This window comes from Callospermophilus lateralis, chromosome 16, assembly GCF_048772815.1.
Source record: "Callospermophilus lateralis isolate mCalLat2 chromosome 16, mCalLat2.hap1, whole genome shotgun sequence".
NCBI classification, from domain to species: domain Eukaryota; kingdom Metazoa; phylum Chordata; class Mammalia; order Rodentia; family Sciuridae; genus Callospermophilus; species Callospermophilus lateralis.
This window is the reverse complement of record NC_135320.1, coordinates 58718783-58822538: the sequence shown is the minus strand read 5'-3', so window position 1 is coordinate 58822538 and position 103756 is coordinate 58718783. Positions and strand designations below refer to the sequence as shown.

The 103756-nt window shown below is 41.2% G+C and overlaps 1 protein-coding gene across 2 annotated transcripts; it reads right to left on the bottom strand.

Moving 5' to 3' along the window:
- Positions 1 to 28236: 28236 nt before the first annotated feature.
- Positions 28237 to 87843, bottom strand: Baalc (BAALC binder of MAP3K1 and KLF4). 2 transcript variants are annotated; one of them, XM_076836316.2, is made up of 4 exons: positions 87680 to 87843; positions 47302 to 47408; positions 39576 to 39742; positions 28237 to 28347 (listed from the first exon to the last, which is right to left on the bottom strand). In XM_076836316.2, exons 1-4 carry the CDS (start codon positions 87841 to 87843, stop codon positions 28237 to 28239), a joined length of 549 nt encoding a protein of 182 aa, XP_076692431.2. The 2 variants fall into 2 exon arrangements, with proteins under 2 accessions (XP_076692431.2, XP_076692432.2); XM_076836317.2 differs by lacking the exon at positions 47302 to 47408 and having other exon boundaries at positions 87684 to 87843.
- Positions 87844 to 103756: the final 15913 nt, after the last annotated feature.

Sequence of the window (103756 nt, the reverse complement as noted above, 5' to 3'; positions counted from 1 at the left end):
TCAAGGCACGGGCAGGCATTCCAAGCAGGTTCAGAATTTGCAGAATTCATAGTAAAGCTGAATTTATCTTTTCATGGCTTTGTGGCGAGATGGCTCCCAATTTTAAGGGAAAATCAGGTTGGGTCTATCATTGTCTACAAAATGCCGACATAAAACAATTCAAAATGGCTTCCTAGGTTATCAATAGAAATTAAGGTTGTAAGGTGTTAAGAATCCTAATATATGGTATTTTTAATAAAAAATAATTACTCCTTATGCATTTTGAGTTGGTGAAGCTATAGGGTAAGAAAGATGTGGGTTTTGGGGGGTGGGGTGGGGAGAATAAGTTTTCTAGTCTTAAAGTATGACTGCTCTAAAAGGAAAAACATAGGACAAATCACTGAATGGATAAAAATATTGTGGAAGGTGGTTGACCCTTGTGAAAAGAATCTTATGTGACCAAACAGGCTAAAATTTGAAGGAAATCAAGGTGTGTTTTTTTTTCCCCCAAGAATGAAGCATTAATATCAAAAGTATAACTAAGAAAAAATTAGAATTTGGTTCCTTAAGTTAAACAGTGTTTTCTTGGAGAATTGATCTACTCTTAATTTCCTATTAAGAGTATTAGTCTTCATTTGCCTTTCTGAAGGAAGGACTAAAGAGAATTGAGTCCTCTATGGAAAAGCTGGAATTTTTCCTATGACTCTGTGGCTTTTTATGTTTATACTTTTAAAGTCTTGCCACTTTGGTTAGATAAGTGACTATTTTTATGGTGACCTGTGATTTTATTTTGATCAAGAGGTTTTTTTATCTTTATTTTTTTTTTTTATAAACTTCCAGTCAAGTTCTGGGATGGTCTTTTGACTTCAAACTAGCTTGGAGCAGGTGAAAGAGACAAGTAGACAACATCTTAGATGGGAACAGCTTCTCCAAAGTTGGTGAAACGGGACTCCCTGTCATGATACTCGGAACCCTTTTAATTTTTGCTTGTCTAAATCTTATTAACTTGATAGAACTACACTAGCAACAACTGAAATTCTAGAAACTTGTCTGTCTTGCAAAGGCCCTGCTGTTTTAAGAACTGGAGAGATACTAGAAATGAGTCATCACATTTTCAACCCTTTTACTGTTGTCCCTGTAACTCAAAGCCTTGTGTATTGAATGCCTTCCAATAAGTGGATGAAATTATGACAGTAAGTTCATACAAAGTGCAACAGGAGAGAAAAGTCAAAGTGAAAATGTAAGAATTGTAACACGTAATTTTCACCCATGCACCTATAATATAAGGTACAAAAGTTTCTAGTGAGATAACAATTCAAGTTTTGAGAAGAAAGCTTGTGCTGACTCTGTGGCCTTAGAAGAGTGGGATCTTACAGAATAGTAATCAAGTTCACACTCCAAGCATCAGCTGCAATTATTTTGCAAGTCAGCTGATCCTTCTTTAAAAATTTTAAATTGACAAATAAGTGTACTTACAGAATTTTAAAATTGGATGGTGTAAGTTACCTACAGTGGAATAAGAGAATGAGGTTAATGCATTGAGGTACTTCCCCGAGTGTGTGGGTGCACTGCTCTTGGATGGGGCTGAATATTAGTGGAAGCACAGCTGAACATTAACCTTAGTATCTAACACCGGTTCCTCTTGCATGCATAATCAAGTTTCAAGAACTTAATTGGCTTGTTTGAGTTAAAATCAAGTGTTGTCTACATTGAGATTTCATGCCTCACTTTTTTCCCCGTCCATACTTGATCTAGCAAATTGGTGACCTTGTAGTGGAGAATGTCTGCCATCTTTTTCCTTTCTACATGGTAAGTGGATTCTCAAGGCTTAAGTAAAAATTCAAAAAGGAATGGCTTTGAAATTGATCTCTTTGGAGATATAGGAGAATTTGGGGATTCCTAGACTGTACTTAACTAACCCTCTTAGTATGCCAGGATCTTCACTTGGCTCAGGGTTTTTAATTGTGGCTGGCTCATACTTGTAATTCTTGAGGGTAAGATATTTGTCCTGGGGATCCCCATCCATTTCAAGCCTGTTCATTTCTGTGTGTTAGAGAAGCATGTTTTGCTTTTGTTTAGAGGTAGAGTCAGGCAGGTTTATTGTTGAAGGGGAATGAGGTCATCTCTCCCTGACTATAGAAATTGTTAAGGAGTGAATTGATATGGTTTTTTACAGCTGGGTTTGTTTTCCCTGTAAATGGCTGAGGTGGGCAGGGGCATCTTTGTTTAGACATGCCTTACACTCACAGGAAACCTGAGTTTCCTCCACTAGTACTGGAATGTGTCCTAACTTCTTTCCTTTACCATTTCTTAGACCCTGTGGTACATTGTCCCATGATGTGTCAGTCAGGATTTAGTTACAGGTAACAGAACACTTTTTGATAGTTCTAGCAGAAAGGGATTTAATGGTTTAGAAAATTAGATGCTTACAGAACTTCTGGAAGGGTTCAAGAGGAAGGTTCTAGGCTTAATCTCCCAGAGATGAGCAGTTCCACCAATCTGTCTTGGGAACTGCTCTGAGAGGAGGAAGAAAAAATGACCAAAACTTATTCTATGACTATATATAAATATACACTTATATTCACATAAATATGTTGCTCTGATTATATATATTTCACTGATTAAATATCTTGATCAATATAATTGCTTTTATATTAATGTTTGGAAAAGACACAGATTAGTCTTTGGCTAGTACAGAGGCCTATAGTACTATATCTCTGGGGAACTTGTTATAAATGCAAAAGTCCCAATGCCCCCACCTTTATTGAATTAGAAGGTCTAGGGGTGTAGTCCAGAAATCTTTTTTTTAATCCTCCAGGTGGTTCTACTGTAGTCGGGGTGACTATTAATCAACTTTTCCTTAGTATGACTAAATACTTGAGTTGTATTGCTTTGTAAAGAGGTTTGTTTGGGCTAATGGGGCTGAGGGTTTCATCTGGTGATGACTCTTTTGCTGGTAGAGTCCCAAGGTGGTCCAGAGCATAACATGGCAAGAGACAGAATACATGTGTGTGCCTCTTCAGGTCTTTCTTGTAAAGCCACTAGGATTCAGTCATGGGTGTTCCACCCTATTGACCTTGACCTTATCTAATCACTCTCCAAAAGTCCCACTTCTAAACACCATGTTCAGATTGTTTCCATCCTTTTAATACCTCAAGGGGGATTAAATTTTAACATGGGAGGTCTTGGAACACTCGAACCATATCCAAACCATAGCAGTGACCATACATACTGGTTTGTCCAGGACTGTTGAAAAGGATTCTGGGATACTGACCTTTTTATTGCTAAAACCAAAGAAGTCCTGAGCAAGCTAGGACAAAGTAGTCACTTTAGATACAACTTGTTTGGGAAATATTCTTAGACCATCTGTGTAGGTGGCAGGGCTGGAGAGATTATTTGTGAGTCATAGATATATGAGGTACAATATTATCGAAGCACTGTGACAAGGGCTATTCACTCAAAATAACTTCAGTTGAAACAGCAAAATGCTCATTTGTCACTGCTGCTCATATACCATTGAGGAAAGTTCTGAGCTGAATGACTTTCCAAAAGTGAGATCTGACAATTGAGAAAGTAAGGGTTGCAGATGAGTTTTTGCAAGTCATACCCAATTGTACACAAAAAATTTTCTATTATAATTCTTCACTCCCCCCCAAATTCTGCCTGGTGATACCATTCAATCCTGAGCATTTTAAAGCTGAGACAAATTAAAATTTTCTCAAATCAAGATTTTATTTTTCGAATGAAATAGGGTTTTCACCTCTACCATTTCCTGGATTGGGCAATTCTGGGGATCTTTCAAAAGCCAATGTTGAGCGGGGGAGACATCTGTCCCCGCTGGCATCTACAATGATGCACATCATCCCGGCAGGAAACTTCTGGGACATCTGGTTTCTCCATCTGCTCTCCAGTAGTTGGTCCAAGAAGGTCACCCTGCATCTCCTTTGCAACTGGCAGACCTATTGGCCTCTCTTAGCCACTTTTGAGTCTGTCCTAGTGGAGAGTGAAGGGTTAGGACACTTCTGATTCTCTTCCACACTACTGTGGGGTCACAGGAAATCTCACGACTTGTCCTGGGCTCTGCCTAGCCAGACCTGCTATATACCATCTCCATTTTGGACGTTTCCCCAGACAGGTCTGGAGAAATGACTCAAGGCTTGTTACTTCCTGGGTCTTCACCAGGGAGCTAGGCATAAGAGTTCTCTGCTTTTGTATTTTCACAGTTCATTGAGGTTTCTGGTAACCCTCTGGAGGATCTGTTGGTAATCTTGGGTCTAATTCTTGTACCTGGGGACCTAAAACATCACCTTCTTTCCACTTCCTTTCTTTTCCTCCCCTTATCCCTTAGTCCAAAGAACTTTTATCTGCAGTAAGGACTTGCTCCTCTATAAGCAAGAATTATTCTCAGTTTGTACTTATGGTATCAACTTTACACCTTGGGTTCTTTAGGGGTGCAGTTGAGAACTAAATTCTACATACATCCTCCCTTTCTACTTCACTAACGGAATGCTGACTTTTAATCTAGATCAGCTGTATGTCCTACTAAAAGATTATATTTTCCAGGTTCCTTTGTTGCTAGACATGGCCATGTGACTACATTCTGGCAAATGAAATATAAGCATTAAGTGTCGTGTGGGACTTCTGAGATGGCTGATTAAGCAAGAAGGGATGAGTATTCCTTGTTTATTTCTTATTACCTCAGATATGGATGTAATAGTTGGTACTCTAGCAACCATCTTATACCAAGAGGTCATCTTGAGGGTGCAAGTCAGCCTAGGATGAAACTGAAATAAAGATGGAGTCTGAATCTCTGACTACATCAGCTCTATCCTACCAGACCTTTTGCAAGACAGAAATCTTGTATTCAAGCTTTACATTTTCAGTTTTATGTAACTTCCTAACTCTAACCATGGATTTGGCTTTAATTTTCTCTCAATGTACTTGCTGTCCTGAGTTGCAAAAGTCTGCACAGAAACTCGAAAGCTCCTTTTATTTCTTTGCATTGGTATAACAATCCTTTCCTGAGAGCCACAGGAAGGACAGCTTCTTGGTCCCTGAAAGAATAGAAAGAAGCAAATTGCTAATAGTTCAAAATGTTCTATCCCCATTTACGAAATGGATCCAAGAAGTCACTGTGCCTGAGATTAAAGTCAAATTTAGGGCTATAAAGATGAAAGCTTTTCATTTCTGTGTAGCCTCTATCAGTACATTTGATATCTGAAAGCTCTATAGGAGTTTAAAATGGCAGCCGCAAATAACATTCTGAACTGCTTTTCCCAGCTCCTACTCAATACCTGAGCACCCTACCTCAACAGATGCAGCAAAAATTCATTTTGTCAAGGAGGAAATGAAAGTTCATCTATCTCCTCCGGATTTCATGGTATATTACATGCCCCCCCACCAGCCCTGCCCCTGACTGGGGATTGAACCCTGAGCTTTGTGCATGGTAGGCAAGCACTGAGCCATGTCTCCAGGACTTCACAACATGCGCTTAGTTATATTTGCTTATTGCTCTAGGGTTCATTGGCCTGACCCTTCAGTGAAAGGTACAAGTCACCAATTTATGCATGTCTCATCATTTCTCTGTGTTGACAATTATATGAAACTCTGTTCTTAATCATGGTGATAATTAGCACTTAACTGAATTGTTCTGAAGTGGGCATATAGCACAGGGCATGTCTTCTTTTATTCATTTATTATTTTTGGTAAGGCTGTGATTAGTTTGGCTACCGAATTTGATAGTATACATATTGACTTAGCTTTGTAATCTGTAGAATTGATTCCAGTAGAAGTTCAGCAATACGAATATATCTCTGGCTTGGGAGGCTGAGGCTGAAAGATCTCAAGTTCAAAGCCAGTTTCAGCAACTTAATGAGTTCTCTAAATAAAATATAAAACGGGAGTTAAATATATCTCCCTATTTAGATCTGTTCTTTTATTAGATATTCTGAAGCTGTAATTCTAAAGTTTTATAGTATCAATTTTTTATAGTATCAATTTTAAAAAGTCAATTCTTTGATCAGATACCATAGGCTCATACCATATTGGCAGAGGCCATATGACTATCTTTCAGGTCAGTTTTGATTTAATTTGTTTCTAGTCTATTCCACAAATATTATAGCATCATTTACAATAACATAAAGGATAACTTCAAATAAAACTCAAATACAGCCAGTCTTGGTGGTGCATGCCTATAGCCCTAGAGGCTGAGAAAGAAAGCTGAAGCAGGAAGATTGCAAATTTAAAGCCACTGAATGAGACCTTGTCTCAACATAAAAACATAAAAAGGGCTGGAGATGAAGTTTAGGGGTAAAGCACCCCTGGGTTTAATCCCCAGTATCATCAAAACAACAAAAATAACAACAAAATACACCCAAACTCCCTCAAATACAGAATTGAAACAAGGAAAATTAGGGCCAGAGTTAAAAAAATAAAAAATGCATAAATCCCAGGAACCTGTATGGCACTTATTCCTCATTTGACTTTGAACTTCAGAAAGCCTAAACAGAATAGGAGGCACACCAAGTCACAAAATTCTCATTAGCAAACAGCTTCCTTAGAAGGTGTATATTTGTCCTGGCACCAAATTCTCATCTCATCACTTGAGACTTTATAGGGGTCTCCAAGTGGATCAAATTATGACTTGCTTTTATTTTAAACCAAAGCTGAGGAGATAGTACTTGAAATTCAGTGAGTAATCTTTCAAATTGGTGTTCTAGGGAACAATGTTCTGAAAAAGATTAATAGGAATGTCTTCTTCTTCTTCTTTGGACATGGAATACAAAAAAAAAAAAAAAAAAGTTGGGGAACACTGAGCCAGTTAAAATTCAAACAGGTTCCTTTGGAGGATTTTTCAGAAACTTTATTTGATATGCACTATGGTTCTCTACAAAAAGGAAATACAGGGCTGGGGATGTAGCTCAGTGGTGGAGCACTTGCCTTGCATGTACAAGGCCCTAAATTCAATCCCCAGTAAGGGTGCAGAAAATAACAACACAACTTGATGTTTCTGGAATTGATATTTTTTTTTTTAATCCTTAATTTTTTAAAAAAATTTTTTAACTGTGGAGGTCTTTCTTGTGAGATTCAGCTATTACCTCTGAGTTCTGCAAAAGGTTTGGAAAGAATGAGACCAAGGTAAACTGATGCAAATATTATGAGAAAACAATCCAGCTAGCTGCTTTTTCAGTTGAACAGAGTTAATGTTGGGCAGATTTGGGTACAAATTCTACCTTTAGCACTTACTGATCACATAATGGTGGAAAAGTTACTCAAGTTCTAAACTTTCATTTCCTTCTTGATAAAATGAAATGCATTAACTACAAAGTGTTTTTTGGCTCCAGAAACAACAACAAATAATCTACCAATCACCTTGAGGTTGAGCTGTCCCTAGCCAATGCATCTGTTCAGGGATATTGTCTGGGCCCAGGCTCCCTGTTTCTGCTTTGACATGCTCAGCATGGAGGCCTCTGTCTTCAGGCTTGTTGCCTCCTGGTTGCAATGTGACTGCTGTACCCTTCTCTGCATCTCAATTACTAAATAGAAAGGGAGAGAAGTAACTTTGAGTAGCCAATCCACAGCATTAGCCCTAGGGGAATGATAGTTATTTTGAGGGTGAAGTGAAATAATGAAGGTAGAATTTCACTTAGTGCCTAGCACTAGCCAGTGCTCAATAAACGGTTATAGTGCATAGATAATCTTGAATTCAGTGATACAAATCTAGCATTTTGAGTACCTAAAAGGGGCTAAGAACTGTACATTCTTCAGTCCATGATCAATAAATATCTTCACAGTGAGGCTTTTGGAAGGAGTAGAAGATCAGATTGTTTGCTACCTTCTCTTGCAATGCAGGTAGATAGAGCTGCTATTTAAAAGCAGCTGTTATGGAAACCAGATAAGCAGGAGGAAGGCTGGCATCCTGGCATCCTATCGTACCAATGGTCAACCTTCCAGGACTCTTCCCCCAAGAAAAGGCCCATCCCATCTAGACATGGAGGCATGCTACGGGGTTCCTAGGCCAGAATTTGATTAGAAGGCAGTTTTGATGGCAAGGTTCTAATGGATCCCAGTGAGTTTCTATGTCATAGAATCTAGAATACACACGATTATTTGAGAAGTCTCGATTCTAAAGGTTCTGTTATATTGTCAGACTATGAATATAAGAAAATATCTTGACTTTTGGTTTACAAAATACAGTAGCTGTATGGTATTGAGATAACATTTTGAAAGATCCATTAGTACATATGTATTAATCATTTCAATATTGTCTTGTGGTCACATGGACCAGATGAGTATTTTTATTGGGTAACTTTAGGAAATATTGGGATAAACATCACTCATCTTAGGAGGCACTTTGGCAATTAAAAGGGAAAGAAAGTTATCACAAGATAACTTGTACTTAATCTCATCATAGTTGAAATCCAGGCCAGTTTGCTGTTGAGGAGGAGCTAAGACTCAATCAGCACTTACTGTGAGCCAGACACCATCCTAAGTGCTTTCACACCAAGTCATCAATTCTAAATATGTGCCTCTCTCCATATTTTAAACATCAATAGCTCACTTGTGATTTGTGTCCAGCACCAACACTTCATTCTCACATCAAATCTAGGGCATAAGCACTACTCTTATCAAGCCTCAGCTTCCTCATCCATAAGATAAGAGCTCTAGCTATGTAGGGTAGGCATTGAGAGCTGGCATTTGAATAGACATCTGTCCTGCTCCTGAATCCAAGCTGTTAGACTATACTGGGTAACATAAACATTTATAACTTTTATAAGAAAACTTAACCCATTTTCTTTTAAAATATGAGTTGAGGATTTAGGAATTGAGCATTGCTCTGCTGACTAAATGACCCAGGTTCGCTTCTCACTGCATGATTTTTTTTCTGTTTTATTATAGTATCTATATCCTTAACTGGGGGTGGGGGGAGAACACAGCACGAGGGTGAGTCATTCCCTGTGGGAGGCTAGTTCCTTATTCCTCCGTACTAAGAGGAAAAAAGACCTGACCCAGAATCGCCAAACTGTCACATTCTCAGCTCAACTGATTTCCAACACAGTTCCTGTAAGATTATTACAAAGCAATCGACTGTGACATGTTCCATGTGACCTGGTTTATCTTAAGCCTTGGATCACTTTCTTTCCTTCATGCCCTTCAAACTTGCTCTTCTCACTCCTCTGCCCTTTTGAATTCTTTGTTCCTACTGTCCTCAGCCTGCCCTGGGGGTTTTTCTGGCTTTGAATTTATTACCAGAGCAAGTCACATTGAGCCCTTTAAGAAATAACATGGAGCATGAATCACGTTCTCACGCATAGGGTTTTGTTTCCAAATGGCACCATCTTCCTTCACAGCTTTCATTGCAAGACACTTCGCACAATCCCAGGGCTATTTCTAGACAGGTGGACAATACCTATCTAGTTTCTTTCTAGAGCTTAGAAAGAATAAGTGAAGTATCTTGGATAAATTATCTTTTCTAAAATAAAAGAATTCATGTTGTCTTGTTCACCTGGGTATCTTCAAATGTATCATAAATTACCTGCTGATAGCCGCCATTGACAAGCATATCAAGTGCATGGAGTATTACATCCAAATAATTTATAATATCTAGAAATACCTCAAAACTTTCTAAATGTTTGGTTTAATATGTAGATTCTATAGTTTGGTGCCCCAGTTTTAATTAAACCATGGCACAGTGTCCTGGGTGTTATTTATAACCCTTACAATTACCCATCACAGGAAATTGCAATTTGACCTCATCTCCTTTCCTATCTACTCTGATCAATTCTAAATCTTTACCTCAATTCTGAAGAGGCTTATATAGAATTTGTGCCCCCTGCCCTTTCTTATAAAGGATTCCCTTGAACCTTAAAATTAAAAAAAAAAATATGAAAAGGGAGGACAGGCCTGAATACAGCATACCTATTCTGTGCCTGCCAATTTTATGTTTTGAATATGCTGATTGCCTCATTTATTCTGTAATATGAGCCTCTTCCTTGTGACCGAGGGGGATTCAGGCTTAAGACCATTACATAATTCACCCCCAAATCACACACAGAATTTGATGGAGCCAAGGTTTGAACCAAAGTCTGCCCAAATCCAGTGCCTGCTGTTTCCTCTGCCAGTGATCTCACATCCTGGTGTCATATTGGGATCCCCCAGAGCTTTCCCTCTAATTTTATGTGCTGCTGCTAGATAATAGCCAACGTTGCTCTCTTCAACTTGAATCCAAAGTAGGAAATTGAATAGAGACTTGAACTGTTTTTCTCCAAGTTGCCCCAATAGTAAATGGAGAACTTGGTAGGTGAATAAGAGAATTTTCAGCTGGGCTACAACTTAAATAATGGTGTTCCCTTCCCAACTTCATGTCAAAACTTAACCTGCAATACATCAGGGTGAAGAGGTGTAGCCTTTGGGAAGCAGGATCTTCTAATCTATGCCTTCTAACCTAAGGTAATAACTCAAAAGTGTCCCCAAGGGAAGGGACAATTGCACACTGGTGGAGATGTCTGGAGCAGATGGGGCCTTTTATGCCCTCAAATGGTATAAATGGCATCACATATTCTGCTTTGTTGTACAGCCAGGTCTGTTCTTAAATCTGTCGTGATGCTGCTGAGCATTCTCATGGGAGGCAAGATGTCAGAGCCTCAGGCAAGAGGAATGTTGTCAAGTTTGCAAGTGAGATTATAGCACTCCTGGAGTATAAGGAGAATGTGCCCTGCCAGCTTGTGTGTCCATATGGTAAATTGCCAACACCTTAAATCCCCAACACCTTAACATAAACGTCCTAATGACTCAAGGTCGGCACTTGATTCCCTAAAGAGGAAAGATTAATATTTGTAACTCAGAAATGATAGATCATAAAGGATAAATGAATTAGTCTGTGGACATTTAAATGTCTCTAATTTTAATTTTCTTCTTTGGAAGAAGTGGTCATTTAAAATCAACAAGCAGAAACTAATAAGTGCCATTTGATGGCAAAACCTACCTACTCGCCTTCCCCAGAGTTTTCTGCTACCCTATGACCTCGCCTCCCTTTTGATCACATGGTATCTTCCTGGCCTTGGAGTTTTAATGGCAGTCTCAAAAGGCAGAGGGATTAGAGAACTCAAAAATAAATTTGTGGAATCGGGATAAGATAGTAAGGGGTCTCCAGGTGAGCCCTCAGAAGGGAAGGAACAGCAATGGAGAACAGGTGGTATGCTCTGTCTGGGCAGAAGGTCCCAAACGGCTCCCCAGAAGCATCTGTAGCCTAACATACAACAGAGTAATAGTATGACCTCAGGGGCCCCCACATTGCATAGCAACACTAGGGTCTTGGCAGCACAGAGTTACTTTCCTGGGCCCAGTGGGTCTTAGAAACCATAAAATATTTCTGTGTACCACGAGATAAGAAGCCCACAGGATAGGAAAGGACCTTGCAGACATCCCATAGACCAAAGTCCCGAGGAAGTGATGCACACCTCAGTAGATGTCAATGTGGGTAGAGAACAACAGAGGTCCAAATGCTGTGTCACAGCCCACCCTACCCAACCTTTGGGCACTTCCTGAGAAGAATATATGGGAACCCTGAGTAGATTAAGTTTCTTTCACTTGGAAGAAGGAAGATTAGAGTAGAACTTGCATCACCAAACTCCAAACAATTTGGTTATTACACCTGTCTATAGTCTACTGTTGGTACCAACTGCAAAAATAAGCCCTGTCCTTTCCACTTTTCCATTTGAACTTGGAACAAGCCCCGTCCAGTCACAGCTCTGCTATCTCTACAATAGAAAACATACCTTTACTAGAATGTAAAGTGTTTGGGTAAAGATAGAACACTACATCACTCTTCTAGAAGTTAAAAAAAAAAAAATTGAAAACATTCTTACATCATGTAATTTGTTTCTATTTTATGGCAAAAAAATTTGTTGGATTTTTATTCCCAGAAATCTATCTTCATAATCTCTCCACCAAGTCGGAGAGTGTTTAGCTTCCTTTTTTTTCTAGATTCTTGGAAGTCGTAGCATGGCATGTGGTCTTCACAGAACTCACAACACCACCATCTTGGGTTTAGTCTCTCTGAATTCCATGGCGCTCATAAGATGGATGAATGACCCAGTGGCTCAGGAGGCTGAGGCAGGACAATCTTGAGTTCAAAGCTAGCCTCAGCAACAGCAAGGTGCTAAGTGAGACCCTGTCTCTAAATAAAATACAAAATAGGACTGAGGATGGGGCTCAATAGTTGAGTGCCCCTGAGTTCAATCCCTAGTACCCCCCCAAAAAAAAAAAAAAAAAAAAAGTTGAAATGGAAGCTTAGTTTGTAAATTTTCTAGATAAAATCTAGGCTTCTTCTGCAGGTCCCTGGGTGGAACTTTAGAAGCAGTGGCATTTTCAAAGGCAGGACTTCAGGCAGGGCACTTCATGTTAAGGCTTAAAAATGGACAATTTTTTTTTCTGAGTTGTCACCTGGAATATCCTACTACATTTGCTGGTTGTAGAATCTTGTACCTCTTATCCTCTCCAGGCCATATATCCCTGGTTGAGACAAATCCCTGTGGCTCCAGACTATAACCTGGTTTCCTACACCAGGCCCAAGCTATCCATATCCTCAGGTTGCTGTCCCATTCTCCAGGAAGTTGATAGCAGTGTCCTGGGTTTAGTAACTGCTCGTAATTTCTAAACGTATGACATGATGCAGATTATATGAATGAAGGCAGTATATATATATTGCTTGGCACGTAGTAGGCATAATATAGGTAATATTTCCTTGTTCCCTGTTCTTAAGCTAATATGACTGGGTTCATATATCTAGGCAGGAGAATTTCCCCAGAGACTAAAATGGACTCTCTGGAGGCATTTCACTATAGCCAGTAATAATAAGGTATTTGTACTCATGCTTATCAACTGATTTCCTATTATTTCTTTATCACATTGTATTTCTGATTGTTAGAGTTCCAACCCTGAAAGATCTCATAAAATTCTCTCTATAATCTTCAGCACCCCCCCCAAAAAAAAATTCAGTAAATGTCTGATAAATGAACAAATGAGTTATAAATTCCGAATTAAGAATTTAGATCATGGACTTTGCAGGTGTCAAATGTCCCATGAGTATTTTCAATTTAATAAGCATATTTGAGATATATAATAGCATTGTGGAGTTAAGGTTCTTATGATCAAGTGAAGCATATTTATCCCTTACAAAGATGAACACAAGAACTATCACATGGATACGTTGGCACCATAAGCTATATAGAGAGAGAGGTGGAACATTCAGTGGTGGAAGAGGTCATATTTGGTTAAGAGAATTAAAATCTTCATGAGGATTAAGGTAATACTAGAACTGATTCTCAGAAGAATAAGGTTCCAGCAGTGATGGAGAGAGGGCTGCATTCCTGAGGACATGTGCCAAAGATATTCCAGAGGGCTCTGAGTAGAACCAGAGGCAGGCTATTTGCATCATAAAGTAAGTGCAGGCTGGTGAGAGCTATGGAGACAGGGTGGGTTTTGAAAAACAACCACACTGAGCAATGAGAACTACTGAAATTTACAGCATAGAAATTTCACATTTAATGTTTGAGTGCCTCTCCTTTACAGATTAGGCAAAGGAGATTCAGGTTAGATGATGTGTTGAAGGTCTCACACAGATTGAGAGTGGCAAAGATGAAGTTCCACTGATATCTCTTGGCTCCAAGATCCATACTCCAGCCACACCCACACATTCCTTTGGCCAACTTCCTGTAGCAGGGTAGATGGGACTGCAGGGACAGGGGCTGTGCTTGGACCCCACAGAAAGAAAGGAAATGAGGGCTGTCTCTTTTAGTCACCCACTGACTCACTGCCACCAATAAAGCAATCCCAAACATCAGGTGAGTTCCCATTTTCCAATGAGAAGATCTGCTCTGAATATAGGACTGACTGAAGTTGACAGAAGGAGCCAGATTTTGATGTAGGCATTTAGGAAGCCAGTCTTATTTGAGTCTAAATCGAACAGCCAGTGCTTGATCAGATTTGCATTTTAGGAAGATAATTTGTCAGCAATGTGGTGCCTAGATTACAGACAGGTGAGACTTCTGCAGAAATTCAGGAGATTTTTGACCACCTGAGTTGAGGGGGAAAGACAGATGTGAGCATTTTGGAAGTGTATGAGACAGGACTCGATAATAGAAGGGAGAGTCATGGGTGACCCTAGAGTTTTGAGCAGTTTGATGGGCAGTGGGCCACTGCCCAATCAGGTGCATTGATAGAGTTAGGGAATTAGAGCAGTTTCAGGAAGTGGGGAGGGGAAGAGACGTAAGAAGATGGGAGAAAAAGATATAATGGTAATATACACTGAAGAGTGTGGAATGTGGCTGAGTTGGGGTGATGCTGAGCTCAATTTGGGACACCTTATTCTCTCCTGCCTGTTTCCTATCAATTTGGATTTGAACTTTGTCTCGAGAGTTAATCGTGTATCACTTTCAGAAAGATTTTCTTTCTTGCTCTGATTATTCCAAATAAGCAAGAAAACATGGTGACTAGTGCTCTGTGATTTCCTCTTGAAAAGCTCAATCTTCAAAGTGAACATATTTCATGGACATAGAAAAAAGAACAGAATTAAAACTCTTTGAAGACAAGAATAAACAGTCACTCATTATAATCACTTTCATCTCAGCTGCTGTCACCAAAGGAGAACATGGGTAGGTGATTGCTGGTATAGGTATAGGGTGAACAAATTGCCCATGGCTGGGACTCTCATGATCTTAGCAATAGAAGTTCCCCATCTGGAATTCCTCATGTATCTAAATGTTAGCTTTAGGTTTTAATCCAAATTCTATTATTTGCTATGAAATTTGGGACATGGCATTTCTAAGCAGTTTTCTCATCCATAGACAAAATCCCACAGAGCCTTCCTAGACACATACCCACCCTGCTGAGATGTTTGTCTGCAAATAACAGGAGAAATCTGCAGCGCCAGGTGTCCCTGACTCAGTTAGGCAAGGTGAGGACCTATAGCAACCCCTTAGCAACCACTAATCAGTATGAGACGGGAAAAATACCTGGAATGCCAGATGACCCCCCCAGTAGTTTATGGTGGTTGATATGTTGGAAAACCATGTAGTTTAGTTTAGCACGTACACCCCTCGTGGCTTAAACCAATCAGTTGAAAGGAATCCGCCTCTTGTACTAACCAATCACCCCTACCCAGCTTGTTCCCACCAGTGACTGTGCTAATCAATGCTAAGAGTTATAGTTTGATTTCCCCCCCCCCCCGCGGTGTGAAATGATTTGCTGTGTGATATGATGCAGAGAGTATTCCCCCAAACCTATAAAACTTCACTGAACAAAGGACTGGGACTCACTCCCTGGGACTGCTGCTACGGAAATGGTTGTGAGTCCAGGTTCGAGCTTGCAATAAAGACTCTTGTGTGATTGCATTGGATTCGGCTCCTGGAGGTCTATTGGGGTCCCATGAATCTGGCATTATACCATCTATTACTCCAAATAGAAATCAGTGAGACTTTTTAAAAATAAAAGCCTACAGCAAACACACACACACACACACACACACAAATACACAAATCCTACCTCTTTGCCATGTCCCATGAGACCCTTCTGACTGTCTCTATCTTGCTCTCCTATCACTCTCTTGTTGTCACTCTCTCCCTCTGTCCCAGCAATGCTCAGTCTTTGCCCTTGTCCTTCATTCTGCCTTGACTTTGTTGTGCTTAGGTCTTTGTGCAGCTGGCTCGTTCTGGTCACTCGGGTCTCAAATGTCCCATCTGCATAGGTCTGCTCTGACTTCCAACCCCATGTTGGGGCAGATATTACCCAGGGGTTCAAGAGCTGGCCTGGGGCCATTTGTACTCCTACCCTGAGGACAGATTAGGAGGATCATGAGCTGCAACAGTGAATCTGTATGGAGTGGACCACTAAAACCCACAGGCAAAGAGGGTAATGGTGGCTATGTCATCTCCATCACAGGAATTAGTCAGAGGTGTTGTAGGGGAGTTTATGAGGATCCTGAAGAAAACCCAGGTAAAACAATTCCAAAGGGGGAAAAAAAATGTGAAGCTCTAGAGGACACTGAGATCTGGCTGTAAGCTTCGAACTGTCAAGGAGGAACTGGATTCCCTTTCCAGGCATCCTTTGGCAAAATTCGAAAGGGAGGAAAGGGAGGAAGTGAGCAAAGCAGGTGTAGGAGCTGATCAGTCTTCCCTGGGGCAGGATGGCCAACTGCAGGCCTGGAGAAGGGGGAGGAAAGATCTTTGAGCAAAAGTTGACAGCTAATGAATTTCTAGGATTTGCTATTCTAATTGCCGAGTTGAGACCATGTTCGCTACTTACAGTGACTGTAAGGTTTTCTGTTATCTAAGAACATCCAGAAAAGTCCTAGGCCTGCTGGAGATGGAATAAATAACCTTCCCTTTGTAGAATATATCTTAAAGGGACAGTTAGAGTCAAAGCTATATTGTGTGGAAAAAAAAGGAAAAAAAAAAAAAGCTATATTGTGATCATGTCCCGTGAGCAAAGTATACAAGTAGCCTAGCTTAGAGCTGAGCCTGGATCTATCCAAATCCCGGGCCTATGGCCTGAGGCTGGCAAGTGTGATCTAGGCAGCTATAGGAGGGGTGAGGTCACCAGAGTCTAATTCATCCTGTTGTCTTTGTCCAGAGGATTTCTCTTATCTCAAAAAGGAACCTCAGCTTTGCTTAAGTGAATCATCCTATTGATCTTTAGGGATCTTGAAGCTATTTGAGACAGGTTACTTTCTTAAAGGATTTAATTTTCTATGCCTGTTCAAGTGTTGTATTTGAATATACACATTCACTTGGGTCTTCTCTGGACCTGCAGGAGGTACTGCCAGCCCTGTCACATGACTTGGACTGGGTATTCTGCTTTCCTAGAGAATAGCATTACTTCTTTGAAGTCAAGCTCTGGACAACTCATTGGTGCAAGAGAAAAATGTGAAAAGCCCAAATCCAAGTCGCTACAATTCCTCACATGAAATTTCTTTATATCCAAACTCTTTTCTCACTTGCTAGTTACCAATTTGGAGAACACTATCCTGCAGTTTTTCTGAATAAAATATCAAGTTAAAATGGACAACATTAAGAGTCTCCAAGTTTGAGGTTGTAGCTTACTGGTAGAGTGCTTGCCTAGCATGTATGAGGCACTGGCTCAATCCTCAGCACCACATAAAAATAAATAAATAAAATAAAAATTTCCAGAATCCAAAACCAACTAGAGAGTTCTCACTGTTACCCTGAGCTAATGTTTCCTAAGAAACCTTAGGAAGGTTTCTTAAAGATGTCTATTTTCCCCATTCCAAGGAACACTTTCTATTGAAAAAGAAGTGCTTTTCTCGAAAAACAGTACATTTTGTGGAACAGGAGAACAAAGTACCCCAAAAAAAAAAAAAAAAAAAAAAAATCCAGCCCTCTGTATGTTCACCCTTAAGAACTGATTATCATTATCATTTTACTTTTTGTGGCCTTGGGGATTGAACTCATGGCTTTGTGCCTGTGAGACAAGCACTCTACCAACTGAGCTATATTCCCAGCCCTTGAGAGCTGAATTTTAAATGTTTTGTTCTGGAACTTTCATTGTGGGATCACAGTTTAATAATTAACAGCCTTCTGTCTACCTTCAAATGCAAGGGACTGGGCTAAGCACTTTCCCTACACCCTTACTAAGCCCTCCTGACCCCGTGAGTATTAAGAGTCCCCATTATATACATAGGCAAAAAGCTTAGTGAGGTCAAATGATAGGTACAGGTTACAAAGCCAGTAAGCTATGCTCCTGCACACCCAGGGAGTCTGATTGACATTCTCAGAGAATTTTTGAGATGCCACTTGTGTCAGTGATTTGCTAAGCCATTGGTTCTCAACCTTGGCTGTATGTTAGAACCTTCTGGGGAGTTTCTAAACCCCTTGATGTCCAGGTCTCACACCAGACCAATTAAATCAGAATCTAGTTTATGGAGACCCAGGCATCCATAGTTTTTTAAATCTCCCCAGGTGATTCAAATGTGCAATCATTTCTAACTGACAGGTCTGTGATTGTAATTCTTTCTATGGGTGATTTTTTTTTTTTTCTTTAAAGAAAACAATCCTGTTTTATACAGTCCACGGTGAATGATTGAGAGGCTACCATGCAGAAGACACAGTGCTATCCATCAGTTCTGGCATTTCATTCATTTTTCTTTTTTTGAAATGGAGTCTCACTGTGTCACCTATGTTGGCCTTGATACCTTGGGCTCAAGCAAGCCTCCTGTCTCAACCTCTGCAATAGCTGGGTCTGCAGGCTGGCATTTCATTTTCTTTGGGATCCAGCCAGTTCAGAGCTTCATTTATTCGGGAACAAAGAGGAAGGAGCAGTATTCGTTAATGTTTAGATTTTAAGAGATCCTGAATGTTTAGATTTTACTATGCATCTTAAAGACCCTCAAAATTTACTAGTAATTTTAATACTGTGGTACAAGACTGCTTCTGCTTTATTGCAGTTGAGAAAAAAGTTAAAGGTGCAATTTTGCAGCTAGGGTGCTATAATTTATCCTCAATTGGCACTGACAACTTGAAGTGCTGAGATCTGGTGCTATAAAAAAAAAAAAAAGCTGTGAGGCTACTTTATTCCCTCATGACAGGAAGGAAATGAACATTTACTGAGGATTTATTCATGGCACAAGGGACAAAGCATGAGTGTTTATACATAGGCAAACAAGTTCAAACCCCAGCTTTGCCACTTCCTAGCTGTCTGGCCTTGAACCTGTTTCCTCATCTGTCAAGTGAAGTGGCAGAGCTATTTGATGAATCAGAGATGGTGGACCTAAGTGCCTAGAATGGTACTTGACACAAAGTAATGATTATCATGTGCAGACTCCATGCTATCTACATGTTATCTCACTTAATCCTCACTGATAAGCTCTCAAAAAGATGATGTGATTTCCACTGAAGGAAGTGAGTCTCTGAGACTCCACAATGTGCCCCAGGGCACAGTTGGAAGATGTCAAGTTAGGATTTGTCTCCTGCAACCTGAAGCCTGTGCTATCTGTTTTTTTAAGCCCTCTGGCTCTCACCCCTTGCTTTTCAGGTCATACATGGCTATTTTGTATTATTAGAACACAAGCTGGATAATGCAATAAAATTTAAAAGGCAAACAAAATGTCAAGAGTAATCTTATTTACTTTTTCCTTTAAAAGAAGAATTTTACCTGAACGCCTAAGAAATGAAAACTGCAAAACTCAATCTAGCAATAGATAACTAGACTTTGCTGAGTTAAATCTGGACGGTCCATTGTCCGAACATGTCACATCCTTTAATAGTTCCATATTCCCAAGAGAATTAAGCTTAAATTCTTCTGATGCTGGCCTTTATTGTCTCCCATGGGAGATGGCTTGTGGGAACAATTTGAAATAATTTCAAGTTAACTATTGCTGAAGTGATTTAAGGCCTCGCCTCAAAGATGTTTAGAGGACAGATAATAAAACCCTGCTACATAGGCCATCCGAGTGAAGGTGTACAGTGATCACTTGATGTATGGTGCAGGAGCTTGGGACAGAATGGACCTGGGATGTAAATCATTGAGGCCACAGGATCAATCGGATGAAGTTGTCAAGGGGTTTAAAAATAATGGTAGAACCTATTAAGGTTGAAAAGGAGACCTTAAGAAATATTAACACTTAAGGAGCAGGTGGAACAAAAATTGGGAGATTGACAAGTCTAGAATCATAAAGGTAACATCACAAAGACTGATAGAACTTTTTCTTTGACACCAAGGATTGAACCCAGGGACCCTCTACTGCTGGGAGCCATCAGCCAAGTAGGTATGACAATTTCCTTGCCAGCGTACCCCCATGTTTCTTTAGTGGAAGGACTCATGGAAATAGGACATTTTGCAGCGACATTGCATGTAAGGTGACCTTGCTCAAGGACCAGGCAGATCCGTGTTTAGGGTGTTCCCGGTTTAGGATAATCCAAGTTTAGGGGAGTTCCCCTTGAGTTCTCACGGGATTCAGAATATATTTGGGAGACAGAAGCCCAGTGGAGGTGTGGATTTGGGCAGAGAACGTGGATTTCCCCAGAGCGTGTTTGTAGACGGCCGGTGTGAGATCGGGAATAAAGAATTGCTGTTTGAATCTACAAAGCTGTGAGTGGCTCGTGATTTGTGCCCAGCCAGACTGCGGCACTCTACTGCTGCGTTACATCCCCATCCCATTATTATTTATTATTAATTTTGAGACAAAGTCTCACTAAGTTGCTGAGGCTGGCATCAAACTTGTGATCCTCCTGCCTCAGCCTCGCAAGTTACTGGGATTGCAGACATGTACCAACCACCTGGTTTGATAGAAATTTTATGAGGGATATTAACAAACTGACACAGAAAGGTCAAACAGGATGAGGATTGAATTTGGCGGTTAAAGTATGGGTGGCCCTAGAAAATAGCTTCAGTGGAATAGTAGAATTGGGGGTGAGATGGTAGAGGCCTGAGAAGGAAAAGTGAAACGAAGAACTTGAACTGGAGAACATAGCCCGCTCCCTGATAACTGAAGACTTTTCTGGCATTCCAAGCAACTACTGATTGTAGATTCTTAATTAGTAAACATGCTGGATATAATATTTTCTGGATGCTGTCTTAGATTCTGAGTTGGGTTAACTAATGCAAATACCTTTTTCATCAGGGAAAATGAAGCAGGACACTTGACCAACACAAGGTATGGTGCAATTATTTCCCCTGGAATCCTCTCCTTACCCATGTTTGCTATGGGCTCTTCAGAGAAGCAGTGGATTCAGGGGTGGGCACAGGCACTCAAGTAGAAGTGTATCATGGGCAGAACAAGTCAAACGGCAAAAGCATTTTGGTAAAACCAATTGTAAGCAGGTATCAAATACTATCAGTTGGGGATCTGGAAAAAAATTCCTTGAATAAGTCTAACTCTGAGCCCATCATATGGATTGTAAAATCTTGTAATTATGGTAGCAAGTTTTTTTTTCTTTTTCTTTCTTTCTTCTTCTTTTTTTTTTAATGCAAGTACTCTTAAGTGTGGAATGCATTTCCTTCTCATCTCAGGTTCCACTACCCCCCAGTGGTCATCTACAATGTTCATTTCTATTGCTTGCCTGCCCCTGAAACTACGTAGTGTGACTTCTGCTAAGGTGCCTTTTGGGGGCTCCTTTCCAAGTTACTTTCTACACCTAGGATATGTCAGAGGTTACTTCTGAAGCAAAACAGACCATTTATCTATTTTTATTTTAAAGCCTATTATTGTACAACATATATAAAAAGAACATTTATAGATCCATGGCAGCAGGATATAGATCCCCTGCTAGGAAGGAGGATTATCTACTGGCAGAAACCAGGTCTTAGTATCATGGTCTAATATTCTCTCTATCAAAGAGAGGAGAGGATGCTGTTCACATCAATGCCTGCAACCACAGCAATGCATCTACCCTGGAGATTAATGAGAGAAATATTTAATAAAGGAGAATGTTCTTCAGCCAGCTACCTGCTGGGTAACTGGAGCTTAGTACAGCTGGGAACGCCCTAGGAGCTAGTTTGAAATACAGCTTAGCATCACCCCATTCAAGGTCAAGGGAGCTCCCATCAGTCACTGACTGGGGCATGCTGGGATAGGGAAGGAAGCACCAATAATACCAGTGCCCTGGAAGCTCCTTAGTGGATGTGATAGGAGAAGCCCACAGGCCAAGGAGAGCAGGTGGCTTCGCTGGAAGTCCCCAGGGGTGTGCTAAAGGAGTTGAGGGGAAGGGAATGGTGCAGGGGAGGTTTGCTGCAGAACTCTGTTCTTCTGTCCTGTTATTCCATTCCTTGGAAACCAAGTTACAAAAGACTGAGGACTGGTCCACACATACCTGGTTATAAAAACATGTGGGTATTTTTCTGGGGGCATTGTATTCATTCTCTAGGGCTGCCATAACAAAGCACCACAGACTGGCCTAGCCAACAGACTTGACTTTACCACAATCTGGAGTCTTGAAATCTGAGATCAAGGTCAGTTTTTTTTTTTTTCCTGAGGCTTCTCTCCTTGGCTTGTAAATGACCATCTTCCTCTGACTTCTCCCAGCATCTTCCCTCTGTCTGTGTCCTAATTTCTCCTTTGTAGAAGGTTACCAATTAGATTAGGGCCTACTCAAATGACTTCATTTTATCTTAATTACCTCTTTACAGACCCTGTCCCCAAATAGTCATACTGTGGGTATGAATGGGAGGGGGATGTTGGGATATGATTCAGTCCATGAGATATGCCCTGCTTGAAAATGGAAATGTTCTGGTCAAAGAATAAGTACATTTTAAATTTGAATAAATTGGTCAAACTGCCATTCAAAGAGTGGCAGAACCATAAAATGCCACTTTGGCTCTAAGTATGATTTTGAGCTAAAGGCACTTATTAAAAAACAACAATGCAACAGCAGGTCCAAAAGAACGTTCAGGTCTTCCCTTTTCTTTCTGTAAGCAAGGGATAATTCTCACTTATAAAAGATGTCCTCCGTACTAGGATGAATGGAATGTGCTTATCAGCAGAGACAGGGACTTGAGGCTGAGAGAATTCTGTACAAAAAAAATTTTGCTAAAATTACTCTTCCTTTGGTCTTCCCATATATTTTGGCTACTTTCCACCATTGCATTTCTTTGGTCGGCCTCCTATAAAAGCACTTTTTTCACCACCCTGTGGCTCATTTCTTCATGAGGGCTCCTGTGTCATATAAAATTTATATCAAATATATCTGCATGCTTTTCTCTTATTTGTCAATTTAATTCTCAGGCCCTGTTGGGAACCCTAGAAGGGTCACCTATGACATCCTAAGTGGTATCACAGATTTCTTTGAATGAGCAATGTTTGATTCTTTCTCATACCCTTTGCAATGTGTGTATTATCAATTTTAAAAAATTTTGCTAATCAGGTGAAAAGGTAGCAGCATCTTGGTTTCAATTTGCTTAATTGCTGATGAGACTGAAGATCTTTTGGTGTTTTCTTGGAGACTTAAATTTCTTTCTGCCTGTTTTATCTTCCTTTTTACTTTTGGTTCTTATTCTCATTTAAAAAAAATGTGTATCAGTATATAACTCTGTCTTTAAACTTGATTTATGTACATTTTTGCCAGAGAAGTTTTTTTTTTTTTTTAAATTTTAATGTAGTTACCTATCTATTCTCTTCTCACCTTCTCAAGGATAATTAACTCCGTGGACAATGACCTGGCCCTTTCAGCCTCAACCTTACCCTCTATAGAATTGTTGCAACAGATGAGAAATGGACTCTAGTCTGTCCCCACATTAAAAACAAAACAAAAACCAAAACAAACTCTCCTTTACCCTTCATCTTTTTCTAATTACTGTCCTCTTTTGAGAAATTTTGCTATGAAGTAAAGCAAAAAGGTTTTCTATTCTACTTCCTCTTCTCCTGTATATACTCATTTCAGTATTTATCATCTTAAATCATCTGAAGTTGTTGGGATCATTCTTTGTTTTTATTGTCTGTTTCTTCTATTTAAACATCAGTTCTATGATGAAAGGGACCAAATCTGTTTTATCTCAACTTCTGGCACATTGAAGCTTCTCAATAAATAGAGTAATAAGAGTGAATAAATGCTTAATTTTAAAAATTAGGTCATGGGACTGGGGATATGGCTCAAGCGGTAACGCGCTCACCTGGCATGCGTGCGGCCCAGGTTCGATCCTCAGCACCACATACAAAGATGTTGTGTCTGCCGAACTAAAATAAATATTAAAAAATTCTTTCTCTCTCCCACTCTCTTGAAAAAAAATAAAAATTAAAGTAATTTAAAAAAAAGCTAAAAAAAATTTAAAAATAGGTCATACTTGTAATTAGCCTACTCAGAAAATTTTCCTGAGATTGACTACTTCTCAGACTGGCAGGTCAGGATAAGATCTTCTGTATGTCAGTAATTCCTGAAAAGAACAAGAAAATCAGACATTTGGGAATATAATTTGGAGCAGAGTTTGCAAACTCAAATGTCTCTGGCAAGTGACAACAAATACAGAGGTTATCATGTGCAAGCCACAGTGAGTGGTCAGTATCATCACAATCCAGAGACCCCAGCTCTGGCCCATGCAGACTGTGGCCAAGTGGCATTGACAGTACAAGAGGGAAAGATATTCCCAAGTTTTCAAAAGATAAGGGTTGGGGTTGTGGCTCGGTGATAGAGCACTTGTTTACCATGTGTGAGGCCCTGGGTTCGATTCTCGGCACCACCACATACAAATAAATAAAATCAAGGTCCATCATCAACAACAAAAATATTTAAAAAATAAAATAAAATCATGGCATTTGCAGGTAAATGGATGGAGTTAGAGAAGATAACACTAAATGAAGTTAGCCAGTCTCCCAAAAACAAATGCTGGATGCTTCCTCTGATATAAGGAGGTTGATTCATAGTGGGGTAGGGAGGGGGAGCATGGGAGGAATAGATGAACTCTAGATAGGGAAGAGGGTGGAGGGTAAGGGAAGGGGGCAGTATCCAAAGTACATGTATGAAGACACAAATTGGTCAACATACTTTATATACAACCAGATATGAAAAATTGTGCTGTATATGTGTAATAAGAATTGTAATGCATTCTGCTGTCATTGATTATTGATTTAAAAAAAAAAAAAGTTTGCGTACCAACTAGAATTGGGTTTGGCTGTGAATAGTGACTTGAAGCAGCAGCTTAGGTGAAGTAAAAATGTCTTTCTCTAACACACACGCACACACATGCGTGCGCTTAAGGGTATCCAGGGCTCATGGGACTTGTTGCTTGGTGTGGCATGGCTTTCATTAAATCATTTGCAGACCTAATGGGCAGATGTGACTGCAGCCCTTACTGCCTCATTCCAGGCGACAGGAAGCAAAAGAGAAAGGAAAGCCCTGGTGTTCTTTCATAAGAATTCCTGAGAGCTTCCATTCCTCACTTTCATCATTTCATTTGGAAACTGGCAAATGTAATCTTCATTCAAAGTGAACTAGCTGTGCCTATCTAAGGAAGAAGGGGAGAATGCGGATCAAAATTCTAAATTGGGAGTCACTGCCAGAGCTGGCTATGTGAAATTCCTAACTTTTTGCTGAGAAGCAGAGCATGTCAAATATAGCATGTCCCTCATCTGGTCTCAGCAAAGGAGTTGCCAGCAGTGGGAGCTGGGAACCCTGCTTAGAGGAACAAATGTGAATGGTGTGCATTTCTGTGACATGTGGCACAACCAGCAAGTGTGGACTGATGAGGGTCAAACAGATGAAGGTTAGCAAGGTTTAGACAGTGAGTGCAAACAGGAATGTGTGCCGGCAGCCTGGAGAGTGGGGAGCACTGTAAAGACGGGCAGTGCAGAAAGGGTGAGGAGGTACAGCCTCCCTCACCCCCCAGGGGATTGGCAGCAGCCTGGGAGGACCCTGCTTCCCTCCCCTTAAATCTAGGCAATTGTTCTAAGGGGTACAATTTCCACCTCCTTTGAATTCTAAAGTCACTTTGCCAAAGGTACCTTCTTATACCTTTCTGGAGGGATGACCAGACCCAAACTCTCCAATCAAGAGCTCACCAGTCCTCTCCAATAGCCCAAGTCACCCTGTTATACCTGGGCTTGGCCCAGTCTCAGGATCAGTGAGAATTCCCTCTAAGTGCTGAGTCTCCCAGCCAGGCTGACCTTGCTTCTCTGAGAGGCATCAGATTATGGTGGAAAGCACTGATTTTGCAGGTACACTTCCTTCTCTTTTGTCTTAGCATGATTGTCTACTGGCTGAGCAGACTATAAATACTTTCTTAGTGTAAATTGTAGCTAAGAGCATTCTTACCTAACAAGAGTGTTTTTTAAGATTCATAGGGATCACTAATGTAATAGATTTGGGGTATGGTTTGTTTTGTTGTCTTTTTGTTTGTTTTGGTCCCAGGGGTTGAACTCTGGGGCATTCTATCACTGAACTACATCCCCATCCCTTTTTACATTTTGAGTCAGGGTCTCTAAATTGTTGAGGCAGGCCTTGAACTCGGGGTCCTCCCGCCTCAGCCTCCTGAGTTGCCAGGATTACAAGAGTGTACTAACTCAACTCTGCCTGTAAAAAGGCCTTTGTTGAAACTTAAATTTATGTGAAGAGCTATTAAAAAAAAATTTTAAGGCTCCAGTAAAAATTCTTTATAACCATCTATATATTTGAAATTAAGGACTTTATTGGCACAAACTCTGCAATAGAAAGTATTAACCCAGTAGGATGGATAGTAAGAATCAGCTCCTGTCTTAAACACACATAAAAAAAAGATGAATTTTCAGTGCCATGGTTTAGCTTCTGGCCACCACCCCAGTGGAATCCAGATTGTTCTGCGGAGGGCCAGATCACATGCGCTCTATGTCCTTCTCCCCCAGAAGTGAGAAAGCATTTCTATACACAGACACCTATACAAACAGAAGACCCAGTGAACTGAGAGGAATAAGGTTATAAAGAGAAGCTGGGCTTAGCCATAGCCCATAGTACAGTGACTGGACAGCACACATACCCTGGAGGGACAAGCCCTTGAATTTATGGGACCATTGCCAACCTCACAGTTGGGGGTGCCTGTTGAGTGATGCCACTGCACACATAGAAGTCACACGTTTTACTTGTTTGTAAAAATTTCAGAACATAAAGTTACCAAAAAGCCCTTTAACAAGGAATCAAAATGACAAAGGTTTAGAAAGTGTGATTTTTGTATATGGTAAAGGCTTATACAGTGATCGGGTAGTTTGACATAAATCTACCCTTGGCATAAAAGCGAGATTCCACTGCAGAGCCACTCACAGCACACAATATACCTTAGGGTCTAAGTCAGTGTCCTAATTAAGTTTGCTGTTGGATTCAGCATCTGCAGTTGTAATTGGCTGAACAGCAAATCCCTCAACATCTGCACGCTAGCTGGCACAGGTTTGGCATTTAATGTTCAATTACTAAATGTGTCTTCTATAAATGAAATGATGAACAAATAAAGCTACTTGTGTTCGAGGACTAATAGCAGATGAGTGGTTGAGTATCTGAATTTTAGCCTACTTATGTTAGTTTTCTGGACTATGTTACATAAACACACCACCAGGCTGCCTATTCCTGCTAAATGTGGTTTATTGGTATAGTTTGGTACAACTTTAACCCTACCTTTTCCAATCTTAGTCATGTCAATAATCCTTTAAAAATCATGCTACATTATTTCAAAGGAAAATGTCAAGCTGAACATATTTTTAAAAAGTGCTAGAAAATTATTCCTATCAAAACCTCATTTCACTGTGTTAGCTTCCTATTCTAACACAGTGCTTATCCATCTAATGTCAATGTGAATACACATCAACCAGGTACTGGTTTTCTAAAGTAATTACTTTGCAGATACCAAGATGATCGAGTCCTGGGGCTGTGCACAGAGAGGCCAAAGGGAAGCCATGTGTGCCGCCGCATGTTCCTGGGTGACCTCCCTCCTGTGAGCAGTGTCCAGTCTTTGATTAAAATTGCAAATGACCCAAATTAAGAGGGGAAAAAAAATCTTCGAGAAGGAAAGGGAACCAGAAAGCTAAGAAAAAAATGCAATGTTGGGCTGAGTCCTTGTGGGGGAGGTGTCCCAAGTTGGATGCATAGGTCACAAGGATCATGTCTTGCAGTTCAAGGCCAACATATGGACACCAGCTTAGGAGGACCTTTCAGGCCAATGAAAACATGTCTGACCATGTCAGAGACCTTCCAAAGATACTCCAGTGGAGTTAGTATCTATGAAACTGGATCTAATCTGAGCTAAGGAAACAAGAATAACAGAGTTTTCCTGTTTCCCAGGTTGGGAGCTGGGTGAAAGCCAGCTTTTAAGTGAAAACAGTATATTTTATTATGACACTATTTAAAAAAAAAAAAAAAAAAAAAAAAAAAAAAACTTGCCTGAAACTGTTCACTGCCAAAGCCAAGAGAGCTTGGCACTGGTGTGTAAATCTCTCACCCAGGAAATCCATCCCTCCTACTGAACTGTTGGATAAACCAACCTGTGGCTTTGTCTTTCCACTTCTACACCAGACCCTATTACAGGGAGTACAAAGAGCCAGACCTAACCATACATTTGGCAACTTATTAAAAGATTCAAGGGCTGTTCAATACAATCACTTTATGTGACAAACAGGAGGCTGAGAAAGTCCCAACAGCTCAGGTAGTTTTTTTTGTTGTTGTTGTTGTTGTTGTTGTTGTTTTGCGGCCGGGTAAAACCATCTCTTTCTCCCTTCTTCAAGGTTGCTTGATGAGATCCAGTACCATGAAGGGCACTTCAGAAGTCCCTCGGCTCTTCTACTCAGAGGACATTCTGCTAATTGACACAGTTCTTTGTGATTCTTTTACTTCTGTCCATCTGTCGGATGCTGTCTGTAACGTTAATGGTGACTTCTTTTGCAGACATCCTCTTGGTATCTCTTTTAGCCTGTTTAAAAAAAAAAAAAGTTTGAAACAGTGAATTGAGTTACTAAGAGAGATCAAAAAATCCTCACATTGACATTAATTTCTGATAATTGTTACAAACACAGGTCAGAAGAATGACCTACAAGAACACCTGTAAGTTCCTACTCAGTGGTATTTTAAGTTAAATTTATTTAGTACATGAAAATATAACAATTGTACATATTAATGGGGTATCGTGTTTCTATATGCATACACTTATTTTCAGAGGTTTAAAACCTGGCAACAGACATATTCATTATTGAGCAAATGAATTTGCTAACGTCCATCAAAAGATAAAAGTTCTCAGTTGGCTTTAATAGGGTGCTTAAGTTTTTGAGCTCTGGAGTCAGACTTTGGTTCAAATACAGTCTATATCATTCACCATGGGCAATTATTTTTTAAAACGTTGCTAATCTTATCTTTCCTCACCTGTAAAATGGGGAATAATATTATCTACCTCACAAGGTTGTTATGGTACATTCATTGTTTTATTTAATCCTTATAGTACCATACTGCCTGTTTCTAAATAAAAATAGTGAGGGGAAAAACTCTTGCAGAGTAGAATTATTCCATGTCTAAGTAAAGACAGATCAGTGATAAAGCCTAGGATTAACTTTAAGTATTAAAGCATTAAGTAAATTATAAGCTCTTCAATATGTGCCCACCCACCACTTCTCCCAAGATGAAAATGACTAACTAGAAGTGGGGGTTATTTCATGCCCATTCCACTCAACTGTAAGCATGGAGTGACTTGAGATGAGCCTTTCAAGTATCCCCAGGGATGAGTGAGGTTATGTGCTGCCCATCCCACCTCCAGGGAGGACCTGCTGCCCAGCTCCAGGGAATACTGTCAGCAGACAACTTATAGTTGTCCCTTCAGGAGTGACCTCAGCTTCAGAGAGCCACCTCACTCAAGGTTGAACTGTGGTCCAGTGTGGTGATGAAGGGAAGGAAATGAAGTCTTGACCCTTTGGCCTAAGGTAGGCCAGGTCTGGTGTGCCATTCAGCTGCAGAGCTCCCATGGGAGCTGACAGAGGCTGCTGTCTGACTGTACGGTGGCTCATCTTCCCCCTCCACAGGTGGTGATCCTAGGGCCACTTCCTACTGAACATCCTCTGTAATGATACATCAGTCTGCTTCCTGGAAAACAGTCTCATATCCTGTGAGCAGCTCTTATAGAGCAAGGATCTGTCCATGCTGGGTGTGAGTCTGGAGTTGCTAGATGTCTGTTTTTCATTCAGCATGGCTCCTAAGCACAAGCCAACCATGTCATCCATAGGGCATCCAAAGAAATGGTGGACTGTTCCACCACTGGACAAAAAATAAGCAGCTCTGAGTTTATTAACAAATTATAGGTAGGTTTCTATCATGTCAAATAAAACCTGTATATTTGTAGTGGCCGCTGGTGATGCCCCCTCCACGTTCCATTTATTCAGCTGATGCCTCTGGCTCCCAGCTACTAAGCCTTGGCTCTTAACTACTCACAGTAGCACTCTTCCAGAAACTGTCATCATATGATTGGAGCCACCTATCCCAGAAATGCCAAAGAGGTTACACACAAATTCCCGGCCCTAACCAGTGTCTGATTATTGGGGATAAAAATATATATATATGGTTTGGGGGGGGGCAGAGACTGTGAAAGATGAAGTTTGGCCAGGCATGGTGGTACATGCCTATAATCCCAGCAGCTCAGGAGGCTGAGGCAGGAGGATAATGAGTTCAAAGCCAGCCTCAGTAAAAGGTGCTAAGCAACTCAATGAGACCTTGTCTCTAAATAAAATACAACATGGGGCTGGGGATATGGTTCAGAGGTTAAGTACCTCTAAATTCAATCCCAGGTACCCACCCCACCCCCCCTGCAAAGTGCTATCTCCTCTGCCTCAGAGCTACAAATCTGTAGCCACTCATGTTCCAGAGCTGCTTATAGTATGAAGATCAGTTGAAACTACAACTGTTCAGCTCAGCGCTCATGCTTGCTGAACTTGATCCTCTGTCCTGACCTTCTGTCCCCACTAACATGCAAGTTTCAATCAGTCCCTTGCATCGTAGGCTCTGCTGCTTGGAAACCTGGCCTAAGATAATAATTTGAGTGATCTGAGGGGCACTCAAGGAAAATCTCAACTGTCGCTTTAGACTTATTCATTAATTTCAAGAATAGGATTTCACTATTTTCCTCTTAATGTTCCTGGCACCTCTCATCAATTCTGAGACATAGGAGGCCCTCAATTTAACTTTGAGTAGATGGATGGATGGATGAACAAACAATCACCCTGCCCTTGTCCATATTCTTTTGCTTTAAAAACCATTAGTCAGTACTGTTTAGATTTCTATCTTACACCGAGGTCTTTGAAGCTGGAACTTGTATCAGGACTAGCATTTACCTCCTACCTGTTCATCACACAGGTGCTGTGCAGGAAAAGAAGGTACCAATGCTGTGTCCTAAAGAAAGATGTGGTGATGGTGAGGCCAGTTCCATTGGACTTTCATTTGGGGCATTATTACTTGAATTCTTTGAAAACAGGAGCAGGGAATAGACAGAGGCCATGATTGAAATGAGCTAAATTGCTGGCAGAGTCCCCCTAAGTTGGTGGGGGATAAGAATTTTCCAGAATAGAAATACAAACTTTACAAACTACAAAAGTACTTTTCTTTAGAACAGTATTGGCAAGATTTTACAAACGGTTATTTAAGATTATACACAGAAAATGTTCTGTTGTATTTTGGTCAATTTTTAAGTTTAAAAAAATCTGAGCAAAAATTCAGTAGTTGGATGATTCTGTATTTCTAAGCCTGTGTAAAGAGTCAAAGGGTACAAAATCCTTAGAGCAGCCACTGAATCACAACTATAGCGGGACAGTTTCTTAAATCTGTGGATCATAAGTCTGTACCATGGAATGTTCAGGGCATAAGCCTTGGAGTCAGACCTGGACCTAGTGCAAAACTTGCTTTAACCTAAGTCTTATTCTCTTACCTGAAAAACAGGGAAATAATGCCTGCCTCTTAGATATTTGGAGAGAATTAAGTGTGTCACTTGGCATTGAAAAAGTGATCAATTCTGGTTTGCCTAGGACTGTCCCATTTTAAAATGAAAGTCCCACATTGCAGAATCTTCTCCAGGCCCTAACAAATCAGGACACTTAGCCACACCTGTTATAGCTATTGTCATTAATTTCATTTGAAAAGTTGTGTCAGGAAACATACCAAATTGATGTCATCATTTTAATATAAGGTTTTTGATAACTACTACTTCTAAATGGCAACAACAATAATTCTAAAAGATACCCTTTTGGATAAAGGAAAACTAGAGTTCTGTAGTTCAGTTATAAGCCCAGAAGGTTCAAGCCACAAAGAAATCCACTTGCAAATAATTACTGTATTAAGTTTAACAAAGTAAACAATTAAAACAATAATGTGTTTTCTTGGAAACATTTTTTTAAAGAGAAGCTTTAGAATCTGAAAGCTTTGGAGTCAACTGAAAGGTACCCACTCCATTTACAGCTGTAAGATATCAAGGAGGGTGGTAGTCACTATAACCTAGTTACAACTTGGAAAGTTCACACTCCAAGCCCAGAGAAGAGCAAGAAAGACTACAATTCTAGGTACCTGCTCTAAGGAGGCGGGGTTGTAGCTCAGTGATAGAGCACTTGCACAGCATGCATGAGGCCCAGGGTTCAATACCCAGGGCAACCAAAAAAAAAAAGGTGGAGATCTTCCTGCCTTCCAATGAAAAAAATAGAGCTACATAGGTACAAGGAAAAATTGACATTTTGTCCCTCAGGTCACTTTATATAACAAATTTGTTCCCCCTTTTACATGGTATTTAACAAATACCACATAAATGTATTTATTCCCACACCCCCCTTTTAATGATAGGAAAAGAAAATATGTCCCTATTGTAATCAGTGGCTTTTAAAAATCCTAAGGTTCTCAATTTGATGATGAGAAAATCCTATTTGGCACCTTTTTCTTTTACAGCTGTCTAATTCAATCCTTTCTCCACTTCTAATATTCTTGTTTTGTGAGCTCTGTCACCATTGACACCTCTTGTTTCTCACCTAGTTTGACAGCTTTCCTATTCTCTTGCCTCATTTTAATTTCTGCAAGCTTAATATCCTGTGAATCATGAATTTTAGTCTTTCTGGTACTGCCTCTTTAATTAAAAGTCATTTATTGGCTGCCATTTCTCAAGGGTAACCAGATTGACTGTGATCACTTCTTGGCAGTCTCCAACCCAGATGGACCAGTTTCTCTTGGGGTTCAGAAGTCAAGGAGTGATCCAGCTCATTCCCCATAGCGGTAGAGACAGCCTGGCTGCTTTATGGAGAACCAGACTCAGGACAGCTATTAAATTTGCTCAGTCTTTTCTCAGTTTCCCTCCAAATGGAAGTAGATATTTTCTCAGCTTTATTTGGATTCCACAAATGTCTGCACCTAATATGGAATAGTGCAAACCTTTTCACAGATCTTTGCAGATGACAAAGAAAAGCAGGACTTAGAGATTTAATTTATCAGACATTGTTTTTTTCTATATTACTAATATATAAATTTTTTGCTGGTACTAGGATTTAAACTCAAAGGTACTCTACAAATGAGCTATATCCCCAGCTCTTTTTTGAGACAGAATTTTACTAAATTGCCTAAGCTGGCCTCAAACTTACAATCTCCTGCCTCAGCCTCCCAAGTAGCTGGGATGACAGGCAGTGTCCAATACACCTGGCTATATTACTACTGTTTTTAAAGTATAAGAACAATACATAATTATGGTAAAAAAAAAAATTAAAGAGTAGAGAAGGGCACAGTGAAAAACAACTCTTGATTCCAGGCTCTGGCCCTTCAAGCTGTCCCCACAGATAATCCTGGCTACTAACTTTCTGTGGAGTGTTGCAGGGATTTTCTAAATATATACCATCAGAGTGCTGCTATTCTCTCTCCCCACACTCTACTTTCATCCTGGCCTCTAACCACAGCTTGAACTGTATATTTACTTGCTTACTCATTTTTTGTTTTACTATCTCATCAGATTACAAACTTTAAGAAGGTCAGGACCCAGTTTATTTTGCTCACTACAGTATCCCTAGCATCTAACTTAATGTTTGTCACATAATAGAAACCTAATAAATAACTGGAGGAACACATGTGAGAAGGTAAATCTTCAGAAAGAAAAGTCAAGAAAAATCTCAAGAGAACTTGTTTACATTGCTCTACCTAAATGCCCAACAGCTTTCCTCCTGGATTTCAATTGTGTCCATAATTGATTGTTCCTTGCAACATCCCTGAGACAGATGAGAATCTTATTGTGTTTGACTTCAGCTGTCTCACTGCAAAATCATACAGGCTAATGCAATTTGCCCAAGACCAAAATCATATTGGTGGTGAGTTGAACTAGAGATGGTGGCCCCAGGTCCCACATCCAGTCTCCCACAGTTTTGTCAAAGCTCACTCTGACTTTTCCACTACTATACCTCAGATAATGAGAAGCAAGGATGTGTGGTTTGGAGGCAGACAGATGGGAGTTGGAATTCTAGCATAGCCAAATCGTTACTCCCTGGGCCATGTTGGCCAATATTCAGCTTCTGAGCCTCTTTTCTCAGATGGGGAGGGACAATGTTTACCTTTCACAGTTGTAAGGGCGAAAGATAACGCCATATATAGTGCCTGGCACAATGGAGTTCCTACTAACACTTTTCCTCTTTGCTTCCCCCTCAGAAGATTGAAGACCAGTGCCTTGCAAGTGGCAACTCAAGATGTTTGACTTCTTTTGAGTCAGGTCTCCATTAAAGCAATACTGACAATAAGAAACCTCTAGTTGTTCCCAAATTCCATATATTGGTTTGCTGTTTCATGATTTTCATAGCACTAAGGTGAAGCCAATCCAGGAATATTCCATCTTAGCAACTCTACTCGGGGCCAGCTGTTCATCTTGGAAGACGGGGATCAGACTTTAAGGCAAAACTTTCAAGAATTCCCCAAGCTTGAGAAAGAATACTGAGCTCACCACCGCCCTGTGCCCAGTTCACACTTAGAAGGGCACTTCCCCTCTTTGGTTTTTCCCCTGTGGATTCTTTTGTTCTTTCTTTCCTTTTGATGTCTAGTGTTTGTTTTGATGTCTTGTGTTATGAGGAGAGACTCATCATGACTTTCCAATCTCTTCCCTGATATGGCTCTTATGACTGTTGTCCAGGAGAAATTCTAGGCTGATCCTATTCTTCCTCCACTCTTGACCTCCTCTCTCAGCTCTGTAGGGCTTCAGCCATCCTTCTGACTGTTGGCCAGACACTGGGAGCGGGACAGAAGGAGGAAGCCCTTTAGCTAAGAGCTCTGTCCAGACAAGGGCTAATTCCTTTAGCATAGTCTGGGCATTTTGCCAAAAATAATAAAACAACTGGAAAATATGCAGCTTTTGAAGACACGAAGGCTCACTGGGATGCTGGCCACATACTTGGAGCTCTGTCTGCTTAGAGCTACATCCACATATATATTTCTATCTTCTCTGAATTTTGTGTTTATGGAGTGTCAGGGCTTGGGATGGGAGTTCTAAGCCCAAGGAAATGGCACATGAGGGCTAGAGAATAAGCAGAGGCAGCCCTGAGTTCCTGAACAACTAATTAGCAGAAGATGAGCAATACTACAGAGCCTCCTTGCCTACTGTTTGAGCACAGCTGGGGGACTAGGTGAAGGAGACTGAGCTAATAAGTCATCGGACACTACAGAGTCAATAAAGTCCCAAAAGATTGAGGAAATCAAGATGCAACAAGAGAGCTCCTGACCTATATGGTTGAGTCCAATTTGTGAAAGATCACTTTTTGCCACAGTTTTGCCAGGTAACATCTATTAATACCAGGCAGAAGGCAGGGCCCAGAGGGAGTTGAGAAAGGAGGGTGTGGTCTGTTAGATGGCGCATAAAGTGGAGGAGGACTCGGAGCAGCAGGTGCTTTTTGTTCACTGTTGTGAGCTGTGCCCCATCACCCTTTAGAAAGCTATTTGAACTGTGGGATGCATCTGTGCTATACAGAGCTGCCACCCGCTATTAGTGACCTTCCAGTTCTTGCAGAGCATCAATCTGTAACTGCTTTATTTACGTTTTCTGTTCCAATCCTTAGCCCAATTAAAACTGGCAGCTGCTCCAGAACAAATGCCACACCTGCTTCGCTCCCCTCCTGGATCCTTGGTTCTAGAACAGCACTCAACGGACATGTGATGAACGGCTCTCAAGAGCACTATAGGAACCGATGAGGAAAATTTCTAAACCTAGTTGGGTTGTCTTTAACACACACACTTGTCTGAATGACAAGGCCACCTTGAGCATGTGGGTAGGGCTGCAAGCTTCTCCAGAGGGGTCTTCTGGAGAAGGAAAGCTTTAAAAAGAAAATGCCAAAGAACCATCTGCCAGACAGTCTGATGGGGCACAAGGGGAATACTGTCAAGTACTAGCACAGTTGCTCCTCTGCTTACCATGGAATTACATTTCAAGAGACCCATTGCAAGTTGAAAATATAATAAATAAAAAATGTATTTAGTACATAGTCTTTGGAACTTCATAGCTTAGCAACATGGTCCCCTTGTGATTGTCGGGCTGAGTGGGAGCTGGGGCTCCTGGCTGCCCAGTGTGGAAGAGGACTATATCTCCTATTGATAGTTCAGGAAAAGATCCAAATGTAAAATTCAAAATATGGTTTCTATGGAATGCCCATTGTTATTGTGCTATTGTAAAGTCAAAAAATCATTAAGTCAAGCCATCGTCACCCAGGGACCATGGGTAGGTCATCTTGGGGGCATGGAAGGAGTGCAAAGAAAGACCAGCAGATACTGAAGATACATGAAGTTTCAGCCCAGGGTAAAAGATGAATTAGAAAGAAACCATAAATCCAAGTCCTAGGAAGGAATAGGAAGAACGTTCTTTCCTTTAATCAGATTCTAGATAACCTGAAAACCTTCCAGAGTGTCGGTATAAGAAAGCTCTGCAGCAGAAACCTCAGTTAGAGGTAAACTTACCTTATAAACTGACACCTTTGGCCTTTGAGGGACTCTAGATGTCTGTTGTCTGATTTATCTTCAGATGCAAGGACCACTGATAAGCTTCAGTAATTGTCTGAAATCTTAAAACCAAAGCTATCTGCTCCCTGATCTTATTTTGAAATAGTTACAACATAGCCATCCTTAGTTAATTCGTGAAAACAACAGCACAGAGAGCTTGCCACTGTGTGCATTTCCCTGGGGCCACACTGGTCTGGTGTGTAGCTAGTGCTCTCCTGTGATTGTGTCCACCGCTGCTAGAATCTTGCAGGGGCCGGTTCTGCAGGCTTTAACTGTTACATAGGCCTCCAGAATATGGGGATATGTTGGTGGGGAAGAGCTTTCCTTAGCTATCTCTTGTTATTGTCATCTGCAGTTTATAGCTGAGAACTATCAGCATTTTAGATACTGATCCAAATGTTGTGAGAATTAAGTGAGGTGATATATTGGTGCTTAGGCCCTTATGCTATATCTAAAACACACAATTAAATGCTGTCATGGGTTTAAGAAAGTCAGACTAAGTACAAATCACGGGTGGCAAGAGTATAAAATGGTACAATCACTTTGGAAAACCGTTTGCCCAGATCTATTAAAGTCAAATATAGACCTATCCTACAATGCAGCAATTGCACTCTGAGGTATATAACCTAAAGAAAAAGTCCACCAAAGAGCATGTGCAAGAATATTAATAGCTGTGATGTTCACAATAGCCCCAAACTGGAAATGACTAAAATATCAAGTAGAATAGTTAAACTGTGATGTAGTCACATATATATATATATATAAAAAATTTTACACACACACAATTAAAATGAAGAAACTGCTGCAACCTCACAATGTGGGTAATTTTCACAAGGATAATGTTGAGCAAAAGAAGCCAGATACAAAGGGTACAACAGTATGATCCCATTTATGAAAATCTCAAAAATGAACAGATCTATAATGCTGGAAGTCAAAAGAGTGGTTATGTTGTGGGGGATATATGGTGACTGGGAATGGGCACAAGGAGGACTTCTGGGGCATTAACGTTCTGTCTTCATCTGGATGTGTCACCTTACAACACTTCACTGAATTTATGACTGCGTTTTGTGTGTGTGTGGTGTGCACGATAGACTGCATTATTGCTCCTAATCTTTCATTATCCTCACTTCTCTCTTTGCTACATTAATGTTGGGCTGGTCCATTTGACTTTCTTTGACTAGTGTTGTTTGTGAATATGATAGAGACATGAGATGGGTTCAGGTCTTTGGCTTTGCCTTCTTGAGTTTTCTTCAGAGTTATGAGAAAAACATGCCTTAGAGAGATGTTGTGCCCTGGCATAATTTCCAGAATAATCTACATGGAACAGACTGAGCCAGACCTGGAAGCTAAAGTCAGACTTAGTCCATTTAAGTTGCAGCTGACCATGAGGGAAGGAGGAAAGGTGGTTGTTTAAGCCACTGAATGTTGACAGGCTTTGTTACACAGCATGACATACTGTTAGTAGTTAACTGATACATTATTGTTCTTCTTTAAAAAAAAATACTTTAAGATCTTATGTTCTACCTTACTAATAGTCAACTTTCTCAAGTTATGTCACCCATATCTAGCACTTCTAGAGCTATGTCCGGGTCCTGTATTCATATTACACACTCAAATGAACCTGTGGCTGAAACCCTGCAGGGGCTGGCTCTGCCTGACCCTACTTTAACTGCCACACAGGCTCCCAGAATTCCTAGCCCACAAAATGGGAATGCTGCTTGCTTCACCATGCTCTTGGGAAGATTTAATGAGCCAGTTAACCTAAAAGTACTTTCTAATATACAAAATACAACTTTGAAATGATGGATGAGGGCAGAAAGTAATGTGAGGAAATATAATACATGGATCATGACATCCACCAGGCGATTCTGCCTCCTCCCTGCTGAGGGGCATGTGTGTGGGGAAAAGGCTAGGGGACAAATGTCTGGGCCTGCACTAGGACTATCACCAAATTTCTGAGCATGGTTCTCAGACCCAGAATGCCTTGAGAGATGGCAAAGTGATCAGGTCTACAGAAGGCCAGCTTTGCAGAGGCAAAGCGGACAATAAAGGACCCTAGGAAGCCACTGTTGTGCTCAGATTTAACTCCCATTGCCTTCACAGTGTCTGAAGGGCTCCACTGTTCCTTTAATGGACTGTGGTGTCACATATTGAACTATCCTTTGTTAAACTGCACTGCCCTTGTTATATACATCTTTGTTAACCACAGGCCCATCTCTTGATTCATTTTGGTAATTTTACTTAGACTATGTGGATAAGGAACCTGAGATTCAGAGAGATTGATTTCTGCCAGGCTCCTTACTTAATGAATATTAGGCTGAAGTGGCAAGACGTTTTTGACCAAAGATTAGACAAGCAGCTCACCGATGTGAGCAAGAATTCTATCATTCGACAGCCAACTGTGCCTTCAGAAATCGGGTGGCATTGGCCTGAAGGGATAGGACTAGTGAGTTTTAGCAGGAGAGGGGAGAAGATGAGGCATAGGGAAGATGGAATTTGGGGGGAGGCTAGAAGGAGGAGGGGGAGGAAGAAACTGCAGCCCCTTGAGCCTGGCCTACCATCAGGATTCTGGCCTGTGCCCTGTCACACCCACGTAAGGACCTGATGGTGGCAGGAGGAACACTTCTCAACAACAGCTCTGGGTGAAAAAGGTTTAGAAAGGATGCCAGCCAACTTCAGGGATACCATAGCCCTGCCTCCTTTCCAATAGCAGCATTTTGGAGTGATGCCATCACACATTCTAATGAGGACCATCTTTGGGGAAACTTCCACTGCCCACCTGGCTGGAAGGTGTGTGAGGCAAAACACTAGACTTGGTCACTACCACACTGGTCTTATACCTTCATCCTCTCCCTGTTCCCTACCCTGCCAACCTGAGACTGGCCTGCTGCCTGGACACGGGCTGTCCTAGAGAAGAAGTCACTTGAACAAAGCTGTGCTTAAACACAACACTTCTTTTAGAGCACAAATATCAAGGACCCATTTCTGCTGTTTCAACAAAAATGGCAACCCTCAAGGCAGAGGTTGGAGTGAGGTTTACAGTAATTTTATAGGGAAAGGGTGGAGAATAGCTATTGCTGAGGTGCTCCTTCCCTGGACAGTCTGGGTGGTCCTGACCTAGAGCAAGTTCCACCTCTCTTCTCCAGTCACGAGCCCATTCTGTGGTTGCAGCCCTACCTCTGTGGTCCAAAGGCCATTCTGTTTCTGGGTCAAAGGGCCTGAACTGAGGCTCTGGGAATTCTGGCACTGGGTCCCACAGTTCATCTTCTTCTCTTGGTTGGATATTCCACCTGGGGCTGTAGGTCGGGGAACACCATTAGAGGACAGTCCATCTTCCAGCACACCTGAGGAGGTAAGCAGAGGGTGGCACCAGAGGCTTTTACATGGCAGTTATTGTAAACAATTCCAAATTTAGGAGAAAAAGAGTTTGTTTTTTAAAAAAAAAATAAATAAATAAATAAATAAAGGAAAAAAGTCACCAGAAATCCCACCATGCAGAATTGTCCTTTTCTATAAGAATGTGTTCTTTTTTAAATAAAAATAATTTTGTGACCTGAAATTTTCACTTGAGACATTGATTTCCCATATCATGAACTATTTAGCCATATTATTTTTCACACGTATGTTGTAAGGATGTATCACCATTATTTAACTAGTCTCTTCTGATTGAATATTTGTTTCCCCTTTTTAATAATAAATGTTACTGGGATGAAACTCGTGTGGTTAAAGTCATTTTAAAAAATATTTTTAAAGATTCTCTGCTGCTTTTTAAAAATTCTTTATTTCTTGAGACAAGTTCTTGCTAAATTGTTTAGGGCTTCACCAAATTGCTGAGGTTGGTCTTGAGCTTGTGATCCTCTGGCCTCCGCCTTCTGAGTCACTGGGATTACAGGCATGAGCCACAACACCTGGTTAAAGCTTTATTCTTAATTCCTTGGTGTATGTAACTAGAAGAGAGATTACTGACTTGAAAGTTATATAGAGATTATTTCAATAATTCCATCTCAGTGTTGAACTACACACATATGCCTCTCATAACAAATGACAAGAAATTAAAGAAATTTAAACAAATAGCCTCACTGAAAAGCAAGCAGAAGATGACATTGAGGAATTCATGAAAGATGAAAAGTATCTGATTGGGAAGACAAAAGGGCCTAGAAAGCATGAGGGAGGTGCTAAGTGGACAGAGCTCCTGCAGTACCCACTGGGAAGTAGGAGCAGCCGGGTGGGGAGCACAGGCTACTCCACCAGCAAGACGACAGTGAGGTGCTTGATTTAGAAGGGCTGTGCACTCGGTGGCATTGAATTTCACTTAACAAAACTTGAATTCAAAGACAAAATTACTAAGAACTTTAAGATGCTCTTGCAGAACATCAAATCTAAGTCAGGGCCTCTGCTAAGCCCTGTGGGGGTGGGTGTCCCTATGCAGCTGCGATACACATTCATGAAGTCAGCCAGGCTGAGGCAGATCTGTGGCCTAGAAGCAAATGGCTAGTACTTCCCTATCAGCAGCCCCTCCATTCCTAGGGGCTTCTATAAACTAAAAATCTCTCATTTGGTCTGGCGTTTTCACTTTTTCATTGATCGCTGAACAAAAATTATAACTTATTTTTTAACCCTCTGAATCCAAGAATTTATATATTCATTTTTTTATTTTTGGTACCAAGGATTGAACCCATGGGTGCTTTACCCTGAACCACATCCCCAGCCCTTCTTCTTTTTTTTTTTTTTTAATTTAATTTTTGAGACAGGGCCTCACTAAATTGCTGAGGCTAGCTTTGAAGTTGTAATCCTCCAGCCTCAGCCTCCTGAGCTGCTGAGATTACAGATGTGTGCCACCATGCCTGGCTTTGCTACTTTTAGAGGACAGTTTTTTATTTAAATTTTTTTAAAAAATTTAAATATACTGCTTAATTTCCTTCAGCTCTAAACAGTCTTTATGGCAAAGCAGCATATTTTTGGAATGGCATATTCTGGGCTCCTACACAGAGCATATATCTCTGGATGATGAGGGGAAAAATTATTTTTCTCTTGTATTCTGTATTTTGCAAGTTTTCTAAGATTGAGTCTTAAAACAAAACAAACCTAGGAAATACAATTTAAATGTGTGCAGCAAATACCTGGTTGGTTGCAGGCAGAAGTAATGGTTAATGACCCCATATTCCTGACCCCATGGGGTGACCTCTTGACAACACTGAGTAGATAACCCCTGCTCATTGGATGGCAGTGCTGGTCCCTGAGTGGGCCCTATTTTTCTATTTGTCAGAGTTTTCTGCTTATTTATTAGGCTCACTATGCCAGCAGCTTAGCACTTGGCTGATTGCTGATTCCTAAATCAAGAATGTAACTAATGTGGCTATTGAGAGGGGCATGAGGAGATGAGGCAGATGGTACTGTGCCAGAAATAGGTGTGCATGGTGTCAGACAACTATTAGAACCTTTCTGCATGTTGTGTCGTTTCATCTTTATAGGGGCCCCGTGAAATGGGAATCATTATTCAATCTCTTCATTGTCCCACATTCTGGGCTCCATCTGCAAGTCTACCACATACTACCTCTCTCAAGCCAGGGAGGTGGGAGAATCACCTTTATTTTACAGGCAAAGCCGTTCCCCCATAATTTCTGTTTCAGAAGGGACTCAGGAATATTAACTTTTAAAAGTCCTCTGCCCATCCAGAGATTCTGATACGGGAGATTGTAAAGACTGTAAAGTCTTGTTTACATTATGGATATAGATAGATCTGTATATATCTACATGTGACAGTTGATACTTATGCTAATTTTGAGGATTGCATATACAGTCTCATCCATATTTTTTCCACAGTGAATCTTATAGCAGTAAATTAAGAGACATTTATGTGCCCCTGGAATGTGTCTTTTTTGACACCCTCCACAAAATTTTTATCCCATCTAGGAGAGAAGCCAAATCCCTGACTTTGCCAAAAGATGGGAAACAGCTGTGTCCAAAGCTTGCTGATAAATTGCAACCAGTGACTTCTTGCCAAAGCTGCCTGCTATTTTTGAAGTGGAACTGGGCAGAAAGGCAGAGTATAGGAATTAAAAATATAGTTGGGAGCCCCATGGGGAGCAGGTTTTCTCCTTGACCCTACCACCTGGCTGTCCTTTGAGAAGATGATCACAGTCTGTCCAGAATCGTCAAAAACTACCTTCGAGGCATTCCATTCAATGACAGAAAACCAAAGTATAAGACATTAGGAGATTCTTCTCAAGTAGATTGCTAAAGTCATATCAGATGAGATTCTGGTTCATCAAACTGCTTGGGCTCAGGTCCAAACACATGGCTGATGATAATTTTGTCTGAATTAATGTATAAATCGAGACTAGTTAACTACTTAGAATTTGTCTCCTCTTTCAAAATGAACTAGAAATAAAAGGTCTGTTATTTCTTCAATCTGAATAATCGTCAGCAGCATACTATAGTATGATATGAACACTTTTGCATAGCTATTATGAAAATATTCTTGGAAAATATTAAGTGATCTTTACATTTATGGTCAATTGTCTTTGGGAAAAATAATTTGGACAAAATAATGGGGAAAGAACTTTTTCAACAGATGTGCTAGAATAACTGGGTATCTTCATGCCAAAGAATGGACCCCCCTACCTCACACCATACACAAAAATTAACATGAATCAAATATCTAAATGTAAGTGCTTAAGGTATAAAACACTTTAAAAAAACATAGGTACAAATCTTCAAGATTTTGGATTAGGAAATGGTTTCTTAGAAGTGATCCCCAAATCATAAGCCACAATGACAAAAAATAGAGATACTGGACATCATCAAACTTGGAAAATTTTGTACTTCAAAGGGCACCATGAAGAAAGTGAAAAGATAATTTATGGAATGAAAGAGCATTTTTGAAAATTGTTTACCTGATAAGGAACTCTTACTTTCCAAGAACTCTTGCCACTCATTGAAAAAGTTAACCCCATTAAAGCGTGAGCAAATGATCTTAATAAACATTTCTCCAAAGAATATATGCAACTTACTAATAAACCTAGGAAAAGATGAACAGCCTCATCAGGTATCAGAAAAATGCATATCCAAAGCCAAGAGGAGATAGCACATAATTTATACCCACTAAAATGGCTATAATAAAAAATATGTTGCTGAAGAGATGGAGAATTTCAAACCCTCCTACACTGCTGGTGGGAATGTAAAGTCGTGCAGCTGCTTTGAGTCTAGCAGGTACTCATAATGGTTAGACAGAGTTACCATGATGCACAGTGGCACTCCTAGGTTTATACCCAAGAGGAATGAAAACCTCTGTCCATACAAAGACTTGTCCATGAATGTCCACATAGAAGCATTATTTAATAGCCAAAAAGTAGAAACAAAATATTTATCATGGATGAGCAAATATTATCAGGCAATACAAAAAATGAAATTTGAAAACATTATGCCAAATGAAAATTCAGTTATAGAAAATTCAGTTTATGTATATTATGCTTATGCTTACGCCTTATAAGTTGTTCACAAATGGGTAAATCTATAGATAGAAAAGTGAATTGGTGATTGACCAGGGATGGGGATTTTGGAGGAAACAAGTGACTCTGAATAGGTATGGGATTTCTTTCCAAGGTGCTGAAAATGTTTTAAAATCGATTAGAGGGAGGTTGCACAGCCCTAACCATTTAAAAAAAAAATCATTTAATTGTATGCTTTAAATAGGTCAGTTGTATAGTATGTGAATTATAGCTCAACAAAGCTAGTATTTTTTAAATGGTGAGCAACACGTTTTGGAATGTTTTATTGACTGAAGAAAACAAAAAAACATGTTTGGGCTTGAACAGAAGTAATTGGAGAAGAGACCAACTTGTGAACTTGTACAGCCCTTTAAGAGCCCTTGCAGTACTAGCAACGGCCCCCTAAGGCTATGGGTCCTGATCCAGGAGGGCATTGGAAACCTCTGTTCCCTGAGATGAATCACCAGCTGGTTACATCTGCCCTTGGTCACAAGAGTTAGTTGCGAAATGGCTTCCCTATAGTGCCCCAGTGGCAGATGAGGACACCTGCTGAGAGTAACAGCTGAAACTGGGGACAGTGGGCAGAAGCAAGGAGAGGCCTGTCTCTGTGAAATCCAGCCTGAATTCGTCTAAGAGCTGCCCAGGAGATAAGCTAACCAACTGGGAGATGCCAAGAGGGAAAGTCAGAACCTCACTTTCCTTCTCTCTGCTGCTGTCCTTGGAACCTGTCAGTCTTCTCCAAAGCTGCCCTTACTTCCCTCCCTCCCTCCCTCCCTCCCTCTGATCTCAGTGACAACTCCCTTTTGCAAGCATCCCTTCTGCCTCAAGATCTCTACAGAGCAGGTTCTTGGGGGCAGGTACTCAACCATATCTCTACTAACTGCTGCTGATCTAATAAAAGTTCAAAGTGCTGTCACATCAAATGTTTGGTCTGTTTCTGAAGTGCACAATATTGCTGTGACCATAACAGTATCCTATTTTCCAGAGCTTTCCTCTCAAATTGCCTAAAACACTTCTTTGGCATTCTTCCCTTTACTCTTTTCCTTCCCTTGAATTATTCTCTTAACTGTTTAAAACGTGTACCTTAGTTTGCTAGGACTGTCATAACGGAATATGACAGGAGATGTGGCTTAAACAAGGTAAACTTTTCAGTTCTGGGAAGCTAGAAAGCCAGGATCAAGGTGTTCTTCTCCCTCTGTCTTCATGTGGGCCTTCCTCTGGGTGTGTCTGTGTCCTCATTTCCCCTTCGTATAAGTACACCTGTCGTACGGGACTAGTGCCTACCCAGATGACCTCATTTTATTTTTTTAAAGAGAATTTTTTAATATTTATTTTTTAGTTTTCGGCGGGCACAACATCTTTGTATGTGGTGCTGAGGATCAAACCCAGGCCACACGAATGCCAGGCGAGCATGCTACTGCTTGAGCCACATCCCCAGCCCCTCGTTTTATTTTAATTACCTTTTTAAAGGTCTTATCACCAAATGCAATAATATTTTGTCGTACCTGTGGTTTGAATAGGACTTCAAATGAATCTTAAGGGGACACAATTCAGCCCATAACTCCTTGTTTTTCCTTTTATAAATAAGAACTAGATGTTTCATGTAGAATACTAGGCTAAGGGGAAAAAGGGGAAAAATAAAAACAGAAAATGAAAATTACAGTCTACAAATCGGGGATAATTGGCATTTGCCTTTGGTATTCCAAACTTTTCAATTCAGATGCCATGTGTAATTTTTAAAAGCGCCATTAGATAATAATATTGATCTAATATTTTCTACCTTTATCTACCAATATTTCTACTCAGTTTTATTCCTTCTTCATCTACTTCTTCCTCATCATAAATGACTTATTCCTTCTTTTATCGTTTCTTTTAATCAGCCAACCATTAAAAAAATTTTGGTGCCTACTAAGTACCAGGCACTATGCCAGGTACAGGGGTTATACCTGAGACTTACGATTTACTAGGATTGTAGTCTCTCAGCTTAATCCTCTCCCCATCCACCTTCCCTTTCTTCCTGTCTCCATAGTCCAGCTCCATACCTGAAAGGATTCAGAGAGGTGGATGGCAAAGATTGTATTCTCATTGGAGAAGGAAGGGGATTATGTGGTCCAGTGTTGACACAATTATATTTGTGAGAGGGAGGAGGAGGCAAGTTGGAGAACACTCAGAAGGTAATAAATCTTATCTATTCATATGTCTAACTCCTCTTTCTGCTTCCATGTGACCCAGTTTGGATCCTTCCTTCTCAGGCTCAAATGGTCTGTACAATCCTAGGCATCCCACCAAACTGCCACTCTTACCATGGAATGTTCTCCCAGGATAACCAATAGATGCCTGGGCAAAATGTTACAAGAGTTAATTAGATGTGAGGAGTGGCCCTCAGGCTCACACTGTCCCTCTGGTGGCTGATTTACTTCCCATACCCAAGGCCCTGCCCATCATGGCCCCATTTCTGTTTGGATATGGAGGGTTACTTTGATCTCTTATCCTGTTTCTTTACATGTCCAGACAAGATGTCCTGCTTGTGGTCTAGTCTCTTTCTATAAAGTTGACAAATCTAATTAGTCAGGGAAGAGACTCCCTTAACTGTTTCAAAGGTATCTGGAGTCATGCAAGGCTTGGTGGCCTGCCCTTTAGACTTTCTTTTCCTCCTTCAGTACTAGGGATAGACCTAGGGGTACTCCACCACTGAGCTACATCCCCAGCCCTTTCTATTTTTTTTATTTTAAGACAGTCTTGCTAAGCTGCCTAGGCTGGCCTAGAACTTGTGATCCTCATGCCCTAGCTTCCGAGTTGCTGGAATTATAGGCATATCCCATGGCACTTGTTTAAACTGTTTTCTTAATTGGTGAAATTTTCTGTAAGGGAATCCATCTTCAAATGCAATTTTCCACTCTGCTATGGTCTAAATGTTGGTGTCTCCCCAAAATGTATATGTTGAAACTTAAAACCTGGTGCATTGGTATTAAGAGGTGGGTCTTAAAGAAGTGATTAAGTCATGAGGCATCTGCCTTTAAGATGAGTCTGTTAAAGGGGTGCGTGCCTATAATTCCAGAGACCTAGGTAAGGGGATGGCAAGTTCCAGGGCAGCCTCAGTAACTTATCAAGACTCTGTCTCAAAAAAAAAAAAAAAAAAAATGGGGCGGAGCTGGGGATATGGTTGAAATAGTAGTGCACTTGCCTGGCATTCGTGAGGCACTGGGTTCAATCCTCAGCACCACATAAAAATGAAAAATAGTGTCCAACTAAAGCTAAAAAATATTAAAAAAAAAAAAAAGATGGGTGAGGGCTTGGGATAGCAGTAGAGCACCCTTGGGTTCAATCCCTAGTACTGCAAAATAAAAAAGAGGAAAAAATGGGGGGAATAATGCCATTATAAAGGATTGAAAGGAGCTGCCTTACCTCTTTGCTGTGTGAGGAGGTAACAAGAGGCGCCATCTTTAAAGCAGAGAGCAAACCCTCACCAGACACTGAATTTGCTGGTGTCTTGATCTTGGTCTTCCTACCCTCTAGAATGCTGAGCAATAAATTTGTATTTATAAATTACCCAGTGGGAGTTATTTTGTAATAACGACCTAATTCGATCACTTTTGGAGTGGTTAGCCCTTTAACAAGTGGCAACTGATTTCCTGGTTGGTTGGTTTTTTTTTTCTTGACATTTTCTGAGTTTAGTACAAAAACCAGCTTTTTTTTAGGCTCATTCCACATTGGAAATAGCTAGCACTAAATTGTTCTCTGAAGTGGACATTAGAAATTAGATGATATAACGTGATTAGATCTAAGAAAATATATTTGGGTCTGTAAAAAATAAAGAATTTATTCAAGTGAATTTTTTTAATTTTTGAAATTTTAAAATGTCCCAAAGAAATCAATCCTTTAGCATCCCTTGGAAACCTGCCCTATATTGTGCATTGGAATATTATTAGGGGATATAAAACACCTGCCTGATTCCTTTGTTTTTTGTAATTCAATTTGGTAACTTATGGCTTTCTTGAGAATTACTGAAATAGAGATGGGGAATATAGCTCAGTGATTGCTTTGTATGCATGAGATGCTAGGTTCAATCCCCAGCACCAGAAAACAAACAAACAAACAAAAAACCTGAAATAGTCATCCAAAATTAAATAATAACTTAGTTTCTTACTCATCAGGATGGCAAAAGCTAGGAAGTCTGACTATTAAATACTGAAAGCATGAGGTTAATGAATTCCCTCATAAACTGCTGGTGGGAGTGCAAAAAATGACTTTATAAGGAAATTAACAATATATTCAAGTTTGAAATGGGCATACCATTATGACTCAGCAATTTCAGTTCAGTTCAGGTTTTTAGAAAACCTCTTACCACTGCAAAAAGAGGCCTATTGAGGATATTCTTCATGCTGCTGCAGTAGGAAAGAATGTCATCAGCATAGCTACCATTCATCATCTGGATTACTACTAAATAAATTGTGGTTTACCTATTCTATGGACTTCTGTGCAACCATTTAGAAGTAAGAAGTAGATTAATAAATAGTCCAACATATGAGTGGAAAAGCAAGTAGAGCATAAATTATGTACATAAGATAGCTTTTATGTTGAAAAATAGTTACCTACTATGTTATTAGGTTTTTTTGGGGGGTGGGGATATTCGTGTGAGTGCATGTTCAGAGAAAATGGTCCAGAAGGGTGTCCAACAGACTGGTAACAATGTCTGTTTTAGGAAAAAGATAAAGGACCAGGATCATGGGATGGTATAAAGGGCTGTTATTTATAGCATTTCTGCATATTTTCATTTGTTACTTATGAAATAATGATTTTTTAAAAAATGGAGCTATATCATATTCTGCCTCTTCTCATTAGCAACAACTTTGAACCTACCACATTAAATCATCAAATATACTATAAAAAATAACCATCTACGATGATACAAGGACAAGAACAACAACACACAAGGATTAATACATTGCTATAGTTTTTCTCTGAATTTCTCTGTTCTATAGAGAAGTTCTACCCTTCTAAACTCAAGAGATGAGAAGTCCAGCTCTCTGGCTCAGTCAGTGTTCACTAAGGCATTCCAACAATGTGTGTAGTTGTTTATAGAACCTGTGGGTTACTATGTGACTGAAATAAGGCATGAGCTGGGATCATTTTTAAAATTTTTTTATTCTTTTTATATATACATGACAGGAGAGTATATTTTGACATATCATACATACATGGAGTATAACTTACTGTAAATGATGTGGAGTTACGCTGGTCTTGTATTCATATATCAACATGAGAAAGTTATGTCCGATTCATTCTACTGTCTTTCCTACCATCATCCCCGCTCCCTTTCCTTCTCTCCCCTTTGTCTAATCCAATGAACATTTATTCTTCTCTCCCCTGCCTTATTGTGTGTTAGCATCTGCAAATCAGAGAATATTAGGCCTTTGGTTTTTTGGGGATTGGCTTTTTTCACTTAGCACGATAGTCTCCAGTTCCATGCATTTACCAGCAAATGCTATAATTTCATTCTTCTTTAAGGCTAATATTCCATTGTGTATATATAAACTGCATTTTCTTGATCCATTCATCTGTTGAAGGGCATCTATGTTGGTTCCATAGCTTAGCTATTATGAATTGATCTACTATAAACATTGACATGGCTGAACCAGTATGCTGATTTTAAGTCCTTTGGGTATAAATTGAGGAGTGGGATAACTGGGTCAAATGGTGGTTCCATTCCAAGTTGTCTAAGGAATCTCCTTGCTGCTTTCCAGAGTGGTTGCACCAATTTGCAGTCCTACCAGCAATGTATGAGTGTGCCTTTTCCCCCGCATTCTTGCCAACATTTATTGTTGCTTATATTCTTGATTATTGCCATTCTGACTGGAGTGAGATGAAATCTCAGTGTAGTTTTCATTTGCATTTCTCTAATTGCTAGAGATGTTGAACATTTTTTCATATTTTGTTGACCATTTCTATTTCTTCTTCACATCTATTTTTATCTCAAAATTTTGAGACAAGGTGCTCTTAAGTTGCCTGGGCTGGCCTCAAATTTGTGATTTTTCCTGCCTCAGCTGGGATTATAGTTACATGCCACAGAACAGGGATTCTTGAGTAGTGTTTAAGAGGAAAGACTGGGCACCATTAGCATGAAGATTAATAAAAGAAAGGAGATTCACATCTGTGAGCACACGCAGGCCCCATATTGAAAGTTAAGGATGCAAAGACAAACTCCTGAAATGATTCATAGCTTAAAAGCATGGTGTTGGAGTTGGATTCCAAACTCTTCTTCATTGTGTCACATCAACTTGGCAGGTAGATGTTAGTATTCCCCCTTCTCTTGTTTTTCCAGAAGAGGATACCTAGGGTCAGACAGGTTAACTTGTTTGGGGTCCTGAAGTTGTTATCAGTGCCAGGATTCCATTTCCTGGTCTGGCAGGGTTGGAAACCTTTGCTTTAGCTTGCATTTATGTTTACTCACATCATTAAAAACAAAAAACAAAACTACAATGAATCATATTCTCTTTTTTCAGAGTTGGGCAATAATGAGTGGATGTATGGTGTCATCAAAATAAATGAAAGGCTTGTTTATTTTAAAGATAATCTGTAGCTCAACTGTTTTATTCTCAAGGATGGAACAGATCTTTAGAATTCAAGTAACTTGCTTTCCAGAATTGAGCAGGTCACACTGCAGGGACCAGTGAGAAGATGAATGTGGAGTGTTCCTAGGTGTATTTTTTTATTTCTTAGACAAGCGAAATTGCCCTCTGGCCAGGCACTTGGCCCTCTGGGTCACCAACTGAAGACTAGACGTGTATCCCATAACACTAAGGAGACAATGCCAGGCTTATTACTGCACTCAACCCTCTCGTGTCAAGAGTGCAGCCAGGTAGCCTTAGTCTGTCTCCACTCCATACAGAGATAGAAAATAATTCCAGAGAAGCTCACCAAAGCAGGGTGCTGCAGACTTCTGGCAACTTGACCAAGGGGAAGAGGCTACAAAACTAAGATGACTAATGGCAGTCTGTGGATTCCATTCTCCACTGGGCAGTTAGAGCAATCTTTTAGAATCTGACATGGGCCCACTTCTTCCCCAACTTCTCAATGTGTGAGGATACAGACCCAAGTCCTACATGCTTTGAAGGCTCTCTTGCTGCTTCTGGCCTTGGGTTTTTGCTCTCCCCTGCCCTCTGTACTCTACCGCTGGGGCACCCAGAGCCTTTACAGCACTTTCTCTTTTGCTCCCATGGCCTGGCTAATTCTCTGTCTCAACGGCCACACGGCTTCTGAGAGGGGCTTCCCACATCTTCCCCCACATCAGGCCAGGCTCCCTTGTTCTCTCCACAGTGCTATCCTTCTTCTTTGGAGCATTTACCACTGCCCAGCAGCCATGAGCTCCCTGAAGACAAAAGACCATGCCTGTCACCTTTATTTTCATGTCTGGTGTACCTTAGGCACTCAAGAAATGTCTATTGAGTCTTGAATGGTGGAGCAGGCTGCCAGAGTGTAATCTGTGCGGGAAGAAGCTGCCACATGGACCTCTAGGTATTAAAGTGGGTTTTTCCCCCCCTTTTGATGTGCCAAACGGCTAAGATTCCCAGGGAAGTGGTTATATCATGAACCATGATTGCAGTGGAGGGCTGGGAGCCAGAGGAGCAGCTTGGTACCCAGTGTGGTCACACTAGTGGAGTCCTGTCACAGGCCTCCAGACGCTCACTCCACCTGCCTCTTCAGCTTGCCCTGATTCCCCACGGGCTACCCATCGAGGCTGGAATCTGTCTAGGATTCCCTCAAAGCTGAGTGCAAACTGGAGGACTCTACAGGCAATCTTCTCCAGATTCTTCCTGAAGTCCTCAGGGGCCAAGTTTACCCATAGGTTTGTGCCACAGAAAGGCAGAATAGCTTCTCATGAAGGTCAGAGCAGTTAAAGCAGTTCTCCAGTGACCTCAGCTTAGTAAAGAGGACCCTGAATCCAGCAGGCAGGAGGGTTGGTGACAGACCTGGGGATACTGCCTGGGGTAGAAGCGACAAGAGTTGTATCCTCCTTGCCACAGGTGGCCGAATGGTTACTGGAAAGGGTCAGTGGTAGGGTTAGGTTAGGGTAGCTTTGATGTGGAACTCCAGCCGGGTGCTGAGGGCCTGACCCCTGAACCTTTGATCCTGGGGCTGGAAGGCCTATGGGGCCGACTTCGTACCAAACAGAAAGGGGCCCCACCCTCAAAACTGCTCCCTCCTTTTCCCTGATGGTTGAAATTCCTTCCCCAGGTGCTATGGTTTGAATGTTTGTGTTCCTCCAACATTCATGTTGAAACTTAATCCCCATGACGGTATTAAGAGCTGAGGCCTTTGAGGAAGTAACTAAATCATGAGGGAGCCACTCTCATGAATGAAATAGTGCCTCAAAAAGGAGCCAGCTCTGGCCTGCTCTGCTCTGCTACTCTTCCATCAAGTAAGAATACAACATTCCTTCCCCTTTTGCCCTTCTGTCGCCTCCACCATAGGAGGATGCAGAAGGCTCTTTCCATGAGGGATGGGTCTCCACCAATGCCTTGATCTTGGCTTCAGCCTCCAGAACTGTGAGAATTTCTGTCTTTTATAAATTACCCAGTCTGGAGTATTTTGTTATAATAAGAAAGGCTGACACCAGGGAACAGACTCTCCTACTGTGATTAACACTAAGGTTAAAATTTTGTTAGCTCCAGGAGGGGGGGATATGGTAAATTAAATTTGCCCCACTCCATCTTCTAGTCTTTTAGGGCAGAGGGGTTTTGTTTGTTAAAATGACCTCACCAGCTTGCATTTGGGTTGAGAGGGAACACTCTAACATAAAGTCACATTCTTCCATGCCAGAAATTAAATAATATTACATTGTATGTCCTTGCCACTCTACCTCCCCCAATCTTTAAAAGGCCTGGGATTTTTGTTTGTTAGAATGATTCTGTTGCTTGCTTCTGGGTTGAAAAACCAAGGTAATTAACTAGTGGAAAGGAAGCTAAAGAAAAGACGGGCATTAAATGGGTGTATTCAATAGTATTTATGTGGAGAAGGGCTGAAGCAGAAGAGTGGTTATCAGGGAGAAAGGAAGGAGAGATTTGTGGGAAGTATCTGCTTGGTTGGTTTAAAACAAAAATTTCAAAGAAGTTTGGTTGCATGCCAAAAGGAAAGCTCCTTCCTGTATGATATTTTTCTCGTGAGATAGAGCAGCATTTGAGTTGCGAACCCCCTACCCCCATCATTGCCATGTAACTGAATTTGACCCCATTTTGATGATGATCCTCTTGGGATCATCCTTAAGTGCCTGTGAGTTCATGACTTAAATTCATGTTCATTTAACGGGTGCCTTGGTGGTGGGCTGATGGTTCTGGGAAGGGTATGCTTCAGTAAGGTGGGAGTCAAACCCCAGCTCTGCCTTTTGCAAGTTGTGTGACCTTTCCAAAGAAAGAATATCTATAAGGTGTCTGTCTACCAAGTGTGCAATGCTCTGCTGCATGCAGTATCTATGCAAATGGGTACCATTACTCCCCTCTTACAAACTGAAATACAGTGGCTCAGAGAGGCTAAATAACTTCCTCAGAAAATCAGCCAGTGGTGGAGCCAGAACTCAAAACCAAGTTTTATACTACTCTGAAGACATCTTGTTCTCATCCACTGGTTCAGTCACTGCCCCAGCATTTAATATCACTAAGCCTCAATTTTCTTGGATATAAAATGAGAATCATGATATCCACATCAAAGAAAAGAGTGGGTGAGCTGGCACACAGTCAGGGTTAATTTCACACCTTCTCACCCCCAGAGAATATCATCAAAAGTCGACTTTGCTAAGGCTATAATTTTGTTTCCTACCTATTCAGTAGATAGCAACACTGAAAGGGATTTAGGCCTGGAGACTAAGGGGCCCCAGGGAGACAACTGGGAAGTGCAAGGCTAATCTGAAGTGAGAGACGCTGATTGACAGATTGCTATTATATCAGGGTCTGCTTATTGCATGTGATCAGAGGGCTAAGATGTGATTTATGACAGGGATAAAAAGATGCATCATGTTCATAAGGTTTTTGGGTGTCCTACCTTCTTTAGAAGGATAGTTTGGGCTTGGCTACCTGCTGGGTCTTTGTCATAGTGAATAAAAATGAACAGAACAAAAGGAAAGCCTATAATGGGGTATATCGTGTAGTTCTGCACCAGGTATATACTGTGCCTCTCTGAGATGCCAGAGATGAGAGGAAGGCACCTCCTCTGGAGGTGGTATTTGGGATTTGAAGAAGTCTAGGAGGTATTGCTGTTGGTGAAGCACAAGACAGAGCAAAGAAAGACAGAGGCCAAATTATGGGTGACCATAGTTCCTTGTTAAGTTTGAACACTGTTTTGGAATACTGTGGAGAATCCATTTGAAGAGTTCAAGCTTAGAGCCAGGGAGTCCAGCCAGGGGAGCCTGGCCTTGGGGTTCTCACCTTCTGGAGTTTCCTTTATCCCTTTGAATCCTTTTTTTTTTTTTTTTTTTTAATCTTCCCAGTTGGATTTTCAAATTGGAAACCACTCTCAGAAGACAAAGTGATACCATTTGGGAGGGTGGCTTTTGCAAGAAAATCTGACCTGATGAGTGCAATTAAATATTTAGGGAAAAAAGGGGGAGACTTCAGAACAATAGTAAATTAATTAGGCTGATCACTGTAACCACACTGTAGATGAAAAGGTTTGCAATAACAATTTCAAAAGGACTTGGTCTGAGTGAATGGATGATGTTTAACGACCTACTCCTGTATAGCTGTCTAGTAATGCATAAGTGGATGGTGATATCCAAAATCTCTTCTGCAGAAGTCACATAAGACAGTAGTGCTAGAGAACAAGGGGAGCGAGAAGTGAATTATGCTCACTGCTTTTCATGTGAGCCTATATATATCCAGAGATCAGTGAAACTCAAGTTTACTCACTTGGAGTAAACCTGGAAAATCACATCCTCTCAAATCATAGCAAATATTTTGGCTCAAGATTACCCACCTGACGTTCTCTCAGTCAGAAGTGCATTTACTTGAAGCCACAGGATAATAAACTCCAGAAACCAATTTCCACTGTGTGTCTCTTTTCTCCTAATACTCTACTGGGTATTAGGAGACACCAGCTGAGAGAGCAGGAAGGTGTTTCTTGGGCAAATTAAATGAGTCTCCAGGGAAGGCAGAAAGATAAGCTCCTGAAGAAGGCCTTGAGACAGAAAATAATCCCTGTAGGCAACAGAAGTGGAGCTTAGTGACGAGAAGCAGGGATTTTGGAATCTTCAGAAAGAACCAGGTTCATTCATGCCCCACATCTTTACTGGCATCTTCTGTTGAATGCAGTGCAATGCGCATTGGCTTGGCCATCAAGCAACTGGGCCAGTACCTTTACCACTACCACCTTGTGATGTGATCTTAGGCTAGTTACGACTCGGCCTCGGTTTCCTCATCTGATAAAACAGACTGCAGCACCCACCTCATGGGGAGAGAGCGAGGACAGCACGGAGGCTGGTGCAGGCCTGACTCTTGGCAGGAGCCTTAGACATGCCAGGGAACGTCTCCTGCAGGGAAGCAGGAAGTGGCCCCCAGACATCCCCTCAGCGGACATGAGCTCACCAGATGCTAGGACTCGATGGACCCCTAGGTTCAGAAGGCTTTTGTCCCTCATTCCCACATACACTATATTTTAAAGCCTCACAGCTTATTTAGGAGGGGTAAAGGGTAACATGGGGCAGCATGGACTAGAGGACACATGGACTGAGTTCTGTGGTCACCAAACCTCTCAATATATATTAGGGATTGAATGTTGGGGCATTAAATAAGATAACCCGTAAAGTACCCAACATTGTCTGACATGTAATAGGTGGTGAATAAATGTCAGCTCTCTTCCCTGCAGCTCTTTATGTATTGAGCACAGTTCTGGTGACATGGTATGGTAGGCAGAATAACAGTCCCTTAAAAATGTCCACTCCTAGCCCGGCACAGTGGCACATGCCTGTAATCCCAGCAGCTCAGGAGGCTGAGACAGGAGATCACAAGTTCAAAGCCACTTAGCAACTTAGAAGGCCCTTAGCAACGCAGCAAGACCCTTTGTCTAAATAAAAATATTAAAAAGGGTTGGGGATGTGGCTTAGTGGTTAAGTGCCTCTGGATTCAATACCCGGTACCACAAAAAAAAAAAAAAAAGTCTACTCCTAATCATTGGAACCTATGAATATGTTAAATTATGTGGCAAAAGGGAACTAAGGTTGTAAATGGAATTAAGGTTGATGATCAACTGGATTTAAGATAATTATCCTGAAATACCCAAGCTCCAAGTAAGCTTTGGTGTCCTTAAAGATGGAAGAGAAGCTGAGCGTGGTGGTGCATACCTGAAATCCCAGCCACCTCTAACCTCTGTGAAGCTAGGAGAGCACAGGGCAGAAGTTTCCAAATGTTGGGTCACAGAGATTTCCCCAGGGTGAGGTACAATGAGAAACATGAGAAAATGTATTGTGTATGTGTGTGCACCAGGGTATCCCCTTCCTAGAGACATTGGTGTGCTTCCCGCCACCTTCGGTCAGGGCTTCCTGCCCTACCCACTCCTGTCCCCTCTCCCTGGCCTTATTTTTTTTTCCCTATAGCACTACTTTCTTTCTTTTCTTTTTTTTTTTTTTTTTTTTTGGGCGGGGGTGGGGGGGTGGGGGCAGGGGCGGGTGGTACCAGGGATTGTACTCGGGGGCACTCAACCACTGAGCCACAGCCCATTTTGTATTTTATTTAGAGACAGGGTCTCACTGAGTTGCTTAGGGTCTTGCTAAGTTGCTGAGGCTGGCTTTGAACTTGTGATCCTCCTGCCTCAGTGCCCCGAGCTGCTGGAATTACAGGTGTGCACCACCAAGCCCCACAATTTTCTTAATCTATTACCCTATACTTAGAATTCAAGCATGAGGGCAAGGATTTTTGTTAATTATGTCACTGTTGTATTCTGGCCTAGAATAGTACTGACCACATAATAGGCAGTCAGTGTGTGTGTGTGTGTGTGTGTGTGGTTTATGAGAGAAAGAGATCCTTTCCAATGAAACAGTAATAATAATAAATGAGCCCTTTTTCATATTTTGACAAATAAAAAGTTAGCAACTCTATTAGCATGAACACACACACACTTCACACTTTTTTTTTCCTTTTTAATTTACACAATTTTTTTCCTTTTCGAACTTTATTAACTGATGGATCCCAAAAGTATTGGCCTTTTGGTCTCTTTGACAGTGATTGATTCAGGAGAAATTAATAACTTTGGCCATAGAAACCCTTGGGAAGTCAGCTGGGGCGGGCAGGGGAGGGCTTTGGAGAGGTGGATCTTCATCTACACAGCGCTTCCACAAGGGGCAGTCTCTCTCCTTCCTCCTGCTGCGGCAGCTGTGTATGGCCATGGCACCTGGAATGGCCCTGTAATCTTGCTGTCAGGCCGAGGGTGATGGGTGGAATGAACTCAATCTCAACATCAGCACTGTCACAATGTCAGACTACAAATTTCCCTACTAGTTAATCCAGTTTAAATTGGATTTTCTATTACTTACAAGTAGAGTGTGACCTGACACAAACCCTTCCAAGCCCAACCTGGCCCTGTCATTTAGCACCATCCATTAAGCCACAAAATTGGGAAAATCCTTGTAAGGAGCCCTAATGTGTTATCCTTAACAAGTGATGTGGTTTTTTTCCTCCTTTTAGGGTCATTTTCTCCCCTCCATGGATTGCCAGAGGCCATTGACCCATTTTTCATTTTTCCATGTAAAATTTAGAAAAGATATCTAAATTTTCTACTTTAAAGTCTTGGTTTGGAGACGATGTCAGTTTTCTCTCTGTTGAGGATATACTTTCCACCTATTTACATAATTCCTTGTCCACCTGGGTCCCCCAGAGACATTGTCTTTGGCAATTTTCTTTCTTTTTTTCTTGGTACCATGGATTGAATCCAGGAGCACTTTACCATTAAGACTTTCCAGTCCTTTTTAATATTTTGTTTAGAGAGAGGGTCTCAATGAGTTGCTTAGGGCCTTGCTAAGTTACTGAGACTGGTTTGAACTCCTGATCCTCCTGCCTCAGCCTTGAGCTGCTGAGATTACAGGCATGCACCACTGTGCCCCATGTCTTTGGCAATTTCTAATGGAATTAATCCATGGGGTTTGGAATGGAGTTTGGGGGAAGGCTCAAAAAGTGGTCAAAATCTCTGCCCTCAGAGCCCATGGAATAGTGTTTAAAGGAACAAGTTACTGAGTAGGTAATCCAGAAATCCTTGAAAAAGATCCATACATGGGTCAGATCCCTACCTGAAAAAGCAACACAGCACTGGAGTTTAGGATCATGAATTCCCTTTATGTGGCTACTTTCAGCAGTCATTGAAAGCAATGTAGATAATACCTAAGCATAGGCTAAGCACTGGATTTAACAGGCAATAACAAACCATGTGAGACCCTCTAATTTCTGTTTCTAAGCATCCTGATATTCTTTGGAGATAGAAAAGACTCTCTCTAAACAATCTCCAATCCCTCCAAGGCAATATAGGAAGAGATCACAAAAACATTCAAGAAGCACATCTCTGTGACCTAGTAGGAAATGACAGCATGCTCTGAGTATGACATCCATAGACAGAAAATAATACAGATAGATTAGAGGTAAACAGTATCAAGAAATGACAGGATTCCTTCTCTGAGAGAACCAAATGAAGGCATATGGCATGGCCCAGGTTGCAGGCCATCCTGCGAACTCCAGTATCCTAAGGACAGTTCCAGACTTGTAAATTTTCTCAGTGATGCCGCTTGTGGGTCAGTCATTCAGAATTCACCCCAAGTGTTGTTTCCCAGAGAAGATTTCACAAAGCTTTGGGTTTACAGAATAGATAACTAGTGTCCTATAAAAAAGGTTACAATACATTTTTTAAGTTTGGTCAACTTTGCATCAAACAAAGGGCACTTGTTCCCCGAGACTGCTGTAATAAGTGACCACAGACTTGGTGACTTAATAGAATTTCATTCTGTCATAGTTTTGAAGGCCAGAGTATGAATCAAGGTGTTGCCAGGGCAGAGCTGCCTCCTGCTGGTGTTCCTTACCTCTTCTGGCTTCTGGTGGCTGTCAGCATTCCTTGGCCGGTGGCCCCATCATCCCATCTCTGCCTCCCTCTTGACATCACCTTCTCTTCTGTGTGTGGTGTAACGTTGAATTGTCCTCTCCCTCCCTCATAAAGCTACGTGTGATTGCATACGGACTCCATCCTGATGTTAGAGTTCTGGATATGCTACCCCAAAATATGCCTCCTTGACACACTGAAGAGTAGCAGAAGCAGGAAGTTCTCTCTACCTATCCTTCTGCCCTGAAGCAGGTCCTGAAAATCTAGAAAAGACTTTTTGACCTCCCTCTGAAGCACATCCCAAGACTCTTGTGTGAGAGGTGCCCTCCCTAAACCCAAAGAAAAGGAGATAAGGAATATTGTTTTCTTTTTTTTAAAACTGGAAAAAGTAATTTATTTTTTTAAATATGTATTTTTTAGTTGTAGATGGACACATATTTTATTTGTGGTGCTGAGGATTGAACCCGGTGCCTCATGTGCCAGGTAAGCGCTCTACCACTGAGCCACAGCCCCTCCCTGGGAGGATCCTTTTCTGAAGACACAGGAACATAGGAGAATCTGAGGAAAAGACCTTGCTAATTTTCCCTGGTTTATTACCATTAGAACATGCCCTTTGTCCATTCATATTTCTCTATACTTGTTTCAGCAAACCTAGCATCAAAATACACAGGTATAACCATTTCTTTGGATCTTCATTTCTGTTTAAGTGTTCCCATGTCATATGTAACTTAAACCAATTTAAAATCTTTTTCTTGTTAACCTATCATTTACTATGGGGGCCTAAACCATAAAAGGATATGCAGAGAAATAATATTTCCCTCCCCTACTCTGATAATCCAGGAAAAAACTACTACTTTTAAGGTCTTTGTTATGTTTTAGATGTGCTGTCCCCCAAAAGCTCACATGTGAGACAATGCAAGAAGGTTTGGAGGAGAAATGATTGGGTTATAGCTTTAACCCAATCAGTGAATTAATCCCTGATGGTATTAACTGACTGGTAACTGGAGACAGGTGGGCTATGGCTGGAGGAAGTGGTTCATTAGGGGCAGGACTATGTGGTATATGTTTTGTAACTGGCAAGTGGCCTCTGCTTTCTGATCATTGTGTGAACTGCTCTCTGCAATACTCTTCCTTCATATCCTGCCTCACCTCGAGCCCTGAGGAATAGAGCTGGCCTTCTATGGACTAAGACCTCTGAAACCTTGATCCCCTAAATAAACCTTTCTTCCTCTACAGTTGTTCTGGTTGGGTCATTTTAGTTACAGCAGTGAAAAAGCTGACTCGAAGAGTCTTTAACCCCATCTAACTCACTCTTGTGCCATGTAAAGTAATATATACAGGTTCTGGGGATTAGGTCTGTTGCTCTAGCTTTGGGGCCATCATTCAACTCTGCTATACATGGTAACAGGTCAATTTGCTCCAAGTTTCTCATTGCCTTTAATGTACTGTGTACATTATGACTCTCACAGGAGTTCATGATGTGGAGCACTGCCCAAATTTATTGAGTCCAGGTGCCTTGCTGGAGTGAGACTAGAGAAGTGGCTGTCTGTATCCTCAGGTCTCTTCTAAGTCCAAAAATTTATGAATCACCCCTTGTATTTTATATATTTGTATATTTCCAAGTTCACTCACCCACAGTTTCCTCTGCCCTCATCTGCATCATGCATTTCAAAGGTAAGCCTACAAAATAAACTAGCTGGCATCCCTGTAGCAGATACCCAAGGTCTCCGCAAGAAGAGTCTGCTTCATGGCAGGCCATGGGCAGGAAGCCGTTCCCAGGACCTGGCATGTGGTTTGCCTTATGGTTGGACCCCTGGCTGTGCCTGGCATAAGAAGGTCCCATGTCATTTCAATTTTTCTGAGCAAACACAAATGACTTTCTCCTGTATTCCCAAACCATGTGGGAGGGTGGGGGAGAAGGGGAGGAAGGGAGAAGAGATGCTAGAGGGTTTTGCCTGACAACCAAATTGGAATTTTCATATTTGTACTTTTCCCATGAGAAGTCCATCTTGATGGAGGAGGTGGGATGAATGGATTCAGGATCCATCCCCACTTTCACAGTCTAATTAGTTTTCAGCTTTTGGAATTTGAATCTTTCAAAAGGGACTCTGAATACTTTTTATTTATTATTATTATTATTATTGGTACCAAGAATTGAACTAAGGGGTGCTTAATCACTGAGCCACATCCCAACCCTTTATATTTTTCATTTTGAGACAGGGTCTTGCTAAATTGCTGAAGGCCTCACTAAGTTGCTGAGGCTGACTTTGAACTTGTGATTCTCCTGCCTCAACCTCCCAAACCATTGGGATTACAGGCATGCACCACCACGCCCAGCTGTAATTTTTATTCTCTAGGTTGTGCACGGATCAAAGTCAACCTGTGTTCTCTACGAGGCCAGACTTGCCCATTGTGAGAATGACTGTCCTGTCCATAACTTCTTCCTTCTTTCTGTGGCAGGTCTTAAAAGGAATTTCTCGAGGGCCTTCTGGTTCTTACGGAGACTGCAGGGCTGTGAGAAGAGCCACGTTAACTTTGTATTCTGTGATCATTTTACTCATCTCTGGCACAACAGTTATTAGTTACTTAGATCTTGGTTCAACTTTGGCATAATTCAAGTGGAGTAACGTTTCCCCCAATCTCTTTTAATTTTTGGAACATAGAATCACTGAAAACTAGTATTTTGAAATATGAAATCATTGATAACTAATTGAAATTTAAATGTAGCTGGGCTTGGTGGTACATATCTATAATTCCAGTGACTTGGGAGACTGAGGCAGGAGGATCACAGGTTCAACCCCATCTCAATAACTTAATGAGGCCCTGTCTCAGAATAGAAAATAAAGGATGGGAATATAGCTTAGTGGCAAAGTGTTCCTGGGTTCAATACCTAGTACCAAAAAAAGTGATAAAAGTTTAAATGTTGGAAGTTTCTGTCCGTAAGGCATAGTTTTGGAATAATTTTTATAAAAACATTTACCAAATGCCTATTACATGCAGGCTGTCCTTTTCTCTACTTGTTGGTCAATGTGCCTAAAAACACAGCAGTTAGCAAACCTCTGAGGGGCTTAGGATATATCCTTATGTTTCCATTTGGTGATAATTGTGAAAACATTACAAGCCAATTTGGGATCATCCAAATGATCTCAACTTAGAAGTCCATGATTTTGTGCTCACGTTTGTCTTATAAAGGCTAAATTGGTAACAACTCCTTTAGTAGTCTTGAGGTATGAGAAAGGACACATAAATAAGATCTCTGAACTATATGAAGGCAAAATGGCCCCATGGGTGAAGATTTCAGAGTCATTTAAGGAGAGAAAGAGTGGTAGAATGGAATCCTCACCCATCACTGGGTAAGGCAGGGGCTCTGTGCTGGAAATGATGAAATTTATATCTACGTGGTACACACAGTTCCCATCTTGAAAGTTTCCAATGCAATAGTGGATGGTTAATGTTGGTGTTACTCTTACAAAAAAACTATCATGCTCAAAAATCAGAATCCAGTGGGCAAAAGTGAGATAAAAAAAATAAGCAAAAGTATTTTCCTACAACTAAAACCAATTATTTGCATTTAAATTTTTACAAAACAAAATTATTTGGTGTAGTAAATCAACATTTCTGGATTTCCCGTTTGTGTGTGGGTCTCTCCTTTGTAAACTGTGCTTTATTGACAGCTTGTGATCTGTAAGGAATAGCTTAATCAAACTTAATTGCACATTTCAAAGTAAATTGTAGTTTTTTTTGAAAGCCATTTAAGTTATTCTTGAATCATTTAATCCTTAAATCTGTAAAGTTGGCATTATTGTTCCCATTTTACAGGGAAACTAGAGATTTGGAAATTTGCCTCATAGAGTAAGAAGCATGCTAGCATAGAATTCAGGCTATCTAACCCTAATGACATTATACTGCTTTCCTAGAGCAAAGGAGGTTTTCTTGGATAAGATGTCTGAATTCTGCAACATTTTATCAAATTCTTATTCACCAAAAACCATTTTCATTGAAAGATACATTTGTCAAAGCTAGTCAAATGCTCTTTGTACTGAAGGTGGGGAAAAGCCAAAGATCAATATCCCAAGATGGGCATAATGGCACAGTGCCTATAATCCCAGCAGCTCTGAGGCTGAGGCAGGAGGATCCCAAGTTCATAGCCAGCCTCAGCAATTTAGCAAGGCTCTAAGCAACTAAGTAAGACCCTGTCTCAAAATTAAATATACAAAAGCTGGGGATGTGGTTCAGTGGCTAATAGCCTCTGGGTTCAATCTCTAGATCCAGCCACCAAGAAAACAGAAAATATCAATATGCCAAAACTAGCAGAAAACTACTTAAAATTCAATCTAGAAAAGTTGTCTTGAACTATATACTGTCCCATGTAGAAGCAGAAGCAGACAAGAGCAGAGTTCTAAGGAGAGATCTAAGATGGCAGAAGTGGATGCAAAGGAAAGCCTAGTTATTTATACTGAAAAGAACCTGGACTTTAATAGGATGAAATGCTAATTACCCTTAGTGACTGTACCCCATAAATAGGCACAATTTTTATGTCAATTAAAATTTTTAAACAAAGTTCTTTAAGAAAAACTGGAATATAAGCAGTTTGGGATGGTTTGCTATATAACAGCAATTTATGAATATATATTTTATAATTTAAAAAAAATCCTGGACTAACAATTCCCAGGAAAGGGCTGCAGCACAGCTGATACAGAACCCAAACTTGAGAATAGTGCTCAGGTATTGAGGCAGACTCACTGACAAATTTACTATTAAAGAATTGACCTCTGTCTTTTCTTGTGTGAAGTCTAGGTTTGGGGATACTTAAAGGAAGCTTGTCTTGCCTGGGTCTCCTGAGTTCTCCAGGTGCCACCCCAACAGGAGGGCTGAACAGAGGTGGGCAAGATAGAAAGTGTGCTGCCTCTTTTCTAGTTTTTCATGTTGCCAGCAATCCTCAGTTTGTAGATGTATCATTCAAACCTCTGCCTCCATTTTCACAAGACTGTCTCCCCTCTGTGTCCAAATTTCATTTTTTCTTATAAGAACATGAGTCATCTGTTTAAGACTCACCTAATCCAGTATGACCTCATTTTAACTTGATTACATCTGCAAAGACCCTGTTTCCAAATAAGGTCACATTCACAGGTACTGGGAGTTAGGACTTGAATTGAATTCTGTAGAAAAATATGTTCAAGCTGGGCTGGGGTTGTGGCTCAGCGGTAGAGAGCGCTTGCCTAGCACATGTGAGGCCCTGAATTCGATCCTCAGCACCACATATGAATAGGTAAAATAAAGATATTATGTCCAACTACAACTAAAATAAATAAATATATGTATAAAAAAAGAAAACCACCAAGAACCAGCAAATCCATATTTTAAAAAATAATTACAAATGAGGTTTTTTATTTTTTAAATGGGCTCATTAAATTCCAGTTCTGAAATGACAAATTTTATAATTGTAAATGCAACAAGTTTTGTTTCTCAAATCCTACTAAAACAAAATATAGGGAAACTTTCAAAGGCATAAACCCACAAGGACAAAGAGAAGAGAGGCTACACAGTTTTGAAAGCCAGAAAAGAGATGAGATAATGCTTTGAAAGCTGAATCCAAGCAGAAAAGGGGAGAGAAGTGACATAGTTTCTATCCCTATGTCCCCAAGGAACTCGGGATTCAGAGGCACTAGATATTTTTGGAAAAAGGGAGAGAAAGGATTTGTGCAAAATCTGCTTAGATAGCAGTTAGAACTTATATTCTCTTCCCAGCCCAGAGGATCTGAATGACTGCCCTTCCTCCATCCTTAAAGAACTTATAGTTTTGTTTTTTGGTCACAGTTTCTGAAATGAGAATCACTTAGAGCAATGGAATATTAAGATACTAGTTTTCTAATATTCAGATACTAGTCACACACACCCTCCAGGTAAGAAACTAGAAGAATCTTCTCAGTGGAATCTAATCACCCCATCTCCAAAGGACTAAAACTACAGACATCAAGTGTTCCTGAAAGGAATGAACCAGCAGATACCCTCCAGTGAAGAAAATGGATTTCCAGCCCCAATTTCATACCAGAGCTTCTGACCAACATGTTAGTGTTCTCTCCTTAAGCATGAGAAAACAGTCAAAGCCACCAGATGTTTGAGGAAAGCCTCCAAATAAAAGACAGAAAAACAAAGGGGTGGGGGAGATAAACTTGAAGAAACAAACATCCTAAGGAAAATCTAATTGATATGATCATCAGAAACACAATGTTTCTTGAAAAATGAGAATGGATGCTATAAAAAGGAATTCCAAAAGAGAGTTTTTGTAAATTAAAGGAGAAATGAAAAATTCAACACAAAGTTTGGGAGATAATGTTGAGGAAACATTATCTCTCCCAAAATAGGGGAGAGAAGACATTTTTTTTCTCCTAGACTAGTACTCTAATCTTCTTAAGACAAATGTTTCCATAATTGAACACTATTAGATTTCTTTTAATGCTCATGGAGACAGAGCAGGGGATGGGAACATGGAAGGATAAACTTCATACAAAGAATCAAGAATCAGAATGAGATCAGACTTGTTAATGATAACATTGGATTGCAGAAGAAATGAAACCATACCTTTAGAACTCTAAGGAAACATAAGTTTCATTCTAGACTTTTATACCCAGCCAAAATACCAGTGAAATGTACAAGGCATGAAGAAAAATTTGAAATGCAAAGTCTCAAAATATGTCACCTCCTACCCAGGAAGCTACTCGAGGATATTTTTGGTTTGTGTGAGTATAAATTTATAACATTTTTAAAAAATGTAATAAAACTGGATCAAGGCACTTTCCTGCCTAAAACCTTTCTAAAGCTTTTCATTACTATTAGGATAAGTCCATGTTATCATGACACAAGCATCCTGTGTGATTCAGCTTCACCTTGGCCCTAGTCCTTGCTCCTTTCCTCACTGCTGTCATGAGGTGCCAATCACAAAGGCTGTCCTTCAATACCTGGAAAGTGGAACTCTTCCTTTGTATGGCATTACAGCAATTATAAGTAATGAATTGTGTGAATCAGTTTGTTATCTGTCTCTTCTTCTACTTGTGTTGATATGATAGTCACTAGCCACAATTGGGCTATGTAAATCTAAACTAACATTAAGTAATATGAAAAACTCATTTCCTCAGCACAAGTTCCATTTAAGTGATCCATAGACCCCGGCTATTGTACTGGTCAGTGAAAACACAGAATATTCCATCATCACAGAAAGTTCTGTTGGACGGCACTGCTCTAGACTGTAAGCTGGCCTAGGGCTCAGTCCTTGTTGCCTAGGTTACCACTTTGAAATTGCTCCCCAAAATTCACTCCATTCAGGGTAAACAGTGAGAATACTGCCCTGAAAGTCCCATTTATATTTGGGCTTTCTTAGTCTCTTAAGTCCTTCAGTAACAAAAGCAAAACCTGCAGCAAACAAAATTAAAAGTTACCTCTAACAAAACACAGAACCATTGGGGCATAATGGTGGACTTAAGTAATCCATGAAGGCAAAAGACTACATTTCACCTGTTATTAGAATTAGTTTCCTCATTTGTCTTATGAGTCAATCATGAGAATTAAACAGGAAGGTGTGTATTTTGAGAATCCATTTAGATTTAAAGTATGTTAATGTGTCCTTTGTACCACATTAAGTCACTTTGGGCACTGTGGATTAGAAATCCAGTTTAGATGCTGTATTCAGCATTACACACAAAGAAATTAAATAGGTACAATTTCCTTTTAAGAGGATTATTACCAGGCTTTCAAAGAGGCACAAGCACCTAATTAATGATTAATGTGTTCATTGGATTTGAACAAATTAAACCCAGTGATGCATTCAAATATATTTATTTAAATGAATTTTTAAAAATAAAAATCTTTCAGGATAACAGTAAAATCACTATTTCCCTCTCCCCAACATACTGGCCCTGGGAGACTATCCTTATTAGTGACCCTGTCCATTCCAAAACAGGGTATCTGCCTTTCCACCCACACATCTTCATTTTAATCCCTGAATCAAGAAGGTCTCTGGAATCAAAATAAGGAAGCAGGGCTCTCTGATGCTTTGTCAAGTGTGCATATTTAGCTCTCTCCTTTCTATCCGTCACCTGTCCCTCTTGTTCTCCACTCGCTGTAACAAAACAACCAAGGGCAGGCCTGCAGCATTTCAAGATCAGAGCCTGGCAGAAACAAAGGTTCCACAAAAAAGCAAGAGCACTCTAAGAAGCAAGCAAGAAGTGGGGTGGTAGAAGCTTAAATTCTGAGTCATTAAAAGACAGTGGACAAAGACGACCTTTCCTCAGGACATGTCCTCATCCTGCGCTTGACAGTGTGTGGTCATTTAATGGAAGGCAAACAATGGAGAACCTGCTCTGGTGATCCATGGAGGACAACTGAAAGGAGATGAATCCCCATGCTAGATGCAAGGGAGAATTTTGGCGGGGGGGGGGGGGGGGGGTGGTGGGGGGGCACCAGGAGGACATGTCATGCAGTCATGATGATAGCAAGTGCTTCATCAATGCCAGCTGAGTCCTTGACATACGTTACATCATTCATCTGCACCTCAGTGTCGGGGAGGGCAGGTATTATTTTAAAAACACTATGGGACAAAGAGGGCTTTTGCCTTACCAGCTGTGCAGCATCATCTGCAAAGTGGGGGTGACTGACCTCGTATGTCATCACAAGTATCCAAGCGGGTTTTGTTATGCAGGCAGAAGAGTGGCCGGCCCTCAGTAAGTAGAATACACAAGTATTTGTTTTACAAAAGACAAATTTCCAGTCAATGTACAGATCAGAAATGTGTTCTGGTTTTGGTTCTGTTGTTGATAAACTGTGAGAATTCAGGCAGGGCCTTGAAACTCTTGTCTTGATGACCTCCTAAAAATTTCAGAGTTTGATCTCCGTGATTCCTCACAAGCTATGAGGTGCTTCTGATGAACGTGACTTATTTGTAGCTTTTCTTTCACCTTCTCCCCTATGCTTACAGTTTTATTCCCCTTGTGCTCATTACCAACTTAACAGGTAGGGAGAGGAGAATTTTGGAAAAGACGGGGACATTCTTGGTTTTCTTTGTGACAAGGAAACCATACTGCCCTTGAGCAAGCGTAGGGATACATAATGTTAGCAGTGTGTGCTGGAGTCACACCAACGCCAATGGCTCCCCTGTGGAAAATACAATCCACTTCAGAATGTTTGGAGGAAGTGATGATATAACTCATAGGAAAGCAAAGGGAAGGTTTTCCAAGTTCTCAAATACCTAGCCATGGAGCCATGCAGACTGTGGTCAGACAGCAAGACATTCACACATTCATAAGCAAATGGCCACACATCTGTACAGCCATCCAACTACCCAGCAAACTGTCCAGGGAGCCATGTTTGAAATCCCATAGTTTTGTGGCCCTGCAACAGTTCATTATTAAAATGTAAGATGGATCATAAAGTAGTTATTTAACTGACTTGCCAATCTCAGAAAACATGAATGAAACTCCTATTTCTTGTAAGCTCTCATGAGGGAAAGACAGTTAACGAGACATAATTTCTGCAGACCTGTGTACACATACTAACCCTATAGCAGTGGAAATAATTTTTTTTTTGGTTACCAAAGATTGAACTCTGGGGCACTTGACCACTGAGCCACATCCCCAGCCATTTAGAAACAGGGACTCACTTGAGTTGCTTAAGGCCTCACTTTTTGCTGAGGCAAGCTTTGAATTCATGATCCTCCTGCAGCCACCCGAGCTGCTGGGATTACAGGCGTGCACCACTGTACCTGCTGAGTGGAAATAATATTTAAAAGGGAAGTTCTGTGTGAGGAAAGCCTAGGGAGGCTTTGCCTAGGGGTTGACTTTAGGGTTAGACTTGCACAAAAAGTGGGAGGAAATTGCAGGACTAAAGAGAGAAAGGAAGAAAGGAAACAGGGTGTATGGTGGTACACATCTTTAATACCAGCTACTGGAAGGCTAAAGCAGGAGGATTGAGAATTCAAGGTTAGCTTTGGTAACTTAGAACTTTTCTCAGAATAAAAAGGGCTGGGGGTGTAACTCAGTGGTAGAGTGCTTGCCTAGAATGTGTGAGGTCCTTAGTTCAATCCCCAGTTCTGCATCCTCCCCCCGCCCAAAAAAAGCATGGAACTGGTAGGGACAAAGATTGCTAGGTAGAGAGGAATATATTTGGAAGGTGTGAAAGAAATCCAATTCATAAAAATATATACAATTAGGAGATCCACAATATTTCATATTTTAACCATGAAAGTAGCTGAAATAGCAGTATTATCCTACTACTAAGCTCTAAGGAAAGTATATTGAGGTAGGCATGCTCCTATGCTAGTGATATACTTTGTTCTGGGAAGAAAACTACAATGTTTCAGCTGTCTTATAAACTATATATGCCATTAATCCAGTGCAGGTGTGTGGAAGTGGGAAGGGTGGGTGTGGGGAAGAAGAAGCTAACTTGGTTGGGATAAGTTGAATTTGAGGCTCCTGGCTGATAATAATTGGTATCTTACAAGTAGTTGGAAATGAGGGTCTAGAGTCTGGAGGAGGAACAGTGGGAGACATCTACTAGGGAGAGCCAGAGTGGATGAGCTCACCAAGAGAGAGCTGATGAATAAGGAGAGGGGGCTGGGAAAAGGATGTGAATAGTCATAGACCTATGGGAGGGGCATGGGGGAACCAGGAAAGGAGGATGAGACAGACGAAACACAATCAGAGGTGGGAAAGAAACAGTGTTATGGGAGAGGGTGGATTTCAAAGTGGGGAGGAAGTGGTGGGCAGAGGATATTGGCCAGACATGTGGTGCTGTAAACTGCAGAGGGGTCAAGGGAAATGTGCACTGACTCTCCAAAGGGTCACCGGTACCTTTACGTGGAGAGTTTCAGTGATTGTAGAAACAGAAATCTGTAACGTTTATGCAGGAGTCCAACTGCTTTACCCCTGTGAGACGTGAGGGAAATATGCTAATACTCAGGAAGTTTGTTGTGCTATAGTCCTTTGTTTCTGACCCAGGAGTTTCATGTCTCATCTGGCATCCATGAGATAATGACAGGTTAATTGTACAGTAAAATCTCAGATCACTCACAGTTCTTAAAACGGCCATGCCTCCGTCAATTGGAATCTAAATCCCCTCTGCATGTGAGCAGGCTTGTGACTCACTTGTAACCAAGAGAACATAGGCGAAGTGATGCTACATGACCTCTAAGTCTGGGTCATGAAAGGCAAGGCAGCTCCTCTCTTGCTCGCTGAGGCCTGCACCGGAGCTCCGAGTAGTTATGTAAACAGTCTAACTGCCCTCGGGCCACCACACTGTGAGGAGCCTGAACTAGCCCATGCAGAAAGACCATATGGAGAAGCCCTGGAACTGTGCTGACAGAAAGATGCCCAGCCAGCCCAGCTGCTCCATTTGACAGCAAAGCCCCAGCAATTTTATTCACTGAATAACCTTAGGGGCTTTTTACTTTACAAAACATCTCAGTTATCCTCAAAGGCTGAAGATTTGCAAACAGTGAATATGATCAAAAGAATGAGCCTAGAGATGTGAACAGATTGTATGGGGGGCGGGGAGGTAATTTACCCATAATCACATGAAATGCCAACAGCCTCACTCACAGACATGGACACTAAAACTAACAATTTCTCACCTATGAAAGTGACAAACATCCCTAAGTTTGACAATCTATGTATGCTGTTGGCTAGGCTGTAGGGAAACATGCATGTACTCGTACAATGCTGATGGGAATTTGGCAAGATCTAGCAAAATTACATTTGCATTTGGCCATTGGCCCTGTCATAACCTTTTTAGGAATCTACCTAAATATACACTGGTAAAGATGTAAGGACACATAGACAGGACTAAAAGGCTGGAAACAATTCCAATGGTCATCAGTAAGCAACTAAATTAGTAAACTAGGATCTATCTCACAATTGGGAACTATGGCGTTACAAAAAGAATGAGGAACTTATCTATATAGTGCTTTGTGGTGATCTCTGGGATAGATTGTTAAATGAAAAAGTCAAAGTACAGAACAATGAGATAGTATGCTACCTTTTAACTTAAGGGAGGACATATGAATATATATGTATAAAAATATATAAGTGTAATATATGTATATATACTATGTATATTATATGTGTGTATGTATTTTGTGTGTATGCATGTGTCTACTTCTTTTTAAAAATAGATTATTTCTGTAAGAGGATAGAAGAACAGAGTAGGAGGCAGAGATGAAGGCTAGACTTTGTAAATGCAGTTTATTTCATAGATTTGTCATGGGAACCATGGAAGTGTTTGACTAACATAAAATTAAACTGAATAAAAGAAACAACAATTTTTTCTAAAAAAAAAAAAAAAAAAAGCAAAAAGAATCAGTGAACCTACATGTGGCAAATTGATGGCTTAACCACACAGCAAGAAATTATTTTAAGTGATTTTTAAAATATAGTAACCTACCTGGGTGTGGTGGTGTATGCCTGTACTCCCAGGGCCTCAGGACGTTGAAGCAGGAGAATCATGAGTTCAAGGCCAGCCTCACCTACTTAGCAAGACTGTCTCAAAATAAAATAAAAAATAAAAAAGACTAGGAATGTAGCTCAGAGGAAAAAGCATCCTTAGGTTCAATCCTCAGTACCATAAGGAAAAAAAATAGTAATTTAACTGTATATTCCTATTAGGATTTATCCTAAGGATAGAAATTTTTAAAAATCTTTAGATATTTTCAACAATTGTTATCTATATAATATAAAGCAAATAAGTACTTATAATGGTTGGTAGGAATCAAGGATTTTAGTACATACACATTTTTTAAAGATGAAAAATTTGAATCTCAACTATCAATACATTAATACAAACATGTTTCTTTTTTCTTCTTCTTAAAAAAAGAAGAAATTGTTCCCAGCTCTGTTCACTGAAAAGGTATATAAATGACAACCAAACCAGTAGCAACAGACATCCCAGAGCCCAGGTTGTGGCATCTAAATATAATAGTTCAATTAAAGGAATGAGGCTCCTTAAAGAAATGGCTAACTTCAACTGGGTGTGGTGGCGCACACCTATAATCCCAGTGGCTGGGGAGGCTGAGTCAGGAAGATCATAAGTTCAAAGCCAGCCTCAGTAAAAGCATGGTGCTAAGCAACTCAGTGAGACCCTGTCTCTCTAAATAAAATACAAAGTAGGGCTGGGGATGTAGCTCAGTGGTCGAGTGCCCCTGAATTCAATCCCTGGTACCACCCCTCTACCCCACCTCCAAAAAAGTAATGGTTAACTTCAGGTCTAACCCGGAAAAAATAAAAGCCTAGAGGAATACATCATACCACAGGGGAAAGACTATTGGAGTTCTGCAACAGGAGTAAAGAGTCAAACTGAGGAGCTTCCACTAGCAAAAGACAGGACAATTTGAGTGCAAAATTAATAATAATAATAATAATAATAAGTGCAGTGAATTAAAACATACTAAATCCATGGATTCATAATAATACCTTACTTGTCATTGGAGTACTAGGGAAGAAACTGAGAATTGATAATTATAGGAAGTATCAATTAGACATTTACTCAGCCTTTTCAGTGCAATGAGGAAAGTTGTTCTTTATAAAAGAATCGAAACTGCTTCTTGGCCTTCTGACTAAGATCAAGCATAGTATAAAGGAATCTACATAATTGTTGAAGAGATGTTAAAATATCACAATTTTGTGATCATTAATGAAATAATGATTATCAATAACTGCTAAAACCATTAGGTAGAAAGCTGATATGAAACTTTACAATAGATGAATCTGATTGTATATATGGCCATCTTAACCAAAAAAATGAGATAACCAGGTACCATGTGGTTCCTGGTGTGTCACAAAGGAAAGAGTTCATCCCACCCATGAGGTCTTCCTACACACACAAAACAGAAAAAAACCAAACTGAACCTCATCAAGCCTATAGTTCTAATCACTAGTTTACGGGGAATGTGGAACATTTTGTTCAATTAAATTTTTAATTGACATGTAAAAAAAATGGTATCTACTTATGATATACAGCATGATGTTTTGACATATGTCTACATTGTGGAATGGCTAAATCAAGCTAATTAATGTTTATTACTTCATACTTTTTTGTGATGAGATTCTTTAAAATCTACTCTTAGCAATTTTCAAGTGTACAACACATTGTAATTAACCATAATCACCATTTCCTACAATAGACTTCCTGAAATTTTTCCTTCTGTCTAACTGAATACTGGGACATTTTTAAAAACCCCATAGAAATGCAGTCAACAAAATTAAAAAAAAAAAAAAAAAAGAAAGAAAGAAAGAAAAAAGGGAGGGGGTGCGGAATTCTACAAAAGCAACAACAGTTTATTCAAGTAAATTGAAAGAGGAAGGGAGGAAATGGAAAACCCATAAATTAAAAGCAACCTGAGAAAAATATCAACTACAACGAATGGGCATTGTTTGTATCCTGAAGCAAACAAATAAATTGTAGAAAAAACACTTATGAAATCATTAGAGAAATGTGGACACTGACTGAATTTGTATATCAAAGAATGAAGGCATTTCCTTTAATTTTGAGATGTGAAATAGTATTACATTTGTATATTAGGTTGAAGCATATGGGGTTGCTTATATTATACTGTATGAATCTATAAAAATAATAATTTCATGGTCTAATCTAACTTAGCTATTCATACTGAAGTATTTATGATAAATTATATGAGTGCTAGAATTTGACTAAAACTTATCCAATTGGTGAAAGAAAATATAGGCAGAGATAAAATAAGATTTGCCATGTGTCAATAGCTTTAGCTAGGTGATGGTACACAGGTTCATTATACTCTTCTCAGACTTTACATATGTATAGTATATGTGCTTGAAATACATAGTATAGTTTTATTAAAATTGTAAATGCTAGTTTGAAATGCTATCACAATAAATGCCTGAGGCTATCTATGATTGAGGGGTTCCAGAGCTGCACTGAGCAACTGCAACCAGATGGTGTCTGCTGCTCAAATTAAGCTATCATTTCAAATCATCTTCTCGTGTAACAATTTCTTACATTTTCCACTTTTTTTTGCATATAAATATGAGATTTCGGGGGTCCCAAGAATAGTCAGTGTTTGGATTTTTGATTCATGTGCAAAAGAAAAAAGTGGGGGCTAAAGAGTATCTCTGGGTCCCTTTGTTAACATTTTTAGAAGTTTCTATTTAAACGATGCATTTTCTAGGAAGTTCACTGGGTATTTTCTTAAGACTTATGTAATGGCTGGCGCCCCCCACCTCTGCAAAGGAACACCTGATTCAGAAAAGCAAACATCATAACAGAACCCCATTCATTGCCTGCCCAGACTCAGAACCAACCAGACGTGCAGCGACTTTCTGAAAACCCTCGACCCTGGCATTCCAGCCTGTGGCAAGAACTGAGAGTTAAAGAAAAGTGAGGGGAGCACAGACACAGGGAGATAATCATCTCCTCATGCCTCCCAGGGGCAGCTAGAAGGAGGACTGTCTGAATCAAGGTCAGCTGGGAAAACAACTCAGGCCACAGCAACTGCTCTCAAAACTGATCAACAGTGACCTGGGCTGAAGGGGCAGGAAAGTCCCAATTTTTCTGCAGGGAAAGATCCTTTGAGAACCAGGAAGGAGATGAAATTAATCCTCAGGCGCCCTCTGCCTTCCTCTAAGTGATAGCATGATATTCTTCCCCAATCAAGAGCATAATTTGCATAATGAAATCTCTAATGACCTAATATCATCAGAGAGGATTTAATGACTTTTAAAGACTACCTTCAAAATGAGAAAAAGTTTATCCCATTTCTTCATTCCTGGCTCCTTTTACAAACACGGAGTACTAGGCATGTGCTGAGCTATTTGCAGATACATTTGAGAGCTGGGACTAGTACCTGCAAACTCTGTTCTTTCACGCTGCCTTCAGCTACAAAGATAGTGACTCTTAATCTAGCTGTGCCTCACAGTCACCTAGTACAGGAACGGGCAAGAACACAAACATGCTCATTCACGCATCCATTGTGTATGCCTGCTTTGACACCAAAATTAGCAACATTGAGAATACACATGGCCCACAAAGCCTAAGATGTTTGCCATGTGGCCTTTACTGAAAAAGTTCGCCAATCTTGATCTAGGACCTCAGATCCCTGTGAATGGTCCATGAACCAACAGCAGCAGCATCATTGCAAGCTTGTTGAAAATGCAGAATTTCGTGGCACCCTGGGTCTGTGAAGCTTGTCTCTTCCCTGACCTAGAGAACTTGTTAAACATGCAGGTTTTTTGTCCTGCCTCACCTCTTAGATTCCCCTGGTGAATGGCATTATGGAGCAACTGGGGAAGCAGAAAGGTGAATATGGTGATGGTGTCTCCTGCCTGTAGAGTCCTCTGTAGCACCCAACTGGGTCTCCCTGCCCCCTCCAACACCAGATCCTTCACTTTCGGGGTGCCAGGAGGCAGGCAGATTTGACCTCAACTTGCCTACAGCTGAGTGTCTCTCTAGGAATTGCCCTCTGGGGAAGGAAGTGGATTCACCCAGGGTCTTGTCTTTTTGCTGGGGGCTGCCTGCATCAAGTGTCTGGTTGATGTAGGGTAGAATGGCCTAGCTCCTCATGGCAATTGCTGAAGGGTCATGCCAGCTCCAGAGCGCCCCCCAGGGATCAGCTGAGGACCCCATTGCAACAGCCATTCAACTTTCTCCGCCCCAGTCACGCCCCTCACCCCTCCCAGCTGGTGTTCCCTGGTGCTCTCCCCAGTAGGTGTCCATCAGATTCTGTTAACCAACTCTAAAAGCATATCTGTTGACAGCAAAGATAAGTCACAGCTGTAAATGAGAAAATTCAAAACAGAATGAGTACCCTAAAAGGCGTGCTAGAAAGAAACACTGAACTGGAAGGACAGGACTGGGAAGTGTTTGGGGCACAGGAAGTGGGTTGGATAGGGTGCTTCAAAGAATAGCCCCAGTCCAGCTGAGTGGAGAGGATTTGCAGAAAGCTGGTGGAAGAGGAGGCTGGAGAGAAGGCCTAAAATGGCAGGCACATTCGCATTTTGTAGAAGGTGGGAAATCATGACACTTTGAGCAGAGCAGCATGACAATGGTCCCAGCTTTGGTTCAGGAATGTTCACCAGGCAACAGTGTGAAAGAGATTGGAGTGGGCGTGAATGGGGGTGGGAACAGTCCAAAAGCTATTGCAAACGTCTAAGTAAAAGACAATGAGAAGCAGAGTTAGCAGTCAGCCAAGGCCACAGGGCTCAGAATGAGACAGACCTGGGTCTAAACCCCATCAACCACTTGTCTGCACTTCGGCAAGTCAACTTAATATGCAGTGCCTGCACATACCAAATACCTGATTCATGGAAGCCATCCTCAGAAGGCAGAGGTTGCACTCATACATCACTGACAGCCCAGCAAGCAGGTCTGAGTCTGGCAGCTATAAACACTGGCCAGAATGTCCTTGGGAAGGTAATAACTTAATGAGGACTTGGTTTCAAACACATTTATTGTTTATTGAGGTGCTTAAGCCTGAATTCTTCCTCTTTTGAAAGGTACACAAGCAATTTCAGGTTCATTGTAACCAATGCCATGCCCTGTTGTTATGGTGACTGGTTTTCCAAACAGCCCTGCTGTTTTCTACAAACCCTTTGGTTTCCTCTTATGCTGAAGTCTATAAGCCCTGGAGACAGCAGCAGGATGATTTTTTTTTTTTTTAACTTCCACAAAAAAAAACTGTCAACTCTTTTAAATTTGCCAATGGGCTGTCTGCAACTTTTCCCACAGAAGCCCCCAGGCTAAGCAGCAATGTGACAAGCTGCACAGGGACCCTCCACAAATGTTCTCACTAATTGGAAAATTAGTGCCATGGAATATGAGCTTCATACTAGTCTCTGGCTGGCATTAGCCTTACAGAAAACAAAGGGATGCTTACCACTCACTTCATGCAAGAGAGCAGAGTCCAAGGCCAAAAGACCATTCTATATGATTTAAGTCTTTCGGGTATTATTGCATTATTTTTAGAAATATTTCAGTATTAGCACATGTAACCTGTGAATGTATAGCTTATGTTTGCTTTAAGTACTCATTTCACACATTATTATTAAACATATTATTATTACTAAAGCAAAATCTTAATACCAGCAATCATGTTAGCAGACTTCTCCCTCCCCACCTATCTACTTCTGGATCCTGCTAATCTTACCTCCTCTTAGATTATAGCCTTAGGATGAATGATGCAGCCACCCTGCTGGCAACCTCTACCCAGTATCTGTTCTCTCCCTTTCTCCTTTGCCAAGAGGACCCTAATGCTTTTAGAATGGCACGTGCTCAGCTAGAAGTCTTGATTCTCAAAATGGGAGTTCATAACCCACTTGAATCTAATGTATGAAATATGATATGTCAATAGCTCTGTAATGTTTTGAACAACCAATAATTTAAAAAAAAATAAAAGATTAAAAAAAAAAAAAAAAAAGTCTTGATTCTCTAGACTACTTTGCAGCCAGTAGGATGTCCCACAATTTTGGCCAATGAGAACCAAGCCAAGGTTACTGGGTTCTTTCTGTCTCAAGATGGTGCAACATCTTACAGCCACGAGGGTGAAATCCACCCAATAAGGACTGTAGAGCCACAGAGGGGCCTGGTCCAGGACAGCATCGTTGACCAGGTGCAGCAGCCTACCTCCCAACTTGTGGTGAAAACTATGAACTTGCTAAACTTGTCTTCTGTTCGTGCAGCCAAATAAAATACGGTACATAAGATGAGAAAGGTTTCCTCCACTCAGCAAATATCTACTCTGTGCTCGGTACTGTGCTGTACACTTGAGCTCCAACAGTGGGTGAGTGCACTGGGCCCTTGCCCTCATAGAATGAGGGAGTTCAGAAATAACAATAAAAGAACAAGATAATGACTGTGGTGTTAGGAAGAAAATAATCAGACAATCACTGGGCAAGATAGTGTCACCAAGGGGGTGACATCTGAACCCAGAGCCAAAGGGAGAAATGGGGTTAATTATGTAAAGGGGCCTGACCTGTGGAGAGGAAGCATATTCCAGCAGTTGCCAACTCCTGGCAACTGGAAAGGACGTGCTGTGTTCAAAGAATAGAGAGGACTCGGTTGGCTGGAACACTCTCAGTGAAAGAGGACAGAATAAACAATGCTGGAGAGGCAGCAGGGAATGAGTCAGGCAGGCCCCTGGAGAACAAGGAGAGGGATTGGGGTTCATTCCACCTATAGTAGAAAGAGACGCTATTAGAAGGTATTAAACAAGTCAGTGACAGGACATGATAAATGTGCTTAAAAGATGGTCCTTCCTGTGCTATAAGAATGCATTTTCAAGGACAAGAATGGGAGCAGGCTGTTGCAGTGGTCCAAGGAAGGGGGTGGGCTCAGGGAGGGCCAGTGGAGATGTAGAGGAGACTGGCACCCAAATGGAGCTGCCTATGAGGTTCTCGTTATGGTTACAAGGAACAGCGTCATCTGTACACTCAGAATCCTTTCCCTCCACTTAGGTTGCAGGGAAGTATGGTTAAAGATGTTTTTAAAACTCTGAAGAGGCAAGAAGTATACATAGTGGGTGACCGGAAAGACAGAATTTGTAGGGTGTCTTTGATTTATTTTGGTATTCAGGGGAAGGAATAAGTTAGCCTTGGGTAACACAGAGACTGTCACAGTGTATTAATAAGGAATTAGTAGAATTGCCAAAGGTGGCAAGACCCCCAAGTTTCTAGGACATGGATTGCTATGATATGTAGTCACAAGGGACCCTTTCCAGCAGTTCCAGACAGCTCAAAAACAGGGATGTAGGGAGCAGAGGGGGAGGGTGACCCAAGGCTTAAGACTGGCATGATGAGCACAGTCACGCCCAGGGAGGCAAAGGGTCCTGGCTACTAGGAGGGGCACCACTGAAACTCTGGGCCCTTTATATTTGTGAATGCGCACTAATTCTTCTATGATTCCCATCTTACTAAGTGAGAAGTGAAACCAGAAAAACTAAGAAACCTCAAGTTTACACAACTGATAACTGTCCATTGTTCAAGTCAGATTCCTTAACTGAAGAACTATCCTGCCTCCAAGGAAAGTAGCATGGATAGTGTTGGATTAAGAGAGCAGAGAGACACCCGAGGACTTGAGGCTGGAATGAACAAGGAGAAACTGGCTCATTAGTGAGGAAGTGTGGGAAGTTTAATCAGAAAGACCAGATCCGACATGGTCCTGGGGTTGTGGCTGCATCAAAGCATAGTGTAATGGCTTGGAGAAGGTCAAAAGGTTCTGGGTGGGACTTCCCAGCCAAAGGACAACAGGCCAGCTGCCACTGACTCACCTTTGCCCAACTACCCACCAAAATGCCCAAGAAGACATAGAGGAAAAAACCAAAACTCACAATATTGCCACCAATGAAGGTTAATAGGAAAACTAATCCTAGAATCTCGGAAAAATTTGTACCATTTGGAAAGCAGATGGAGCCAGATTAAGAACAACCTACTCAGGCTTCTGGTTTTGCTTCCTTACACAAAAGCCACATGACAAGATGTAGGCAGACACTCCATACTTAGTCGATTGGACACACAGACACAGTGCATATGGAGTGAGACCAGCTGGAATACTAGAAAGCCAAACTGCTTGACTTCATGGGCATTTGAAACTAAGATAGGGAACTGGTCCCTACACCCAAACCCTCCACATGCATGCATGCAAAGGCTGTGCCTCAATATGTGTAAAAGGATTGTACATTCCAGAAAACTGCTGGATAGAATATAAGACTGCATGCTCAGCACAAACCCAAACCCATTTTCAGGGGGTTGAGGGGGCATAAGAGGAACCACATTCACACAGTATGTATTTATCATAATAAATATTAACTGTGTAACTGGCCAATGGTGCCTGGAGCCTTTCCACATAAGGCTCACAGCCTCTGGCTGCTGTCAGCAGAGAGTAGCTGAATTCAACTACATTTGCTCAGTATGGAAAAAATAAAGGGAGAAAAGTCCCTTCACTTATCTAGGGCCTTTTTTTCCTTGATCTTCCTCCATTCAAACGAGAATTTGGCTCCTGCTCTCTCCAAATATTTTCCTAAACCAAGGAGAAAACAGTATTTTTTCTTGACCCTTGAGCTCTCAAATACTTTGGGAGATTTCCCCACACCTCCTGAACTTTAAACATCACCCACATCAAATGCACCATGTTAAGTCTACAGTGCAGGATCTGAAGGATGAAGCCTAGAAGCTGACAGAGGTGGTGTTTTCTCCTGCATGTTTTTCTAGACTTCTTATAAATTTATAAGGAACATGTATTACATTTGAAACCACAGACCATGTTACTCTGCCCATCTTTACCAGGCACCCCATGTGATTGGGATCTAGCTGATTCTCAGGGCATCCCTGCTCTGCAGAGACTAGCACAGCGAGGAGGTGGCCTAAGTGCCATTGAGCTGCAAATTCATGTCCTCAGCCCTGGAAGTACTGGCAGAAGGCTCCCACACCAGACAGATGGGTGGAGGAAGGTACTAAATGCATGTTTAGCAGTTTCAGTACAATGGACATGGCCTGGGTTTAGAAATGAGGGATGAATTTCCATCTAGGTTTTTTCACTTCTTAGCTGGGTGATCTTACTCAGTTCCTGAAACTAAGGTTTCCTCATCCAGGTAATGGTTATAACAATGGTTTATGAGGTTACTTTGGAGAGTAATGTGAACTGATATCCAAAAGGAAAATTCTCACGTATAGTAGATAATCAATAAAAGCTATTTCACTCTAAATGTCAAGGAAATATGCCCAATCTCAGGACACCAGTTGTACTGGAGTAGAACCTTAATGACTTCATTTTAATTTGATTGCTGCTATAAAGACTATCCCCAAATTAGGTCATATTGTTATGTTAGGGGGTCAGGACTTCAATGTATGAATTTTGGGTGGAGCTGCGGTGGACACAACTCAGTCCATAGCAACATTCTAAAAGAATTTCATCTGCACCGGATGGAGATGGTTAGATGTGGGGCAGAGGGGGAGGAGAACATGGGAAGAAGTAAGGGGTCCTGGTAGCTAAACTAGAAGGGCTAGATCACAATTTTGACTAAGGTACAGGGTATACCAATCAAATCTGCACTCTAGATGGGAGCCAGGTGATGCTCAGAATGACCAGAGAAGCTCTCTGTGAGTCCTGGCAGGGACAGAATTTTGCCTCAGAATCCAACTGGTCTGCTAGAAATAGGTAGAGGCTGCAGGCAATGCCTACCAAGACCAACAGATTCAGACACCCAAGTTCTCTAATAAGTCAAATGGTCTTATCTGCAGGAAGGTGCTATGGGTCATAGGGCACAGACCCTAGAGTGAAAGCAAGGCCTTGAGGGGTCCAGTCTGAGGCATTGCTGAGCACAGGGCAGGCCAGGAAAAGACCCCTAGATGTCTGAGAGGAGTCTATCATTCCTACCAGGTCCTCAACCATCAGAGGATTTCTGAAATTCACTTAGGAATCTCTTATACCCAGCCATGGAGTCACCTTAAACTCATCTCAGAGTCAGAATTGCCTTTCTTGTAAACAACAAAGGCAAGGTTTAATGGACCAAATGTCTAAGACAAGAACATCCAAGATGAGAGGAAAGAGGTTATAAGACAGACCAAGCTTCATTTGCATAGCTCTCTCATTATTCCATTTACTCATTTTCATAGCCATTCAACAAATGTGTAGTAGATGGCAGGCATGCAGACATTGGTAAGGTGGAAGAGCTCACAGCCTACCTGGACAGGCAGAGCACGAGCAAGCTTGGACAATATGATCCGGTGAGTGCCGTGCCTGGGCTCCCAGGGCAGGCTGTGATGCTCTGCCTGGGAGACAAGGGCCATGAGGATGTGAGACTTTCTAAAACATCATAAACTGCCCGGTTGCCACCTGTTTCTTTTAGTGATTTTTGCAAAACAACCCTTGTACAGAAAGGCTGGTGTTTGGAAAAGGGGCATGAGGCAGATGGGACATTTTTCTGACTATGTAACCAATCATGTGGACAAGAATCCAAAAAAAGATGAGCAGATGGAACTGATGAGAAAAGACTTCATCAGCTCTGAGGTCTACAGGGGAAAAAAATAGACACATAAAAATTTTAGGAGGTAATTCAAAAGAGCTAGCTCACTTAAGGTGATACCATAGCCAGACACAGGGATACAATGGTGAATGAAAAGGCCCCTTACCTAACCTGACAGCCATCCTTAAGGGTCGCAGACATTGGTCATTGAGTATTATAAAATATAACCACAAGTGGTAACTATTATATAGAAGGGAATGGGGGTGGGGGTTGTCCCTCAGGAAGCCCAGGCATTCTCATGACCTGAGCTGCCTTCCTCAACCTCTCCCAGTAGGAAAGGGCTCAGAAACACCTACTTCCTCAGCTGGGCTCCTGCATGTCTGTACATGCACGACCTCCTTCCCAGGCAGAATGAATTGCTTGGTCCTCTGACACCTCCAACACCTTCCCTTCATGCTGTTCCAGTTCCATGCTGACCTGAAGTGTGTCCACTTTTGTGTCTGTGTCTCCTACATTATTAACCTCTTAGGTAAGATATGTTTCTTGACTTTATCTTTGTGCCAAATGTCTATTGAAGGAACAGAAGAGCAAATGTATTTCATCTTTAGTCTGTCAACACAGGGGAAAAAAATAAACCTGGAATATTCTCTTTATAGCACTATAACATGAATCAACATCAGCAATTTTAAACACTGAAGGGAAACTAACAAGTTGAATTTTAACAGGAAAAAATGTAAAAATCCCAACTGGTGGTTACTGAAACCAATAGTTCTGATGCAGGATTCACAGGGGGAAAAAAACTAATTCAATATTTATTGAGTGCCACTTATATTCCAGTCACTGTCCCAGGTGCTGGGAATATAGCAGAGAAAATACAATGTCCCTAATGTCACAGAACTCCAATTGAATTAGAAAAAAAAAAAAATCTAAGGGTTTAAAAAAAAAAAAAACAAGCTTAGTGTGAGTCATCAAGGTAATATGGCAACAAGAACAGAAAAACAATCCTAACCTGATTTTACCTGCAGGAGGAGAGAGGTTCCTTCTGTGGCCACTTTAGAATGTTCCAAGTGCCCTCTGCTGTTGAGCTGACAGCAGGAGTTTCGAGTTACCCTAGGTCCCTTGTATCTAGAAAGACTTTGACAAACCTAGTGGTATGTGTATAGGAATATGGTCAGGCCCACAAGAGACATGAGAAATGATTAAGGAACTGCATGTGTCTGGCCTGGAGGAGGTTAGAGGAGATGGAAAGCATCTTCAAGGATTGAAAGGAGCTAATTGTTTAAGACTTAATCATATAAGTTCAGATTTCACCAGGTGGAAATCGCAGGGAAGATGCTCTGCAATGGCATGGGGAGACCCCCTGTCCTAGGGAAGAGATATCGATGGGATATCTCAGAGACAATACAGAGAAAATTGTGTGGTCAGAGAGACTGGACCATCTAGAGGATGTACTAAACTTTGAGTACCATCAACTGCCAACAGAGAATTTTATAACAAATCTCTATGAACAAGAAAGGCAATAGTTAGGAGTGTGGGCTTCGGAATCAGAGTTGGATCCCAGTCCTGAGCTGGAAAAATTACTCAACTGTAAACCTCAATCCCTTTTGTAAAAAGGAAGGTGGTAACAGTTCCTATCTTATCCTGAGTGTAAACATTAAATAATATGATTGACATAAACTGCCAAGTACACTGCCTGGCCCCTGATCAGTTGTCAATAAATGTTAGCTAATAGTAATTATTAAATGCTTGTCATATTATTTGACTTTTATTTAGGTAAATCATTTTGCTGTCTCTAATTCTTCAAACTTCCTTAGACTAAGGGAATTTTCATACGATAATAATTTGAAATGTTGTATTCTCTGGAGATATTAGAGAAAAGCCTAAGGGGAATATGTGGAAATTTTAAAAAGGGACTTGCAATTAAAGTGAGACAAAGCTAGGAAGTTACTAATGTATGGAATGGCTAGGTCACAGCAAACTCAGACTCCCCTTCTCCTTGGAGATTTCCATCTGACAACAGAAGTAAAAATCAGTCCAGCAAACTGATTTTATGAGGATTAAGTCATGTCAGACCAATTTAATTTCCTTCTTTGATGGAGAGCCTGATCTTGGTAATAGAGACATAATGGATATCAGACACTGGCTTCAACTAAGTTTTAAATTCTAGCCTACATAATAGTCAAATCTAAAAATTTAATTCAGTTTTGCTAGCTAGTGGAGATGATCTCCAAGAACAGGGACCAGGGGCTTAGGATCACTTTTTGAGTGAGGAGGAGAGACAAGACACTCCTTCCTTCATAGAAGTGAAAACATGCTCCCTGGCCCACAGTGAAGTGCAGAATTAATTCAAGTTTTTACTGAACACTGTCATATGACACACCCTCAATCTGGATAGAGTATGAAAAATTAAAGTGGGATTTCAAAGCAGATATGCCTTTTGGGGTTTTTCAGTAGACATGGTTATAGAGTTGGGGTGTGGAGACCTATGGAGTTTTGGGGCTGGGCCAGATGTTTCAGCAGAGTGTGATAAAGTTGGGCAGAGGCTTTTCTGTTTTAACAGGAGCTATGGGATCAGAAAGGTACTTGGAGGGACTGAGGTTAAACAGATTTAAGTGGGAAAGTTCAACAGCAAGCACTATAGGGAAGAGCTAAAGAGGCGGCATCTAGGAAGAGCTCACTGGAATGAAGGGCAGGTTTGGACAGGGCACCTGCTCATTCAGAAAATCTTCATGAGACACCAACCTGTGTCATACATGTGCTAAGCATAGAAGACACAAAGAAGAGTTAGGTCCTTCCCTACCTTCTATGGTCCTGAGGTTAAGGTAGCCAGAAGAAAGGTGATTTCAATTTGACAATAAAGGAGAGTGACTGGGGCCCAGAAAGAAAGGGTACTTGAGGACTAAGGGTACCAGAAGTAAGAGCTTTGAAGTGGTTGAGGTAGTGTGCAGACTGGGACACTTCACCAAGAGTCCATTTGCTTGGGTAGATGACTTCCAGAGACCCTCCCTAGCTCTAAAATCCACTGCAAAACCATTGTACTGGACTGGGTTGATTTTTTTTTTTTTTTTTTTTTAACAATCTGGACTCTCCCGAATCCAGTACTTCCATTTGTTCCCCCCGCCCAACATAAATGGACTGCTAGGAACAGGAAAAACTGATCTTCTAGCTTCCTATGACCACATAGTCATCAAGGTCCATTAGGTGTCCCCTAATGGGATTAAATTCATGGTTAAAGCACTGGTGGGACTAGGTGAAGCAAGAAGAGGTGGCAGAAAGGAGAAAAAAAAAAAAATCCAAGTTAATTTCCCAGGGTGGCAGAAACCCAGGAGATTTGTAGTTTTCTCAGATGTCCCACTGACTGAAGATGACCAGTTTCCAGGCTGAAAAGCCACAGGAATCAAGCCACTCTTCCAGAGACCCCCAAGAATACCAGTGCACTCCAAGGGAAGCCTTGGCTCAACCTCTGTCTTCAGAAATGTTCCTCTGCTCCAAGGCTGATGGGAATTTCTAGGGAATTGAAATGCTGCTGCCCATCTAAGAGTCTGGCCAATTTTAGAGTACTGTCCTGGAGCTGCAGCTGAATCCATCCTAGGTATGATGCAGATCTTCGGGACCGTCTGCCTGGCAAGACTGTCCCATGTTTGGCAAAGTTCCATGAACAGCGTGCCTGTCCCAGTCCCCACCTGTTGCAAGGATCAGATCTCCTGATGGATGGGATCTGAGTTAGGATGGCAGAGAAATAAGTGAATAAATGTTAGGAAAGACTTGAGGAACATATATGTACATATTTATCCAATCCATAACAACTCTCACATCCATTCTCTCCCTCCCTCCCTCCCTCTCACCCCCCTCTCTTTCTCACACCATACAGGGACAGTCACCAAGGCAACCGTTCTCTGAAGCTGTACTTTGTTCTTTTTCATGCCAGATCTTTTCAATCTTATTTCCTTGCTGTGCAGCCCTGGCCTTGAACTCTGCAGAGAAGTACCACTACTTCCTTGGGAAATACTTTTACATCCAAAGTGTACAAGTCCCTTTAGAGGCTCATGTCTTATCTTCATCTTGACACTGAATGTGACCGACACACCACCTGGAAACTTGATGAAAGCATTGGCCACACAAAATAATCATTATGATTGCTTCTCTGAGTCAGGAAATTTAGAGAGAAATCCAGTGTTCTGACAGCTTTCACAGACTGTTCTCAGTTTAAAAAAAAAAAAAAAAGGCTGGGGGTGGGGAGGTGGGGTGTGAATTTTCTTATGTGGAAAAAGGAGCCAGGCCAGGCACATGCCAGTAGTCCCAACTACTGAATAAGCTGAGGCAAGAGATTCATTTCAGCCCAGGAGTCCAAGGCCAGCCTGGGCAACACAGCCAACCCCATCTTGTTTAAACAAACAAAACCAGCATTGGTCCTAAAAGATGGAGAGTCCTATCCTCAAGGCTAACATGGCAGCTCTTAATTTAAGAGGCATTGATTTAGTGTTATTAGTCTCAAAAGTAGTTTACATTTTTTTCTTCCTCCATAAAATACACATTATGCTTCAAATTAACCCTATTTTTAAATTTTAAATTTCATCATTCAAAAATGCCTATATAAAGCAGTCAGAAAACAAAACTTTTTAAATCCAAATATCAATCTGGCTTTTGACATCATCCATGTAATAAGCAGTGATTTTTTTCTTTTTCTTTTTTTTTTTTTAAGAAAGAGTGAGAGAGAGGAGAGAGAGGGAGAGAGAATTTTAATATTTATTTTTTAGTATTTGGCGGACACAACATCTTTGTCTGTTTGTGGTGCTGAGGATCTAACCCGGGCCGCGCGCACACCAGGCGAGCGCGCCACCGCTTGAGCCACATCCCCAGCCCGATTTTTTTTCTTTTTAGTGTCACCAACACATTTATGATCAAAGTTTAATACATAGCAATAGTTTTCATCTCTGTAGTTACTAGAGTTTGCTTGGGAAAAAAAAAAAAAAAACCTTTGTTGTGACTGGACTAGAAAGTTCTTTGCAAATCCTTCTATCAGATTTCTGGTGGCTGGAGAATGACCTAGGTAAGAGTATTCAATTTGTAGTAAAAAAAAAAAAAAAAAAAAAAAAAAAAAAAAAAAAATTATGCCCTGTCTTATATTGAGATGACAGGGGGTAGGGAAGGAAGTTCTGCACTGTAAATAACTGCCTGAAAAGTAAGTTAAAGTAATAGGGTAGGCATGCATTTATTTGGCCCTGATTTTGGAAGCCCAATAGGAAGGATTAGGGAAGCAACAAGAAGACTCCACCCAGGCGATCCCACTCAGGTGTCTTGTCTATAAATCAAAGGAGAGGGGCCAGGTGGCCAGTGGATGAAACCACTGGGTACGCAGGTGGCCAGAGAGAAAACTGGACCAGAGCTAGGCAAAGGCAAACCGGGTCGGGTGGGAGACGTGGTATGGGCTGTGAGGTAGGTGTAAGGACCAGATGGGTAAATCCTCCCACCCATCCCTCCCGGTCGGTCGGCGCATGCACTGGCCAAGGCAAAGAAGCGTTGGGTTGGTGGGAAGCTCGGGGGATTAGCTCAGCCCTCTGTAAGCAGCTCCTGTTGACCCCATCCCACTCCCCAGCTTGAGTGGGCAGGTCCTGTCACTGTCCCCTTCCCCATCCCCCATCGGTTCATAAGGGTACTTTGCTTCCCCTGCCGCCTGGACCCCTCCGGCTTCTCTCTGGGTGGCCAGGGCCGCGGCGCAGGCTCCAGGAGGGCGGCCAGGCGGGGGTCTGCAGGCTCACTCACCTGCGTGCAGGCCGCCGGCCTCGGGGCCAGTGTCAGGGCCAGCGGCACTGGGCTGCGCGTCCGAGTCGGTGTAGGTGAGCCAGGTGGACTCCGTCTCCCGGGTCCAGCTCTCGTAGTAGCGGGGCTCAATGGCATCAGCCCTGCTCCCGCCGCAGCCCATCCTCCCGCGCTGTGATCTTGCCCGGCGGCCACTCGGCTAGCTGCTGGCGCTGTGGCTCAGCTCGGGCGGCGCAGCCCCGGCCCGAGGGAAGGTGGCGGCAGCGACATCGCTTCAGAGCCCGCGCGGAGCTCCTGCAGCGCCTGCTGCGCCTCCTCTCGGCTTTGAGGCCCTCCCCCTCCCCACCTCCCCTTACCTCTTCCCTCCCAGTTCTCCCCCGACCCGGTCCCAAATTCCTGCTCTCTACCCCCTTCCTTGGTGCTCAGGAGCAGGCCTGGGTGTGGGAGCCACCGCAGCAGCAGGGTCCCGGGAGGGACACAACCCCGCCTGCCTGGATTATGGTTCCCAGGCGACTATCCATCGGTTCACGCAAAATCCACCCACCCACCTACTTGTCCTTCCTTCCTTCCTCCCTTGCTCACTCCCTTTTTTTCTAGAAAGGGGCTCACAAGCTTTCTGGCCACTTGTTCTAAAAGCAGTGGAGCTGGACACAAGGAAACTGGGGAGACAGCCACCAAAATTTAGAAGAGTGAATGCCCTATCTTGGCTGGTTTGGGGAATGGGACCTATGATTTCAGAGAATTGGGCTACACCCTGTCCATAACACTCCTTCCAGTTCTGCAACTTCATGATTCTCTGAAGTTTGTTCTCAAGGGAAAATAAAAGATCACCAGGACCATCCAGGACCCCTCCCTGGGTGGTGTGGGAGTCATGGCAGGGTTCCCTCCAAGCCCAGGAGTGGCCTTGACAAGTTCCACAATTCCACCACCCAATATTCAGCCTTTCTTTCTCTGGTACACTCTAAAGTCCATATGGGTTCAGACCTAGAGCTCAGGCTTGGATAAGCTTCTGAATTTATCTGTACAAAGAACCTAGAACAGGAGGTAAAAGAAGGAAACCATCCTAGAGGGATGGGAAAGGTGAAGAGTTTGGAAGAATGAATCCTCAATGACCAGTCTGTCCTAGAATAGAATACGGTGTTAAATATCATATTCATTTATTCAATATATGTTTGCTAAATTCTTATTGTGGTGAAACATTGTTGTAGTACACATATAACTAATCATGTATATTACTTATTGTATGTAGATTGTAACATTCTATTTAACACAGCAAAGTATACAAAACACAACACAAAGGTATAGTACTCATTATATCCTACACAACATGTAGAATGTACATCAGAGGACAATGTATATAATACATATAATAATATATATACACATATTATTATATGTATTATATACATAATATGTATTATATACATAATATTATATATTATATGTATATAATATATAATAATGTATATAATGTATATAATATTTAACATGTAGGTAGGCCAAGTCCAGAACTTAACCAGGCACATAATAAATAGGCCCCCAATATTCACTGGAGGAATAATGAAGTATCCTTTTGTAGTAATGAAATTCACGTTAATTATTGCAATTCAATCCTAAAACCTTGGGTAGGAGCTATAAGAGGCCCTTGAGATGGGTACTCACAAGAATCTGAGGAGCACAGACTTATGGGATCAAGACCAGGGGTTCCTTCTCCTCATGCTGACATCAGAGTCCATATGAGAGAAACCAGTCAGAATAGAAAGAGTGCCTCAGTTGGAAGATGCTCAGGGAGTTCCAGAAAATGAAAGAAAGCCCTGGAGCAAGGGCCTGGTGAGAAAAGGAATCCAAGTGAATGTGGTGTGAGATTGAATAGGCTGGAGTCTGATATAGGGGTGGAAAGGACCATAGAAAAAGATTTGAACTTTTTTCTTTAAAAGAAACAAACAAAACCCCAGGAATTGCTGGAAGGCTTTAAGCCACACACTGTCAACATCAGATCTGCTTTAGGAAACCATCCCTCCGGGGGCAAATGGAAAATGGGTGCACACAGAGCCCAGAGGGTATTCTGGAGGTTCCTAGAAAGAAAAAATGATGTTGGAGGATACAAGCTTTTGAGTTACTAGGATTGCCAATTACAGAGGAAGGAAATATCAGGGGTAAACATACTGTCTTAGATCTGGAAATGGAAGATAGAGAGGAATATTGGTTTTGCTTTCTCTGTTCATTTACCCACAGTCTACTGAATTCCAAAATTTTTATATAGAAAATTCCAGAAACAACTCATAAATTTCAAACTGTGCACCATTCTGAGTAGCATGATGAAATTTCGTGCTATCCCACTCTGTTCTGCCTGGGACCTGAATCACCCCTTTATCCAGTGTATTCATGCTGTATACACTACCTGCCTGCTATAGTTTGATTCAAAATGATCCCCAAAGCCCCATGTGTTAAAGGCTTAGGACCATATTGACACTATTAGGAAGTAGCAGAAACCTTAAGAGATGGAATATAGTGGGAGGTCTTCTGGTCATTGGAGGCATGCCCTTGAAGAAGGTACCGGGACACTAGTCTCTTCCTCTTCTTTTATTTCCCTGCCGTAAGATGAATGGCTTGCTCTACCAAATACTCTTACCATGATGTGCCATCTTGCCACAGGACCAATGAATCACGAACTAAAACCTCTAAAACTGAGCCACCATAAAAGTTTTTTCCTTATAAATTATCTTAGTTATCTGTTACAGTAACAAGAACCTGGCTAATACACTGCCCATTGGTCACTTAGCACACATCTTGGGCTGTCTTATTATCAATATATTGTTATAATTGTTTTATTATTTTTGTTAATCTATGTACCTAATTTAAAAGTGAAACTTTATCATACACTACGTTTTTTTTTTTTTTTTCCTGGAGAAGAGGATACATGGAAAGCCATATACCACCCATCTATATTTCAGAAGTTATAAAGCAAATTAGCAAACTTAAGTAAAACACATTCTGTCTTTTTACCTTGACAGGTTTTCTTCAGAATGACCTGTATGGCTAGGTTCCACTTCAAATTCTCTGTTAAAATTTCATCTTTGGAGTTCTGTACTGAAAATGGCAGAGCAGGCAGAACTGACCCAACCAGTATTCTTTCTACCACCAGTTTAGGCCATTTCTCCGGGATCCTTGTAAGCAGTGTCCTTGTGGGCCCACAAGTCCCAGGTCCATCCATGCATCCCTTCCGCAAATAGCTGCCCTTGCCTTGATTTGAATGGAATCACTAACATTTCAGAACAGAGATGGCTGTCAAATAGCTTAGGTTGAGAGTAGTCACTCATTCCACAGATACTTCTGAGCATCTGCCATGTATATTTTAAGCTTCTTGAGGAAAAGGACATTGTCTCATTCATCTTGGGATCTTCAGGTGGAATTAATTCAATGTCTTCCTATAATCGTCATCCATTAAACATTTGCATAATTTATGAATAACAACAAGTAATATAGGGATGTGATTGAGTGTAAGTTCTAGAATCCTTTTGACTTTAAGGCTTGACTCTGCCACTTAACAACTGGATGGCCTTGGGCAGATTATTTAACCTCTCTGTGCCTCAGTTTCTACATCTGTAAGTGGAAATAATTGTGTGCGTATGTGAAAAGGTATTGGAATTTGTTTGACATGTTGCAAAAATTTGATAAATGGTAGTCATTTTTTTTCTTCCTTTTTCCTTCCTAATGTTACTACTGACAACCTTCCTGCAAATAAAAGTTCTTATTACCAATCCTACATAATCATCATTGATAATACAACATTCTGATTTTTTTCATAGAATTTCTTCTTGCAAGAATATAACACAATAGATTCAGAGATTTTTAAAATTTTATTTATTTTTCTTTTATTCTTTTGGTGCCAGCAATTGAACCCAGGAGTGCTTTACCACTGAGCTACATCTCTAGCCCTTTTTGGTTTTTGTTTAGAGAGAGAGTCTCACTGTGTTGCTGAGGGTTTTACTAAGTTGCTGAGACTGGCCTTGGATTTTCGATCCTTCTGCCTTGGCCTCCCCAGTTGTTGGCATTATAGGTGTGCATCACTGTACCCAGGTATCTAGAGAATTCTTGAACTTAGTAGATGGTTGGTTTTCCTTTGTTTATCAGCTAGGAAATTATAGCTATAGCTCAGAGAATTTTCTGGAATTTCCCAAAGTCAGAGTATCGTCACCTCTACAGAGCTGAGGTCACAGCTGTGCTTTTTAAAATTATAGTTCCCTAGTTGAGAATTTTCTCCCAAATCCTAAGGAATCATTTAATAAATTAAATGTCAATATGTAAAAATGTAATAGTGATGTGAAAAAATATCTTAATTCATCTGTTCAGTCTTTAACTTGCTGACTTGAATTGGTCATCCTTTTCTATTAACTGTGAAAGCAAAAACATAATCAAAAGGGGATTGAAAAGCCTTTGTCAAAACCCTCCAAAACAATGAAGTAAATTATGTCTATAAAAACTATTGTTGAGTGGTGTTTGTTATGTGATGAGATTCTCTGAAGTATATGTGGCTTTAAGACCCCCTGGCTTGTTTCTATGGAAACAGGAATGAAGCCTTAGGGCACAAAACCCTTGTACCTCCAAGGTCTCACTTCTGTGGCCTTATATCAGTGGGCTCAGCCCAACCATTGTGAGAAAAGAGAACTTTGGTAAGGTAGACAGAAGTCTCAGCAGGAACCTAACTTGCCTTCAGAACAGTCATTTAAAAGGAATAAGGATTGATTTGCTGCCTTACAAGCTTCAATATTTCCCAGTAAAGAAATAGTACAAACAAGGTACAATAGAAGCAATAATTCTGGGCCAGTGCCAAATAGACGCCTGTATGTCCTTTCAGTCCTGAATGCCCAACCTCAGCTAGTACCACCCCACTGATCCAGTTTCAGGGAGCATGCCAGAATCGGAGCCCTAGCCCTCCCCCTAGAGGAGTGAAAGCAATTCCACTGAGCAGCATCCCAAGTTCCCTGATCTTGACAGGTTGATACCTCTACATCAATCTATAAATTGTAATTTAGTTGTAAAGGAAGAGAAGCCAAAGTCAGCACCCCAAGCACAACAGTGATTCCACTCCCCACTTCTGGAGGGAAAAAGTCAGGAAGTGTCACTTGACAGGAGCCATTCATGCATCTCTTCCTTTTAAAGAATAACTGCATCTCCCAGGAAACGAATGGTACACCCAGAATTCAGGGGATGCAGAGAGATGAGGTAAAAATTTTGACCAACATGGTGGAACTGAGAAAGGAAAACTGAAATATTAAAATGGCAAGAGGATAAATCAATTTTTAAAAAATTTGGTTTAGGAGGTTAGAAAAAAATAGGGAATTTTGCAGAAAGAAATTGAATATGTTACCACAAAACATTTATATAGGAAATGAAATTTCAGTGGGAAACTGAATACTGTATAGTTAATTCTTCCTCCACTTGGCAATTTTTAAACCAAATAATTCTCATAAGAAGAGTAGCCAGCTCCTTAAAATTAATGCTAGAGAGATTAGCAAGTTCTTTGCATGATTATGAAACTTTTCAGAATCTTTCAGTGGCTAATTTAATGTTCTGTAGCATTATCATACCCCAAATTAAAACTTTATCATACCTCAGATTAAAACATTGGACAAAGCAGTTCCTGATGTTTTCACATTTCTGACTTTATTTTACTTTCTGGTGTAGTGCTAGCTAATTGATATAATGTAATGAATAACCCATTTGTTCTCTCAAAACCTTTAGAGCCATCACTTTCTGTTTCATCTAACATTGTATGGGGCGAGTTCATAATAAATGCTTTCTCTTCTACTGGGACAAAGAAATTTTGAGTAACTTACTAAAGGGTACTATAAATGTCGGAAACAGAAAAATTAGAGTTCAGATTTCTTAGTTCATAAACAGGGAATCTCACTTCTCTTAGAGAAAGAGCAGACTATAAATTTCTCCCCATGCTTGGAGAAAGAGCATTTTTTATGGCTCCATGTGTTTGTACAGCATTTTTGAAGAGCAGTGGTTTCAATACTACATATCAGCTGTCTGTGTACATGTCCATTAAGATTTTGACACCATGCGTGTTTGTCCATTCTTGCTGCTATAACAATATACTAGGCTGGCTAATTTGCAAACAACAAATTGATTTTTCATGGCTCCGAAGGCTGAGAAGTCTAAGAGAAAGGTGTCCACAGATTCAGTGTCTGGTGAGGGTTGCTTTCTGCTTCCAAGATGGTACCTTCTTGCCATGTCCTCATATGGTAGAAGAGACTGGAAGGGCTAGCTGACCATCTTTAATCTCTTTTATATTATTTCTAATCCCATTCATGAGGATTGGACTTAATTCCTTGTGATTTAATCACTTTCCCAAAGACTCCACCTCTCAATAGTATCACACTGGAGATTAACTTTCAACATGAATTGGGGTGGGGAGGGAATCCGCACTTTCAGAATATAACAATTCAGTTAGTAAATCTAAAGCTCAGTATGAGAATCAATAGGGCACTTGTAGGAATATAAACTGATGAAAAGAGAGTAACTGAAATAGAATACAAAAGATTTTGGATGTATATCTTAATGATCGAGCATTTGCTTGGCATATATAAGGCTCTGGGTTCAGTCCCTCATACTACAAAAAATAATACAATTTTGGCTGATGCTTTTGGCGGAAGACTGCTATCTCACAATGCCAAGAGTACAGGAATACAGGCTTGGGTTTCTCAGGCAAAGCTCGAGGTGTAGAACAGAATGTTCTTCTCACCTCTGACCGTGCCTGCATCTTGAAGGCAAACTGTTTCCTGGAGCTCTTGAAGCCTCTCAGAAATGTTCATGTAGCACAAAGTAGTCAAATAATTGAGCTTCTTGCTCTGAACAACAAAAAAAAAACCCTTGCAGAACACTCATTCTGTCACTTCTTGGGATGGGCCAGGCTGTTAGTTGTAGTTGTGCATGCAGTCAGACCACATCACGGCTGGGCTCAGGGAAGCAGTGATTTTTTTTTTTTTTTTTTGCCCAGGAAGGTTTTATAGAAGATTTATTACTACTTGACAAAACAGGAAATAATGTGTATATATAATGATGCTATATGAGAATATAAAGACTTATTTGTGATGTGTGCATGTCTATGAGTATGTATAGCAGTGTGATCCCATGTAGATCAGCATCAAAGCTGGCAAAATGATTCTTGGTATTAATAGATGAGTATGTAGTAAAATTGTAAACGTGTGTGAGAATGACGAACACCGTCTCAGTCCATTTGGGTTGCTATAACAAATAGACCATTGGCTGGGAAATTTCTCACAGTTCTAGAGCCTGGAAAGTCCAGGATCAAGGTGCAGGCAGATCCAGTTTGGTGAGGACCCTCTCCCTGGTTTTCAGATGACCATCTTGTTGTTGTTTGCTCATAGAGTGGGGAGGGAGCGCTGGTCTTTTCAGCCCCTTAACAGGCACTAATCTTATTCATGAGGGGTCCACCCTCAGGCTCTAGTTACCTCCCAAAGCCCTCATCTCCAAATACCCTCTTGTTAGGGATTTTGGCATCAACATATGAGATTGAGAGGAACACTGACAATCAGTTCGTAGGAAGCACTGGATTCATCATGGGACGGAGATGCCATTTCCGTTGTGGCTATTGTGATGGATGCTTAGGACAGATAAGATACGGAGTAGGAGAGGAGTGAGAGGCTGGGAAGTCGGGCCACCTCTCCATCCTGTCTTCATAACATAAATGTAGAAATGAGGTTCAGAGTGCTTTTTGCTGGTCTTCAGTCACCAGAAGAGTAATTGCCTTATCCTAAGTGACAAACATGACTTCCTGATTAAAGTAAGTAGGGACATGGGGAAAAATGAGCAGGGCAGACAACCAGGTCTTTTAATTATCCAAGTGAAAACAGGGCCTCCAGGGAGAGCCCAGTGCAGCAGCTGATGTGAAAGAAGCAGAGGTAGCTCGTGGGGGATCTTGAGATGAGTGGTGTCCACGGGCATGAAGCTCCTGGGACACTGCCTGGCAGGATGGGTTGAGCTGACTGCCTGAATTGGGGGATAATTGAATCAAGCATCAGAATTGTTTTTGTTCCCACCTCTGCAAATAAATCTGTGTTCAGAAATCCATGGTACCTGCTTCAGTGACTAATAGCTAATAGTTATGCAGTCCTAATGAGTCCCATGACTTGTCCAATATCGACTCCAAACACAAAGCCAGGATTGAAACCCAGGTCTACAGGACACCAAAGTCCATCCTCTCAATTATAACACCAGTCTCCCTGGGACCAGTGACCTCACACATCTAATGAGCAGCTACATCACAGGACCCAGTGGAAAGTCTGCGAGGACCTCTTGAATGACAGCCCCATTGTGGGAAATCTACGTGTGCGCTCCTCTACGTCATGGGGGTTGAGGGTGGAACAAAGTTTATTAAGGATGCTGGGAGGAATTTTCCAGTTCTAAGCAGTGTCTATGCTGTGAGTAATCCTGTCCAAAATTGAGGAAAAATAGAACATTTACTGGAAATGGGTGAAAAATAGTCCTTCCATGGTTTAAAACTCCCTTGCAAACAGTCATATGGCCAAATCCAGGAGCAAGCCATGAATATGAACGGTGGTTTGATTTTCCTCTATCATCTGTGCTGCATGGGGTGCTATACTGGCAGGGAGAAATGAGCTGGTAAAAATTACACGTGGGCTGGTGGAATGTCTGAACTGTCCTCTTTGTTGATTTCACCTCCTGACAGATTCCTTAGAAGGTTGAGCTAACTGATGTGCATTTTGTCTTCTCAATTATCAGCAAGAAATTCAATGAATTTTGAAGATCTACTGGTATCACACAGGTCAAAACGCAGGGCACTTCACTATCAAAGCATCTCCAATAAGAATAGAACTTCAGGATTGTTTAAAAAAAAAAAATAATGACAAGAACAGCTTTCTAAATAAATAAGCCCCATGTTAGAAAGAACAATGTACCTTTGTATCTTTGGGGGTCCCACAGGAAGACAGGCAGATGTTCTAGGGAGAAAAGAAGGTGGTAACAAGATGTGGTGGTGGTTGTTGTTGTTGTTGATTTAGGTGGAGGGACGATGTAAAGCTGAATTGTTCAAATGTCTGTAAACATATCTAGACAGAGGCCCAGATGGACTCTATTTGCTTGAGAGACAGAGAAGCATCCTGGGAGGAAGATTTGGGGAAAGCAGTCTCCTCGCAAAGCCAGGCCTTCGCTGTCAGAAACCAGGAAGGTTCTTGTGCAACCTGGTGCTGGTTCCACAGACTGGCCTCCTGCCCCAACCCAAACGCCCTTCCTCTATGAACTTCTCCCCAGATGCCATAGAAAGGAGGAGGCTATAGCAAAAGTTAGAAAATAGTTTCACTCAAAGGCGTTTGATATCAGGGCGTAGATTTCACCCCCTCGCAACCTCTTAGCCAGATGAAATGTTAGAAAACAGGAGAGAAGTGCACTTTGGCACCTCTAGGGCTCCTGGTCCTAACAGGAGACTGAGGTGCCCAGGGAAGTAACAGAAATGCCCAATAGAAAAGCCAAGGTACCTGGTACAGAGCAGGGTAACAACTTTCATTTTTTTAAAAAAATAATAATAAATAGCAGTGTCAAAGAGAATAATCTGTTTGTTTCTTGTTGGTGATTTTTGGTGTTTTTTTTTTTTAATCAGTTGAGTGGGAAATTGATTTTAGAGTCAAGAATTGAATTACTATAAAAGGATATTTCATTATTCATCCAGTGAATATTTATTGGGGGCCTATTATGTGCTAGGTGAGGCTCTGGACTTGGTCTACCTACTGGAATCTATATGCTAAATAGATAGGCATTGCTATTTTTTATAGTAGAGAAAACAATTCAGAGAGGTTGAGTTGCTTGCTCAGCATAATACAGCAATAAATTATGGAGCAGCTTTCAAACCCAGGACTGATTGACTTCATAGTTCTTAATGTATATTTTTCTTTTCTTTTTTTGGTACTGGGGATTGAACTCAAGGGCAGGGGCACTCAACCACTGAGCCACATCCCCAATCCTATTTTATATTTTATTTAGAGACGGGGTCTCACTGAGTTGCTTAGCACCTTGCTTTTGCTGAGGTTGGCTTTGAACTCTCGATCTTCCTGCCTCAGCTTCCTGAGGCTAAGATATATTTTTCTAATTTGATGGTTTAAATAGTGATTTAAATATTTAGAAAAATATTACAGATTGTTTGGAAATTCTTTCTCCTACCACAGCCCCCAGACCCCCAACTCCCAAGGTTCCTTCCTTACAGACAGCTAGGGTCAATAGATTCTATATAATATTTCAGAACTATTTTATGATTTTCATTTTGCTACACAAATGATACAGATTATACATACCATTGCAAAACTTATACTTTTCAATTAGGAAAATATCTTGTGGATCACTCCGTATCAGTACATAAAGAACTTCCTTGCTCTGTTTCTGACTGCAAGTTTCCCCTGTTGTCTACCAGGCCCCAGGCCATAGACACCAACAGTTTCATTCTTGGAGCTCCTACTATGAGCTACCTCCATTCTCTCCTTGGGATCTTGAGATTTTCCCATGACAGTCTCCTTTAAGCTAAGAGACACAGCCACACCCTTCAGTTACCTCAACAAGAGGGAGTTTATGGAAAGGGTGTAAGAAGACAGAGGTCTGCACAGGAGAGGGGAAGGGTGTCCAGCACATGGCTCATAGCTGGGCTGTTTCTCTGAGAGCCTGGCCTAGCCCTAGTCCCCATCAGGTGCGCCCTCAGCAGGGACATAAGGTACTCAGAGCAAAAAGACCCCTGGGCAGTAAGTGCTTCCTGCCTAGGAGTCCTGGCATGGGGAGGAACATTAGTGGACTGAATTCCCACTAAGAAAGTGAGGCCAGAGTCAGCCTCTTAGAGTGACCCAGGCTGATTCAGAACAGGGGAAAGGATCACAAGGACCCACTCATACAGCTTCCCAGTATGAAAAACAATTTCACATATCTTAGTTCACTGAAGCCTCAAGAAGCAGGTATTATGTGCAGCATTCACACTTCACAGATGAAAAAAGTGAGTCTTGGGGAAGTGACATGGATTGCATCACATAGCCAGTAATCGGGGTCAAAACATAAACCCATGTCTTGTGACTTTTGTACCTCCCTCTAATTCCTCAGCACTGGAAGCCCCACAACTCTGTCTTGCTGGCTCTCCTTCCCCTAACCAGCTGCTGAATGTTATCCCCATGGTATGATTAATAAAAATAGGCTTGTTTGTTTGAAGTTTCAACAAACGGAACCAATAATACATGTACACGCTCATTGTACATGGCAGTGATCCAGCTGTCTACACTGTATTCCAATGAACAAATTAATACCAAAAGCCATTCATATGCAAAGCAGAGAGAGGCTGAACCATTGACAAGTTTGCAGTCATCTACCAAGGCCGTGTTTGCCCCTATAGATTATGTTTATATTGTCTTCAGTGCTGTGTAATTTGTTTTGACAACAGTGTAGCCAATTAGACCTAGGATGGCAGGACTTAAGAGTTACTGAATCATTTATTACTCCACACCTCAATGAAAAGTACACTTCATAAACTTTACAAAACTGTTCCACACAGAGCTCAGAATTTGTGCTCTACAGACAAAGCATGCTATTGTTGGTTGCACATTAACATATTAAAGGCTGAGAGAAAACCAGCAGAAACTAGAGCAATTTTCTTCTCAGGAGACTGGTTTTTCTCTCTGGACATCTATTTACATCTGAAGGAGTTTTTCCTCAACAGAAGTTTTGGGGGAAGCACTGGAATAAGGTGCAGAGGCCCCGGAAGGCTTTTTGAATCTCACCTGCTTTGATGTTAGGAGGCAGGCAGAGACCTGCCACTCTGCCTGGAATAACTCTGGTTAATTCCTACTGGCCTTTCAAGATTCAGCCCAGGGGCCATGGAACACTCACATGTGTGCACACGCAAACACACACACATGCGTGCGCACAGAGGCACATGTGTTTGAGATGTGCAATTGTATGTGGCGCCCTAACTGTCCCCTCCTAATAAATACCTCCTTGTTTTTTCTGTTGGTTGATAGAAAATTCAGCCCAGGATGGCTGAATTCCTCTCTAGAAAAAGAATTCATAGCTTAGTCATAGGAGCCATAGGCTGTAGCTGCCCCCACCTCACCCATTCCAGGTTCCTGTTCAGCCAGAAAGCAGGGTTCTCTCGTGCCCAGCCCTGAGACAATCACTATGGCTGAGGACACGAGTGCAGGTTGTTAAAGCCTAGACAAGGGCGCCACTTCTGAAATTGGGAGGAGGGGAGTCTTCAAGAGAAAGAGTAGGGAAAGGAGTTCAAAATGGTCCCAAACCACAGGAATCCACCAGAGTTCAAGGCCAGAGCAATCATAGCCCAAATCATCTGTTTACAGCCAGGCATCACTTGATGAAAGGAATATACCCTGAGAAACACATCATTGGGTGATTTCATCCTTGTGCAAATATCATAGAATGTACTTACGCAAATCTAGATGATTACATAGGTCAACCACTTGATGTGGCTTCTTTTATGTCTTTATTTGTTCTTTTTTTTTTTTTTTTTCTCGGTATCCAGAACTACCACATGCTAAGTAAGGCTCTAACCACTGAGCTACATCCCTAGCCCTTAACGTGATCAAGAGATGAACTAAATGTGAGAAGTTTGAGGCTACTCCAGAGTGACACGGTGGACTGCTTTACCATAAGTTTGTTTGTTATATGTTAGAGTACAATCTAAAATAATGACAAAAGTTAGTAAGTACAGAAACTGTAAATACAATAGCGGAGTACTTCATTCTCCTTACCAAGCAGCATGTACTGTATGTAATTGTATGTATGTGCTGTGCTTTTGCATGACTGGCCATTCAGGAGTTGAGCTAGGACAGTAGTGGCTAGGATATCACTAGGCAATAAGGATTTTCATCTCTCACAAAATAGGGGAGCACGGCTATATATTGGTGTGTCATAGGTGAAGTGTCCCTTTGTGGCATGTGACTGTATTTCCCCTTCTCTACCTGCCCAGGCAGACTGTGGAGTCACTAGAGGTGGGCCAGCATCCCACCTCCATGTCCAGCCCTTGCACCTTATTTTGAGCAAATAATAAATGGGAATACAAATTTTTCACAGTAAGTCTCTTACCTTGAAGGAGTTAATGATTTGTCCAAGAGTTAGCATTTACTTAATAAAACTCAATCACCAATACTAGGTAACATCGTAGAATTGTCAAAAGAATGCATATCTTTTGGTGGCCTTGCATCACCCACAGGACAACATCCAAACTGTAATGACTGGCAGGGACCGTCTTACCTCTCGGCCAGGCTCATCTCTCAGAGGTCCCAACTTGCCCTCTACCTCAGCTCTTCAGAACAGCTCCAGGCTGTGGGACACCATGCCCGGCCCTTGCTCAGGCTGTCCTCTGCCTGCCTTCCATTGCCTGTGGCCTGGCCAACTCTTGTCAGCTCATCTGCTGCCGCTTCCAAGAAGCCTGTGGCCTCTCTGTGGAGGAGTGGGCTCCTGTAGGACATTGTGTTCCACTCTATTCACAGAAGCTAACTGAATGAAGGTCCTGGAGTAGTGTAGATGTCCAGTAAAATTTTTGAATGACAATGAGTGTTTGCTTCTAGCCCCTCAGCCTCCCCTGAATCCTTTCCCTTCTAGGTGTCTTTCCCTGCTTCTGTTGTTTTTTTCTTTCTTTCCTTTCTCCCTCCCTCCTTTTTCTTTCCCTTTCCTGCCTCCAGCTGCCATTAAAATCTCCCAACAGGAAAGCTTCCTATAAACTCATCCTCGCTAAGTATAGTGACTAATGTGAGATAACAGGTATCCACCCACCACCGCCACCAACGGTGGAGACTTTTAAAAAGCAACTTACAGTCTTAAAGCTAAAGGAATAAAACTATAATATGGGGGTTCAGCATTGACTGGATGCAAGAGAACTGTCTCCTCCCCTGCTCACTCATGATGCATCTCTGCTGCGGGGGACAGGGCAATAAAAGTGTGAGTCAGAGGACATGCTGTTACCCAGCAGAGAAGCAGAGATGGGCATACTGCAGGCCTAGGTTAGTGGTTGGTGTCTGGGCTCTAGAGTCAGCCTGTCCAGATTGAAATCCCAGATTCACTGCAGTTTGACCTCGTCTAGGTCCTTTGCCTCACTGTGAATAAAAATGCTTTTCTCAGGGAAAATCAGGATTAAATGAGGAAATCCCTTCAAAGCACTTAGCATCCACTTAGGTATTGTGTTAGTCATTGCTAATACAACAAGTGAACCCCAAACTTAGTGACTTAACACAATAACAATAATACTGCCTTGTGGATGTGAGGGGTTCTCTCTTATGCAGTAGCAGTTATGTGGTTACTGGGGCTAGAATCATCTGAAGGTTCGTTCATGTGTCTGGTACTTCAGCTGGGTAACCTCTGATGGCCGGAATAGCAGGACTTCTGGAGTGTATATCTGTCATTTTGCTCTCAGAACTTTCTATCATGGTGGGCTTTGGGTAGCTAGATTTTTTTTTTTTTTTTTTTTTTTTTTTTTTACATAAAGTCTCAGGGCTCCAAAGAAAAGCAGGGTGGAAGGAAAGCTGACAGAAGTACCGTCACCTTTCATGACCTAGTATCAGAAGGTCAGAGCATCATGTCCCCATGCTCCACCAGGCAAGGCAATCACAAAAGCCCATCCAGGTGCAAGGGGAGAGAATGTAGACTCCACCTCTTGATGGGGGAATGGCATGTTTCTAAAAGAATGTGTGAGGAGGAAAAGATTGTTATGGCCATTTTTAGGAAATACAATCCAGCATAATATTCTGTAGTTACCATTTACTGAGCCATCCTCCCGTGACACGCGCGTGTTATCTTGAACTATCTTAAAGCATTGGGTTGGTTGACTAAATTGTATGGTTGGGAGAGTATTTCTAAGCTTGGAAATATATGGGTTATAGGAGATCTGAGTCACAGCACATAAAGTCCTTTTCCACAGAAAGGGGAAGAAAGGATAGTTGTTAATTATCAACTGTACATAAAATCTGGACCATAAATTACACTCGTTTACTTGAAACAAAGTTTAACAACTACCTGAGAAAATTCAATGAGTTTCTCTGTACCAGCTAAAAATGAATGGCTGTATTTCTCCTAGCATCTGTACAGCTCTGGAAGCCACCCTTTGTCACACGGTGCCATGTTGGAACATGTTAGTCTGACTTTGCTCTGACTCATGAGCTTCTTTCACTTCCCACTGACTTAGGAAAGAAAGTGTCAGAGGAGGAAGGAATATCTAAGCCCTGTGTGGACAGAGCAGATGGCAGTGCCAACATGCATGGAAAGATATTGGTTAACCACTCTGTCCAAGACTTTCTAAGAAGCATGTCGATCTAAGCCAAGGAAGTAGGTTATCTGGGAGGTGAACACTTGACCTAGCTAGGATACCAGGGGATTAATTTATCTTCCCAAAGTCTATGACCACTCATTGCTACCTATCAGAAGGTGGTCCCTGAGGACCTGGTAGTAGAATGAAGGCATACAGGCTGGTAGGGGCTGTGGAGCCTGGGGTCTCCTATGATTGTGGTGGGTCAGAGGCCTGAAAGGAGGCATCTTGGATCCAAGAACAGACTTTATCTGTCACAGTCTTTTCCCACAGCCAGCTTTATACATGACGATTTGTCTTAAAGGGATGTATATCTGTTGAGGGCTAGTCAGAAAAACAGAAACAAAACATTGAAAGCAAGTATGTGAAAGCTGAAAATTTTAAAGGAAAAATAGGTTAACACAGATAGTATGTGCAGGAAGCAGCTCTCACCCCTGAGGTTGAGGGAATAAAGGGAAGAGTTTGGGGTTAGCAGAAGTTAATTGGGGAAAAAAAAGGCATCATAAAAGTGGCACAGCAGGGCTGGGGATGTGGCTCAAGCAGTAGCGTGCTCGCCTGGCATGCGTGTGGCCCGGGTTCGATCCTCAGCACCACATACAAACAAAGATGTTATGTCCGCTGAAAACTAAAAAATAAATATTAGAAAAATTCTCTCTCTATTTTTTTTTTTTTAAAGTGGCACAGCATACCTCCAAGAAGGAGACAGCGCATGGCCCTGCAGGTGTGGTACCTCTGAACTAGAGGG

Excerpts from the sequence above, each read along its gene's own strand:
- Baalc (XM_076836316.2), bottom strand. The coding sequence starts at position 87,843 with ATGGGCTGCGGCGGGAGCAGGGCTGATGCCATTGAGCCCCGCTACTAC. Across the intron at positions 39,743-47,301 it reads TCTTGTTACCTCCTCACACA|GTGTGCTGGAAGATGGACTG; the intron begins GCAAAGAGGTAA and ends TTACCTCCTCAG. Across the intron at positions 28,348-39,575 it reads ATGGCCTTTGGACCACAGAG|GCTAAAAGAGATACCAAGAG; the intron begins GTAGGGCTGCAA and ends TTTTTTAAACAG.